Consider the following 116902-nt stretch of genomic DNA (forward strand, 5'->3'; position numbering starts at 1 on the left):
AGGTAGGTGGCTGTATACCTGTGACCCGAGAGCGGAGAAACCTGAAGTGCGGGTCGAAGAAACGAAAAGTTGGAAGCTTTCCACGTATCCGCGCTTGTATAAGATGGGCAGGACTTCTTGGGAGAGGGAGGGCATTCCAAGAAAAAAAAAACAAGGGGGGGGGGGGGCAAGTGGCAAGTGTAAAATACAAATATGCAGGCGCGAGATAGATAGGCCTGGGTCACAGTTTTGTTTTTCCCGCGTGTCGGAACTTTCTCGGGGGCCCCGCCTGCTTTCTTCGTTCCATCCGTGTATACTTTCGCTAACTTCCAAGGGGCGTTCTGCGTTCACTCTCGGGGAGCGGAGCGTCCGACTTCGGTGGTGAGGGTAACTCAGACCTCGCCCGAGCTTCCTTGGCTTTTCTTTGTTTATTGTCAAGCGGCCTCAACTTCGGATTGTCGTAAATTAAGGAGGGTGCATATTTCCCGCGTCGATTCCCTTATCTGTTTTTTTTTTCGCTTTTCTACCGTCATCCAATACTTACTTTCTCTCTCTCCCTCACTCTTAAAGTCGTCTTACTTTCTTCCAGACATCCGGTCACCCAGCAGCACTTATGATCTTAATCGCCGTTTGCGCGTATGTGGGCCACTTCTAAATGTTTAGCCTCCACCGCCGCTTCGTAATTTTTTATTGTCTGGCTCTCTCGCTTTCTTTTTCTTTCACTACTGGCAGTAGCTCACGATCAGCCGCCATTCGCCTCTCTTCAGGTAAACACAGTCTATGTGCTCCGTTAAACAGTCTATGTGCTTCGTGCATGACCGCTGTGGTTCATTGGTTGTAGTTTCAGCCATAGTCAATTATACGGGGTCATTTTATCATGCCCGTCGGCAGCCAGTTTTGTTAGCGAAGCCTTGGCACGGCGGGTTATCTATAAGGCCAGTCTTGAGAGTTCTGCGTGAACCGAAGCTAGGGAGAGCGGCCGCAGTACGAGAAATCGTGTTGCGTGAAGACGAGAGGCAAACTAACTTTTTTGTATACTTGATGCAGGGATGGAATGAGAAAATTCGGAGCCAAAGAATTACTAGGGCATTCACCGCAAGACGGGAACGTTGGAGGAACATGGGAAAGGCCTTCGTACAACACTGGACACGAACAGGAGACGACGACGACGACAACGATGATGATGATGATGATGATGATGATGATGATGATAACGACGATGACGACGATCCACGGTGCACGATCAATAAGTCTTAAGTTTTAACTCATGAAGAAAATTTATGCAAGCGTGACGGTGTTTCAGTCTTTCAAGCCAGTGGCACGGCCACTGGAATTAGAGGAACACGGTACGGAATCACATGAATAGTGAGGAATAAAGCGAAGTTTACGATTGCCTTCGCGTTGGCACCATTTGGCAGGGACAATTTCCTGGGCATATGTTCCTGGCGTAAGGGTAAACATATGATAAGGCGGTGCCAGGAACTCGTGTAAGCTAGGACTACGTGGGCTGTACTGACGCGGCATTACAACCCAGCTACTGCCTTTAGTCATATTTAAAGTTCGAAGTTAGCGGCATTCGTTAACATATTATTCTTTCGCTTATGTAATGCTCCCATATAGGTTGTACCCACTGGCGTAGCATGCATGCCGGCAACCATGTGATTGCGCCGTCACTGGTTACGTCGGGCTCTGCGAGATGGCGGTACTTGTCTGTGCTAAGCACACGGTGTGTGTTTGATGTTCCAAACTGTACCCCACCGAACGCGAACTAATGCCTCGACTCCAATGTGAGTGCGATTAATAACATATCTGTTGACACCACCGTTGAGAACCGGGTTGAAACGGGGCAGAAGACGCACGCCGGTGTCTTCTTTTTTCTTTTCAGCGACGTGCGGGCGCAGTGTCACACACGCCGCGCCATGTTCGTGCCGAAGCGGCACGGACATGGCCGTTTCCAATGTTGCCAAGCGAAGAAATTGCCAGCCAAACTTTTCAGTGAATACCATCTATAGCTTCTGTAACGGGCTGTGCGCAAGTCAGTACCGCCCATCACTCCGCACGTACGGTTAGGAGGATTAGCCGTGAAAGTTGGGCACTAGCACCTGGGATTATAGGGCTAACCTGAGACCCGGATGCACAGGCTGGCTTAGTAACGACTGACAAAAACACTCGGTAACCACAAATTCTAAGGCAATGGTTCCCTGAATTGAAGAAAAGCACGATGGGAACCCCATTGACAGTTTGATGTTTAATCTTAGGCATCTTGATATCTTATAGTCGCTCAGACGTGCTTCCGGGTTAAACTTCAATATAGCTTACACTTAGCCTCTTTGCTAATCCATTTCGAGGGCTTGCAAATATCTCTGAGTAATTGTGATAAAATACTGCTATAAAACTTTATAAAAAACTTTATAAAGTCCACATTGAGCCCAAGCCTGTCCTCGTTCATAAAATAGCTTTCCTGCATTACACGTGTGCCTGCAGTGAAGTAATGTTGAGTGGAAAATTCCTAAACGGGCCGCGGACGGGGGGAGAGACGGGTAGCCTCTCACAAGGGCTGTCGCCGTTGAAAAAAAGGAAAGGAAATTCTCTGCGGTGTGACAATCTAGGCATAAATAGTTATTAGACGCCATTAATTATTCGCCAATCAATTGCGAAAAAAATTAGTTAATAGAGGTGGTGGAGTGACCCCAGCTGTCGCGGCGGGGTAAAGGACTGCTTAAATGAAACACAAGAGGGGGAATAAATCCCCATCCCTCCTCCTCCCCGCATCTTGCTCGATCCTAAAATTCCGAAGGCGATATCAACAAAACACGAAGGGACAACTCATTCTGGTTATCACTTCCCGTTCCCGAATTTGAACTAGAAACAGAAGTGTTAACAGCAACCCACAAAATGCGTGCAATAGCTGTTAAAGCTTTGGGCCGATGCCTTGTACACACGTCGAATCGACACCGGCGGTTAACGAGAAACCGCGAGGTCTGACTGGTATACCTGACTAGTATACCTGGAGTATCATCTCTCTCTCTCTCTCTCTCTCTCTCTCTCTCTCTCTCTCTCTCTTTTCTCTCTCTCTCTCTCTCTCTTTCTCTCTCTCTCTCTCTCTCTCTCTCACACACACACACACACACACACACACACACACACAATGCCTCCACTTGGAATTTTCTTCTTTTTTTGAACCAACTGCCCGATATATCCTCCGCTGAATCCTCACAATCACGTAGCTCTGCATCACCAGCTAAATTTTTGAATTTTTTGACCACTTTTTCAGTATATATGCAATAGTTAGCTGATTAATGTTTTTCTGCCTATTAAGTGCATACGTCGCATTTCCACGTTTCTGCCTACACCCATGACATTTCATGACATTCTACTTAGCCATTAATTCTCGCTACCTTCGAAAAAGAACAACCGATATCTAATGCATCGGGTCATCTTTTTTTAAAGAGTACTACGTAATGTGCACATTTATGTCGTATTGACATTAAAGAGTCGGAAGGACGAAACGGCAGGGGAAACGCTGAGGTGACGCCATTCCGGCGGGTCACATCTTTTCTCGTCTCGGCCTGTTTATATGCCACGTTTATACGTGATGGGCAGATACCCCCCTCTATGGCTGTAAATAAGATAGGGACTCGTCGCTGCATCACTACCGGAGTCCGGCGGCCGCGCGAAAAAGAAAGCCCAAAAAGAATGGACACAAAAGAAGACAGGCCCTCTCTGGTCATAAAACTTCAGGCCTGTTTGGGATACTTCCTTTTCACCGCCGCCTTTGACGCTACGGCCGTCGCAACCATCTGCTATTCAGAAAGCGCTTACCTTAGAGCAGCACCTCATAAAAGAGTAGCTCACTCGGGACGCATTTAGGCCCGATACGCTATCGCGTTGACCGTTTTGCGCCACACCGACTCTGGCGAGTTTATATTGCCACCCTCGAGCAACCAGGAAACTGCGATAATATTAATCTGTCTGTTGCGAGTGCCGTATATCGTGGAAAGCCGTAACCTAAACATGTTGCGTAAAATCACTGTCAAAGCAAACATTCAGGTGCGTTAGTGGTGAGGTAAAGATTAGGAGGGCATTTCGCGTTCGTATTTTTTCCGCGCCACCAAGATATCGAAGGCCTGTTCTTTTCGTCATACCAGAGGTTGTTTAAGAGGCCAAGACAAGGTGACGTCACCAGCAGAGGTTCGGGATAACGTATGTGCGGCTTAAGAGACGAACTGGAGCTGAGAGAGGAAGGTTGTATACCTTTCGATGCCTTGGCGAGATTCCTATTTTTTTTTTTATCAGTGCCACACGCGACGTGCGTGCCCTGTAGAACTTTGGGAGCCGGTCGACCTTCCTCACGCGCTGCATACCAATGCTGTTAAACCCTTTAACTGCTGGTTAACTGCCCATCGCGTGGCTTACCAGTCTCGTGTGGGGGGCCGATGTCCCGGCTTATCTCAGCCCGCCGACCTGAACATAAAACACGGGTTGCACAAGGACGGTATAGTTTTCGTGGCCACGTGGGGATGTTGTGTACTTTGTTAAGATGCAGTGCTTGCACGTCTTTGCAAGCATTGCGTATAGGTTGTATTCCCTGAAACGTTTAGCTGTCAATTTTTTCTCCGCTTGGCAACCTTGGAAACAGCCACGGGCATGGCGCGGCTACTGTTGGGCCACTGCGCCCGCACGCCGCAGAAAAAAAGGAAACACCGGCGTGCATCGTCTGCTCCGTTTCAACCCGATTCTCAACGGTGGTGTCAAAAGAGATGTTATTAATTGCACTCACATTGGGGTCGAGGCATTACTTTGCGTTTGGTGGGGGACAGTTTGGAACATCAAACACACGCCGTGTGTGTAGCACGGACAAGTACCGCCATCTCCCGGAGCCCGACGTAACCAGTGAGAGAGAGAGAGAGAGAGAGAGAGAGAGAGAGAGAGAGAGATAGAGAGAGAGAGAGAGAGAGAGAGAGAGAGAGAGAGAGAGAGAGAGAGAGAGAGAGAGAGAGAGAGAGAGAGAGAGAGAGAGAGAGAGAGATTTAATGAAGTCTGGCGATGTTAGCGGGCTCAAATGCCTAACTTGCTACGCCAGTTGACGACGTGATGAAGGTGATGGCGATGATGTTCAAGAACTTGATTCGCACAGAAACGGCGAGTTATTCACAGCGACTGGTCTAGACCTGTGTGTTGCAGGTACTCTAGCAGAGCTTTGGTAGCCCGTAAAGCACGTTTGGGACAAGCCTATGGTCCTAAAACGTCCTTTAGCTGTATGTACACGGAAAGCGGCAGTCCCAAAGCCACTGCGATGGACACTGTCTGAGCACTGAATCGAGCACGTTCATAGAACAGGTGCTGCAGGGTTTCTCGCACATCACAGTGAGGGCAGAGTGGCGGCATAGCTTGTTTCAGCTTAAAGAGGAAGTGGCGCGTGTATGCGACATTCAACCGCATGCGATGTAGAATTGCTTTTACCCGCTCGGAGAGTCCTGGTGGCAGTGAAGGCGCGCACATATGGTTGCTTGCATGCGTGCATCGCCAGTGAATACAACCTGTAGGCAGAACACGATATCTTGGTAGCGTGTATGAACTAATGAAGCCTAACCAACGCAATGCAAGTGGTAGCACAACCACTCGGTACCGTTTATACCTTCGTTTCGCTCACCCAAACTTACGCTGACTATTCTCCTACATGCAACACGTCGACCAGCAGCCAGGAGGACGAGCCAAGGTGATAAGTTGGAGCAGTGCGTTCGAGAATCCAGTGTCCGCTCTAACTAACTCACTCACTCGCTCACCCACTCACTAACCACTCAATCACCCACTCCCTCGCTCACTCACTTACTTGCTCGCTCAATCGCTCGCTGTACTCACTCACTCACTCGCTCACCCACTCACTAACCGCTCACTCACCCACTCCCTCGCTCACTCACTTACTTGCTCGCTCAATCGCTCGCTGTAACTCACTCACTCACTCGCTCACTCACTCACTCACTCGCTCACCCACTCACTAACCGCTCACTCACCCCCTCCCTCGCTCACTCACTTACTTGCTCGCTCAATCGCTCGCTGTAACTCACTCACCCACTCACTCACTCACCCTACTCACTCACTCACTTGCTCACTCACCCACTCACCAACTAACTCACCTACTAACACACTCACTCGCTCACTCACCCATTCACTCACCCGCTCACTCACTCACCCGCTCACTCACTCACTCAAAATCGTTCGCCATGCAACATAACGCTACGCTGACGTAATATGGGCAGGAGTGACGTAATATGGGCCCGCATAAATACATAGTTAACGAGTGTTTCAACTGCAAATTAGTATTCAAGTGATATGATCGAACTGAGCTAGAGGCCCCGCTACAATAGCGCAGTCATGTTTTTGGCGGTGACTTGTGTCGGTAGCCGCCATCCGCACAGATGATTCTGTGTTGTTATATAGAGAAATCGCCGGAAACCGGCTGGGCAGCCGCCACTGCTGCTTATGCTTTCTTCATTATCTCCGTTATTCATTTGAAGTTTGCGATAAAACTGGTGTCACTGTTACAGCGACGAAGCAGTCTTTTTAACGAGCCAAACTTGCATTCTGTGTTCATGGTCCGTTTGAAAGCAAGAACCCATATTTAAGCCTGAACCAGCCAGTAGCGTTGCAGTATAGCAATCATCTAATAAAAAAATGGCGCCGTATCTGCTACTCTCGTTGCAAATGTCGACGAAAGACGATAGTAGGCTGGCGCCCCCGCCAAGTAAATGCCTCCCTTCTCTTTCCCGCTCACCTCTCATGCTGTTCCTCTCCCGTCTCATTCCTCCCAAGATAACGCGGTAGAGGTTTGCTCAAGTCAATTTAAATTTACCGCGTTCCACTGCTTCAAGTCAGGTGCCTCGATGCCAGCGCTGCCGTACGGCGCAGTTGCGCGTGAATCGAGGCACCTTACCACAACGTTTATAGAACCTCGTTGCCTTACTCCACGAGCGTTAAAGCGGAACGTGAAACCTATCTAGTGGAACATTTCGTTCCTGTTGCCTCTTGATTTTTTAAACGCCATCAGGTAGCGCGGGCAACAACAGGCTGGTGGGCGAAAAGCATTGAGGGGAATATTGCCTAGGATAGTTACCACCTGAAACAGAAAAAAAAGTATTTTGTGCCTAACAACCTTTTTGTGCCTTGCCTAAGCAGCGCTAGTATTAAAGCAAAAGTATAAAACATGGGTGTATTAGTCCTTTTTGGTAAGATGACATGTCATCACCCCGCTACAAAGGGGAAACCAATAGAAATCATCATCATCAATCATCATCATCGACGGTTTTCTGCAGTTGATTTAGTATATTATTTGCTATCACAAAAACAAACCAGCCCTGAATTTTTTAATAAAGGAACACTGCAAATATCACTCATGTATTGATTTTTTGCCTTATATTTGCGTAGTGTCATATTCTTGTTCAACAATGTCGAAAAGTACGACTCAGACGCTTATATTTGGCTGTGGGTATATAAGACTATTGCGCAGCTTCTATTTCACTTTGGCCGGTTGGCTGAATCGAGTCACAGACAGACAGTCAGACAGACAGACATGCAGACAGACCAAAGTTTCTGCGTTTAAGTAGCCCAAGAAAGACTATCATCTTTAAAAAGTAATTACAGGGCATTTCTACCTTTCTAGCACAATTACCTTCCTCTGCGGGCTTTTCCTCACACCCTGACATACGAACCCGCTTCTGTTCTGTGTTGCCGTTTCCTCCGCAACCTTCCGATGATGTCACCGAGCGCTGGCCGAAAACAACATGGCTGACCTCTCAGCTAGCGCACGGACTGAGAGACGAAAGTAGGTCAGAACTGTTTTCAGGTAAGCGCATTTCTCGGATTGCGCAACCACGTCGCTCCGTCTTCTCCTCGTTTTTCTTTTTGCAGCCAGTAAGTACTTACCGGGTAATTACTTCCCGCTTGCTTCGAGCACACCCCGCGGTGAAGCGATGACTGTGCTTTGTTTCAATTTCGGGCGTCTATAATCGCAACAGTCAGCCTTTACGAGTTGTCCAGAGACATCGCCGATTAAAGTGTGAACCTTTAAGTTACAGAACGATCAGGTCCATGCATTCCTTTCCGACTAGTGGCCATTTATATTAATTACATCCCTCCGAAATCCGCGCCGTTATCATGCCATTTTTTTAGTTCCACAGTGTAAATGTTTGTAGAGGCAAATAGATTCTGGCAAAAATTTACGCATCTCCACGATGTTAATCATGACCAGTGGGCGAAGCACTGGGGATCGTTCTCACCGTAAATCACCCGTGGTATTGCCCACTCGCGCATGTAAATGAGTGACAACGCGTGGGTACAGTATATACAATTCCAATCCAATCCAATCCAATCCGATGCAATTCAGTTTAATCAAATCCAATCCAATCCAATGCTCCTCGCGCATGCGCAACACTGTGTACACGGACGTCAATCCCTAAGCGAGGTCCTAAGATGCTTCGCCCCTAAAAGAAAACTAAGCTGCATTATAAAATGCAGCAGTCAATCGATAAGATTGTAGTATTCGAGTATGGTAAAAAAAATACGCAGAACGGAAGGGTATCTAGCCTTTCGTTCAGCTTTTATGAAGAAACTGAGAAGAAAGAGTACGAATGATTTGATTGATGGATTGTAGGGTTTAACGCACGACGCAACGCAGGCGATGAGGCGCGCCGTAGGGGAGGGCTCCGGATTAATTTTGACCACCTGGGGATTTTTAACGTGCGCCGAAATCTCGTACGCACGGGCGTTTTTGCTTTTCGCCTCCATCAGAAAAGCGGCCGCCGCGGCCGGGAATCGAACCCGCGACCTCGTGCTAGCTCAGCAGCGCAACGCCTTAGCCTCTGAGCCACCGCGGCGGGTAAGAGTATGAAGGAGCGCAGCCTGACAATCATGCTGACAATATATCTCCGGCTACTACGGTCTCAAATGACTACCGCCTCGAAAAGACATGATTACAAGTGTAGCGCCGTTGATAGGGGCGCTAAACTGTGCAGCAAACATTGTCTAATTACCATACCATGTTGAAGTATAGAACCAGATACTTTTGACCAGATGCGATGACCAGATACTTTTGGTCGATTTACGCGCCTTTTACATATGAGGAAAATTAGCGAATCCCAGTCATATGTGGAAGTCGGCGTAAAGCTAATCTTTCGATAATGATCACATTGTCATGACTGTCCGCGTTACGAACTGCACAATGGAGTTCAATTAGCGCCGCTTGAAATGATTGCACGGGCGCGGTGCCAAAACTGGGTTGAGACGAAACTGCGTGTGGCGTCTGCGTTCGCTCGTCGCTTCAGGCGCGCGTTGACGTGCTCTTCGGACGCATCGGCGGCACAGTGACGATGATGATGATGACGGGGGAAGCCCCTTTGTATCGGGTGGGCGCAAGTTGGGCACTCTAGCCGTCACATCAAACTAACCACAGGAAGAAGAAATCGGATGGAAGGGTCCGGAAATGACAGAGGGCAGGCTCTCTCGGCAGATCACGTGGTTTTGGTTGATTGATTCATTCATAGTGGTTTCCCATTTGAACCGGGGTGATGACGTGCCATCTTATCAAGAAAAAACTAATACATCTATGCTTTATACTCTTCGTTTAATACTAGCGCTGCTCTGAGGGCAGGAACAAAATACTTTTTTTTTTCTGTTGCAATTGGTAGCTAGCCCTAGCCATTTTCTCTTTCCTCTGTCCTTCTGTTTCTCTGTCCCTCTGCTTTTCGTCCACTAGCATTCTAATCTTCTTTTAGTCGCCTCGACAGCCTTGAAGTTACCTTCCTCTGTGCTACCCTTAAATCCTAGGGCTTCTGAGTAGCAAAACATTTTTCTCAAGGAGATTTCGATGGATACCCTCGCATTATAACACTATGTGCCGCATAGTTTCTCTGTTCCGCAGACCACGCATACCCCATCTGTATACTTCCCCACAAAGCTCTTAGTTCGCAAGCAACCTGCTCTAGCCTCAAAAAGCAAAGCACTGCCCTTGGAATTATCGTAGCAATTTTCCTTTCGCGGTTTTGCGGGGACCTGCGCGCCATCTGGTGGTTTTGTGAGAAGCCAAGGATGCTCCTTCTCGCCACTGGAGTGGCAGGCGAGGGAGGAGGCACAGAGCACCAACGGCGCATCCGGCCAGTAGTCCAGCAGCCAGCAGCAGCCCTTCGAAAGGCCGCGAGAGAGGCAAATAAAGCTTCGTTTTAAAAGTGTGATCGCGTGACTTCCCTCCCACAACCCTATTCGCCGATTTCCTGACGCTGCAACTTCGACGACACACGGGCCAGTCCGCAGGGCTAAATTTAACGTATAGGGGAATTTAATATGAGCACGAACAAACGCAAAATCAACTTCAACTAACGAAAAGGGAGAAAGACAGAAAAAGAAACGAAGGCTGAAACAGCCTGAAAACACACTGGATTGATTGATTGATTGATTGATTGATTGATTGATTGATTGATTGATTGATTGATTGATTGATTGATTGATTGATTGATTGATTGATTGATTGATTGTAGCGTTTAACGCGCCGACGCAACGCAGACGATGAGGCGCGCCGTAGTGGAGGGCTCCGGATTAATTTTGACCACCTGGGGATCTTTATCGTGCGCCGAAATCTCGCACACACGGGCGTTTTTGCATTTCGCCTCCATCAGAAAAGCGGCCGCCGCGAAAAACACAGGAAATCGGTGTGCCTTCATTGCGCTACTTGTCGCAACGGCCGCAAACGGTCCACAGTATAGTTTTCACCTGTTTTCTAGACGTTCGTTATATAGCCAAATAATAAATTACGTGGACAGTACAGTCACAAGTAAGCGACTAATTCACCTGCGACAGCCCTGTATAACAGTATAAGAGCTCACGAAAAAGTGCACGTAGAGTAAACTTCATACTCAATGCCCTGAAATAGGATTGTGCTATTTGTTATTTATATTCCCTTCTGTTTTCTGTCCTATTCTTCTTACTAAATGTGGTGCTTTTAGGGGCAAAGCACTTCAAGGCCGAGGCTTGTCCGTTCGGCGTCCGGCGTCCGTGCTCACGGCACAGCACCGTGTTAATCTTAAACATATGTGAACAAAAGGTTACCAAGAACAAAATAAAAGGCTCACAAATGGTTAGAGAGAGAGAGAGAGAGAGAGAGAGAGAGAGAGAGAGAGAGAGAGAGAGAGAGAGAGAGAGAGAGAGAGAGAGAGAGAGAGACGCACGGTACCGTGTAAGTCGAAACATCTGTGCACAAAAGGTTAACAAGAACAAAATAAAAGTTTCACAAAAGGTTAGGGAGAGAGAGAGAGAGAGACGCACAGCACAGTGTAAATCAAACCTTCTGCGAACAAAAGATTCACAAAAGGTTAACAACAACAAAAGAAAAGGTTCACAAAAGGTGTGTGTATGTGTGTGTGTGTGTGTGTGAGAGAGAGAGAGAGAGAGAGAGAGAGAGAGAGAGAGAGAGAGAGAGAGAGAGAGAGAGAGAGAGACGTACAGCACCGTGGAAATCGAAGCATATGTGAACAAAAGGCTAACAAGAACAAAATAAAAGGTTCCCAAAAGGTTAGAGAGAGAGAGAGAGACGCACAGCACCGTGTAAATCGAAGCATATGTGAACAAAAGGTTAACAAGAACAACCTAAAAGGTTCACAAAAGGCTAGAGAGAGAGAGAGAGAGAGAGACGCACATCACCGTGTAAATTGAAACGTCTGCTAGCAAAAGGTTCACAAAAGGTTAACGACAACAAAATAAAAGGTTCACAAAAGGTGTGTGTGTGTGTGTGAGAGAGAGAGAGAGAGAGAGAGAGAGAGAGAGAGAGAGAGAGAGAGAGAGAGAGAGAGAGAGAGAGAGAGAGAGAGACGTACAGCACCGTGTAAATCGAAGCATATGTGAACAAAAGGCTAACAAGAACAAAATAAAAGGTTCCCCAAAAGGTTAGAGAGAGAGAGAGAGACGCACAGCACCGTGTAAATCGAAGCATATGTGAACAAAAGGTTAACAAGAACAACCTAAAAGGTTCACAAAAGGCTAGAGAGAGAGAGAGAGAGAGAGAGAGAGAGAGAGAGAGACGCACATCACCGTGTAAATTGAAACGTCTGCTAGCAAAAGGTTCACAAAAGGTTAACGACAACAAAATAAAAGGTTCACAAAAGGTTAGAGAGAGAGAGAGAGAGAGAGAGAGAGAGAGAGAGAGAGAGAGAGAGAGAGAGAGAGAGAGAGAGAGAGAGAGAGAGAGAGAGAGAGGAGAGAGAGAGAGAGACGCACAGCACCATGTAAATCGAAACATCTGTGATCAAAAGGTTCACAAAAGGTTAACAAGAACAAAATAAAAGGTTCACAAAAGGTTGGAGAGAAACAGCGAAAGTCCTCCTGGAGAGCAGTGCTTCGCATGTGCGAAAAGCATTGGATTGGATTGGATAGAATTGGATTGAATTAAATTGAATTGTATTGGATTTGATCGGATTGGAGATCGTTTTAGCAGCAGTAAGCACTCTCACGAGTGATTTACGGTAAGAACAATCCCCAGTGCTTCACCCACTCGTCATGATTCACTTCGTGGAGATGCGTGAATTTTTTTCCCCTCCCCCTTCTGCGCAGAGTAGAATGTCGGCGAGTTTATGACAACAGACCTCCATGCGTTTTCATCGATATATAGAGAGTCTCTCACCCTCGGCGTTCGCAATAAGACGCACTGGTAGCCGCCAAAGTATCAGTGCACTCGAACAACCCGCTCCACCTTGCTCAAAAAAGGCGATAAAACTTCTGCTTGGAACCGATATTCTAATCTGAACGGCATCGCACACGCACCTACAGCTTTTTTTTTCTTCCGCTTTTCCAGCTCATACTTGATAAAGATCTGGCAAATATGAATATATCCACGCGAACCGACAGCATATGCACCATTAAAATAATATAAATAACAATAAAAATATTCGCAAGGGTGCAGCGTTGCAGGTGTTTCCTTCAAATAGAACCACTGGCAAAGGCTCTGCTATTGACGCCAAGAAAATAACAACAAAAATTGTTCTGTTGGTATGGTACGTGAATTTTGTGACGTACTGAATGGGAGATTATATTTGGACTGGTTTATTAGGGGCGAAGCCCCGTAGGAGCTCGGGCTGTCGGCGTCTCCTGTCGGCGTCTCATGTAGTCACGGTACCAAAACACCGGCAGACTCGTTTTCCAACGCCTCGCGCTAGAACGTAACGGCTACTAAAAGAAAAGTGTATAATGAATAAAGCCGGCTCAAAATAGACTAACATGATTTAAAGATTCGTGGAACGCTCCCTGTCTGCTTCAGGAATAGTCAAGCACAAGCTGTTTGTAGACGTGTTATAATCGGTGTTACACTCAAATGCCCACCAGCTCTCGACGCTAGACCTGATCGGGTCGGGTGGTCGGTCGAAGCAAAAAAAGACATATTTACTTGGAGCCTGGGCCCCGTTGATCACCAAGGACGAGCCCCCAGGGCGAGGCGCGGGCATTGCACTGTGCTAGCGTTGACCCATGCCACTTCCCCAAACTGGGACAGATGCAGCATGCAAATGGCCTAAATCCTGATCTGTGCCTGTTGCCAGAGTCGCCGTGCAAGTACTCATGAAACTTAAGAATACGTATGTGCCAAAACCGTGATCGGCACCCAATATTTCACATTTATCGCTGCGTACGTAGAGACAGGCAACGGTTTTGATGCCTCAAGGCTACAAAGTATAATAGGTAGCACGGCCCCACCTTACCTTATCTGCGCCGACTTTAATACGCCCCATGAGGTCTGGGCAGCGCACATACAAGTTCCCGCGGAATGAAACTACCTAAGCTAATGATGAAACACTCTATTCAGCTACTTAACAATGGAAGCATCACATATACGAAAAATACGGCAGTCACCAGCTGCATTGACATATCGTTTGTCTCAAGCCGCAGCGCTCAAAGGTTTTCGTGGTGCACAGACATGGAAACTAGGGGCAGCGACCACTACTCTATTCTACTATCTTACCTCGGTAAAGAAGCGCCCCGACTGGAAATTAAAATGAAGTGCACCAACTGGGACACCCATGAAGACAGTGTATAGATAAGCTGATTACTGCTGCAACTACAGATGATGACCTCATTCCAAACATAGCTCGCTGCCTCAAGGAATCGTCGTGTGTGATGCGAAGGCGTTTGAGCATCAAGACGGATGAGGAATACGAGATTACGAGCTTTTGCAGGCGCGCGAAGCGGAAATCGCGACGCACCAGAAGTTTAGAAGACCTGCAACAAGCCCGCAAGGCACAGAGACATGCGAGACGCCATTTGGGAAAATTACGCAGGCAGCGATGGCAAGACTTTTGCGCAAATTCAGATATTGGCAAACCTTCGTCGCACATTTGGTGCGTTGTAAAGGGCATGCGCAACAATATCTCGCAGTTACACCCATTCAGTGCGCTATCGCTGCGTGAAAATATTTAACAGATGGAAGCAGCTGAGTGGTACTGCAAGCTCCTGTCGGCAACCTCGTCGACGCAGATGCGCTCACAATTCAACGATATCTTTCCTTCGCCAGCTGCTGCACCCGCCTTGGACCTCCCATTTACAATAGAGGAACTCAACGCAGCGATTTCCGAAGTCAGAAAACGCTCCTCTCCTGGTTATGACGAAATTACTTACGAGGCTATCTCTCATCGATGTCAGCACTCCCGTCTACGTCTTATAGAATATTATAATGCAGCATGGCTACATGTAATAGTCCCCTCTGCTTGGAAACTGGCGAAAATCACCGTTGTCTTAAAACCTGGAAAACCACCGACAAGCTACAACTACTTTTGACCGATAGCCTTGCTCAGTTGCGTTGGAAAATTAATGGAAAAGACGATTTTTAAAATGACCACCTGGTACATAGAAACCAAAAAAAAAAACTTTATTACCCTCGAATGAATTTCGGCAAAACAGATCGGCTATTGACAACAACTTTCCACCCTCGAATCTGACTCTTCTTAGGATAAAATCATTCATACCTAAAATTGATTCGAAAAAGCATATACTTCAAATTGGCCTGCTGCAGATGACGCTTGCACATATCAACAGATTTCACTCTGCAACTAATCACATTTATGGATCGGCAGCACCTGAATGCAGCTCCTCGGAAATTTTTATTCCATCAGCTGAAAAAAGCATTGTCATATCGGCTTGAGCGACCGACTTCGCCTGCGTCGGCGGAGCTATACGGGCTAGAGAAGCCCTCAGGTACACTCTACGCCAGCCGCCGACATATTGGACCGTCTTCTCTGATTCAAGGGCAGCCCTTCAAAGTTTACAACAAGCTAGCTGTTTCAGCTTTCGCGACCATGTCGAGCGCGACGTAAAGTATTTGCACCATCTCGCATACGTCGCTGGACATCGCGTTAACTTCCAGTGGCTTCCAGGCCACAGTGGCATCATGGGAAACGAGAAAAAGGACGAGGCTGCCCGCAGGGGCCTACAAATGAGAAAAAGAAAGAATATTTTCTTTACGGAGCATGATGCCGCCACAGTGACAAAGGCACTAGCTCTGACGGAAAGGAACCGTTTATGGTCCTTGCCGCAGTATCATCACGGTTTTTTACATTGCATAGACCCATATATCAGAACGCGGCTTCGAGAACGTCTACACCGCCACCTGGAGACGTTGTTCCATAGTAGGCTCGCGCTGTCATGCACTGCGGCCAAGGCAACCACCTGTGCTGAAAACCATCCTAGTATTTTGTCTAGAACCCTAGGAATCCTGTCCGGGAAGCGCACCTACTATCCCTAGGTGGCCCGTTTCCCTCCTGGCATACCTGACTCCTGTGCAAGGCCTTAATTCATACCCGGGGGTCTTCCGCAAGCTCGCGCTCCGCGACGCGACGGCAAGTCGCCGCTCAGAACATACAGCGGGTGATACAGCGTTCAGGCCTGCTGCATCTCTCGCCTTGGTTGGCGGCGACCTTGGTTGCATGGAGTTTCTGATGTTGCATGGAGTTTTAAGTGCGATGCACTTCTTAAGCGACCCTGAACCTGCGTCCACCGGCGATGTCCGCATAGCATACCCACGTGGAGGATTGGCCAGGAATCTCCTCGTCTTCCTTGGCAACGGGGGGAGATGGGCGCGCGCTGCCTGGCCGCTGACATGGCACATACCCACGTGGGGGATTGGCCAGGAATCGGGCGTGAGAAGGGCTAATGCACCCGCTTAAAGGAGTACTGACACGAAATTTCAAAGCTGAGATCCGCTCTAGCAATCAAGTACAACGACAACACAAATAGGTGTCTGTGAATAAATGCATCTTTCTTTCTTTGTAGTTGTGTGTGTGTGTGTGTGTGTGTGTGTGTGTGATCTCTCTTTCGCGAACATTACCGAACCGCGCAAATTCAACTCGTGCATTCGCACTTTCACATTCTTCCACTCGGGGAAATGCGGGGAATTTTTTCATAATGAAGTTTCAGACCGTTTTTTTTTTTTTTTCAGCAATGTTAGTGTTTCCAAATTTCAGGGGGTTTTACTCACCGCAGCTGCACCTGGGCCACGGTGTAAGATACGTGAGGTACACCTTTGTGGGGGGCTAGAGATTAATTTACACCTCGGGAGGATTGTTAACGTGCGCCGAAACGACTACACACACGTTTACGTTTTCGCACCAAAGCTGCTTACACCTGTTTACACAGCCGCATCCGCCGCCAAACATGCGGATACCGCAGGCCCGCAAGAAGCAGAAATTTAGTGCGAACCTCTTGGCTGCGTCCTAGTCAATCATGTTTGTTTCGTGAATGTGCGAAACCCTGTTGAAGCCGACACAGCTTCGCTGGGTCATCTGCCATCGTATGACTGGTTCGGCCCACCATTTCGTTTTACAGCTCTGATAAAACTCGAGTTAACGCTGTCGTCTGTATCTCGTAGACTCCGTATACCCTCTTGTAGGTGCCTATGTTCACAACTCCGCGGGAAACCGATTACAAGAAATAAAACTCTGTCTAATGACAAATTTGTCTTAGCGGCCAATTGCACTGAGTTTTTTTCCAAGCCATCTAGGTACAGATGAGAGAGCTACGGAGCATTCGCGAGAACGTTGGCTTTGCTACAAGGCAGAATCTGCTGACGGACCACGACACAATGAACTCCTGGATAGTGAAAAAAATACAGCTTTGCTATCAGATGCGCCGCTGCAAACTACATATGCCACAAACATCTCGCCTGAAGACGTTCTACGAGCGTGCCTGTTACAGTTAGCAAAAAAGCCTCCGTAGATAAAAGCTGCCTTAAAACAGCGAAAAAAAATTAAACAAAACGGCACTCTTTTATGTAAAAAAAAACTCGCATTTCACTTTTATCTTTGAAGTAATTTTTTATTTTATGTCATAGAATCATTGGTGATAAGCTGCAAGATCCCTAGGCAGTTGGAATTAGGTACAAAAGACACTTTTTACAACGAAGCTTCAAGTGATACATTAGTCTGAATTTTCGGAAGCCTCTCATCACGCCGCAGAAGACACGAAAAAAGAAAAGGTAACGTAACTTGTCTCTTCGATCGATTCCTTTCATGGGGAGTGGAGGACTTGGCACTGTGAATAATAAGCTAATATGCACTCGAAGACCTCTTTTGACATGTGGAGGCAACGCGAAGCAACAAATAACTGCAGCAGTATCTTGCATCAAAGGCATTATTCACGATGCCGTAGCCATTTCTCGGCCTACAGTGGAAGTCTGGAAATAAATATTTTGAAGTGAGAATTTGTAGGTTAGTCATAACTCGTTTTGTTTATCAGCTTGCGGTTATTAAAAAAAAATCAGCTTTCCAATAGCGCATGGTCAACAACCCCTGTCAGTGTAACGTGCATCTTTTCGACTGATCAAAGTTCTTCAAGGACTTATTATTTTGAAATATTTGGATGCTACATGCAGAGTACTTTGCAACAGAAATGATTTAAATGACAACTTGCTTTGTCTGCAGTTTCAAGTTTATGAGACAGTTCTGCCGAGTTACATGGAAGCAGTCAGTGTACGGAAACTTTTGACTAATAGATAAGAACTGCTGCTTTCTGCCAAATATCTTTGCACTGTCTTCATAGACTACAATTACTTGGTACTTACGAAGTATTACTTTTCTGCAATGGCTTTACTCTGCATAGGTTCCTGAACGGCCTCACTTTTGAGCCAAGTTCTTGAAAACGGTTAACTTCCTTCATACATGCACCTAACCTAAAATGACTCTCCCACACAGTCACCGGAGAACAAGACTCACTTTATTTACCCACTCACACACAGCTGACAGGAACAAACTCACGATACCAAAGAACGTCACATCTCCTTCAGACATCAGGCTCTGTCGGAGCTTATGGCGTACATCATGGCACTGGTGTATACCACGGTGGCGCCAATCACAGGAACACACTGCAACTGCAGTCCCACGTTCTGGGTGGACATGTAGTACAGCCCCTGGGGTACAACATAATGGGTAGGCGGTATGCGCGTGATGACGTTACGCGGCCGAACATCGGCGACAGCACCGCCCACGGCTGCAGCGTTGACCGGGTGGCCTCCGGCAGCCGGTTGTGCGCCACTGCCAGGGTCTTGGATCACGATGACGTTGTTCTCGGGACGTGGTGGCTGTATGGGCCCGGCACGGCGGTTGTTCAGATCTGCATACAAACAGGGGGCCTCTTTTATTTGTTGTCCGGAGCAATTCTGAGCAGCTCATGGGACGCCCCAAACTGCCCCAGCCATGGAAATTCAACGGGAAAATAACACAGAGCAGCTCTGGAACAGTTCCGAGCACACCAAAATGACAAATAGACGAGGCCTATAGAGTTTCACTTACCTGGAACCAGGCATTCTCGTTGTTGACCGGTGACAAGTGCGCAGAGTTCGCAAGTGTCGTTGCCCGAACTCCCACTCGAGTAGGCAGATGCGGCCTGGATGGCCCCAGGTCGGCAGATACCGCACGCAGCCTCCGTACACGAACTGCGTGAGGCCAAGATTTGATCTAAATAAACGTGCGGGTTCGAGCTATGCATCCTACTCCATGATCAAAATATTCAGGCGGGAAAAAAATTTCTCCCACCTCCCCTCGCGGGAACCCCTGTGTAGATGCGACGCATAGGGGTTCCGTTGTTGTTTCCGTTAGGTTGATTCTCCCATCGCGTGAAACGTGCCGTGAACCCCCTGCCGCGGCTATGACGCAACGTGGCGCGGCTATGACGCAACACAATCCAACACAATGCACTTTAATCCAATCCAATCCAAATACAATCCAAGAAAATCCAATCCAATCGAATCCAATCCAATGCCCCTCGCGATAGAGTGTTCGCTATCGGAGAGGAGAGGGGGTGAGCGGCGGAGAGCGCAGCTCGCGCGGCGAGGAGAATGGGGGAGGGGTGTGGACGGACAACAACAACGTCGTATGGAGGGACAAGGCGAGTGAATGAGATGCAGTCGCATCTAAAATCCAGGCGAAGGACGTGAAGGACAAGGACAGGCGCTAACTTCCAGGAAACACTATATACATAGGGTGATCAAAGTTAGGTCGACAAATTTTTTAAAAATTAGGCACTTAGATGTACCTGAAGATCACCTCTGTAGTGAGGTTATGCGCCCAGGGGGACAAAGAATGAAGTGGTAATTACTGATGTCGGTGCCTTAATTAACTAAAATTGATTAATTAACTTTTTAGTGCAGGCATGTTTGTATTGAAAAGTTAGACGCAATTGTGTTTCTACGCAGTTTCATTTGGCAGAATTTTTCCAGTCTGTACTCCGAGATACCGAACTGCGAAGTTTAATTGCCCTTCGCATGATTACGCATGCTAGACAGTGAGGAGCGGCGCAAAGCTCCTCCCCTTTGTTCTGTTATTCCATAGCGGTTCCGGGTACTGCAGATTGCGATAACTCCAGCCAAGACTGAAAGGGCGCAATTATCGCTTTTTCCTATGCCTCCACCCGTTGTCAAACTAAGCACTGTACACAGCAGGAAAAGGAGGAGCTTTGCGCCGGTCCTCACTGTCTAGCATGCGTAACCATGGAAAGGGCAATTAAACTTCTCAGTCAGATATCTCGGAGTACGGATGCGCTAGAAGAATTCTGCCAAATGAAACTGCGTATAAACACGACTGCGTCTAACTTTTCAATACAAGCAAGCCTGCTTACTGCAGGCACTGAAAAGTTAATTTTCAATCTGAGTTAATTAAGCCACCGACCACCGACACTAATAATTACCACTTCATTCTGTGTCCCCCTGGGCGTATAACGTCACTATAGAGGTGGTGTTCACGTACATCTAAGCGCCTAATTTAAAAAAAATCTTGTCGACTTAACTTTGATAACCCTGTATATATATATATATATATATATATATATATATATATATATAGGCAGTAAAAGAAACTTCTCGAGGAGCCAGAAGAAATACTTGAGAAAATGGTAGACGCACGATTAAAAACAAAAACAGTGGTTTACTGACGTTTCGACTGGAGGACCAGTCTTCATCTTGAGTTGATGAAGACTGGTCCTCCAGTCGAAACGTCAGTAAACCACTGTTTTTGTTTTTAATCGTGCGTCTACCATTTTCTCAAGTATTTCTTCTGGCTCCTCGAGAAGTTTCTTTTACTGTTTTACTGCCTATATATATATATATATAGTCGTGAAGTGGAGTCCTTAGTTGCTGCAGGAATACGCACAAAGTAGATATATATATATATATATATATATATATATATATATATATATATATATATATATATATATATATATATATATATATATATATATATATATATATATATATATAACCTATTTATGCCTTGCATATAAGAAAAATTTAGTTGGGAGATTGCACCTGTCCTTGTCCTTCCCGTCTCCGTCTCAATTCTCCGCGCCTAAATGTGTTGGTCATGAAGATTTGTCGTGCCACTAGGCTGGCACTTAGCCCTCTTGCACCAACCTATGTCCAGCCCCGGAGCGGTCGTGCCGCGGTGCGTCCAGCTGCTGGCGAGCACGCGGCTCAGTCTCTCTGGGGGAATCCCTGCGAACACTGTCACCACATTCACCGTAGTCACCGAAAAGGGGTCAGGTTCAAGTAGCACTCACTGTTGGCGGATGGAGGAGGCGCGTTCTTCTGCTTGCCTCCGGTTCTGCGGTTCGTTGCGGCGGCTCGGTACCGGCCGCTAAAGAGGGAGGGAGGGGAGAGGGCAAGACGTTACCGACCATCAAGGGACGTTCTGAGTTTTTCGGCTGCCAGTGGTATTCGCCGATACTCACCCCATCTCTCGTGCCGCCGTTACGCGTCTCCGGGCTCCTTGGGACTGCCTGCAAATTTGTTTGAGTCATCCACTTACTAAATCTGACCTTGTAGTTATTGGTACAGGTTCCCGGCAAACAGCTCTGGAGTGTTTGGAATGCCAGATCCTTGAAAATGCACTGTGAATGCACCCACCCTGACTGAGCAAACGTGGAATTCTGACAGGTCGACGTCACACACACACACGCGCGCATGCACGGCACACACATATTTAAAGAGAACTTTTTCCATTGCTGAAATAATTTGTTGTGCATTTAAATTTCATCTTAACCTTTTAATAAATGGTTTTATCCCTAACGTGTCGACGCGAAAGCTGTGGCAGCGCCTTGAAGAACCCACGAGTTAAAGGGGCCCTAAATAGGCTCACGAAAGTGGCCATTTCAATCGCTAGGGTACCCCTTCACGACAACGTGTACCAAATATTACACCCCTGCGTAAAGCAGGGGGCCGAACAAACTCGCAAAAAAGATTTTCCTTTCTTTCCTTGTTTACCTACCGATCCTCGCCGCCATACTGCCGCACTCTGACGTGCGGCAGAATGCTCTGACGCAGCCTCACGAAGCACTGAACAGTACGGCGCCGCTATTGGTGGGTCCCTATTTTAAATGTCGTAGAGAGTTAGCGTTCCCGGCTCTGGGGGAAATGCGCGTGCACGTTTCGGCGGTTCCGGCGAGCGGAACTCCGGCACCGGTGACAGGGGGGGTGATAGTGCAGTGCAAGATGGCGCTGGTGATCGTCGTTGGCGTGGCTTCGTAAAGCGGTGACTGAATAACTGCGGCGATGCTAAACCTTTTCTGCGACCTCGTAGGGACCAGTGCGCTACGGCAGCGCCGCATGCAGAAACGGTAGCGGGCCGCTACTCGTCGGTGTAAAGCTTCAATTACTGTCGTGAGCGTGCATGTTGTATTTGGGAGCCCCCTATCTGGCCTTCAAGAGTTAGTTCACCCAGCGCAAAAAGTGCTTTCCGCACCCTGGTTGTACGCTGAACGATAAATGTTTCGGTTGATTTTAATTCATTGCTACCTATTTTATTTTCGCTGACTCTTCTCCCGCCTTCAATTGGCCTTAGGTTTTTCTACTAGCCTACCAGTCAGCGAAGCGTCGCATGTGCACTTGCGTGGAGAGACTTGGACTCATAGCTTTATAACAAACTAACAAACTAAAAGCACGATCTTCCAGGCACAAACGCGTTGTGGCTAAGTTTCAACTGAGCAAACGAACTGCGACGACCCGCCGGCGGCCGGCCGACTGATTCTGTCGGAAGTTCGGCGCGCCGTAAAGTAGCGCAGTCAATCCAAGCCATCTCGCTTTGACGTCATACGAAACGTCATAGAAAAACGGCAAGGAGGATGCAGAGAGGAGGACAGCATTTTCGAATTGATTCTTTTACTCCGTAAAGTCGCGTAAACGCAGCGGGTGGCCGAAACATGGCCTAGAGACCCCAGGCTACAATTAGTAATCCAGCAATGTTTACAAATCACTTCAGTGTACCATTAAGAGCCACGTTTTTTTCTGTCCGGAATAAAGACCACGCAAACTGCACGAATAAAAAGGTGCCTGGTTCAGACATTCTTCGAGGCCCTTTTCATCTCTCTACATGACGCCGTAGCGATTAAACGAGTAGTAAGAGTTTGACTAATTAAGAATATTTGCAACTAGTTTTCAGTAATGAAAAAAAAAAAAAAAACATGGGGCAGTTTTCACTGGAGGTTCCAGGGCGGAGAAACAGCGGAGCTGGGGGTCGACCTAGCTTCTTCCATTTTAACTAAGTTTTCCTAGGTTTTGCTAGGCTTTGCTAAGTTTCAGTTGGTTTTGCGATGTCCTTGATAGGATAGACTTAATTAATGTTGAGGGGTGAGGCCCAGTTTAGCCGGCTTCTGCAAGGTCGTTCCGGTCAGTACTCCACATTGTCAGCGGTTCTCAGGGGGTGAGATTCTAGGTCGACCAACAATATCGGTGTTTCCCCAGTTTTTCACCACTAGTGCAAGCCGCATCAAATTTCTTTAGCTTTAGTAGGCCAAGAAAGACTATCACCTTTAAAATGCTATAGTAAGGGGTGCGCAGACGCATATGCCCCTTGTGTCACACTCGAGCAGGCGCGTAAGCCGGCTTCAGTGTTATATTACCATATCTGCGGTGGTGCACCCTTTACAGGTGGTGCAGTTTTTTTCTGCACAGGACCAAGCTCAAGCCACAGGACCAAGCTCAAGCTTACACAGCTTTCTTGTCAAGACATTACTGGCGTGGTTACACGAGACAGTTACTAATACGAGGTTGGTTTGGCCTTGCTAAATGACTTAGCTTCTTTTCTTGAAATTTTAGCCCGATTCGGCTGCAGCAGCCTATATTTGTGGAACCAGCATGTTTCCCCGCCTTGCGGCGCCTACTCAACTCATTCTCGCGAGCTCAACTCATCGCCTACTCAACTCATTCTCGCGAGCTCAACTCATTTTTGCGAGATTGCTAAGTTTGCAAAAGGGTGCACTGAAGGCTTGTTGGTATATTTTAGCGTTTACAAACAGCGCGAATGATGGCACTAAGGAAGGAACAGATTACACAGGCGCTGACGGACAACTGTGCGCATTTTAATTTGCAGGGAAATATACATGAAAAGCGAAGGTAAGAGAAGAAACGAAAAAAAAAAGCGAAATATAATTATGCCGTAAAAAATTAGTACCGAGAGATTTGTTAGTAAGGCAACAACATTTTTATCCATCGCGTGACGATTTGTAGACTAGTCATGTTAAGTACTATCTCCTTATCTAGCAGTGAAGCGGATGGTTCAGTAATGCAATCACTCCCTTTCCTGTTGATTTGGAAGGCTTCGAAGATCCCCTCTCCCTTTGACCACAGTAAGTGGTGAGGGTGGCACATTCTCTGAAGCGAAGGGGGGGGGGGGGGGGGGGGGGCTGGAGCCGCAGGAGGCGCAGTGCGCTGACAACTTGCTGCCTATCGATGACCTGACTTTGCTCACGTGCTACCTCAAACGTGCATTTAGAAACCGGCCTGTTTGTCCTATGCAGGAGCGTTGCTGTTGTGTAACAACAAAGGAATCTCGTAGACTACGTTGTTCACACAGTCAACTTGACCTGTTTAGTGTTTTTTTTTATGCACGCGGGTGATTTGGGCCTTTCCGTGTTTACGCGCATATCCAGAAATCTGGGACAGGAAGCTTCTAGTTCAGCTGGCTGGCACCACGTGGCGTCTCAACCTTCAAGATTTCAAACTTCCCGCGCTGACGTATTCGGTGATGCGGGAAATGAAAATTATAAGAAAAAGAATTCACGTTTCCAGTATCGGGCTTTATCGCCGATCGCCTTTCGGTGTGTGCTCCTTTACGTACACCTCCCCTGCAGAAGCACAGCGTCATGCCAGCACTGCTGGTGCTTTTGATAGGGGCCGAGGCGACTTCTTAGTCTGGAGTGAAGTTGCTTTTCGCACCGTCGGACGGCGTTTGTTGAGCTCTGCGCAAAATAAATGCGACGGTAAAAAAAGGAGGAGGGAGGGGAGGGGCGTTATCCTTTTTATTATTTTTTTTTCTGGGGGCTAGGATAGCTGGAATAGCCCGTCTTGCTCATGTGAACGGCCAGCGTGAGTTTCGGCGCAATAGGATTTCTATTGAAAGAATTAAGTACCGACAACTGACCGAATTTTATCGCCGGCCCGTTCAGATATCGAACTCGTGTTTGCTGATATCGGCAACCTATACGAATGTCTTAAAGCTGTTTTACAGTGTTTTCACCTAACCATCAATATGGGGGTTTGGGGTAGAATACATGTTTTCACGGATTACTCAATATGTGTTTACCCAGTTGATATGCTTTGGATTACAGAGAACTACTTGAGGATTTTGTTCTAATAAACCCGCAAACGAGCGAGCGGGATCTTGGAGTTTACACTCCTAAGAAAGTGAACACGGGTAGGATGAGATATTATTGCCTAGCAAAAAGTGCTGGACCTACAGTTTTTAAACTTTGCGAGTACATTCCTATTATGGCGCCGAATCTTAATAAAGGTCCATCTTTAATAAAACTCCTTACCAAAAAAAAAAAAAAATTCCGCGTGCACTTAAAGTGACCCAGAAACACGTTTCAAAGGTGGCAATCAAATGCATACAGCTGGTAGAACGGATTATGGGGAGCATTTGAGCCAAGCTTGAGCCCCGTACGTTCTATGTATAATTTGTAAGCAATTTTTAAACATAGCCTTTCTCAGCCGATGAGGCTGACTCCACAGTCCACGCTGGCTGCGTCATTTGAAAGCCATTCGCTGTACGTTTTCTAACGACGTCTCGCCGCACGCGACACCACGATGGTGCGTTTCTGGTCTCCATTCGTGTGCGGGCTTACCTACCGACCGCCGCTTGCCGCCGCGCCGTCTCCGATTCAGCAGCGAAGTTCCGAAACGAGCATCCGCGTCCGCTGGACAGACATGAATTACCCGTGCTGCGTCGTTGGTTGCAAAGCCAGCGACTTGCGTAATGTGAAAACGAGGCAGGCTCTGCCGAAAGATCGTCTGGTTGCCACTCATCTGACTCTCGGAGTCGACGGTGCCAAGATTTTTTTCGTGCTTGTGGCAAGCACTTCTATCTTTTAGGATGTCTGCAATATAATGGCCTCTTAAAGGTTATAATCGCTTGATCACGAGGTTGCTCCGATAGTTTGGACACATAAATCAATTCGGTAAGCGCATTTCTCGCAAAGTTATACGCACATTTGCAACGTAAACAAACCGTCGTAAGCCTAGCCGGCAAAGCCGGCGGAGCAAAAGTCGGGAAAAAAAAAGGCAATCAATAAATAGTTGAAAAAGGTTCCAAGACCCTTCCGCCGCCCCTGACAGTAAGTTAAAAAGGAGAAAAACCTCAAATATCCGAATCGTAGCGTCCGCACCATCCGGCCAAAAATCGGCTAAGAGTAGGGCGCGACCAAGGGTGGGGTATGCGGGCAGACGAAAAGTTGAAAAACTTGGCAACCCGAGGGCTACAGAAAACTGTAACCACTCGTTGAGGCCGGCAGAGCAAGGGCTACCGTTCTTTAAGGTTCGGGTCCATAGTGCCTAAGATAAGCAGGATCAACGCCCAGGCGGCGTTGGCAGAATTCACAGACCGGAAGTCGAGCGTCCTGACTCCACGTGACTATTTACAGTGGGGCTCTTCGTTTTATCGTCTCGGACTCACCGCGGACTCCCCCAGAAGCAATCCGGCATTCGTTTTTCATATGTATTCCTATCTCATGGAGAATCTTCGGACTACCTGCGGACTATTCTCGGTGAGTCCGAGACGGTAAATCAGAGTCCCGCTGTTTCCAGCTCTTTCCGGGGGGAGGGGGGGCGGGGGGGGGGGGGGGAGTAGGCTGTTAATTAAACAGAGTTTGGGCGTTGCAATTGAATCGGGCGCGGCTTGTCTTGCAGGGCGGTTCATAGTAAGCGATTTTAAATTTTTGTCGCGTGATTGGCGTGTTGTAGTTGTGTATGCGCCGACACGAGCGAACGAAAGGAGAGTATTTTTGAGAATATCCGTGCACTAATGGACACTGAACGTATAGTTGTTTTTATTTGGAGACTTTATCTGTGTATGCTCTGCGCGCGACAAGTCCAGTGATACGCATTCCGTGACTTGATCTTGGCGTTGCTTGAGGCAGCGTTTAGGAGATGTCGGGGATGCGCTGCTTGGCGCACGACAAGTGCAATTCGCCCATTTTCAGGGCACAAGCCACGCCCGCTTGGATCGAATTTATGTTTCGCTCGATCACTTGCCTGAGTGCGGTGATTATTGCATGACACCCTTGTCTTTTAGCGACCACTGCCTGGTTTCTTTTACCCATGGTGGGCGCAAGCCAAGAGCAAACACGTTTAATTGGAGTCTTTGGAAAATGAATAGTAAATTATTCCAGGAGGAAAATTTACAACTGAAATAAATAAAAAAATTCCCTCGCACTTCCCCGAGGGGGAGAGTGTGTAAGTGCGAATGCACGGTTGTTGATTGCGCGATTACGGTGGATATCGTGATCTTAATGAGTAGTCGAGAGATTACACACACGCACACAACTACAAAGAAAGATATTTCACTCGTTATTGCTGGTACCGTTGCCCGGTCCGCCATCATCGTTATCGAGATGCAGGACCAGCGACCGCTCTCGACGACGGCGCGCGCTCGACTAATACCCTCCCGCGCCACGCGGCCGCTATGGCCGCTACACGAGCGCCCTCGCGCGTCGGAATGCGGAGCGCCCGCTACGCGAGCGAGAGCTCTCCCGCCCGAAGTGGAGAGGAGGCGCCCAACACCCGCAGTCAATGAGCGGAGAGAGGAGGAGGAGAGTAGCGCCCGCCGTTACGGCGAGGGCTACACGAGCGCCCTCACGCGTCGGAATGCGGAGCGCCCGCTACGCGAGCGAGAGCTCTCCCGCCCGAAGTGGAGAGGAGGCGCCCAACACCCGCAGTCACTGAGCGGAGAGAGGAGGAGGAGAGTAGCGCGCGCCCATCTCCCCCCATTGCTAGGGAAGACGAGGAGCGCGCGCACCCGCAGCTGTTGCTATGCGGACGACGGCGGCAGACGATTCAGGCTCGCTTAAGAAGTGCATTCGCACTTAAAAAATACAGCGTTTACCAGATAGGAAAACTAGCTGGTCCTCTAGGTGGGAAATTTTTAAACAAGAAGTAAAGTTGAGTGCGGTAGAAAAATCAAGTGCTCGGATGTATCGTGAGAGACAAAGCGAACAACTTCTACGTAAAAACCTCGCGTCGCTTACTAATGAAGAATGCCAGTCGCCAGGGTCAAATAAGGAAGAGATTAAAAGGGTTAGGCCGGAGCTTGAAGTTATAGACGAATAAATACCATGGTGCCCTGGTGAGAGCAAGGGCGGAAAGGTTGCTGTTAGATGAAGCGCCCACCAAGAGCGCGCTTGCATCAGAAAAGCGCTACGCCTGTAGAAATAGGATAGTCGAAATCGAAAATCGTGGAGTGCTAACCAGTGACCACGCGCAGATAGAAGGTGCTTTTAAGGATTTTTATGAAGCCCTTTTCTCTGTTATCAAGTTCTACGCCGATAATTTCTGACACGAATTCTTGAACTTAATGCCTACAATAGGAGACGACATGAAGGGTATCCTTGAAATGCCAATCACCGTTAATGAAATTTTGATTGCCATTGATGATTTAACCCCCGGTAAAACGCCAGGCCCAGATGGCCTAGGCGCGTGTTTTTACAATGCCTTTAAAGACACGCTTAGCGCAGTGTTATATGTGAAGTTTACGACGAAGCGTACGAAAGCAACAGACTGCCATCATCTTTCACTCTATCTCGCACAGTTCTCATTCCAAAGACTGAAGATGCCATTAAACTTCGGAATGTATCAGCATACTGTCCAATCAGTCTCTCAAATGTCGTCTATAAGATATTAATGAAGGTCTTAGCTGCTCGGCTGCAATTAGTAGCGAAAGAAATAGTCGGACCACACCAAACATGTGGCATTAAGGGTATGTTCTATTACGACCAATACCCACGTAGCCCGTAGCATCCTGGAATGCTCTGACAGCCTTGAGCAAGAAGTAGCAATGGCAAATAGACTTAGAAAAAGCGTTCGACAAGGTCCTCCCCGAACTGCTATTGATGATTCTTGAGCACACAAACGTAGGAAAAATGATTACGGATGGTGTACGCATGGCGTACAGCGACTGTAGTACAAGCTCGGTGGTCAACAAGTCGGTAGGCGCTTCAGCTCAGGTCAGCCGTTCTGTACGCCAGGGGTGCCCGCTGTCCACGCTGCTGTTCTGTATGTTTATTGAAACGTTTTGTGCAAACACCCTTCAAAATAGGAAAATAAGCGGGTTTTCATTACAGTCCTGCGTAGTTCATGCGCTCGCTTATGCAGACGACATTGCTTTGTTTTTCCAAGACACGGGTAGCATCCACGAAAGTATAAGTGTTCCTAAAAGGTTCTGCCTCTACACTGGTAGAATTCCGTCAATTGGGATAAGTGTATTGGTTTCTGACATGGCAGCTGGTTGTGGAAGCCGCGTACAGTCGGTAAAACGCTTGTCTATAACAGCGATTTCAACTTCAACCAGCTACATCCGAAAACTGCCGAAACATACTCGTTCCAAACATGTCGGAGGCAAAAGCGAAGGGCTAATACTCCAGAATTCCGCAGTAGTTGAATTCAAATCCCGCTCCGGCGGGGCAGGATAGGGCTGAGAGTACGAAAGCTGTGTTATAGACAAGCCTTTTACCGGCTGTACATTCGCAGGTATCAGCTGGGTAGACACACCAGTGAAGTACTTAAACATCCCCCTCGAAAACTATCGTGACAGTGACCCGTTCTGGTGAAAGCAAGCCATCGAAATCCGTGATAAAGTGTATAAGGGGGGAGGTAAGCTGTTGTCCGTGTTCACGCGAGCGATTGTGTTATCTATTCTTCGTGTCAAAACTTTGGTACGTGATGCAGGTTCTCCATTGCTCGCGTGCCAATTTGCAAAGATTGCACAGGGTGTTTGCTGTTTTTATTTGGTGTTCCACTTGGGAGCGCATAAGTCGAACCAACCTGTTTAGACGAGTGCGCTGTGGGGGCCTTTCTCTTGCGAACCTTTTTCTACGTCAGGTTGTGAACCGCTTTCTTTTTCTACGTGATGTGCCGAACCCTATATTGCGCACCGTGTGTCAAGTGTGCCTAGGTAGAGTTTTGCCCGAATTTGTTGTCACTTCCTGTGTCCATGACGGTGGCATTCATGGCTATCTACGTGAGGTGGTACTTCCGGCAAGATTTTTATTCTCACGGTGTTGTTTCAAATATCTGGCTACCGTGCACAGAAAAAAAGCTGTATAGAGACTTTCTTGACACGCCTTTGCCGACTCCTTTGTACAGATCCCTATACAGTGCAGGGCCAGGAGAAGATGTATGTCAGTGTGTAAAAAAAAATGACTGTCCCGCCTTATGTAAAGTCTTTTTTTTTAAATTACACGCGTGAGTATTACCTGTTAAAACTTGGATGATTCAAAAAGGTTTATTTTTTACATGAGGCCCAGCTGACTGCTTGGTTTGTAAAAAGCCAGAAACAGTAGAGCACGCATTCATAGACTGTTGGGACGGGGTTTTCCTGTTGGACGTTTTGCAGAGAACACTAAAAAAGGGTCTCCCGTCGGATAGCCATGGAATCAGGTCCTTGGCCGTTGAAAACTACGGCGGCGTCCCGTATGATCTTTTGATGTTCCTGGACCTGTATAGCATGTGGAAATCTCGAATAATGATGTTGATGTGAGGCCGAGCTGAGAGTTGTTTTACCAGAGTGTATGGGAGATCTTAGAAGTGTATAAAGCCCAACTTTCTCCACCTGACTGGTTAAATGTGTTGGCAAGTGTGGCATGGCATCGGCCTTTTTAACAATCGCACACTTGCAAGTGACGTGCTGGCGTCTTTTCGCGCTTTGTAATCCTTTTTTTTTATTGGTGTTCGTATTGTGTATACCGAAGACAGGCAATAAAGAGAAAAGAAGAAAAGAAGTTGTTGTAGCGCGGTGGTAACGCACTCGGCTCGTACTTCGGAGACCAAAGTTTGATGCCCGATCGCTCTGAAATGTGATTTTTGTTTACTCTTTTCAGCGGCGGCCGTTTTCAGTGCAGGATAATAATAACAATTTTCCAACAACAACGCCGGTTGTTCGCGCAATGGGGCACTTCAGGCTTTCGCCCTTAAAAATCGCCGGTTAGACTGAGAGCTACAGAGTATTCGTGGGGAAGTTGGCTTTGCCGAAAAGCGTATTTTGTGTGCTTTCGTCTATGGACGCCGTACACGATTGAAATATTTGTGCTGGAGAGGAGTACCAGGGAGTACTGGTATCCAGTTTCACTCAAACACTAAAACGATTCTTTTGGAAATTCTTCGAGGTAATTTCATGTCTTCGAGGTAATTTCAGACTTTGTTCTAAACTATACCTACTGAGGCGAATCTAGATTAAACTCCAAACATCATCATCATCAATCTAGATTTGAGGAAAAATAACGACCTTACCGGTGTACTCAGTATGTGTTATACTCATTGTTATATGTACTGACACACCCGGGCATGGCCGGGAACTACGGCTTGTTTATCATAAAGTGCTGTGAGTGCACAGCAGTATCTGAGAATCTTGTGCTCGTACCTTTTCTTGTTACTGCCTGTTTGTTTATTTTAAGGAATAATGAGAATCCCCACGGGCTACCTGCTGTGCCGTGGAGCACCCAAAGAGCAGCGGCGATGAAGATAAAAAATTCATGAGCCATTCCACTCTGGGAAGGTGGATGACCAGCGAAGCTTTGCGCGCAATGCGTAGCCTTCCCAATTTTCTTTCATTCATATAAATAGTATTTATTTATTTATTTATACTCATTTCCAATTTGGTTTTATTTTCATTTATTTTATACTATGCTTTATTTATTTACCTTCATCTTTTACTTGTCTTTTTTCTGATTTTCATTTATGTTCATATTATTTATTTATGTATTGATATTCATTTGTTTTACTTTTATTGATTTTCTTTGTTTTATGCTTGTATTTTCATTTATTTTGATATACTTTCATTTATTTATTTTTTGATTGACTTAATTTTCATTTGTTTTACTTTTCATTTTATTCTTTATTACTTACTAATTTACTTTTGTTAGTTTATTTATGTTTTTATTGTTTAAGCTTCGCCTTTAAGAGTGGAACGCGAAAGCGTTAGCGCGCTCCCTTTGTCCATGTTTTTGTTAAGAACGCGTCGCAATCAATGGGCGCGCTACATTTCTTTGTATTTCATTTCTTAAGCGCGCCCGCGTGCTCTCATTTTCGTTGAAGTTTTACGGCTCCCAGCATAACGGCGCACGCGCAAGACGAACCCGCTGGCTCGGGCGTCCAGAAGGAGAGACACCGCGATAATCATTTTCCGATGGCACGCGCCATACGACGCATGCGCCGGAGTATTTTGCTGGGCACACGAAAGAACCGTGGTTGGTAGAGGTATACAGCTTCGCTATAATAGAGAGTTTTAGCTGACCGTTTCTGACGGTCCGCTCCGCTCCGATAGCAAGCGGGAGCGCCATTGCGCATGCGTGGCACGCTAGCGCGCTACCGGCGATACCGGAGCGGGTCCCCGCTCCGCTAACCGGGGTCTCTTAGCGGACCGTCGCGGCAGCTTACGCTACCGGGCGGAATTTTAACATGGCTGCCCCCGCAATGCGAGCGCGCTCCGGCGAACTTCGTTTCTTCAGTTGAAACACGACCGACGAAGCCGCGAAAGCGCTTCCGAATAGGCAATGGTGCCACACACCTCAAAGATCTTCAGAACGGAAGCGAGAAACGTCGACCGAAGCGCGGGGCTGCTTCTATGCAGCGCCGAGAAAGACAGCCTTGGCTTGGCTATTCCAAAGTTTATCGGCTTGTTTATTGTTATTTAGAAAAATTATACCATGTCAGCGACTACATTATACAAAAAAATGTTCAATGAGGCCAAGAAACACGGTATTTTGCTTTGTTTGGGTGACCAAATATAAATTCTTATGTTTCCTATAGGTTGAGGTTTTTATTTACAGGCGCACGCGAAACGACCAGTCACGCGAATCATTCCCCGTCGAGGGAGATACTGTTATCGCTTAGCTAAAAGCCTTTCGGCTGCTGACGCTCCGGTTGTGCTGAGCGGGCCCCGGGAGCATAGCGGAGCGTCAAAAACAGTCAGCTAAAGCTCTCTAATATAAAGTTGGCCGCGGCTTGCCAGGGATAGCATTAGGGGCCACGGGCGGCTGTCTAACCGGGGATAAGGCAGCTAAGAGATAGTTATATGTTGTCGCTTTTTGTGTCTGTTGCCTTGCGTTCATCATGCTGTCTGCGGCCCTAGATCATGAATGACGCGGCCGCCACAGATGCTGCGGCGACAAGCGCATATCTAGAACGCTAGTTCCGGGCGACGGGATATCTTTCTTGGTCGTTTTCATCGAGCAGCGGTGGTTTGCTAGCTGTTCAGGCCGCATTTATTCCACGCTTAGGGGCAACAAAATTTTAGTTTGGAGTCCTCCTGTGCCGTATTTTTCTTGTCTTGCGTGCTTGAGCGCCCAAAACATTTTCTGTCCACAGTGAACTCATCGTTGTGAAACACAGCTGGTTTTTAAATACGGAAACGATTTTGTTCTCTATCTTTTTGTTATTCCCTGGCCAAGTAGCAGGGAAGCTGTCAGCGCGAAGTTATAGTTGAAAACTTTGGGGGCAAATAAATATTAACCTATTTTCTGCTGATCTGTCACGTTCATTAACAACGTTTTTTTTATCTCGTGTGTCACTTTTTGTATTCCGTATGTCGGGAAATATTGCGTGCGACCACAATATCGTCGGACGGAATTTATCGTGTGAGATGAAACTGATTCAGTATTCGCAGGAGCAGGGTGACTATTAAGGACGGGTTTTGGGACTGAAGAATATATATAGAGAGGGAGAAACAACCTTTATTGAGCCCATTTCAGGTGACGCCCGCAGGCGTGAGACGGGGTGGAACCCTATTCCACCCATGCGAGTGCAATAACTCCTGGCCCCTGAACGCAAGCTCCTGCTGCGTCGACAGGTCGGGGATGGACATTAGGATATCCCATCGCTCGGGTAGGGGGGGGGGGGAAGGAGGACTAGTGGTAGAAAGGTAGGGGATTCTACCATGTTCTACCATGTTCTACGTCTTTCAGATTTTCTCGGGCCAGTTTATGCTGTAGGTAGTAATCCCATCTAGGGGATATTTGGAATGCAAAACTTCTACTCTCCACACACTAACCCTTGATCTTTTGTTTTCACCGCATCGCCAGCATAGAAATACTTGACCGTAAGTCTGAAGCAAGCGCACTACAAAATTGAATTATGCGCCTCGCGTCCTACTGAGACACGGAAATCAATGTTTTATTTTAATGCGACGTCCATCCCGTGCTATGTATCACATACCGAGACCCTAATGACTTTAAATTTTCGCGTCATAAGTTTTCTTTGATTACGGGACGAGACTTTGCCATCGACCACGTCTCCCACAAACCTTATATCCAATTCTAAACGAAGCCTTCTTAGGAACGAACTGTTCTATGCCTGCCGATCAAAATTCACGCGCCAGTAGTCGATATTGCCGCGAAAGTATGTTTATGTTTTGTTTCGTGTCCGCGACCGGAGGAGCGGCGTTATCACTTTTTCGGAGCTAGCAAAAAGGCTTCTTATCGCCGCCGCCGCTTGCATGGAAGTTACTGAAATGACCGCGCTTTAGCTTTCCGTAACCGACAATTCACGGCGGTTCTAAAAACCATCGCTTTCGTGCTTGAGAGGCCCGGAAGCAGCGTGGAAAGGAAATTACAGGCAGAATTAACCTCTGATTTTTTTAGATGAGGCTTTGAAAAAATACTGCAGAATTCGTTTTATTAATTTCAAATTACTTGTACTCACTTGGAATTACATGTAAGTACTTGGAATTTATTGGGATATAATTTGAATTGGTTGAAATTATTTGGAATTACCTGACATTACTTGGAATTGTTTGACATTACTCGATATTACTCTCAATTTAATTGTCCTTTTTGGAATTACGTGGAGGAAGAGTAAACGTTTATTATGTGGCAAATTTGGAGAATGAAATTAATTACTGGAAATTGGCTTGAATTCTTTGAAATTACTCCGAAATATGCGGTCGGCCTTGCCCCGCAGCCACCACGTAGATTTCGAACGACTTGTTTCTGTTAACTAAGCTACCACTGCATGCCTCCTTCAGTTTTTACAGAGCCGATATGAAAACGTAGATGCTAGCAATAGCGCCGGCTTCATGGAATCCTTGCACGATGTACGCGAAAGAAGGAAACGCATGCGCTAGCGCTTGCGCACGAAGTTGGGCCTCACCCGTTGTGTTTCACCGCCTGCTTCTAACGGCAGCATTCGGGGGAAAAAGCAGATAAATAAACTTGATTTTTAAACCGGAGGATCTGGGTCAGTTTTTTTTTTTTCGGGAGAGTGGTAAGTGAAAGTGAAAAACGACAAGAACTACAGTTTCAAGTGCGTATGGCGTGGGGTTAGCCTACAGTGTGCGGTTCTTTGTTCATTTGTATACAATATTCTTTTCGCTCTAAATGAAATGCACTAACGTGGCTATCTGGGCGTGTTGGTTTAGGAGAAGACAGCGCGGTTTACACACGGACACAGGGAAGAGTACTTCACACACACGCCTAATCTTTTCCTCAGCGTAGTGCGCTTTGCTGCACGGACGGCAGCTGTCTCGAAGCGGCCCGCTGCTGCGCTGCGCTGGCAAAGGAACCGTGAAAACCTTTTGGCGCCCCATTTTATGTGCTTCGAATTCAATGCGCGAACTATCTGATGCAAGCGTTGGATCCTTTCATATGGCCTTTCTCACACAATCGCAGTTGATAATACAATGGCCGACGAACACAGCGCGACGATGATGGGGTGTTTATTTATTTATTTATTTATTTATTTATTAATGGAATTCTGCCAGCATTGGAACAAGGCCTTGGGCAGCCGTGGGCAGAAGAGACAAGAAATTTAGACAATGCGCAACAGGAAAACACAGGGTGCATTGGGCCCTGAAAAAGTTTGCAGCAAAAAAAAGAAAACCTCGGACATGCGCACGGCACATCAGGAAGCGCATTATATGATAATACACGAGTGAAAAAGTATAGAACAATACAAAAATAATGCATGAGAGTGCTGCCAACAGTACCAACCAAGCAAGCATACGCAATGCGCGGATAAACTGCACGAGTCTTATATGAAAGCGTAACGGCACTATGCGCGTCAGGACCGACGGCAACAAGAAGAAAAGCGTAACGACAAGACATGGTGTCTATGACTCATGCTCATATATTCCTCATACGTATATGAGCAAGAAAACGTAAGCTTAAATTTCCTTTAACATGCGCACAGAGGATGCAGTAGTAGGGCAGTAGTACCAAGCTGGCTCGTAGTCGGTTCCACTCGCGTATAGTCTGTGGAAAGAATGAATTTTGAAAGACGTTCGACAAGCAATCTCGGCTCGTTTTTTAGTGTGAAAGGCTCGGGAGGAAAGCCTGTTGATATGTGTTAAGTATGCGCTGGTATCAAGACCCAGGTCCATTTCCATCGTACCGCGCCACCGTTCACGACGGGGACAGTGCCACCCCAGCAGGGCCGTGCACTCCATAGGAAACGATAAGTGACAACTTAGTCGTGACAACGCGGTGATGGTTACAGCAGCGGGAACAAGATCTGGGGAAAATAAAGCACCTAATAAAATCACTTCGCAGTTGTTATCTGTACGCCTTTTTTTTCATATGTACAAAGGCGGAAGCGAGAGCAATCCCTGTACTGAAAGCCAACGCTAGCTTCAGGCTTAACTGAACCTTTCCCTCCTTACGGTTTGAAGAGGTGTTGAAGGATTTGTGAAAACTTACATGAAGCCAGATTATTTATTTACCTAACCTCCTTACCTCTGGTTTTTGTTTACATCATTTTTGGTTTGCATAAGTTTGCGTCCTATGTTCGTTACATAAAAGGCACGCTATTTTGCACCATGCTATTCCATTATAATTATGCCGGTTCACTTTCAAGCAAATGATACCCTAATTACTGTTATAAAGCTGCTGTTTAGATTACCCACAATTAGTAAACGCTGAAAAAAAAAATCCTGCCGCATGTGAATCGATGCGAAGAGCGGCTTATAGCTACTGTTTGAAATGCGTCAGTGACGCCTTTATTGTATAAATCTCTGCACATGTGTTGTCTTTAAACTAAGCCGTTTGCAAGGCACAGCTCACTTTAGTAAGTAAAGCTCCGATTGGCACGAAGCAACGCAGCAAGATGTCAGTACACGCGAAAGTCATCTGGTACATTGCGCTTATCATAACGTCACGTCATATTTACTTCGTTTTTCATTCTTTTATAACAAACGCTTCCAAGCATAGGTATTTGGCGTGGAGGGGGAGCAGGGGTTTGATTTCACATGGTCGGATTTTTAAAAACAGCCACAATACAGAAAAGTCGGTGAGATTATTACTTGAAGTATATTGGAGCCCCACCTAGAACATACCGATGAATATGTAATTTCAAATAAAATCAAATCTTTTATTTTTCCTTTACCAAGAGAGGGTACAAGATTTCAATTTGTTCGCTGTACAAATGGAAATAAAGGCGAAGCGAGAACTGTTGAAGGCACACTTTGGCGAAGAAACGGGTACGTTAGCTATTCTTTATTCTTTATTCAACGTATACCTGCAGCGCCCGAAGGCGTTATACAAGGGGGGGTTACATGTTCGAAAAAAATCAAGTTTTCATTCACAACAGACACTTGTACCTTTGAGAGCCCATTCCACTCATGTATCGTTTTGACAAAAATGAATTTGCAAAAATTCCAGCCCTGGGACGGTATTCCCTGAATTTAAAGGAAGGATCAATTCGATTTAAGAAATAATATGCGTCTGTAAATACGTATCCTTGTTGATTCTAGTTTTAATATTAAATTAAATATAGAACTTTTAATCGCAATTATCTTCTACGTGATGAAAGCAGCCCCCAATTCAATTCTTGTTTCATAGCGGTACAGCTTTCCCACCATTGATTTCGTCCCAGGACGAATCTTGCCGCCCTGTTCTGTATTTTTTCTATCTTATCACTGAGAGATACCTGCGCCGGATCCCAGACAGCGCAGGCGTATTAGCTGTTAAAGTCTGTGATCTATAGCCTATCGGTTTCATAAATGCAAGCTTCAGATTTATTTCAGAGATATTGTTAACAAAATCGAATGTCATTACAGGTACATGGCTGGTTAGACAAAAAACACGCACACATGCTCCTCCTAACGTCACAAGTAGAATACCGCCCCGCCTTCCTAAATGTTGAGGAGAGGGACAAGGGTGTAGGAATGTGTTCCTGTTCACTTAGAAAAAATGTTCGCCGGAAATGTGGAGGCTGCTTGCAGAAAGTTCCGATCAACGTAGCCCGAATTTCGCCAAGGTTAACAAAAATACAGAAAAAATAAAAGTTGAATGCAGTCTCCGACTTTGGGATCTCCTCCTGTATGCATCATTGTGTAATGTTTTTTGTGTTTATAATAAAACATCATTGAATTGAATTGAACTGAACTTAAATGCACATCATTGACCAGGTGGTGCAAATTAACATTGTAAGAAGGGTCGAGGGATTAGGAGGCCGTTTTACAAGAGCATTGCCAAAATTACAGTCCAATGGGGCTAGTTTTGTAGGCGCTTGGGGCGTCCCCCTCTGCTATCCCATTTGGATCCTCCACTGCGCCGTCTACATTATATATGTTAATGTCTTTCCTGATTTTTTTCAGCGCGTGCTAGTGGACGTAGCCCGCCCGTCTAAGCCGATTTGCCTTGATTTGGTGTACTGACCGCCGTGCTGAATACTTCAATCAACGATGAAAAAAGCGTGCGCGTGCGTCTGTGAACATTGCGCACAGCTCTTATTATTTCTACACCGTGTATTTTGAGGCTGCTGTAGTCATTATCTAATCATGTAATACCCACCGCTGTGGCTCAGTAGCTAAGGCGTTGTGCTGCTGAGCACCAGGTCGCGGGTTCGATTCCCGGCCGCAGCGGCAGCTTTTCTGATGGAGGCGAAAAGCAAAAACGCCAGTGTGTTCGAGATTTCGGCGCACGTTAAAGGTCCCCAGGTGGTCAAAATTAATCCGGAGCCCTCCACTACCGCGCCTCATCGCCTGCGTTGCGTCGGCGCGTTAAACCCTACAATCAATCAATCAATCAATCATGCAATATTTTATGGGAAACGTTTTTTCGCCTGCGATATTAGATTTGCCATTGAAACCCGATTATGATAAAAATTCGGCCACCTCCGCGATCGAGATGCGAAGACTGAGGAAACAGCGGAGCTGGTGGTCTACACTAGCTTTAACTTCGCTTTTCTTAGGTCTGCCCATTCACTTCAACTCAGCCAAAGTTCAAAGCCAACGCCCACTCTACAAACCCAAAGGAAGTGCTGAGCGCCAAGAAAGCGATGATAGCGAAATCGGATAGACGCCGGTTTCATGAAGCCAGGGACCCATGTTTCATTCCGACCGGGGGAAGCGGTTTTTTTCTTGAGGCGCGCAGTCCTCTGCTCCTTGCCTCCTCGCAATTTTCCCTCACACTTCTTGGCCTAGCACTTTCCTCCTCTCCACTTTGCTGCACCGAGTTTTGAGCGACGCCAGGCACGGATGGAACTCATTGCAAGCTTAAACAGCTCCGCTGTTTAAAAAGTGAAGGCGATGTCAGATCGCCCGCAGCTGCTCTTGCTTCAGCTTCTGGTCATCGTACACGCGCGAAATGCGGAGTGCCTGCCTCGACACGTTCCGAACCAATATATCGGGGAAGTACTGTTCATTATTGTTGTTCGCATTGTTGTATTCACTGCCTACGTCAGCAAGCTGCTTGGTGCCCGCCACAGCTTTCCGGGAATCAGGGTTCTGTGAAGCTGGTGTGCACCTGTTGTATTCACGTGCCATCACGTTCAGGTGTCACGCGGCGCACACTATGTTACAACTTTTGCCGTTCAATTCACATTTTAGAGCGCAGCTCTTATGCGTCCGCTTCCGGGGTTTGGCAGCGTAGGCGTCGGCGTTGGCGTTGGCGTCTGTGTAACCGAGAGAATGAAGAGGACACCGAAGAGAAACCGGTGGCGCGAGCCGCCGCGTGTGGAGAGAACGAAGAGGACACCGAAGCGAGGCAAGCGGCATCGCGAGCTACCGTGTGTCGACATAAGAAGACACTGCAGATAGGAAAGCTGTAGCGCGTGCCGTTGTGTGTTCTCCGCGAGCCGCCGTGTGTCGAAAGAAGAGAACACCGGAGAGAGGAAAGCTGTAGCGCGTGCTGTTGTGTGTTCGCCGATGACGCGATCACTAATGCGTAGTACGTCCACCGATATCAATGTGAAAACAAAGCTCTGCATCCCAGGAGGTGTCTGCGGCGCGGCTGTGGACCGCACCCACTCGCTGGCTCCCGCGATGTCCGGATTAGCGTGGCAGTCGCACCGCGAAGAAGGAGTAATATGTGAAGAATAAAAGTGGTCTGTAACCATACATATACGTCTGTCCGAAATTATTTGCCTCAACATATTTTGGAAAGTCGAACCAGCTAAACAGATGCGCTCAGATTTCCCATTAGGGAGTATCGTAATCGTCAGCCAATTTTTTTGTAAATTTTGTAAATTCTGTGAAGTGGGCACATAAGCCCCTCAAAGCTCTCGATTCCTGGCCAATACCCCAAGCGGGTATGTGCCATAGAGAAAGGATTAACAAGTTTTGTTCCACCGCTGGCAAACTGCGGAGATAGCGTGGTTGGTAACGCGCTTTTCTGCGGCGCTGGAGGCCCGGGTTGAAATCCCATGGGAAGATAAGTGTTTTTTATTTATTTTATCTTTACAGCGGCGGCCCTTTTCTGTACCGAACAACGACAATGGCACTTTTTCGCAGAATGGCACACTTAAAGTTTCCGCCGTAGTAGGCGTTGAGAAGAAGGATGGGCCTGCGCCGGAGTGGAATGATGAATGATTCCGGCCCAGGTTGAGAATGATAAGGGCCGGACCCTGTCGTGACCGACGCTGCTTAACGATGGCGTTTCTGGGGGGTAGGGGGGCTGGGAGAGGTTTCAAAAACTGATTCGTCCTGACTGTTAGGTGTGAGGGCTGTGCCACGTGGATGTTTGCCACTTCCCGTTCAGCTAAATTTAATTATAATCCCCTCGGACTGCGGCATGTTAGCTTTACTATCGACACTGGAAAATACCATTCAGAATAAAAAAAAAACTGCGATTGAAATGCATGACAGCAGCGTTGAAGCCAACAAAGGCTTGTGTAGGGGTAGTTGGTATGGCCTGTAATTGAAATTTAGCGTGCGCTGCATCCTTGGACGAATGACAGGAACAGTGCGACAGACAAATCATACGCACATCGCCTTTAGTTTCGAAGGCACATAACATGTCACGTAAATATTGTGCCTGCCTGCCAATTTTTTCAGTTTGTGCGAAACTCTGTGCACGTACGGGAGCGGTACGAGGGATTTTTTTGTGTAGTTTCGCTTTTCCTTTCGGTTGGTCATGAATTATTCTGAAGCACTTTTAGCCGCGGAAACCACCACCTGCTTCGTGTATCCGCTGGACTTAAGGCGCTCAGCATGAAAGCTCAAACTTCACGAAAAATGCCCCAGAAAAATTCATGACCAAAGTAAAAAGCGAAACTAGATAAAAAAGCCCTCGAAGTGCTCTCGTACGCGCACAGAGTTTCTTACATACTGAAAAAGTGGCAGGCAGGCACAATATTTACGCGGTATGTTCTGCGCCTTCGAAACTAAAGGCGATGTTCAAAAAAGTAAATTCGCTGAAGGAAACCACGCAAAACGTCCTATGGCCTTGCGGCGTAAAACATGTCAGCGAATTCGCCGAATGCGCAGTTGGCGTTGTTTATAAAATTCCATTCTCCTGTGGCGCATCTTAAATCGGCCAGATTGACCGGTGTTTGAATGGCCTTCGAGCGCAACAACGCTTGCAAACGACTGCAATCGCCAGTCCATCTAGCTGCCCACTGTGCTAGGTGTGGATGCGCGGCTGTAGCATGCAATGCAACTGTGCTGTCATGCTCTCGGGACCAGAGAGTGAGGGAGGTGGTAGAGGCTCTTAATTATAATGTTCTCGGAGGCACATGGCGACAATAGCGCGCACTGATAGGGAGATCGCAATGCTAAAGAAAAAATCCGATGTCTCGTGAGCACACGTGAGCACTGTTTCACCACGATTGTACCCCCACCACTACCTCGCATGCATACATGTAACGATCAACACTTTGATTCAACCAGTTGCAAGTTTGCGCACCAACATACGCTTTGTCTGTTCCACATGTGCCTGTCATTCGTCCAAGGACGCAGCGCACGCTAAATTTCGTTGATTTGATTGATTGATTGTAGGGTTTAACGCGCCGACGCAACGCAGGCGATGAGGCGCGCCGTAGTGGAGGGCTCCGGATTAATTTTGACCACCTGGGGATCTTTAACGTGCGCCGAAATCTCGTACACACGGGCGTTTTCGCTTTTCACCTCCATCAGAAAAGCGGCCGCCGTGGCCGGGAATCGAACCCGCGACCTCGTGCTCAGCAGCGCAACGCCTTAGCCACTGAGCCACCGCGGCGGGTACACGCTAAATTTTAATTCGATACCGTCGTTGACCTTCAATTAAAGCTTTTTTTGCGTTTGTTTGACCGGTTTCTGAAATATAGTAAATTTAGTAGCTTGAAGAAGACGTCTATTGAGTTTATAAACCTAGCCTTAGCCATTATATCTCAAATGGTGAACCAATCCGCTCGCGGTTCTAACATCCCCGACCTCATTCTGACGACCGCCTCTGAAACAGTTGGTACCGTAATACACATAGATAGATTTTGCGATCATAACCTTCATCAAGTAACCCTTAACACTCGGCTTGCGTTCAGTGGCACTGAAACGAAAAAAAATCACGGTTACAGTAAAGGTGACTATAGCAAAATTGATTGGTGCTTGGTGACTATAGCAGTTGGTGACTATAGGTGTCAACAGTTCCGCGTCCGCAGCAGGTGCGCCTCTCCTTCCCTCCTCTCTCTCAACAGCAGCTGGCGCGCGCATGCGTCGTAGTCAGCCCGTTCGCTCCGTCGCGGTCTCGGCGTAACAGGTCCGTGATAGCAGCGCGGTGGGACGTGGAAGGGCACGCGCTGCTTGCGCATGCGCGCTCTCCCCCCCGTACTGCTCTCCCTCTACTGCGCGCGCTGCAAATCGGCTAGCGGTCGCTCGTGCTTCAGTCACTGCGTTGCTCCTTCCTTCCTTGGTTGACGCTCGCTCCACCCTAACGCGATTTTACTCTCCTCTCTCTACCCCAAACCAACACCAACGCAACTACGACCCAACTACCCACCCTAACGCGACTTTACGCGGCGTTAACGACCCCCAATGCTCTGCATTTACTCGTGTTCCCCTCGCGGGAAGGCGCGGGTATTTTTTTATTTTTCCCAGCAGATGGAAGGTTCATGCCCTAATGGAAATCCTGACGGCATTGCACATCCTTAAAATTTCAGCTTCTCCTTCTATGCATAGCGCATTGCAAATCAATGTGATTCCCATAGCAAGTGGAAAATCGAACCAGTTTGTAAGCATGAAATGTCAAGCCATGTCATAATAACAGGGTTTACAAACTGCTATCTTCCCTTCTTTAATGCATATATTATTCGACCAGGAGCATAGCCTGAGGGGGAACTTTCAGACTGAAAAAATGAAAGAAAAATGACTTTGATAATTTATAAAACGAAATGAAAAAAAAAAGGAAATACCTTGTAAATGACGCGTACTTACAGGGTTTTATTCATAGTCACTGGGAACTTCCACACTCAAGTCTGTAACAGGGCTGGACGAAGCAACTCGGGTGCCCATTCATTGAGCTTACTTGGAACACACAAAAAAATGTTTTTTTCTGCATCCTGTCCGCACTACGCTGTTACTAAACATGTGAATAATTGTCATTCATATGCTGAGATCAAAGTTGGAGGGGGGGGGGGTGGACCATGTAACAGTCCGGCGCTTTCTGTCTTTGCATGGGGCGTTTGCTTTAGGAAATGATCAATTATACATTGTCACTAAAGTATGTTTGGACAAGATGATCATGGTTCAAGCACAGCTATAATGGCTCTTCGTTAAACAGCCAGCGCCTGCTTTTCAATTCTCGCGCGCTAGCAGAAAGCATGCCGATGGCGTTTAGGATTGCGATATTTCCGTCTACCGACGAAAATTGAGTAGCTTCAGTTTGCACGCAAAGTAGATAAAAGCACCTAGAAGCTCCGCAATAAAAGACGAAATTTTGTAGGTATATTTACAAAGGCAAATAACTGTGACTCGAAGGCCACACCGTCGCGTTCCTTGTTGTCGTTTCCTTCTTGTCAAAATGGCTCTCTGTTTCTATTTTCTTTTTTTTTTGCGCCCAGTGTCGCGTCGCTTCGAGCTGTCGTTTTGCTTCTCGTCAGGAGCGGCGCTATTTTTTTCGGCTGTCTACGATAACAGGACTGCCGAACCAAGAAAAACACGCATTTCTAACGCCAAAACCCCGTCATTCCCAAAGACGGCCGCCAGTTTACAGAATCCGGCCCTTTGTATGACTAGACCTTGAGTATGCACAAACCGCCAGCGGCTTGATAACTGCTAATTCGATTATGTCTGGTGTGCATGGGCGCAACACTTGACACGTGGGAACCAGGACGATCCGCAGACAACGATACGTCGCACGCTGCCGAACAAGCTTTCACGCATGTGTCTGAAAAAAAGGGAAAGGGGGAGAAAGAGCACTGCACGAAACGCGAAGTTACCGTAACTGCTACATAAATAATAGCCAGAGCAGGCAATACTAGCTACAGGGCATCCATAATCGAAAATAAATCTCATCCATGCGAAAGGCTTACCTCCAACAAGCTCCCACGGCAAGTCTGGTCCTTCCTCGACGAACCTTCGGTCTTTTTACAACGAAGCTGTATACTTCTCGTTGGTGGGAAAATGTCATGGTGTAAACCCAAAACGCACTGCAGAAAAGCCAACTTTCACTGGCAGCGGTGATGATAGCTGGTGAATTGAAGAAAAAAAAAACGGTTCTCGTGTTCGGATTCGAACCTGGGTCCCTCGCGATATGTAGCCGACGCCAATGCGATTGTGCCATTCCGACACGGTCGAAGCAGTTCGGATTTGGAGAGGGGTACATGGACGTACCAAGTAATTAAACATAAATATGCACCCCTCAGTCAAACGACGACGATGGTTTAAAATTCGTTTCAATAAGCATCAAACCGCATATTATTGATGATAAGGTCCTGTGAACAATGGAAACACCCTCGCACGCGCTCCCGGTAAAGGTTAGGTTGCAGCTGCTTTCGAAAGGGCCATTCGATCTCATTCGTAACTCTCGTGTGAAGTGCAATCCGCAAAATGGTTTATAACCACGCCGGCGCAATGGGAGCACATTCCTTACCCCGCGTGTGTTTCCCGGTTGCATAAGAATGTAGCGAAAATGGTCGCAGAACCAATGACGGTCTACCACAGCGACCATAAAGCGATTATCACTACCATTACTCTAAAGTAACAATAAAACACCCCCCATCAGCATGTGCGGTGTTTGATACTGCTTCGCTGGACATTCACGTTCGCAGGGCGGGGTGGCGGCCAATTTTTTTTTCCTTTAGCGGAGGTGGTTAGGATATTTAGCCATGACTTCCCTATAATATTGTCACCTGTCACGATTGTTTACTGCTCTAAAAGAAAATTGCGATCGCAGCACCAAGATGTAAAACATGCGCGCCTTCGCTGCACGTGGGTCATGAAACAACAGGCATCAGGGAATAGTTTTCCGTCTGTACGGTCAAAGCTAAAGGCAAAATGCAGACAACGGAGAGATATCGTCCCTCTCGCACGTACCCCCATGATACGAGTTGTTGCTTAGCGCCGCCCTTGTAACTTTCCTCAACTGCGGCATTTTTATTTCACGTGAACTGCGTAGATGGCGCTACCTAGCACATTTATCGCAGGGACGTCTGTCACTTGTAATATTTTTTGCCATTCCTGAACTTTGTAATATTTTTTGCCATTCCTGAACTTTTTTGTTGATAACTGCTGTACGTTTAATAAACTAATATGAGCCAGCTACCTTAAGATAGACACACACAAAAAAACATTGAAACCGTGCTAAAAATATTTCGCGACGAACTTTCACCTCTCATAAGCAGAGAAAATAGGCTTTCAAAGGATATGTGGAAAAAAATTTATAAAGCAAATGAGCGAGGTACAGTAGATGTACAAACGTTTGTCACCAAAAATGTCGTCCTTTCACAACCAAAGTTAAATGAAAAAAAAAAAAAAAAAAGAGCTCCGAGGTCCGGAATCGACATCCCTTCCCGGCAAAATGAAACCATTGGAAGTGCCCGAGGCGAAACCGCTCGGCCATCGGCACACAGAAGCGCTGAAGGAAGAGCGCCTTTATGTAGCTGCTAGGCGATAACAGTGACTGTGTTTCAGAAATTGTCAATTTGGAACGCTTTATCGTCCGCGTGATGACTTGTCGTTTGCACGCAAGGGAAGCCAAATGCCTGCTCTAGCTATATCAGTTAACACAACTTGCACTTCAGCCACTGTGTTGTCACTAGGCGCGTTTTTGTGGCTGAAAGTGGCCCCAAATTTTAGCTGCTTCCATAGGCTCCCATTGTTTAAACTTCATTCGCTGTGGGAACAACTAATGCTGCGTGCGCAAACGTGCTGTGGCCTTTAAAATGTTCGCAGTAATTCCTGGGAGCGTTCCCCGTTCTCACAAATGCAATTTATGCCCTGTATTTTTAGATAAATTCAAAAAACAGCCTCTTCCCATTGAAAACGCGCGTGCTTCGCGTCGTGGCCACCAGGGGCGTCCTTGCTTCGTGTCCCAGATTTCTGGATATGCTGCACAGGCGGCTCAGTTTCTTGCGAGCAGAGGAGACAAGCCGTACGCCCGCCGTACCAACAGTCCATTTGAGCGCGTCGCTCACTCTATGGACGTACGGGATGACGGCTGTCTTTTGTCGCTCCGGTGGCACTTCTCCGGAGCCTTCGAAGTACGTTAGCGTAGCCGCTTGGTTGCCAAGGCACACAGGAGGTCCGTCGGATACGCGGCACGCCTCAAACGGCAGACGCCTCAAAGGGCATTTCTTAGCACGCTCGTGGCAACTCCCCTCTTGACAAGCTTTGAGTGCGCCGAGCTGTATGGTAATAGGCCCTTTTGAAACCTAGGCGTATACTCCCAACAGGTGTGATCATCTTCAAAAAACAGGGAAAGATGCAACCATCTCAACTGTCCGTCCGCGGGCAGTTCCCTGGTCAAGGTGAAAGCAGTTAGGTGCGATTGGAACACGTCAAAAATCGCTCCAGCCCGTTCACTGATTGTCCGCTTTTCGATTTCAAGAATAACCAGGAAATGGCGCGAAGGGCCGGTTTGCCTCTCCCCTCAACACTTAGCCTAGCCTAGGAAGGACATCACAAAAACTACGAAAACTTAGCAAATCCCAGCAAAAGCTACCGAAACCGGAAGAAGCTAGGTTGACCTCCAGCTCCGCTGCTTCTTCAGCCTTGCACTACAACTGCAAGCTGCACCATTTTTTTTTGTGGAAACAACCACATTTCAGCCAGAAACGATGCACGCGTTTAACAAATCAGCCCCTTCCAACACGTACCCGGACTATTACGGTGCCGTCGTTGACGGATTCACACACGAAGCGCACCGGCACGTTCGCACTGGCGCCCGCGTTCGGCTCCTGACGCCCTCCAGACGCCGAGTCGCGTGTGGTGTCGTTGCGCGGCTCTCTCTGGGCGGCCGCAGCGCTCCTTAGCATTTGGCCGGCATCAAATTCCTCATCGTCATCAATTACAATGACCTCCTCGTCGTCGTCCTCCTCCTCTGATGACGACTGCGAGGCATCCGCGTAACTGCTGTCCGAGCCTGCGTAAAAATAACGGATACTGGCAGCAGTTGTAATAGAAATTACGGCTCACAAAGAATAAAGTACCTGATTCCTTGAATTCCGAATTAAAACAAGATACAGTCGAATCTCGTTGTAACGAAGCAGTATCTGGACAGCAAATCAGTTCGTTATATCCAATATTCGTTGTAACAGTAGAAGTAAAAATCGGCTATAACAAATCGAAAATCTGGCTTGTGCAAAAATAGTTCATGCCAAAAAGCATATTTAGGCTTCCAATCCACTATGAACAAGGTAACCCCCACCTTACTCCTTGCTGCATTTCGAACTCAATGAACCAGAACATGAGTACGTGATAATCGACCAGATTTAGGGGAAATCCCCAAGGTGGAGTAAGTTTCTGTGAAGGAAAGTTTGACATCCACCTAAATGCAGCCACACGGCTACAAAGGAAAGCTATACAGCTTTCTCAGAAACTTCGCAGTTGAAGAAAAATTCGTCCTGGTCCAGGATTTAAAAATTCGTCCCGGTCCAGGATGTCAAACTTTCCTTCACTGAGTACGTGAGAGTACAGCAGAACAAAGTTCACTCGACGAAACAGGCCTGCGTCCTTATTTATTTGATCCAGGATGTGATCTCCGTCTGGTGGCTACTCAGAGCATTGAGTAGGATGAAGTTTTCCACAGTGTCCACGCACAAAAGGACCTTTATACTTCTGCAGTTTGGGACGACGGGAGTTTTTTTTATGTAGCTTCTCAGACTCTTTATCAAATATTTCTTATTTCTTCGTTATATACGATATCGCGTGCGGCTCTCACGGTTGCAGTTTCGTTATAAAAGAATAAGTGTCATTGAAATGAAGCGTGACCAACCAAAGCTCGTATTTAGTTCGCTAAAACCGATAATTCGCTATATGAGTGTTCGTTATAACGAGGTTCAACTGTATAATGAATACGACTGATCAGTGCCCATCTCTTATTTCTGTCAAAAAAGTCTCGACTTCGTTCGCGTTTGCTGTGCAATGTGTACGACTTGTAAAATTCGCTTAGCCTACATTGAGCACACCATTGTACTGCATCTCCGTTTTCGTGATATCCAGGAGCTGTAAATACCACGTGTTTTTTTGTGTCTGTCCTTACTGCAATTACACTTGTTTTTGTTTCCATACATGAACAATGCACGGGGACAGGGACTCAGCAGCAAGGTGTGTTTTGGAACCTTTTGTTAGGAAACTGGGAATGTTAGTAAAAAAAAAAAAACTGCGGTTGATTCTTCAGTCATGGGAATAAGTAAAACACGAAAGTGAAATGTGCAGCGGAATCTGCCGGTGAGCATGATTTGCGGGTCGGCGGCTGTCTAGTGGGTGTGATTGTCGAGCGACGTCCTGCTGGCGGGTCGCTTCGGCAAAGGTGTACTGGCGTCACTTCCGTGACGAATATGAGGTTAGTGAAATCTTGAGGTATCAGGGCATAAAACACTTTCATGTTAAAATATCAAACCCGAAAACGAACAACCTTAAGTACAGTCTAGTCCACTTATAACAATATCCAGGTGCCAAGAAAATACCACCGTTATAACCGATAATTGTTATAAGCTGGTTGCGAAATAAAAACATGGAACCGAGCTCAAAACAGTTTATTCGCATTGCCAGCAAGGTCGTACTACTACTAATTGGCGAGAAAAAAAAAGCCACAGTCGGTCACCTTTGTTTGCCGCGTGTGAAGCTACCGCAAATCTTTTCCAAGAGAATCTATAGGTGCTTCACCTAGCTGAGGTAAATTCCTTGCCGGAAACAACGTCACCGAGGGACTGTGTCACGCATTGGGCCTCGTACGAAGACACTACCTGAGTAGGCTGCGCAACCGCGGGATTAGGTTGTCACTGTTGCACTTTTGGTGCACAATATAACCGGATCCAATCGTTATATCCGATATCCTGGCACTGGATAATTGTAATAAGCGGTTTATTTTACCATAGAAAGAATACAAAAGTTGATAGTGCCGTAGCTGTTCATCGTTATAGCCGCTATATTATTCTAAACGCTATCGTTATAAGTGGACTCGACTGTATAATGTACTCTTTAGTACCAAAGGTTGCTTCCCCGCAAGAAGACGCTGTGTGCAGGGGTGCACCCTTTACAGGCCGCCTGCTTCGTTGTACTGGCGTTACTTCCTAGACTGATATGACGTCAGCGAAATCTTCGTGTATCCGGGAATAAAACTCCTTCGTGTTAAAAAATGAAAGCAGTTCCACTCGACCCGAAAGCTTTCAAGGGCGGAGCAGTGATTTGACAAAGAGGCCGTGGCGCCGTCTCCCGACTAGTTTCAATATAAGCCTGGCGCTGACACAGAAAATACTCAAAAGAGGGCGCCGCAGCACCTGAAAACGACTATAAAGAGACACAGGATTGAGTTATCATTAATTTGGGGGTAATTAAAATAACGCGTCAATTCAGGATGTTTTCCTCAATTTATATTACTGTGTACTTATTTGTGGTCTAGCAAAGGCAGCCCCTGCGGCCACGCTGCAGCGCAAAGATCACCCGAACACTTTGCATACGAGTACCGTGTATATGAGTACCGTGCATATGAGTACCGCAATGGAATTGACATCGGCTTCGTAACGCGAGGGACCCAAGTTCGATCCCAACCAGGGAAGGCAGTGATCTTTTCTTAGCCTCTATTTGAGTGCGTGATGCCGCGGGACTACGGTGGCTAGATACCGTTACCCCAAACGAGCTACAACAAGCCGGGCCCCTAGAGTGCCCCACACTTAAAAAAAAAGGTGTATTTCGCTTGAAGACGCCACTCACCTTCGCCGATGACCTGAGCGCACTCACCGCACACCCAGTTCGAGCTCGGATCCAGGAGGCCGCAGGCGGCGTGCATGCCGCGGGCTGCGCAACTGCTGCACACCACAACCTCCCACGGGCTGCGGAGTCACCGTAACGACACAAACACCGTGAGTACCTGCAACAAATACGGAGCCTCCGTTCACCAACCTGTCGTCACTCCCAGCGTGGTCTCTGCCCATGGGACAACGGCAAGTCGGTGCGTCGCAGTGCTGGTACTCGAACAGCAGCTCTTCGAAGGCCCGCGGCTCGCGCTCCCAGGAGGCGTCCCTGCGACCATACTCCGTCGCTGAAAGGCAGCTCCGAGAAGTAGCGATAGTGGCACTCACTGTACAGGTATGTAGATGCCGTGGTCTGCCATCTCCATCATGAACTCTTCTTGGTTGTTGCAGTAGGGGCAGCGGAAACAGCGAATGCCCGCACTGTTTGCCTGTTGCTGCATGGGGGAAAAAAGAGTTTGCGCCATCTACATTATACGTACAGGTGCAGTGTTTTATTTTAAGAGTAGTGCCTCTGTGCTCGCTATAATCTAGCGGCCACACGGATTGGTCACTCGAGCGCATTCTGGTAGAGGTTAACCACATGATTGTCTTGGAGTGATGGAAGCAAAAAGCGAAAACACCTGTGTGTCGAGATTTCGGCACACGTTAAAGATAATCCAGAGCCCTCCACACGTTAATCCGGAGTCCTCCACTACGGCGTGCCTCATAGCCTAGGTATAGCTTTGGCGCGTTAAACCACGTAATCAATCGATTGTCTTGGAGTGCGAGGTCATAAACAAAGTGACCGGAGCACCGTAAGACAACTTCAAAAAAAAAAAAAAAAAATCCCGGGCCATCTCTACTGACGTAAAACCTGGGAAGGGGCGAAGCACGCAGTGTATAAGTGCATCCAAAAATATTAAATCTCTCTGTTGCCACACGGCGCGCGCTGATTGGGCGCCGGAGAAGCGCCGGTGGGAGGAGCAAGCGCTTGCTTGCTGAGGCCGTGGCGCCCTCTCTTGCGTGGAACCGGGTTTGCGCAATTAAATGAGACATACTGGCCGTAAGTTGTGTTCGTGTCACACGCCGCAGCCTGCTAAGAAGTATGCTTTACAGGAGAAAATCTGGTGTTTGAAACCAATTTCGAGACAAAGTTGACAAGTTCCTGTTATTAAAACAATTAAATCCTGATTATTTCGGTATTTTAAATTAGTTTAAACATATTCGTTTATTTCGAACCAGTTTTATTCATTATACAATTGCTTTTTTATCATCGTTTGATAACTTTATTTACCATGACACGACAGGAGACGCCGACAGCCAGAGCCCCTAAGGTGCCTCGCCCCTAAAAAATTTAGAGACCTTTCACTGCTCTAAAGATAGAAAACCAACAAAGCTTATTGGTGCACACGGGAACTGCCCAATATATGCAACTTCACTGTGCACTGCGTAATTATGAAAACAAGATAAAACTCGGCGTAATGACAGAATGGTCTTAGCGGTCAATTATCATATAAGTTGCTTCGGGATAGTTTCGATAAAACAACAATCAGAGCCATTTTCTCTAACCGCACCACTTATGCAGTCGGCCATCTATTGAAAGCAGACAGTAATTCTGCAACGTTAACAGCTTCACTGTAAACTACCTAATCAGGGACAAACAAATGAAACTTGGCAAAACAATAGAGTCCTCTTAGTGGCGAATTTTCCCAAGGCACCTACACTACATTAAGAGCCCCAAAGCATTTTACGCTAGCTCTGGAGCGAGAGTGCGCGATTCTTTGTCGACACAACCAAATAAACACGAAAGTTTGGTCAGAGCCTAGCGTAAGACGGCTCCGTTGTAAAAAAAAATGGCTGCGGCTTAGCTCGGCTAACCTTGGATATGCAAAGCAAAAGCTTGGCTTAGTCTGGTGGAGTCTTGGCTTCGCTTGGTTAACCTTTGATGTAGCTGTATTGCCGACCACAGCTCAAATCCGTTCGGTCCCGTGCAACGCTCACAGGAGGCCCAGCCTCGCTTTCATTCAAAGCGATCGCGGCGTTCCTAATTCACGGCGAACGCGGCGGCTCTAGACGAGTCACGTAGCCTGAGACGACCCAGCGGCGCATGCGTGGGAGGCTACGGGGTTGGTCGGCTGCAGATCAGCTGAGCGGCCGCTCCCGTCGCGGCCGCCGCCGCTACTTGAGCAGAACAACTGAAAACGGGGCCTTGTGCGCAGCGCAGACAGCGGGCCCGGCCAATCACACGATACGCTTCAAGGGGTGTGTCGCAAGGAATGTGTCTGCCGTCAAAAGATTAACTGCGCATCCGCGGCGAAATCGCTGGACGAAAGTAGTAAAGCTTTGCTTTAAAAACGATGCGCAGGATAAGCGCGTGTATTCCCCGTGCCAAAGCAAACCTGAATGCAGTGCCGGTGCATCAACCGCCGACAGCAGGGCGTAACAAGCACTCTCTGGGACGGTGGCCGCTCCAATGGCTCGAGGCACATGGGGCACGCGTCCCCCTCGACGTCCAAAGGTACGATGTGCTGCAGAGGTCGGTGGTTGGGACAGTACGTCCTGCAGAGTGGGTTTAACATTGAGTAAACCACTTTTGAAAGCACCGTACCTTTCCACCTAAATGGTCGCGTTGTGACACGAAGTGATGTCTCTGTTAGCATAGCATATCTGTCACCTGGCACTCCCTTCTGAGCAACCTTTTTCACTTACACTTTTCTTTTTTTCTTAAATGTCATTCTTCACTCTGTAGGAGTCTATATAAAACGGGAATACCTTCTAGTTGAGCCTGATTTCGTAAATGAATGCTTGCCCAGAAACAGTGACGTTTAGCTGACGACAACAGAGCAGTTAATGATTAGGTAACAGCATAGCTATTGCGCTTTGGCAAGAGCACAATGCTAAAAGTAAGACCCTTTAGACGACTTCATGGACCTCAGTGAAATGCTGCGCTACGCATGCAAAGTATGCTTAATCTGTTTGTTGCAGTGCTCTTGCGTAGCAAAAGAAGACGAAGAAGAAGAAGAAGGAAAAAGAAAAAGAACAAGAAAAAGAGAAAGAAAGAAAACAAGGAAAAGGAAAAGAGAAAAAAACGAAAAATGAAAAGAAGAAGAAGAAGAAAAAGAAGACAAAGAAAAAGAAAAGAACAAGAAAAAGAGAAAGAAAGAGAACAAGGAAAAGGAAAAGAGAAAAAAACGAAAAATGAAAAGAAGAAGAAGAAGAAAAAGAAGACAAAGAAAAAGAAAAGAACAAGAAAAAGAGAAAGAAAGAGAACAAGGAAAAGGAAAAGAGAAAAAAACGAAAAATGAAAAGAAGAAGAAGAAGAAAAAGAAGACAAAGAAAAAGAAAAGAACAAGAAAAAGAGAAAGAAAGAGAACAAGGAAAAGGAAAAGAGAAAAAAACGAAAAATGAAAAGAAGAAGAAGAAGAAGAAGAAGAAGAAGAAGAAGAAGAAGAAGAAGAAGAAGAAGGAAACGAACAAGTAAAAGAAAAGAAAAAGAACAAGGAAAAGGAAAACAAAAAGAGAAAAAAAAACGAATAATGAAAAGAAAAGGAAACAGGAGAAGAAGAAAAAGAAGAAGAATAAGAAGAAGAAGAAAGAAAAGGAAAAGAACGAGTAAAAGAAAAATAAAGGAAGAGAACAAGGAAAATAAAAGGAAAAGAAAAAGAGAAAGAAAACGAAAAACGAAAAGAAAAGAGAACAAGAAGATGAAGAAGAAGAAAAAGAAGAAGAAAGAAAAAGAAAAGAACAAGTAAAAGAGAAAGAAAAAGAGAAAGAAAAAGAACAAGGAAAAGAAAAAGAGAAAGAAAACTAAAAATGAAAAGAAAAGGAAAGAGAAGAAGAAGAAGAAGTAGAAGAAGAAAGAAAAAGGAAAAGAACAAGTAAAAGAAAAAGGAAAAGAAAAACGAAAAGAAAAGGAAAGAAGAAGAAGAAGAAGAAGAAGAAGAAGAAGAAGAAGAAGAAGAAGAAGAAGAAGAAGAAGAAGAAGAAGAAGAAAGAAAAAGGAAAAGAACAAGTAAAAGAAAAAGAAAACGGAAAACGAAAAGAAGAATAAGAAGACGAAGAAGATGAAGAAGAAGAAGAAGAAGAAGAAGAAGAAGAAGAAGAAGAAGAAGAAGAAAATCAAAGACCAAAAGTTTTACAGAAACACTTATATAGGAATTCTTGATTACAGACAACTGCCCTAACCTGTACTCTCCGAAGTACTGGAACAAGCAGCCATTTGCTATCCCGCACGGCCCATGAAAGTTTCCAGTGCACCCCAAAAGACAGCATCTGATAGTAGCGCCCGTCCTGTGGCAAAACTTGCAGACCTGCGCATATGAATCAAAGGTGAAGCAGTGGGTAAGGAAATTCGCAAGACCTGTCGAGCAGGCTCACTATTTTGCTAAATGAAAATAAAATAAAATGCGAGAAAGCGGCATCTGACCTTTGGATCCTCCGATGAAAAAAAAAACGATTTAAACGCGTAAACATTCGTGAACTCAGTGAGGAGTCCTGTCTATGTATAATGCTCCCTGTATCACACTATTAATGAAAGTGCTAATATTTAACTGTCCCATCACGTTCATATTTTGGTATAGGACCGCTCATGTTACCCCTAAGCAGGCAATACATTGTATTCCCACCAATGCATTTGTGGAAAGAAGTCTAGCCTATGGTGCTGGGGAACACTACACAGAACAAATCTGAAGAAAGGAGGAAACACACGTCAGAGTAGTGTGCTTCGTCTCTTCTGCAGCTTCATTTTGTGCAATGTTCGATAGCACCATGAACACTTCACGTATACCTACGGAGCACTATATAACGAGCCCCTTTAGAGTTAGCAACCAACATTCCCACCTTCCCGCTCGAGTTATACGTGACGTCTTTAGAGGTATTTAATAAAAGGTATCAGAGCTCACGGAAGACCGCTCACATTGCCCCTGAAGAATCTCTTCGCAGCAACGAACTTGTGTAAAATGGTGAAGCTAACGTTAAAGCAGTTTGGCGTACGTACTGGAGATATTTCATACCTCCAATACATGTATTTATTGCCTCCAATACATGACGTACTAGCCCCCGGGCCGGCTAGCTAGTCCCTCATGCTTCGTGACTATATCCGCGCTACACTGACAAGCGCAGCGTCGTTTGCGACGGAGCTATTTAAAACGCTTAAACTTATTAACTAGGCATTTCACATGGCAACCAGTCGTGTACAGGTTGCCTTTGCGACTCCCATACTGCACGTTCAAGATAAAATTGACCAAGGTGAAATTTCGCAGGACTTGGTCTTTAAAGGGACCCTGTAACACTTTTTTCAACTTCTTTTGAAATCCTAAATGCTTGCAGAACGTAGTCACCCAACACACCCAGCACTTAGATTAGGGTGTCGCGAAGAACCTCAGCCAAAAATTTCTGCTCTATGCCCATCATAGAACTTGTAAATTCACTCAAAATATTTTTTTCTTCTCTTTTCCGGTCTTGACGGTCTTCGACGGCTCGAATTATGTCACTGAGGTCATGTAGCGGGTGTTGGCCGGTTTTCTTTCAGTTGCAGCAATGAACGATTTTCGATAGCTACTTAAAAAAGAAAGTCTCAAAAACAAAGCAGATATGGAAGGCGTATCTGGAGCGACGAGCAAATCACGCAGTGCATCTCCATGCTGGCGATAACTGTGGCCTCCGCAATGGTTCTAGACGCGAAGGAAAGAGTGAAAGCGCTTATCGAAAGTGTGGCAGGGTCTCTTTAATCTCCGCACGCCCGCAATACGAGGCGTACTAAACTTTTCTTAGAATCCCGCTCACTCACCGAACTGACAGCCATTTGAAGCGCAGCCAAAACTTGAGCTGGGTTGAGGCCAAGCAGGGGTCTGTTGTTGGCCAGCCCCCTCCGAGGAAGTGAGCTTGTGAATAGCTGCAAAAAAGGAAAGGAGGGGAGAGGAGGAGGGGGGGGGGGAGACCAAAAAACCCCAGACTTCAAAAAACGTTTGTCATTTCAGCGTCCACGCATGTCCACAGCACGCGCGCGACGGCATGCTCACCAAGCAGAAACGGTGCGCGTGCAAGCCCTGCAAACCCGAGGTCGTCAGCAGCTCGCCGATGGCGTCTTGGCCCCTCGGTGTCCCGCAGAACGCGCATAAGGGTTCTAGCGGGGCGCCTGCGTTGTTAACTATCGCTCGCTGGTTAGCTCGCTTGATAATTGCTCCTCTCACTATCCCGTTAACGCCAGCATATATACTCACTCAGAGTCGCCGCCCCGGAATCGCTCCCCGGCCCGATTCTTGTCCTGGTCCCCCTCGGCGGCATGGCTAAAAACGGCGGCATCCAAGTGAGGTAACCTGTATAGGGTAAGAACGCTTTGCTGGGCGAGTTGGTTCAGAATTTAACGTAAAAAGACGGGGACAAACAGCGACACGTATATGGGACGAGCCGTCGTCCCGTTCCGTCTATGATAGGCGTGACGAGCCCAATAGACTGGACGGGTCCAGCGCTAAACGCCCGAGTAGAATGGACGGGACCAGAGTTCAAAACGCCCAACTAGACGGACGAGACCAGGATTAAACGCGTTAAAGCAGTCAGAACTCGGGAGCCTCTACGACGCTCGTGCTAAACGCGTTTAAAAACGCGTTTTAATGCCCAATAGACGCGTCTATTGGGCATTTGATTCTCGTTAAGTATCGGAGGCGAGTGGAGTGCCATTTACTGGCCAAAATTGGCCACCGCGCGCTATTTAGGGCGAGCGTACTACGTGTGCATGGCCATATCGCATAGCGCGACCTCTAAATGGGAGATTCCCTTGACAAGCTTACCTGTTTCCATGCTAGCGCGTTCGCCGATATGCGACAGTATGTAGGGGGGTCGTAGAAGACGCGTGCCGTTTCAGTCTAACCAAATCGTGACCACGGTAAACTGTACTCTGTTGTTGCCCTCGCTGTAGGAACACTGCGAACATACCAGGCCGCGGTGATGGTGCAAGAAAAACGCCTGATACCCACACAGGGGGATTGGCCAGGAAAGGGGCATTAAACGACATGTAAAGAGAACGCCTTAAAAATTACTCCTACCTCCCCTCGCGGGAACCCCTGTGTGGATGCGACGCATAGGGGGTTCCGTTGTTGTTTCCGTTAGGTTGATTCTCCCATCGCGTGAAACGTGCCGTGAACCCCCTGCCGCGGCTATGACGCAACGTTGCGCCGCTATGACGCAACACAATCCAACACAATCCACTTTAATCCAATCCAATCCAAATCCAAGCCAAGACAATCCACTCCAATCGAATCCAATCCAATGCCCCTCGCGAGAGAGTGTTCGCTATCGGAGAGGAGAGGGGGTGAGCGGCGGAGAGCGCAGCTCGCGCGGCGACGAGAATGGGGGAGGGGTGTGGACGGACAACAACGCCGTATGGAGGGACAAGGCGAGTGAATGAGATGCCGTCGCATCTAAAATAGGACCCCAAGGAAACACAAACAAACAATAAACTACACGAAAATATAGGATAAAGAAGTAGAAGGTAAACATGTAGAAAGTAAAAGTAGACACAAAAGGTAGACAGAAAATTCGTTCTTATCAATGCTCTGATCAGGAGGAGCCACATTCCAACTGCGCAACAATTTAAACAGGTCCGATAGTGCGCAGTTATGATCATAACAGCACAGCGACGAGGATTACGACGGTGAGCCTAATTCGAGCCTGTGTTTCTGCGACAGGTCGCTTGAATTTATTAGGAATCTTAATTCTTGAGTAATTCGGGATTTCGTAGCAGTCCACGTTACTTCATTTAACGCCCCAATTTCTTCTCCGAAATATAAAATAAAACCAATATTAAGCATACCAACTTAGCAGTGGCGTAGTCAACGCTTTATCCCTGGTTAACCCTCCCTTGACGGTACATCCCAAACACTTTAGGGCATCATCATCATGACCATGAGGTAGTCTTACAGGATGTGGCGGAGGTCCAGGATTTGGTTCCTGCCATCTTGTTTTTATTTCAAATATTGGCAGCGAAAAAATGAAAACGCAGTCAGAAGTGATTAAGTCATTAACCTCCTCTTCCACTGATTACGCTCCGCTCGTGTTCTTCGCCCACCTTTATGAACCCATGTCAACAGGCTGAAACGCGATCGGCAACAGCGTGATTTAAATCACTGTAATTTCTCGGCATTTTACACATATTCACGCATAGAATTCGCCGACTGAACGCAATTTTCAACAAAAAAAAATTGTTCTTGAAACAAAAGACGCTTTAATCTGATAATGTGAACGGTGGCGAAGAAGAAGAAACACATTTATTTGGGAGCACAGTTAGTTGACGATGGTGGCCGCCGTTTTGGCGGGCCCGGACGACCAGTGAAGCTTGAGCCTCCTGATCTGGGCAGCGCAACGCCTTCTCCCACTGCTCACATGTGGTTATTAAAGACGATAGTATTTCTTGGGCTACTTAAACCCAGAAATTTTGGTCTGTCTGTATGTCTGTCTGTCTGTCCGTCTGTCTGTCTGTGACTCGATTCAGCCACCCGGCCAAAGCAAAACAATGCCTGCGCAATAGTCTTATATAGTCACAGCTAAATCTACCCGTCTATGTCCGGTGTAATGTTCATACTTGTCAACATTGTTGAAGAAGAACAAGACATCACGCAAATATGAGACAACAAATCAATACAGAAGTGATATTGGCAGTGTTCCTTTATAAAAAAATCAAACATGCTTGACTTCTGCGAAATTAAATACTTCATCAACTCCAGAAAAAGAATTCACTCCGCCGTCGCCTGCCGTCGCCAGCGCCACTATAGCTTCTGGCGCAGTTTTAAGAAATCAACCGGCAACAGTTACGCAAGGTTCCAACAGATAGGTTCCACGTTCTGCTTGCAACGCACGTGGAGTAGGGAAACGCGGTTCTATAAACTTTGAAGTAGGGCGCCTCGATTAACGCACGTCTTCGCCGTACGGCAGCGTTCGCATCGAGACACCCGGTTTGGAGCAGTAAAACGCGGGAAATTTAAAATGATTTAAGCAAACCTTTGGCGTCTTTACCTTGGGAGGAGCGCGACGCAAGAGGAACAACATCAGAGGTGAGCGGGAAAGCAAAGGGAGGCATTTACTTCGCAAAAGCCGATAAAGACTATCGTCTTTTGACGGCATTTGCAACGAAAGGAGCAGATACGCGGCCAATTTTTTTCGGATAGGGATCTCTCAGGCACCCCCACATGAGGTGCTGGAGGGTACCGAGGGACTGGCAGGCTATACAGTTAGGTGAAGGGTATACGATTGACTGAATTAGGTGTAGTTTAGCGGTATTGGGGAATGTGTTCGTTTGTAACAGATGCCATGTGTGTTCTTGATGGTTGGCGAGTTGTGTGTGTGCCGGGGGGTAGACACGGCGAGAGAGGCGGTAATGGGTGGCAATTTAATTTTATATTATCATCCGGTCTCTAGCGGATCTGGCGCCATGGTAGGGGAATGAACTGGGCCCGGCTCGGATGGTAGGTTCTCGAGCCATACTGTGGGCAACTTCATTCCCCTCCAGGCCAGCGTGCGCCGGAGCCCAGATGATTTCTACGGGGGACGATGGGGGCACTTGTTGGAGAATTTTGAGTGCCTCAGGCGAAATAAAGCCGAAGGCGAAATTTTTAACTGCCGTTTTAGAATGAAACAGACAGACAGGGCGTGTAGTGCCTTGCATTCGCACAACAATGCATAATTGGCGAAGTTTACACATTTATTCGTAATAAGATTTACTCGTTAAAAAATTGTGCTATCAAAAGCCAGAAGTAAACTAAAGAAATCAAAAAAGGTTTGTCGTTACACCACCCTCACGCGATTGATATACTCTGTATAAAAAAACCGGAGCAGCTTGAACTAGTGGTGCAAGACTGGAGAAACAGCAGCGCTGGCGGACTCTCTCCCTTCGTCGGAGGCCCGGCTGTTGCATCTCCCATGCATTTCCGAACGTGCCACTGAAGGTTCTCCAAGACTGGAAGGCCCGGATTGTTTTGTCCGCAGCCTTTCATACTTTTCCCAAAGTGGACCGCATTAACACGCGCTAGGATTGGATTGGAGTAAACTTTATTTTTGCCTGCAGATCGGCGTTTCTGCGCGCCGTGACGCGGGCCCGACGTCGTCCTAGGGGTTAGCTGTTACTCGGTCCGAGCCATCCGCTCGCCGTTGCCGGCTCGCGAGTCTTGAGCCTTTCGAGCGCCCTCGCGAACTGCTGGATGGCCCAGATTTGATGTTCGCGGTCGTAGCTCTTCGCGGCTTCTCCCAGCCGCGACGGGATGGTTCTCGATGCCGCTTCCTCCGGTTGTTCGGAGCAGTCCCACAGGATGTGGTATACTGATCGGCCGTTCCCCTATACGGCTGGAATTTGCGGCAACCGGGTTCGTGAACTCGGCGTCTGTAGCGCGAACTCTTCGGCGTCAGTGCTCCCCACGTCAGGCGACAGGACCGACCCCTGTGGGGTACCTCTGTCTCCGAACTCTTCAACCTGGCCCTCCTGCCCCTGCCCGAACTACTCATCAGATCGAAGGCGTGGGCCACGCGTTCTATCCGACACGGTGTGGACGAACCGCTCTGGGTCCGATGCCTGGGCGGAAGAAGCCCTGCATTGAGCGGCAACGACCCTCCACGAAGGCCTGCGGGCCTGAGCTGCGCTCAATAGAAATCGGAGCTGCTCATGGTACAGCCCGGAAGACCAAATAAAGAGCCGCCGCCGAACGCGATTAGCCCCATCGATGGCACAGAGATCAAGCCAACGCAGCAGATCCGGATACTGGGCCTTCTGTTGCGGACCGACGGCAAGGCTCACGAAATCAAGACAACATCAGAAGAAATACTGAGCATTATCGGGAGAGTCCCATACCGGAACAGAGGCATCAAAGAAGACGCACTGCGCCTGGTGCAGGCGTTCGTCGTGTCACGCGTAACGTACTCTGCCCCGTACCTCCAGCTTACGAAGGCGAACCGTGAGACGCTGAACACGACGATAAGGAAAGCAGTCACGCTCGCCATGGGCATGCCAATCTACTCGTCCATACAAAAGCTGCTGGACATGGGCGCCCACAACACGGCGGAAGAGCTGGTAGAAGCACACCTATCCAACCAGAGAATGAGGTTGAGCCGGACAGATCACGGCCGGGCCGTCCTATGGAAGATAGGATGGCAAATCGAACAGCAACCGACAATGGAGACGCTTCCCATCCACAACGTGGAGAGACATCATTAAGACCAAGCCCTTTCCCCGGAACATGCAGCCGGGGAGGTATGACGAGAGACGCTCTGCGCGGGCCAAGGCACTGGCTCGACAGCTGGAAGACGGCCCCGAGGTTCTCTACGCGGACGCCTCGCTTCCCAAGCAGGGCACCAGAGCAACGGCAGTCGTCACCACCACCGACAGGGTGGTCACCGGCGCATCGATACGGACGACGAATCCAGCCGAAGCAGAAGTGGCCGTGGCCCTCGCACTCGCACAACCGGGAGTGAAGACCGTGCTCACAGACTCCAAGACCGCCTACGCAAACTACCGCAAGGGAAGATCTCTCCCACGGCACTAACAATTCTCGCCAAACGCAAATCACCGGGACGGGCCGTCGAGCTCGTGTGGGTCCCGGCTCACTACTCGCAGGGGGAAAGGCAACGCACTCGCCGACCACTATGCCCGAGAACTGTCAATCCGGCCGAGGACGAGCCAGAACTACCGCACTCCGTGACGAGTTACAAAGACATCACCCAAATGTGCAGAAGTGGCAGATGTAGGCTTCCCGGTCCGCATCCGCAACTTAGCCGAAGGCAGCAAACAATTTTGCGACGCACGCAAGCGGGGTCGCTAGCGCATCCCGTGCTCTTACAAGACGTTCCCAGCAGAGCATGACACTTCATGCCCGTTTCGCACACGGTCCGAAGGCACTCTAGCACACGTCCTTGGCGAGTGCACTAAGCTCAAGAACCCCCCACCATCCCTACCTTCCACCCTGCCCAACCCCAACCACCTAGAGCGATGGGAGACCTTGTTGTCCGGCCCCGACCTACCGACCCAGCTCACGCTAGCGGCTAGAGGCCAGGAGCTGCCGGGCACGTATGGGACCTAAGAAGGTTCCACCCCGTCTGGTGCCTGTGTGCACTAACCTTTACTAAAAGCTCAATGAAAGTTGGTTCTCTCTCTCACTTTCTCTCTCTCTCTTTCTCTCTCTCTCTCACGCACGTGAACTGGCGTGTGGAAGAGCACGCGAGATATCACGCCACGAGCGCTTGGCAGAGTGTTCTCGTAGCTTGCCAACGTCGGACGCTTCCCGCGAAGCGCACGGTCGCAAGCTCTAGGTCTTTTTTCTTGATATTTTTTTCTGGTAATTAGTGCCAAAATTTTGTGCGGCAAGAATGTACCGTCTGCACACGACACTCAAGGGCTACTTCTCTCACCTATACCCCGACACGTCACTCCGCGAGTGGTAGAGGCTGCGCGGTACTGAGTAACCACGGGAATAAGACGGACAGCCGCAACCTTTAACACGGCGGAGTGCTTCAAGAGCAAGCGGTCCGCTTGAAGAGCGCAGAATACGAGACGCGTTAATGGAGCCTGCTCTTTTCGACGCCGACATAGGTAGACAAAACTCGACAAAGCGAAGCTCAGTGATATGTCTGCAGGAACGACTCCTGGCCCGCCACGCCGAGCTCTCAAAGACCACCAATGACCTTGAAGACGCACTTTAAACAGACGAATATGATGTTGAACTGCGAGCTTACAGCGAGATGCAGCGGAATACAACGGCCAGGCCTAAAAGACGGTGTCTGAAATCCACTGCAGGACTGCCATCCAGGAACTAGCTTCTCAAAACGCCCTCCAAACGTTGTCGTTGGCTAACGTCGTCGGTCGTCGGCTAACGTGCGCCGTTCAGAGATGGAAAAGTGCCGTTTACCAGTGGCCGTCGACTGCCCCAGCTGGACATTCCTGTCTCCAGCTGAGCATCAAAAACTTAAAAAGAGAACAGTGGAAGCTGACAGAGAAACACAGTAGACTGGACGAGCGCTCACTCGTCAGTGTATACTGCGTTTCTCTGTCATCGTCCATTGCGCTCTTAGTAATTTTTGATGCCATGAACCAACTCGCTCAAACAAAGCATTAAGTTTCGCTGAGCAGTTCGAGCAAACCACCGATAGAGCGCTCTTACGTCAACCTCAAAGATTCGCTATACTTACGTCGTTACCTCACGGGTAAGGCTTCCGCCGCTATTGCTGGATTACTCTACTCAAAGTCTTGTTATGCGAACGCCGAGATGTCCTCAAACAGTGGACGGGGTAACAAAAAGAATCCTCCGTCCGTAATTCCGCCAATGTACGGTCCTCACTGAGCTGTTGACGCATTATGGGCAGCTCGTTGCGGTTGGCTCAGGCCGACAAAATCCAACGGGAATTAAAAAGGGATTGTAGGCTTGCAGAAGGAGCTATTTTCGCTTACGTGTAATGCCTATTCATTTTACAACAGTAATAATGGTGGGGTAAGCAACGGCATTTACCAAAAGTACACGTAAACACAGAAATATCAGTGCGTACTACACGCACTATGCTTGTTTTAGCTGCACAGCAGTCTGGCGCTTCGGGGTTGTTTCACCCGACACAAGATGATTGGCGTAAGCCACACGGTCTTACGTACGTGACCCAGTTTGTCGAGCACCCCCAACGTTTCAGGAAACAATTACTTCCGACCGCAACAAAAATAAGCCAGGTGCAAATACGGTTAGAAAGAAAGCAAAGGCAGACAGCGGTCCTAGCAGTATTTATCGTAGCGTCATCTGGGAGGGCGAACGGTAAACGGGGCAACAAAACACGTTTCGCCGCTGCAGCTCTAGTCAACATACCTACGATGCTTCAAGTACTTGCCCTGGATACGTCATCGCTGACGTCACGAAACACACGATTTAGCGGCATAACTAAAATTCTGGCTTAAGCTGTTTATTTTTTAGTGAATAAAGCATCGTTTGCTGCCGGGCAAGCTCTGGAGGCACTATAAATCACCCAGTCTTTCGAATAAAACGAACTTATATTTTGTCTCCATGGTCCCTTTCAAGGAAAAAAATCACCCGACATTTTGCTTACAATGCACACATGGGCCGCAGATAGATATCATGCGCAACAGAAAGGAATGGGTTTGAAGTAAAACAAACAATTAAAAAGAAAAAAAAAACGGCGCCTGCAGAATTAGCACCTGGAGTGGAATCTTGAGTTGTGTCCGTTTCGAAAATGTCCATATCGCGTTCGTTTCAGTCGTGACGTAGTTCTTGCGGGGCCTCTGATAACTGGATGTGGTGCGTCCCATCCAGTCGTCTGCTTTCAGCCAATCGGGGCGTGCTTCGAGTGGACAGCTTGAAACGGACATTAAGTATAGAAAACACGGAGAATTCCGCCCCCGGTACATGCGATTGCTACCTGGTAAAGGAAACCTTTTTACTACGACACCAGCCGGCTCGTGTATGTTTAAAGGGGCCATGCAGACAAAACACAAGTTTGGTTCATTCGATATATTGCCTCGTTAGGATCACACTGACACTACTTTTAACGCAAAGTTCGCTCAGATAAGCTATATGATTAGGAAAAAATCGAATGGCCATGCGACCCACTAGCTCATTTCCCGCAACAGAACCTATACGTTGTCCGATGCCCAGTTGTGCGATTGGCTGAGGCCGGAAAAAGCAAGCGCAAATTAGGCAGGGCTTATGAGCTTGCCGAACGAGCTATTTGCGCTTAAATGTAATGAATATTAGTTTTACAGCAGTAAGAATGGTGCGGTAAACAATGAAAGTTACAAAAATACACGTAAGCATAGAAGTACCGATAAGCAATACTGTTAGTACCGGGCGCACTATGCTTGCTTTAGCTGGACAACAGTCCGCCGCTCTGGAATTGTCTTACCCGACACTGGCCGATTGGCGTAAGCCACGTTGTCTTACGTGACCTTGTTTGTCGAGGACCCCATGTTTCACGCTACTGTAACAAAAACGAGTCAGCTGCAATAACGGTGAAAAACAAAGCAACGGCGAACAACGGTCCGTGGATGAGTATGGTAGCGCCACCTGGAAGGACTGACGGCAAGCAAGGCTGCAGAGCCGAATGACGCAGTGGAAGTTCGTTTGGATACACGCACCTATGACTTCATTGTATACGTCACGAAAACACACGATTTGGCGGGAGAAACGAAATTTAAATCGATTAATTTCTCAGTGAGTGCGGCATCATTGCTACAGGACAACCGCTGGGGGCGCTATAAAACAAGAAATCTATCGAATAAAACAAACTTTAACGCCTTTAACGCCTCAGGGCAGATCGAGAAGCCCCGTGGAATGTAAAAAAATTGGCGTAGCATGCACCAGTGGTACAAGGCTGCAGAAATATTAGAGCTGGGGTCGACGTATGGCTTCTCTCCCCAGTGACAGCGGATTTCAGGAGAGAGGGAACAGCAGTGCGAAGCCGTTTTGGACGGCACTATAAAGCAAAGAGCATTAAAGAATGTAGTGTTTTAGTCAGTAGCAATAGTCATCATCCCTTTCATCCTCTTCCGACGGCACGGCCGCGTAGAATAAAATCTTCTTGTATCGCGTCCTTGCCCCGGTAGACATCCACTTCTTCGTCAGTTCGTCCAGAGGACGTCTCCACGTGTGGATTGTGAAGGGATGGCTTGGCAGATTCATCGTCGTCTTCGGCGCACCGGTCGCTACACGATGTTACGAATCAGCGCGCCGCTGTGCTTCAAGCTTCGTGCAGTGCTCTGCTGCTTTGTGGTGGAGCCTCCACTGCGTGCGCCTTCCCAGTGTGCGCTGGTGTCGGTGACTCAGGCTTGCAGCGACAACCAAGGGATCCCAACACGCCGCTACATGCCTGGGAAAGGCCGGATCGCTGGCGCCTCGCTGTCTGCGCTATTTAAACTTCGGCGGCGGCAACGCGACGTGTAGAGACACGGACGCGGACACCGTTGCGGAGACCTCCTCTCTCCCCTTTCTCGGACTCGGCGTGCGCCATTGTCTGCACCAAGTTGTGTGCGTCTGCACCATGTCACGCTGTTTGCAAAAACTAGAGGGAACGCTTGCTCGACCGTTAGCGCTTGGGTATAAATAAGAGCACCCCCCCCCCTTCCCCCCCAAAGCACGTAAGTTCATTCCTGTTGAAGCAGTAAATCAATGCAGAGTCCTATACTGCAACCTCGCCCGTCGGGACATTGTTCCTGTCTTGCTTCGGCTCATCTCTCGCCATGCAGTAAACCATTTAAGTTTGCCTTCGGCTTCTGGTCATCTTCAAAGCAGCAATCTTTGCTGGCCGCTCGCTTCACCACGCTACCACACGCATGCCGGAGGCGACGGAGCTCGGCTCGGGGACGTCTTCCCGAATGCAACGACGACGACGACGACGATGACGAAGGCGGTAACTCCTCATGTGGTGTAAGCTCACGAGCAAGCCCAGATCAAGCCCAGACTCCTTGACTTTATCCGCGAAGCGAAATTTTTCATTTTCATCTAATCACCATCACCTCATAATCCCATATATATGCACTGTGGCAAAATAAACGTTCATAAAAAAAAAAGCCCAGATGGCGCTGGGCGGCCGCCGCGAGGCACGCGCTCATTTCGGTCGGTATTTTTTTTTTTAAAGCCACTGCGCGAAGGTCGTGCCCGGAGCCTCACGACGGGGACGCCACGGGTCGCCGTGAGGCACGGCTCCTGTCGGGGCTTCCTGTCTATGCCGGACAGATTTGTGTCGACCTAAACAGCTCTGCTGTTAAAAACCTGGTCCGTGTCTGGGCGCGTCAGCAACATATATGTTCTGTGCTATCATAGAAAACGTAAGTGACGCTTCACTGTATACCGGGCCGAATCTAGGCCGTCAGGATGGCCCGGCCCGACCGCAGCATTATTATTTCGGCAGGGGTCCGGCCCGGGCGCGGCTGCAATGCAAGTAGGATGGCCGAAGGCCAGCCCGCGTGCCGGGCAGGGTTCAAGTTTTCGGGTATGCCGAGCTCGCGCGTTTCTCTAGGGTAGGCCGCTGCCGCAAGAACAATTCGAGCCGGCTTGAGAGCTAGGTGAAGGTACCGGCGGGGATAAACAGGGGGCTCCTGGCGATGGCTAGCGAGCGGAACTGGCTTCGGAGGGGGCTGTCAAGTTCGACAGCAGACAAACAAAAGGTCCACCTAGGCTTCCGCCTTCACTTGCTTACAGGTCCTAAGTACCGCTCGTAATTTTGGTCCCCAAACGCCTTTAACATTAAGTTTCAGCCAAATACTCCACCAGGGTGGCCAGACAGACCCTGTTGTGGTGAGGAGAAGCGGACAACGCACCTGGCAAGTGTGATGATGCAGAGCAAGCCCGGGTTAGAGTGCGTATGAACGCAACAATAACCTGTCATCCTGTTCGACGTATTTATTGTCTGTTCCTTCGAGTGGGACTAACATTTTTTTTTCTTCTTTCCCAGCTACCCCGGCAATTTGACTTCAGTTTTGCCGTGCCTGAGGATGCCGCAAAGGTAGCGACCGGCCCGGCCCGTCCCACGCTTTTCCCCTTCCAGCGACGCCTGCCCTCGTGACGCGGAGGCCGGGGGAGTGTGGACAGCTTGCCGGAACCAGTCTTTCTCCTCGCGGGCCACCGCATGCGCACTTCGCGGCTGCTGGAAGCGGACAGCGTCGCTTCTCCGTTCTCTTTCCTCTCTGTTTTACCGCTGGCCATGTGTGCTGGTGTACAAAGGTCGCCTGCTCGATGCCTTTCATGTCTCCTCCCACCCCGCCACACGCACGGGCAGGGATTTATACACCCCCCCCTAACAGCCCCCCCCCCCCCAACACCCCCCCAGAAGGACTTCGACACCCCCCAAAAAGAATCCACAACCACAAGCGCCCTGCCTAAGGATTTATACAACACCCCCCAGAACATCCCACCGACACCCCCCCAAAATCGAAATTCTGCATAAACCCCTGCGCACGGGGCGAGAAACCACTGGTGAAACATGTTCCGCCACCTTTCGGAGTCCAAGGATAACGTAATGCGACAGTCGCAGGGTTCTTTAGGAGTCCAAAGTGAGGGGAAACACTTTATTAAAGACGAGAGGCCATGAGGCCCTGCGGGAAAATGAGGATGGGAAGGAGGAGGAGAAAGGGAAAGGTCACAATTCACACAATGTACACAGTTCTAGTCTTGGGGTCCAATTCACAAAAGGCACAGTTCACTCAGTCGGTGGCAATGTCGCTGTTGACATTGGACGTGGATGAGTATCGTCAGTCCGAGACAGTCTGTACGACCGCTACACCAGTTTCTAGAGGCCGTCCAATTTAACAAGAACGACAATTACGTCAGTTTTGTTCAATTACACTCCACGCACGCACGCGCAAAAAAAAAAAAAAAGGGATAGCTAGAATTAGCCCACGCCTCACTATTGGGACAAGCAAGCCTCCCTTAGTACAGCGTACTAAAATAGGTGTGTCGCAGAGCAAGGGTACAGTGTACTAAAAGAGAGGTGTGAGGTGTGTCGCAGGGCGGACAAACCAATGGAGAGCGCGGGTCCCTTTTGCAATGAAAAGAAATGTATGGAGCGCAGGCGTTCTCCAGCGACGTTCCTGTTGCAGCCAGCGCCACCTAGAAGTTTTTAAACCAAACTCAACATTCATTTGAGGCGTTTTATAAAACATTAGGGCATAAAATGAAAAAAAAGTCTTTTTAGAGCAATGAATAAGGATGAATTTAACAAACAAGACTTGTGAAGTCGCCTGGTAGGCAACGGCCACCAGGGGCGCTGCTTACAACAGGAGTTCCTCAGTAGAAATTTTCATCGCAAACAGTCGGCCCCGAACGACACACCTCTCTGTTCTAGTGTACCCCTGGTTAGTAATTGGGATGATGATGATGATGGTGATGATGCTTCGTGACGCACAACCCCAGGACGAATTTTTTCTTGGAGTCAGGTGAAGCCCCCGTTACAACGAAATCGCTTTATTCAAAAGCTCACCCTATTCGAAGTGTTGCACAATGCCCGCTGCAATGCACAGAGCAAACCATGCCCGCTTTTAATGAAGTATTCCTTATAACGAAGACAGTTTTCTCTCCTTGAGACTCCGTTTTATCGAGGCTTTACTGTATACGTAGTACCTCGCCACTATCATTGCTCTGCCCAGAATGACGAGACGTTGAGTTCGGAAGGTGAAGCCAGAGGTACCTCCAGGACTTCAATTTACAACGGTGTTTATAATAAAGCGTGGGAGGTTACTACTCATTTTACAGCGCACTGCTTGTCTTTCCATTTAATATCTTAGCAAAATTATTCACTGGAAGGATAGAACAAAAGACCAGACATACATATTTTCAAGACGATACTGTAATAAACCAAGAATCGCTTTCTGACCCATGCCGACGTGTTGCACTCACCCACCAGCCGTATCATCATCAACAACAACAAAAAGACATTTCAGTAACTGCAAACGAAAACAAAAGTCTGGTTGGTGCTTCGGACTTATATTTCCACTGCACATAGTATCAACGATGGAAGTAGGAGCTGGCGATAATTTCCGCCATTTTTTTTAATACCGCGTATACAGTAAAGCCTAGTTGCAAGGAAATCGTTTTATTCCACATATTGCTGTATTGGAAATGTTTATGGTCCCCACTGCCTCGCATACAGAGTAAGCCACACCATTATAGCGAAATATCGCTTGTAACGAAGCCAGCTTAATGGCCCCAAGACTTCGTTATAATAGTGTTTACTGCCCTTTAGGGGGGCGGAGGAGTTGTCAATGGTTGTTATTCATTTAGTCCGCCCCTCCCTGACGGAACTCATTCACACATCAATAATCAGCTGTTTGTCGTCTATTACGAGCGCTGCCGGCGGCGCGCATTAGGCTAACAGGCGTTTCCTCGCGCCGATCTTGAAAGGTCTGGCGGCGGCGGGCGAACGACCTCAGGTAACCGCGCTTGCCCTTGACAGTGAATGAGAAGAAGAACGACGCCGCTGGTCGGTCAGGCCAAGGGAGGAAAGGAGGCCTTCCCTTCCGCCCTCGTTATTACCACGACCGCGCCGTGGTTGAAAGGAAGTGCGCGCTCGGAACTGGGTTAGCTTACCAATGTGCCGCCGCGCAGCGACGCCTCCCCCTCCTTCCCGCGTTCGTTCTCGGCTGTTGCGTCCGAGGTGACGGAAGAGCAGTGGGTCGGCGTGAGCGGAGGAGAATGGCGCTGTTTCTTGCCGCCAGTTGCGCCCCCGATCTGCAATTGAAAGTAGCCGGAACACCCCGGCGCGAGTTAATGCGATCGCGCGATATTCCGATTGCTGCGGCGAGAGAAATGTGCGCGGTAAGAAATGCCGGCAGGCCCGCCGATGTACGTACGCCTTTCTTATCCGTTGGTTTCATCAAGTTCTTTTCACCCACTCATCGTAATCAATATTCATCACCATCATCATTTCACTGCAAGGCAAAACGCGATATTCTGCTCCGAGGTATAGAGGTACTATCTTGATCACAGTTAGGGTGAACACGGGAGCGCGTGTCATTCCGTGCGCGGGAGCCGCCTGTCGGAGTTCCGGGCAACTTCGCACGCATGCGCAGTTCGTATGCAACGAGGCTATGTGATGCGCGTGCAAAGTTACCCGGAACGCCGACAGGCGGCTCCCGCGCACGGAATGACACGCGCTCCCGTGTTCACCCTAACTGTGATCAAGATAGTACTAGCCCGGCAGTTCCCGTGCGATGCAGGTGAATCACACGTGTTGGTATGCTGCTCTCCGCCTCTAAATTGACCTAGAAGATACCAAACCACCCTTATTTACGAAAAGAATCCGTAGAAGTGAGCCAAAAGAACATGTTACGGTAAAAATAATCACGGGTCGTCGAGAAAAAAAAAATAATTGCCGGTGCTCCAACCCGCGCCGTTGGCTCCCAGCGATTCTGCCCCTAGGCGTCTTAGGTCGAACGGCAGGGTTCTTTTTAGAAGCTGTTGAAAAGAATAGGAATGTTTCAAGCGAACAACTGGATGGCGCTGCGTGCTCACAGGAACTATTTTTGACCAGAGATAGGCCGCCAAAGTGTTACGGTTTCTTTACATAAAAAGCGTGGACACGCAGTGGAGGAGACGAACCAGAAGGCTCAGGACAAATTATATGAGACATAGTAGCGCAAGGGAACGGTCCAAGGAAATAAAAAATGAAGTGAAAGAATCAGAGACAACAACTTGGAAAAAAAGGACGGACGCAAAGAAGTCCTTAGATATCTACAGAATCGGGAAGCGGGAGATCACGAGGGAAAAGTTCTTTGATAATACCAAAAGGAGTGCATCACTTTTTGAAGACCGGACGTGTCGCTTGGGGACAAAAACGCTTATCCCCGAGCCGGTACAGGAAGAACTGCGCGCAGGTTGCGGCAGGGAGCCAGAAACCATGCGACATATTGTGACAAAGTGCGAAAGAATCCGTCCAGTCCTGAGTGAGAAAGACATCCAGCTTCCGGAAGCCCTTTGCTTTAAGGTTGACGGAAAAGTGAATCGGATGCAGTAGAGGTTGGTGCAAAAAGGGGTGGTGCATTTACTAACAGAAATCCTACCCAGTTACTTGTCCCAGCATCCACTAGGTACTTATACTTTTTTAAGTGCAATGCACTTCTTAAGCGACCCTGAACCAGCGTCCACCGGTGATGTCCGCGCACGTGGAGATGGGCGCGCGCAGCCTGGCCGCTGACATAGCACATACCCACGTGGGGGATTGGCCAGGAATCTCCTCGTCTTCCTTGGCAACGGGGGGAGATGGGCGCGCGCAGCCTGGCCGCTGACATGGCACATACCCACGCGGGGGATTGGCCAAGAATCGGGCGTGAGAAGGGCTAATGCACCCGCTTAAAGGAGTACTGACACGAAATTTCAAAGCTGAGATCCGCTCTAGCAATCAAGTACAACGACAACACAAATAGGTGTCTGTGAATAAATGCATCTTTTTTTCTTTGTAGTTGTGTGTGTGTGTGTGTGTGTGTGATCTCTCTTTCGCGAACATTACCGAACCGCGCAAATTCAACTCGTGCATTCGCACTTTCACATTCTTCCCCTCGGGGAAATGCGGGGAGTTTTTACTAGCTGCACATTCATAACCTAGTAAGAAGCTACGCGCGAGAATGCGAATCGGCTGAGCGCGAAGCACGTCATAGAAACATATTCAACACGCACATGTCACACTAACTGAGTAAGACAACCAAGGGGAGCGTGTATAACTTAGCTACCTCGCACATACATCAGCTCTTGCTTTTATACCCTGCAGCGGAAAGTCGTCTGATAGAGTCGGTGGGCTTGACGCGAAAATAAAATATTTTAGCGAAAGCTTTAGAATTACGCATTTTAATGTGAGCGCATACAAACCAGCAAGTGAATTTGCAAAAACCTTTTAATCGTGAGGTGGAGTGGGAAAACGGCTGTAGTTATTGTATTCAATAACTCATGTAATTTAAGCAGCAGTTGCTAAGTTCATGGTCTCGACTATTAACGATACCACTTAGGGTGCATACTTAGTGCAGGACCTACGTACCGTTCTGTGGGTAGTTAAGTTCGTAAGGAGTTAGTAAACACAACCTGCTACAACCTTTTCACTACCCTTTTTAAGAGTGTAGTAGACGGCCAGGAGCCTATATAGCCTTTCCTGTCCCTAAAAGTTAAATACTATCAATTTTTTCCTGCTGCCATTTTATTTGTTCACAAGGTTCTTTTTTTTATATTCTCTGTCTTCCAGCTACGCTAACACAGCGACTGTTAAGCGATTTTCTCTTCTGAAAGACGCGTTTGTATTTACCCCTCTCATCCTTGTTCTTTTACTGTTCACTTGATGCGAATACCGGATATTTTCTTTTAATCATGTTGTACTGTAGTTTGAAGCGTTCTGTGTATCTGGCAGCATTAAGAACCATATCCGCTGCTCTAAAGATACGCGAAAACGTCTTCACGTGAAGCTTTTCGATTTGCCCAGCAATTTACGACATAATTATCGCGCTTTGTGTTTCTAACCGAAATTTTCCCGGACAATCTGGAAGGGATGCGATGCAGCATTACTTCATTAGTAGCGGCAAAAACGCAACAACGGTACCTGTGCACAAAACCTACATATACTTTATGCCCATCAATGCATGTTCGTTCTTTTGTGTTGTTGTTTTTTCAACGGGCAAGAGATCATATGTGTGCCTTTGGGCGTTAATTACTTTACAATCACAGGGCGGTCAATCATGTCCCAATTCCAACCTGAGAGTGGCACTAAGTTCAGGTGTTCTCATTTCATCACGGCAAACATCTTCCCAGACATCTTTCGTAATCGAATAAAAAATGTGCAGTCCCTTAAACGGCTCGTAATTTACAAATTAAATGCGGTAATCTCCAGCGGAATATATCAATGTAGCGCGCATTTTATCACGCCGGCATCAGAGCACAGCGTTCGAAAAACCTAGCAGACGACAGCAGCCAACGCCCAGCCGACTGGCGCCCGTGGCCGACACGACTACGACTACGGCGCAATTCAGCGCTCAACCTTCTCCACTCTTCCCCTCTCGCCACGACGTAAGAAATATCCCTGTAGTACCGACACCACCTCAACAAACGTGACCTAGGTTACGAGGCACGCGTTGAGTTTGGAGGTGTTGGCGTCTTGGTATCCACAAAGGAACGCTGATGGGACGTCGTTCCCCGCATGCTAAAGAACGCGTTCTGATGCTTCTGTACGTTTGCAAAATAAAAACGAGCGAGTCCGCAACGACTAATCGCGTTAGCTACAAAGTGTAAACGTCATTCGACTGGATTACAAGTATGTCGCACGTCTAAAATCGAGAGTGTTTAGTGCGCAAATACATTGCTTCCATTCAACGGGGTGATTATTATTCAATAAAAACAGCCACAAAGCTCGTTCCCGCGTAAACTCCGTAAAACCAATTACACCGCGCTTTCCCTCTATTATGAATCTACAACCTTGTAAAATTGGATCATGCTGTGTGCGTAAGAAATGACTTTAATCACAGTTTTAATAAGACAGCGTTCGTTCCGCGTTTTATGGTCGTCGCGCTATTGCATAGCCTCCTGAGGAACAGGCTGTGGTTATTCCTAAATTATGGCGCCGATGTAAACTGAAAGGTCATAGCGGACAAACAGCCCAGGTATGTAAGCTTCTTTTTTCTAAGCACACGCTTCTATTAAATTATTTTACGAAGGTATTACTTCTTTATCAGTTTTTCGTTACCTCTGAACGGCCGCAAGAAGTACTTGTGTGACTAACCCTAACCCGTAAGCAAAACTAGTTTACTCTAGCAAAACGACTACATTCTGCTTAAAAAATAAAGCTGATTACCGGGCGCACACTACTGGCAGCAACCCGGTGCGATGTGCAAAGCTGACTTACCTGTCACAATGTGAAAACTTCTACGGTAAACAACGTAAACAAGATAAGCGACGTTACAGTATAAACACGACCGGGCAAGTAGACGCAGCGTGACGCAACTTGCGGGGTAGCAGCCTACCCAGCCTACCGAAGCAAGCGCCCTCAGCACCCTCAGCGTTTATCGCCTGCAACATGAAGGAAAGAAGCCTGCACATAGAGTTTCATACTAATATATTAGTATGAAACTCTATGAGCCTGCAACCCAAAATTGGATTGGATTGGATTGGGAAGCGCTACAATATTATTGAAGTGAGACTGCGAGACTGGTGTGTGGGCGGTGGTAGGCGACGACACCGCCTTTGGCGTCGTCTGCCATAGAGTTTCTCACTATAGCTACAGTGGCTAGAATAGGCCACTGTACTATAGCTGAGAAACTATGTCGTCTGCTACCCTCCCGAAACTTGTCGCGGGGCTTGAGTAGAAACATTTCCCGTCTGCTGGTGCTCCATGGGGCTGATTTATACTTTGTAGACGTCTTGTTCTTTTGGGGCGCTGGCGTTATGCATGCCAAATTTGTGAAGTATCGCCGCGTAAGTGCTTGCATTTCGGAATGGTTTGCAGAATGGTACCCTGCGTACGCCACTGCTGGGAGGTGTGCGAAGCGGCTCGGGTGCGTTCCCTGCGCTGTGCGATTCGTTGCTCGTTGACGAGATCCGTAGTTGGTGTTCGTGGATTGGCTCTGTGTAGGCGCAGCCAGTGTTCATGGCCTCGTCAGAATTCTTCACCGAACATCGCTTGCGTAGACGCCAGAATGGCGAGTCCCTTTGGTGAGGTTCTGTGGGCAGATAGTGCCCCGTTTTGCGTGCGTCGTCTGGATGGTGCGCGTGCCGGCGTGCGTGATGCTTTCTTCTGGCGGTATCGCTCGCTCCGTGCCATGGGCAGTCCCCGGCCGGTCAAAAAATGTGGTCACCACGTTCGACGCTTGACGCTGGTACGCCGCAGAAAAGTCTGCGGCAGGTCAGGTACCATTTACTAGTCCCGTTCTTTGTACTTCTGTTCCTTCCGTCCTGTTCCTGCGCTATTTTTTTTTTCTCTTTGGGTTAGACACCATGTGCTTCGCATAGTGATGTTGTGCCTTGTGTACCGTTCACTCGCTGACCTCCCGTGACTGGTCAATCCGCTGATCGTTGCGACATCGAAATCCTCCTTGTTTTGTAACTGCGCGAATGAACAGAAAGCCTTGAGTTTTTTCGGGCGCATCTCGACTCGCAAACAGGGTGACACCTAGCCGTTTTTCGGCGATGCGTCGTTCTCTCGCTCTCCGCGTGAGGCCATTCTACACGGTGAGAATTTACGTGCGAATTCGCTGCCGCGGCGCCGCTCGTGTGGCAAAACGATCGGTCTTCGTTTCTGCGGCAAATTGCCAAATGTTTGAAACGGCCAAACTTAATAATTCCTTGAGATGAGGGAGGCAAGCAGACACTGTGGTTGATTCCTCTATCATAAGAAGCGGTAAAATACGAAAGTGAAATGTGTAGCGAAATCTCCAGTTGAGCCTGATTAGCGGGTCGGCGGCTGTCCTATGGGTGTGCTTGGCGAGCGACGTCCTGCTGACGGGTCACTTTGGCAAGTGTGTACTGGCGTCATTTCCGTGATGGATATGACTTCAGTGAAATCTTCGTGTGTCCCGGAATAAAACACTTTCGTGTTAAAAAAGCAGTGCGAACAGATTAACTAGCTCCCGCTAACCCCCCCCCCCCCTCCCCCCTCCTAATGTGATGTACAATATGACACGTTCAAGTTTTGGGCAGCGTACAGGGAAAACATCCTGTGAACATCGCTTGGCATTAGGCAACTCGCCGCCGCATCGAAAATAGATCGTTTCTCCACACGAGTGGCGCGGCAGCATGCATGGCTTAGCGGAGGACTCCTCTCCTAAGCGTTGACTCGAGGCGCGAGCGTGCTCATCTGGGAGCGGAAGGCTCGCCGGCGCGTTCACCCGAAGCCCGGGGGGCGCGCCAAAGCAAGCTTTGGCGGGCTTGTACCTTACGCCCTCTTAACTTAGTGCCTGGAAGCACAAAAAAACTTAAAATAAACGTCACGTGCGCTATCTAAGTTCAGCCTGTTGTCTTGTGGAGATAAATGGAAACCCGAGCTCTAGTCGAGAACCTCTTTTTTATACGTTATTGTCCGACGGACGACGTTAGACAAGTGAGTAGAAGACCTTAGACGAGCGGGAAAGGGTGCCGACCCACAGCAAGGTGTAGTCGTGAGCCGACGATGAAGGCCAAGGTTGAAACCGAAGGCCGACGAGCTGCTATGTTAGCTGTTAACTGACAGCTTGACTCCTCCTATAGTCATCGTCGATCGGAGAGCAGTTTGGGAACAGTTCGGTCTTCCTTCTATCCGCCAGAGAGCGTACACTGAAGCAAATATTTAACTAAGCAACCACGCGATTGTAGCCCGGTGCCGAGGACGATCGACTAAGGACAAGGAAGTCCTAGCGGAATGGTCGTCGGTGTGTCTGGTAACCGGCGGAGGTTGTAGCGTGTCCTCTGGTCAGCTGGTGAGCCCAAAAAAGCCGTTTCCAAGAGCGCGAATAAAACCCACCGGCCTTATACACTACGGGTGCGATTAGGACTGCAACTGGGGCGATTAGAATTCAAACGGTGTGCCAGTGGTCTTAAGGTGGGCATGTACTCAAGAAAACGCACTGAACCGTTGATGAAGGTGGCTACACGCTGTTCATACAACACGGAATGCTTGCGTGCTAAGTGCCCTTCTTTTTATAATGTAGGGCACCTCTGTGGACAAAACCGTTAAGGTATCCACTGGCTGCGGAAAGAGAAAAATACTTTTCGAAATTAATTTTTTTTCTTTTTTTCTTTAATTTTGCAGCTAATCCAACTGTACACTTCTTACACGGTACCTTCAGAGAAGTGAGTGAGGAATGACTCATCACGAAAGAATGTTTGTGTTCTACCTACGGCCGATTCCTCGCTTTGTGTTACTAGTTATTGCATGAGGTGTGCATGCCGGTAGTTTGAATTCCCGAAGTTGAAGCTAATCACAAGGAACCCGCAAATATGTTATTGCGTGACGTCTGCCCAACTCCAATAAAAAGCAAGAAACCAAATACTTTTTAAGTACTTAAATGACGACGTTTCATCACAGTCACCGTTATGACCTTCTCCTCCAACGTAACGATTCATAATGATAAGCAGGATGAAGATGAGGATCGTACGAGGCAGCGGCGGTCATCCCGCTCTTCCCTAACGGAGAGAAGGGACGAGGGGCAGTAGCGATATCCTCTTCTTCATTCAAGACATTACCGTCCGGGTACAATTACAATAACGAATTTATATTAACGCATGAGGAGCGGGCTCATAATCTCTGTTCTCAAGAAAGAAGACGTTGGGTTATCTAGCCGGATAAGGAGCGAAATTATGATTCATATCACCAAGCAGCTCGATTCAGTTGAGGTCCACATTGAGGAGGTGTATGCTTAGTGCTTTTGCACCCTCTTATGGAGTGCACCTTCCGCCACATTATGTTTTCTTAACAATTTCCTCGGAGTAGTTAACCCAGATTTTTGTTTACTTCAAATTTACATGGTTCAAATAAAAATAATCATTCCAAATACTGTTTGGCTATCGGTAAAGCGTTGTGCTACCGTCCTTGTTTAGCCCTACGTTTTTTTTTTCTTTCTTGGTATAAAGGTGCACTCTTGGAAGGAAAACTAGGGGAATAAAACGACTTCAACCGAGCCTAATCTTATCGCACAATGAAGGTGGCACGATTGAAGCTATTTTTAGCTCTTACATGCATTATTATGAGCGAAGGTTTTTCATCGCTTTGTCATGAATCCAAACAGAATAAAATGCACATGATATCGCATAGGTCCGAACGACCACCATATAAAAATCTTATTTAGTGTGTATACCTCTGAAGAGAATGTTTTGAGAGCAATGACTGGTGTGTGAAGATTTACATCAAGGCGCGCGTTATCATCAGCAAGAACAAAAAAAAAAAAATCCTGACGCCCCTTTCTGTAAGGAAGATGGTTGAAACGCGAAGCTTTATCCAATACAAATGCAAAGTCCCCAATACAATCAGCCAAGAACAAATCTACGACAACACTGAGCTAACCGAATGGGATTATGATTTTCTATTTATTAGTTCGTGATTGGGTAATATTAATGTGCTTATTCCGTTAGCTCAGCGTTATCGTTGATTTGGTATTCCCATTGGTTAAGCGTGTGGCGTGATCAACGTGCCGTCTGTGCCGCTTATTAGACAATGATTTCATCATCGTCATCATCGTCGTCGTCGTCGTCATCATTATCGCTCAACAGTGTGACGACAAACTGCCTTCGTCTACCACAATGAAACCCGTTGTACATTAAAAAGATGCCATTAATTATGCGATTTGTGGGAGCCCATTGCGTAATGTTGGGTTTCCTTCAGTAAAGTTGGCTTTTCTGCAGTACTTTTTTTTTTTTGTTGGCACAACCACAAGTGAAACATAAAGAGCCTCGTTTTTAAAGCAGTGTAAATGAATTATTCATATTAAAAGTAAACTAAATAAACTCTCGACCAATGAGTACCCCGTGGGGTAACGCGCCGTACAGATATTTAAAACAGAATGACAGAGAATGTAACGAAACATAACATCTAATACAATGCTTGTATAAGATATATATCCGTCTACGAACAGCAGCTAGGATAAAAAATAAATAAAAGTCAGGTAGCCTCCAAGGTCGCGTGGTTGACCGGGTCACACACTTTTCAACGAATGAAATAAATATAGAAATGAACACGGGTTCGATGGACGATAGCCGCGGCTGTTTATTCCTTTCTCCAGAGGTCGTTCCCTCTAGAAGTTCTCCGAACAAAAGCCACAGGGATCCACAATGCGTCCGCAGAAGAGTCAACTACGAATAGCCAAGGCTGCAATAAACAAGCACAAATCAGAGGAAGTAGACGCAAAAAAAAAAGTGAAAATAAGTATCACCATGCTGAAAAAGCACGCTTACAGGAGGAGGAGAACGGAGGAAGGGGATTGCAACCGACTCAGAGCAAACAACACACCTCAACCCTTTGCTACCAGTCTTTAGTCAGAAAAGAAACTTTCCGTCTCTTCTCCGCGTTTTATAAAGGACCCGCAGGTAAAGTGAGAAGCCAAAGGGGGCAGGAGGCCAAAGAACGGCGAATTCTTTTCAGGGCGACCTTTCACCCCGCGCCGCGAACACAATCGCGCATTTCAGGAGCCCTTCCGAGCCGTCAACTACCGATCAGAACACCGGGCTAGCACGCACTACTCGCGAACCGAACCGCGGAAGGGGTAAAATCCGGAGCAGAAAGGGTTCTTTTGCTCTACTTTTACATTTCTCCCGTTTTGTTCAGAAGATCCGCTGCTTCCCCCTTTCAACAATGCGCAGTGGGCAGGAGCGGGGTTGAGGCGGGAAAGCAGCAAAATTTGAAAAGTGAGACGGGGTCGAAAAAGCCGCGGTGCCGCGGGGGGATACCTGCTTGCTTTTTTTTGTTCGCTCATTGTGCGCCAGCAGCGGTTGTTTCGGCAGCCCTACCCGTGCGCGTCGTACCCCGTTCGCTCTGTGCCCGAAGGGTTTAAAAAGATCGTTGTCGCGTTTCAGTCGCGCGCGGTCGCCGCCTTCTCGGAGTCTTGTTCACGGGCTCCCACCGTCAGTGTTATTTCAGTAAACACTTTTGCCCGCGTGTACGCGTGTACGACTCTTGCTTCTTCACCACTTCGACCACTTTTTTCTTTCTTTCTTTTTTTCTGGGAAGGATTCGTTTAGTGGAGACTCTGGTGTAGAAAAAGGAGCGTGTCGTTTCAAGCACTGAAGAACGCCGTAAAAAATGGGATCCACTTTCCGAGGGATGCGGGGGAAAAAGCCACAGCTGTTCTCTTTCGCCCAAACCTTCTACTTAGATGGGCGGACAAAAAAATACTCGGTGGGGAGTGAGCCTCTTAACTCTTTCTGCCGACAATGCAGTTTCGATCGAAAGCGGAGCATATGGCCTGTAATTTGTCCCATGACAAGATAAGGGAAAGCAATAAAAAAGGTGTAAAAATGGGAGCTGTCGCCATACCTTAGAAACGAATACGTTTCTTCGTGTCCTTCGGACCGAACACACCCTTAAGTGTTGTAGAAAAAGCGACGGACGGAGAAATATGTCGACGAAGCGATAGCAAGAGTACGCCTCTTCGAGTCATTTTTTAAAAAAAGAAACTTGGCCTTTTTGTAGCGAGCCACCCACCACGTTTCGGGGCCACATTTTCAGCGTTGGGAGCGGTGAAGCGTGGGAACATGTAGCTGACCTGCTGTTGCTTGTGCTGCGCAACGCGTGTGGTTGTTGTCGAAAATACCCGAAATTGAAACCGTACTCTTCCCTTATAGGTTTTATTATCCGTGGTTATGTGGTATATGAGTAAAGCGAATCTAACTCGGCTGATTATTCTCATCGTAGCTCGCAACGCGTCCACACGTACGGAATCCAAACGGCTCTGGTTCCGTCGTCGTTGTGACATTTTGGTTGAAAGAAGGGGACAGTTTTTTCGAGAGCTGCTGGGTTCGAGCGCGATCAACGTACATAGTATTTTACAGGTGGTAGAAGATTTAAAAGTGTGTGCGTTGGTATATGCGTCTCTGTCCGAATGTGGGATAGGGACTTTTAAACGCGACTGTCACTTATGAGAAGTGGGACTAGGAGACCGCGCATTACGTTATCCCTGAAGTCAGAAAGAAGTCAGTGGCAGCCACTTTTCCTGCCTCCTAACTGATTCTAATGCTATCTAAATTTTATAACCTCTTTATAATTTTTTAAAGGAAGGTGTCAAAGTGTGATCGCGAGCGAGCAACAGAAATGAAGGCACTGATGTCATCAGTGCGGCCACATGACACGCCTGGTAAAGTGAGAGTACGTTAACTTCTATTGTACACCAAACTTATCATATCACAGTTACAACAAATTAAACTTGCCGTTCGGTCCAGTTATGCCAGATTCATCTTTTTTTCCTGGCGTAAAAGGAAGGACGGCTCTTCTCGGGCTTCTTTCTCAGATTTCTGTAATAGCTGTCACTACTTCTTGTAAATTATTTGCCTTCGACACGCAGTAATTTTATAGTGCGTCTTAATGAAGTTGTATTTCAATATACGTTTTTCTTTGGTTTATTTATCGTCCTTTCATTCTAGCCAACGCTAAAATTGATGGATCGCACCTGAGAGTTAGCTTTCCCGCCGAACAAAAGTCACGCACGTAAAGCGGGCTTCGCTGCGGCGGGGCGATGTCTTTCATTTAGGCACGCGTCAGACGAACGTAAGACGTGCGCAGTGACAGATTGTCGCGGCATGCCTACACGAGGCAGCAGCAGCACGCTGCTCCGCTTCTCATTCAAGGTCCCCGCGCCGCATTGTGATGCAAACGCCGTGACCTAATGCCTCGCTCCACAATGAAAAGAGAGAGGCCCTACGCCCCTCCCCGCGGAACGCCGAACGATCTTAGCCTGCCGAGCCTGCCCGTCATGAATTGCAAAACGGCGGCCAAGTGTCGACGCCGCCGAGGTCGCCGCCGCGACTTTGTGCTTCGCCGGATTTAACGGGGCGTGCCACTTTTAGAGCTTATTAGACTCAGATGTCCTTTTTTGCTTCTCTTGCGTTTACAGCCTATTTCTGGGTTCACATTTTTCCCGCCCTTAACTTCACGTTCTTGTTTGTTGCGCCACCGGTGGCTTAACCAATAGAACCGCCCCTCCCTGCCTCCCCGCCCTGGAAAGTGACTGAAGGGCACTGGGGGAGCCGTTACGCAAGGCTGCACGTGCGCGCGGCACGCGCGCTCACTGGGAGGTTTGTGTGCGTGTGTGCTGCCCTCTTCCGGTGGCTTCCGGGGTCACGAGCGGCTCCTTGCCTCGCGCCAAAACATCCGGTGAGTGGAGGAAGAAGAAAGGCTGTTGCGTGCGGCCTTTGTAGTACGCGTGCCTTACCGGGTCTGCTTGAAGGAAGAAAAAGGAACGGAACCGTGGCGCGCGCCCCACTTGCGCGCACGGGGTTTCCTGCTCCTTGAAGCGGTCGCCTTCTCGGCCGTGGTGCAACGACCGGCATTGACCTCGTCCGCGCTGGTAACGCGCGCTGCTCGGCTGCAGCCGCTTCCTTGGACGCCGGCGCACCATCTGCCTTGACTTGCCTGCCTGCCTCGGGCGTCTGTTTTAGTGCGCTCCTCCGAAGACATCTCGTGTTTGCGAACTAAAAACAAACAATAAACGAAACTAAAATCAACAAAACCGGAGATACGGTACGCTCGAAGGCGAAGTCAATCTAAACACTTTGTATAACGGTGCCCTGTCAACTCCTCGCGCGGCGACCTGTGGTGTGGCGGTGGTGGTGGTGGTACCTTGTCCAATGTAAATTGCGGTTCGAATGCAAGCTGGCGCACGTCTTTTCTAGGTTTTTGATGATGCCCGCGGCCCCTCGCCTGTTCCGGGGTTTCGCCTTGCACTGTTGTTCCGCTATGTATGCACGAGGCATTGGTGGAGCATGCATGTACGAAGACGAAGCTGAGCAGGCGAAAGATGCGAATCGAATGGCGAGCGGGAGCAAGGAAAGGTCGTGGCCGCGCCCACACATGACAGTGACGTGATTGATTTCCTTTCCGTAGGCCGCGGCCGGCAGCGGATCAGCAATCTGTCGGGAGCACGTCTGTTTCTCAATCGCTCCTTTTCGACAGTGGGCATAAAAGGAACAGTTGGCGCCTCTCCTTCATACTTATTTTGTTATAATTTTCGTTTATTTAATGGATGCCGACGGAAAGAAGGTGGCAGTAGTTCAGATGTAGACTCCCCTATAGGATGTAAAGAAGTTTGGGAGGACTTCTGAGAGTGCGAAATTGCCAAAACGAAAGCGAGTAGTAATACCACGGCCACTTCATTTATGAAGCGTTGTTTTGGAAGACAGGGGCCTGAAAATCGCTAGAAAAGGAAATTGGCGACCTGACCGCGAGCCTGATACACGGTCATCTATACCGCCAACCGGAAATGCGAAAGCGGGTTCAAAAGCTTATAGGTTTTTGATTCAAGGGAGCAACTTTTAGTACTCTGGCTCAACTCTCCGCGAAACAAGAGACGCGCATAATGAAGTCACCCACCGGGCAGGATACAGGAACTCAGTTAACGAAAGGTTCTAAAATAAACTATCTTGTACGCTTCCGACTCACTCTTCTTGTGAAGATATTATGAAGTAGTGCGCATCCCGTTTCTATAGTGCCGCGAACCGTGGAACTGAGACGTTGAGGGGAAGTCAGATGAATTCCGTGCTCAAGAATCGCATTCACGTATAGACATTTTCATCCCTTAATATTTGATAATACCCGGACGTGTTGCGGGCCAGTGCGTTACGCATGCGCAGTGAGAGCATCCTGTCGACTGCGCCAACTATGTAGTGCCACCAGCACAGCCAACTGATAAATTGGCTGATTCCCGGACAGTAACATTCAAAAGGCCTTAGACTATAGGGCGAAATTAAATTTTGGGGTTTAACTCGCCGTAGCGACATCTGCAGGCTATTAAAGCGCAGCAGTCAGTGACTACATTCGTCACCACTGCCTTGACGTGTCTCTACTACTCTGCCCTAAATCAAAGATGCGCGTACGAGTCACTCCGTCCGCTCCCAAGCCTGCTAGCAGAACTTATAACTGCCATTCGGGATGGTCTGCAGGCGCCTGCATCGACTTTGACTACTGGGGACAAGCTGGAACTTTATACTGACTCAACGGCGGCTATTGGGGATTTGCGTCGCGTTGCGCGTTGTGCAACCCTGGCCGCACGCATTCACAATATTTTGGACACTAATCCATGCTCTGTCCGCATTTTGTGGATTCGCCGGGACATGCTTCCTTCCCACACAGCGGCGGATCGCGCCTGCCACAGGGACCTCCTACGGCGACTACCACTTCTCCCAGTATCTACCATAGAACGGCTGGTGGAAAAGGAAACCCTCCGTCGCGCCACGCGTGCTTTGGTTCCACCGCGTGAAACTGACCTCCCAAGTTGGAAAAGGTCGTGCTGCCGAGGCTTCGGGTTGGGGTGGCGTTATCCCCAGCAGTCGCCCTCACTTGGCCTGCCCGATATCACTCACCGTTTGCGGACACCTTCCCCTTCTGTGTGCTTCCTGCGTCAGAAGCTGACTTTGAACATTTGCTGTGGACTTGCCCAGGCCTTCGAGACGTCCGAATGCCACACCTCCGAAGCACAGGGCCTCATCCTGGCAGACCTCCGCATCTCAAGCGCTGGATATGGGGGCCCCAGCACCGGTCTCTTCTTGAATTTTTGCGTGTTACGGGTGCAGTGTTGTACCCATAAAAACTTTTTCTTATGCCGTAGGGCAATCTTTTGCAAAAAATACAAGTCAACTCAAATTATCCCGTTCGCCGACGTCTGATACGTGGGGTCGTTTTTGCATTTTACCTCAATTAGAAATGCAGCCTTTATGGCCGGCAAGGGAACTCACGTGCGTGCAGCGGTGGTACTGCTAACTGTAGACCTGCGGCTCCTCTGGTTGCCATCTCATGTTGGAATCACCGGCAATGAGGTGGCTGACGCCCTGGCCAGAAGTGCCGCTCGCCAGGATGGGGTCCCTGCCTCCAGCGACCTCACGCCCTTCGACGCCGCACAACCCATCCTGGCGCGGGAAGTGGAGACGATGCACCCAGACCCCAGAGTCATCAGTGGCCAAGCTATACAGGTCCTGCCTGGCCGCATCAGCAGGGACGCCCGCTCCATACTCTTCCGCATGCGGCTCGATTGCTGCAACAGGGCAGCCCGCTTGCACCGACAAGGCCGCCGGTCGTCGCCCACATGTGCTGACTGCCCAGAGCCCGAGACCCTGGAGCACCTGCTCTGCTCCCGCCGCCAGCACGATGCCCTACGAGCAGAGCTTCGGGCCGCACTTCAACGTCTTGGGCTGCCCAGCCACACCCTGATGATCGTGCTTTTCCGGACGGGCCCCAACTCCAGGTTGGTCTTCTTCCTCAAGGAGACCAACCTCATACAACGGCTGTAGCCCAACGCCTGCTGGGCATCCTTACGCATTCCTTATCTCTTTCTTCCTCTATCTCCCTATTTCTCTGTCCCTAGTTGTTCTTCCTATCTCCTTTCATTCCCCCTCTCCCCTTGTCCCGGACTGGGTTGTATGATGGTGAACTCCCAAATGAGTTCAAAATATCCCTAGTCCACTTGTCTTCCACTTTCTATACCAATAAAGCACTCACTCACTCATTGGATGGAGTTGCAAAGCTATTAAGTGGCGCATACATGCCGTAAACGCTCTGCCCTTTACTATAGAACGCAAGTCCTTTCCGCATTTTATAACGATGTGAGTGTATTGTCCCGAACCCGTCGCAATACCGAGGGCTTACTGTGCAGTCGCCTACAGGCTTAGCTGGAACATCACATTTTAATTTAGCGTGGAATATCTCAAAAGTTCCCACGAATAACTGTTCAAACGAATGAGAAGAACTTAACAACCCCCTTAAACTTGGAAAAAATGCAACAGTTGTGACTAAATTACCAGCAAAGCAGAAGACGATAAGTGGGTAAAGCTTTGTTCCAGCTAATCCTGTGGATGACTGTACGTAGTATGTGCGGATAGATTTTTGCAAAAGCCAGGCATGATTCTCTGTCTGTTACCTGCATTGAGTAGCACAAGCAATACGTCTGGCTTGACTTATTTTCGTTGCACAAGAACGTCTGAAACGTGCATCCAGGGCTCTTTCTTGCCATCAATTCGACAAGTCTTAGCTTACGACCCAGCGCTGCAAAACTGAAGAAGGAAATTACCAAGCTCTGAACAATGTTTACTGATGTTACAGTCCCCGGCATGCTCTAAATAATTCAAAATGACAGCTGCTGAATATTTAACAGCAAGCAACACCGCATGCGCACTGGGGGGTTTGTTTCGCCGCACCCTTTTTTAAACGCTGTACAGATTTGGGGTCATGGACCTCAGTCACCTCACATACTAAACGAGATTGAAGGCAAGCGCCGAAAGAACCAAGCCCTCCATATCCCAGCAAGGGCCTCCGGGAGACGAAGGCAGGAAGCACTTCGACGCCACTCAAGAACCCAAACACATTTCTTCTTCTCACCTTTGACGAAACCTGCGGGAACTTCCCCGCATTATGAATCGAAGCAAAAAGGCGGCGAAGCCTTTCCGGGCTACTCGAATTCCTCCGCTATTCCTGGCCCTCCTCCCACTCGGCTCTCGAAGGGGCTCGGAAAAGAGTGGTTTCGAAAGACCGCGTACAAACAGAAGGCACGAAGTGTTGTCGAATTCAAAATTCCCTCTCACCTTTTCGCTTTTCTTTCGTGTACACCCAAGTGGAGGCGGGGGCGTGCGTGTGTGCGCTACGAGGGTACCCTGCGTGCTCCTTCCGATGGATGTTTCCTGCCACAAGAGGCGCCTCTGGGAAGAGTTCCTCCGAAGTGCGACGCGCAGGCTCGGGGTCGTCCGACTTGCCGGGTTCACCGTTTTCTCGGCGCGCTTACAAATTCATACACGCCGACGTCACCGCTTCCGATGTGGCGACACAAGGGACATTATAGTTGGGGACCAAGGAAGGATGCGTGTTTGAAGGAGCCTCGATCTCCCTGGTGGTCTGTCGATCAGCACTCGACAGAAAAGTGCTCGTAGTTTGAGCAACCGAGTTCAAGGCTGAGAAGGGGGCCGCATGAAAATTAAAGCAAGCGAGGATGAGAGTACAAGCCGAAGCGAGGTGAACTGAAGCATGTCCGGACTGTATGTCCAGAGAAAGCCTTACACGAAGGGGTTAAGGGTCATGGACACGGATGTTTGGTTCCGGAGCAATGACAACCCACCTGGAAGTTCTTGAAGCTCCAAGGTTTAACAACAAGCAAACGATGTTGTGTGCTGTGTAGGGCGTAGACACGGGTGAGTGTCAACGTGAAGGCCTGGTTGTGTACGTGGTTCAGTGGCCTGAAGTCCTGGGTTGTGTCGAGATGGTACAAAACCACGCGACCCCTGGTGGAATAATGTGCATGGACTGGAAGACTGCACTAGGCTGGAAATTGCAGGAATTGTAACTCCCTGCCCCCTATATCAGTACTTTTGCTGCCAGGACGTTGTTCTTTTTAATCTGGATAAAATGTAAATAAATTTCTTATTGAAGCAATGAATGTTTTGTAGCTGAACATAACACTAAATTACAGCGTGGATCGTGTTATCAGTATTTCTAAGCAGTATCAAGTTAGGAAAAGGTTATAGGCTTCTTGTTTTTGTTAAAAGTAGCTTCCCGTCTTAGTAAAAGACTCCACTCGTGCAACTGGATAGATCACAAATGTTTCAACCCGACGATTTCATCGATTTTAGTTTTGTGGGAAAGTTCAAGAGAAGAGTCGGAATTCACACACACGCACACGCACGCACGCACGCACAGCTACAAAACATCACAGCGGCAAAAAAAAAGTACGGGTGATGCTTAGAACTTTCTAAGAATGTGAGGGTGAGAGCCTAGTTGGGCCTTCTAATGTTCTGCTGGTCAACCTTTTGTTGAACCTTCTGTTTAACTGTGGCCGTCCCCTTTCACACCCATATGTCGCCTCTGAAGTTAAGGTAATTTTCCAGCCATAAATCCCCGTTAAAGGTAAGGCTATTATACCATTACAATATTCACAGCCATAACTCACCTCGTCTAATTATTTCGTATAACTACATTCTCTTACATTTTCTTCGATTTGTAATCGAAACATACAATTTAAAGGTATTTTTTACTCGTTATACCTTGGTGGTATGGGAAGGGTCTCTATGCATGAGCCCGTTAGATAAAGAAACCATAACTCGCTGCGAAGGTAAGGCTATACTCTTACCATTTTCCCAGCCATCAGCAACCTCCGGAGGCAAGGCCATTTCCACAAGGCTATGCCCTTGACGTTTTACCAGCCCTCACTCGCCTCCACATGTGGGGCTATAAACCCTTGCCTTTTTCACAGACATGACTCGCCTCCTGGTGATCCCGAGGAAGGGGTTCGATTCCCGGCCGCGGCCGCCGCTTTTCTGGTGAAGGCAAAAAGCCAAAAACGCCCTTGGGTTCGAGATTTCGGCGCACGTTAAAGATACCCAGGTGGTCAAAATTAACCCGGAGCCCTCAACTCGGCGCGCCCCATCACCTGCAGTGTAGCGTCGGCGCGTTAAACCTGATAATCAATCATTCAATGACTCGCCTCCGAAGGTAACCCTTGATAGTTTCCCAGCAATGACTCGCCTCTGAAGGTAGGGGGATAGCCTTGATATTTTCACAGCCATAACTCGCCTCCGAAGGTAAGGACATATCCTTGATATTTCCCCAGATATGACTCGCCTCCTAAGCTAAAGGCCATGTTTTGCCTTTGATAGTTCCTAGCCATAACTCGCCTCCGAAGGTAAGGTTTTACCCTTGATAGTTTCCTAGCCACGATTCGTCTCCTAAGGTAGGGCTATACCCTTTATGTTTTCACAGCCATAAATCACCTCCGAAAGTAGCTTATACGCTGATAGTTTCCTAGCCATGACTCGTAGGGCCATACCGTCGATATTTTCTCGCTTGGTAGGCCCTTGATATTTCCCCAGTTATGACTCCCCTCCTAAGCCTTGATAGTTCTTAGCCATAACTCACCTCCGAAGGTAAGGTTTATACCCTTGATAGTTTCCTAGCCATGATTCGTCTCCGAAGGCCCTTTACCGTATTTACTAGCGTAATGATAGCACTTTTTTTTTTCAATTTGATGCAAATTTAGGAGTGCTTTCATTACACGGGATAAATTTTTCGTGAAAAAAAAAATTAGCACAGAAAACGCAAGAAAGTTGTGGGTCAAATTATTTACGACAGGTCTCATGAACATAATAAAAATAATAGGTAAACACATAATAAAACCCCCGCACACCGACGCCAGCCACTTTGCAAAGTGACGCAAACTGCAGTGTTTTCATGAATTAGAAACGTGCCGGAACGAGTTTGCTGCGAGGTGACAACAGTTCGATGAATAAGTGGCTGCCACTGTCACAGAGCGGGACATCAAAACCGACATGGCTGCCGACGCAGCAACCTGAGCGTGTTTTTTTCTTTGTCTTGAGAGTACATTATGTTCATTTAGGGAGAGTTTCTTCCTCATCAATACTGAACGCATGCTTGCCTATATCGATAATACCGACATGTCTGCCGCAATAACGTAGCCACGTCATCTTTGAAAGGGAAGGAAACAGGTAAGCACGAGCATCATCAGATAGACTTCGCACACATACGACATATTGCTGCGGCTAGTTCAGGGTGCGTTCATTGCGCGGGAAATAAAAAAAAATCGGACTTCGACGACAAACTTCAGGGATGCAATCATTATGCGAGTAAATACGGTATGTTTTCACAGCCATAACTCGCCTCTGAAAGTAGGTTATACGCTGATAGTTTCCTAGTCATGACTCGTATACGTACGGCCATACCGTTGATATTTTCGCAGCCATAACTCGCCTCCGAAGGTAGGCCCTTGATATTTTCACAGCCGAGTCGCCTCCGAAGGTAAGGACATATCCTTACTTAAGGACATACCTTACCTTACTTAAGGAAGGTAAGTACATATCCTTAAGGACATATCCTTAAAGGGTACTTACTTGCCCTTTATATTTCCCCAGCTATGACTCGCCTCCAAAGGTAAGGTTATACCCGCGCATTTTCACAATCGTAACTCCCCAAGAAACCACGGACGCCCGTGGTACATGCGAACAATAGCCGAACGCCCATTGTAGCGAGTTTGAACGGCCACTGTTCGTCCACTGTACGTCCATGTTTCATGATGTACATTTGCGGACGTACAGTGACATCAACCAGCAGATGTACGAAGGATATGAATTTCTGTATGTCTGAAGGAAACCCGCGCGTGGACGTACCAAATCACCACTACACGGGTCACCGCACTTTTCGTTACTTGGGAGGGCTTGCCGAGTGCTCCCCAACCCATACCTATTCTGCGCCGGATTTTTCTTTCGTGTTTGGGGTCAGCACTAACCATCTGTCCCAGGTAGTTGTATTCTTTTTATTCTTTTAGCGTTTCGTTTCCTAAGCTGAAGAGGACGTTTTTCGCAGGCTTATTTGTCATTACTTTAGATTTATTCATTTATTTTTAGCCCCACAGCCATGCTTTCTGATCGTAGTTCTTCAAGCATTGTTTGCAGGTGATCTGCATTCTCACTCAGCAATACTATGTTTTCCGCAAACCTCAAATGGCTCAAGTATTCTCTATTTATCCTTAGCCCTACGTTTTCCCAGTCAAGCTTTCTAAACACCCCTTCCAGACATGCTGTGAATTGTTTTGGCGAGATGGTATCTCCCTGTCTTACTCCCTTCCGGATCGAGAATTTATCGCTTTGCTTGTGGAGGGTTATCGCGCCCGTGCATTCTTTGTATATGTCTTCTAGAACTCTTATGTAGGTATCCTGTATTCCCTGGTCTTTTACTGCTTCTAGCACGGCTGTGGGTCGTACGAAATCAAACGCTTTCTCATAGCATATAAACTCAACGTAAATGCGTTTAGTGTATTCTGCGGTGTTTTCTCACTTGATTGACAACATGAATGCGATCCATAGTTGAGTGCCCTTTCCTAAATGCAGAACGTCACCTATGCGGCTGACTATCATCATCAGCTCCAGTTTGTATACGCGCAATGCAGGGCAAAGGCCTCTCCCATGGATCTCAAATTATCCCGGTCCTGTGCTAACTGCGACCAATTTATCCCCGCAAACTTCTTGATCTCATCTTCCCATCTAACCTTCTGCCGCCCCCTGCAACGCTTGCCTTTTCTCTAGAGATCCACTCTGTTACCCTCAATGACCAACGGTTATCTTGCCTTCGCTTACATGCCCTGCCCACGCCCATTTCTTCTTCTTAATTTCTACTAATATGTCCTTAACATGCGTTTGTTCCCTGACCCACTCCGCTATCTTCTTGTCCCTTAATGTTACACCTATAATCTTCCGTTCCATTGCTCGCTGAGTCGTCCTCAATTTAAGTTGGACCCTTTTAGTGAGACTCCAAGTTTCTGCCCCGTAAGTGAGTACCGGTAAGATGCAGCTGTCATACTTTCTTCTTCAGGGACAATGGTAGTCACGGGAAAGCCTGCCGAAGGCACTCCACCCAATTCTTATCCATATAATTATCTCTGCCTGGTGGTTGGGATCCGGAGTCACTACTTGGCCTAAGTAGATATTGCCGGGAACTATGTATTGGGTTTGTTTATTTGTGTTTTGCTTTTGCCACCCGGCTGCGCCGGTCTGTGTTATCGGTGTTGTCTGTGGGCCAAGAGAGAGAGAGAGAGAGAGAGAGATGAAACTTTATTCTGCAGCTCAAGTCCGAGCCGCGGAGTTATGAGTCCTCGGAGGGAGGGGGTGTCCCATGGTCCTCCGACGGTAGCGGGCTTGGCGAAGGTGCACAAAGAGTTTCAATGTGCGCAGCCAAGAGGGACCACATGTAGGCTTTCCGTAGGTTTTCAGGGGGAGCGGCACAGCTAGACCACGAGTAGGGAACCAAGGGAGGCGCGTGTTCCGTTCTTTCTTTCTGTGCCGCATGTGTTATCTCTTCTGATAGGGAGAGCGTTCCGAACTAACGTGAGCAGCCTAGAATAATCTTCGTTGATCTACAGTGTTCTGGATACACTTCGACTATTCTAGAAACCCTCGCGCCGAGTGATAAATTCCCGCAGAGCAGATGCCGCGGCATTCGACTTTCGACGCTCGACTACCCACGTCACTTTCTTAACTCCTGTTTCGCCGCCTGTGTATTCTTTGAGTTGTTAGGGGAGCACAAGTTCGCTCCAATAAACTTATTTTATTTGAAGACAACTGCGTCGCCTTTGGCTTCGTGACAATATATTCGCCCAATGTGACGCCTGTGGGGCGGAAGAGACGATAGAGCATGTGCTGTATCGATGCCCCGAATACTCTTCGGAGAGGAGCGTGCTTTCCACCGCGCTCAGAAGATTGTACAGTAGACCACTTACAGTAGAGACTATCCTAGGTCATCGGTCTCCACCATCGAGTTCACAGAAGGCGGCGAAAGCCCTTCTACGTTTCCTGAGCGAAACGAATTTGCAGGAAAGACTGTAGTGCCCGAAAATGGACTGGAGTGCGCCCCTTCCCACTCCTACCTCTTACTTTCCTCCCGCCCCCTATTTTATCCCCTGAACCCCATTCCCCCAGTGCAGGGTAGCGGGCTCTACACCTGGTTAACCTCCCGGCCTTTCCGTACTTCCTTTCTCTCCCTCTCTCTCCACTGCCTCGCCACCTATTTCAAACCGCTGTGCTCTCCCGAGGCTATTGAGCATTACTTTAGTTTTCTGCATTTTCCGGCCCACGACTACTCTGCTTGTCCCGTGCGGTAATCATGCTTTGGAATTCGTCCCCCGAGTTGCTTAAGCAAGGCAACGTCATCAGCAAATCTGAGGTTACTGAGGTATTTTCCGTTAACCCTTACGCCCGCCTGTCCCCAACCCAATGTCCTGATTACCTCTTGCAAACACGATGTGAATAACATTGGAGAGATTGTGTCTCATTGTCTGACGCCCTTCCTTATAGGTATTTTACTGCTCTCCTCATGGAGGACGATGGTAGCTGTGGACCCATTGTAGATATCCTCTAGTATTCTTACATAATGCTCATCTGCCCCCTGGTTTCGAAATGCCTGAATGACTGCTGAGGTTTCGACCGAGTCAAATGCTTTCTCATAATCTATGAAGGCTATATATAGGGGTTCAGTATACTCAGCGCACGTCTCTATCACCTGATTGATCGTGTGAATATGGTCCATTGTTGAATAGCCTTTACGAAACCCTGCTTGTTCATTAGGTTGACTGAAATCTAAGGTGGCAGAAATTCTGTCAGTGATTACCTTGGTAGGTACCTTGTAGACGACTGACAGTAAGCTGATCAGCCTGTAATTTTTCAAGTCCTTCATGTCATTTTTCTTGTGGATTGGCACACTCGCGGTCATTAGGCACTGCGTATACAAATTTGCCAGTTTTTCCAGTACAATTTGCCTGTCATCCTTACAGAAGTTCTGCTGTTATCCGATCCTCACCAGGTGCTTTGTCCCCTTGCATTTATTTCAAAGCCTTCTTTACTCCTTCTGTCGTGCTGATGAAGTATATACCTCCTCTGAACTATTTTCTCGTTCGGCATTATCCTGGAGGTCGCGGCAACTGTACAGATCTCTATAGAACTCCTCGGCTACTATAACTATCTTATCCCTATTTGTGATGACACTGCCTTGCTCATACATCTGATTTTTCCCATGCGTAGACGCGTCTTCACTGCTTTCAGGCTGCCTCTGTTCTTCAGAGCATGCTCAGTCCTCTCCAAATTATACTTCCGTATACGCCAGCTGCCTTACGCTTACTGATTAACTCGGAAAGGTCCGCTAGTTCTGTTCTGTCAGCTGGAATGGGTCAGCTGTTCTGCCGACCTATGGTAAAAGGTATGGTTGGCAGATGAACGTGAGTCACTGAAGGAGGGCACATTTGTACCCTCCCATTTTTCGTCCGCTGGCGTGTATACAAAACCCCACAGGCGTACTTGGAAATAGAGTGGAATCACGGTGCGCTGCTACGACACCCGGTTCGAGTACACTGCGACCTTGGACACTTGTGGCGTCCGCCTCGGTTTGATTTCCAGGCTGTGGGCCCAGAGCCAAGGTGCCTCTCCGGCGCGTAAAGCCTCAAAATTTTGAATGTGAAAATCGTTAATGTTCAGAGCTAACCACTATATATCACCCTGTTTACACGGTTCCAACTGACAATCCAAACAGCATTCCCCCTGGCATTGTGCCTCATGAATATGCGAGATTAGCAACGAGTGTACTTCCATGCGTACATTGATTAGCAGATAAACACTGGCCAAAGTATGATAAAACTGGTTGTCAAATAAATATTGCAATTCATAATTGACATAAACAGTCGAATAGTACCTGTGCTACACGGCCTTTCCCGGGGCCTTCCAAAACCTTTCGAACCAATTGTCTATCGAGTGGCTCATTGACTATTAGCGGCATTTTGTAAGCAAGCGTTCAACTGTCAATGGAAATTTGCTGTTTAGTGCAGGCATTAAAGAAGTAGTTTATTAATAGTTAAGCGACAAACGAGGCAATTAATTGCAATCAAATAGTCTCTCAAGCTTCAGCTGACGCTCAAATTCAGAGTACGTACCTCTCCTGTCGTCATTCAAACGTATATTTACAGAGCAGCGCATGCGCAAACAGAGGAATCGGTGATTCACAAAATGTCGAATCAAATAAACAATTTTAATCACATTGCAGTCAGACGTTAACCAGTCAATCAACTGATCAACCAATGAATCTATCACTCCATCAACTATATTGTAATCTAATTGAATGGAGTGTTTAACCGATCAACAAAATCAATAGGCTAATGAATAAGTTTCAATCAACCGCTTACTAGTGCTGCGAACTTCAACGCAGGCTGAATTTTGCAGGATTCGTGTGTAAGTAAGTGTAGTTGTCGTGCCTCAGTTTCAATCAGTGGCTACCTTGATTATAATGTCGTATCGCCTTTCCATAGCAGGAGGAGGACAAACACTCATACCTTGCTCTACCAATATTTATTCCTGCATCTCCCCAGCTTCCCTTACCAAAACTGTTACCAGGGGTGGTATTCTCGTGTTTTGTCCGTTTTGCGTCCGTTTCAAAAGTGCCCGTTTTGAGCAAGCCCTGATTGGCTAAGAGCGAACACCCGGATGTGACTTCTTGAAGCAGACGATTTTTCGTAGCCTTGTTGCTGGTTTGCTGGCGGAACAATAAACACATGAAAGATAGCTTTAAATAAGTTCAGTCGTTAAAAAAATGTGTGTAAAAGAACAGCTGTGCAAAAGTAAACCCAAAGCCCGCCTACAACTGGCAGTGCGGCACAAAAACAAACGGCCGCAAAACGGACAAACACGAGAATACCGCGCCAGGTCTGTGCCGCCACGCTGTGCTGCATTTACGCACTACAGCTGTGCCAGACGGCGCAGACGGGGCCCGGAAACTTCGAACGACAGGTGGGGACGCAGCAGCTTAGCGTGCAGCAGAATCGAGAAGGCTCCCTCTAAGGTGTTCTGTCCCGCCAGTTAACACCAAATAACTTATTTTTCTTTTGTTTGGACCAGTATGCAATCAGGGTATCTCGGAACCACTTCATTCGAAAGTCGTTTCCGCTAAATAACACTTTACAAGGATCTCTCCGAGATGGAGGCTTACGCGATCACTGCTTGTTATGAGTTGGCGTACGTGGGGCACGGAATAAATTAAATATGAGATGCGCAGTTGAACGTACACCCACATTTTAGCTATCAGAAGCAGCATTCGTCTTGTATACACATCCCGACCAAGCAGAAACTGATATAACTTCGACCTTTTTATTCAACTGGAAGTGCAAGTTTCCGCTAGTCTCTCGGTTTCGTCTTCCTATTAAGTTTTGAACACAGATTCTTCCAAACATTTTACAGCAACTTTATATACTATACCATACCAATAAAGCATATACGAACTTCATAGCAAAATCTAACTTTCAACAAAATACAAACTTGGCTTGGTACCTTGCAACAACTAAAACTGCGCAAAAGACGTCCACACAAAAAAATTACACGTAACATTATCGACATAACGTAACAGACATAAACCAAAGGCATAACTATGCACTGCAAATTTCACTGGAACCTACGTCCATGCATCCGCAACCTCTGCCCGAGCGTCGGTAATTGTCATGCACCTGCACCCCACGTGACCCTAGGGAGCTTGCCAAGCAGGACAGGTCGCGTCTACCGCAAGTACCTTACATGTGACGTGACCGGAAGTGATGGCGTCACTTCCGGCGACATCAGCACCGATAAAGCCAGCTTAGTGCAGTGAAGGTGCAGTCGGTGCGAGGCCAGTGGAGTGAGTGAGTGAGTGAGTGAGAAACATTTTATTGAGCCGGTGAAGTGGGAGTGGTTCCTTATTCCAGGAAGCCATGCGTCCTTTTGCCGAAAACTAACGGGGAGAAGCCGAGAAGCAATTCGCTACACTGCGTGAGAATTTGTTAACGGTTGCTCATCCACAAATTCCCCACAGTATTTATGATGCAGATGACAACATTTGTCTCTGGTGAACAAGGCTTCATTAAGCGAGGGAAAGTTTCGCTCTGCGTCTCAAACATATAGGCGATGATCGCCTAACATCACAATTCCACAGTGCGGGAGATAGGCTCTTTCAGTACACGAACGTGCACCATGCTCAAGCCGGCGTAGTCAGTGAGCTCTGGTGCCCTAGAAGGGGCAGAAGGTGTCCAGAAAAAAAATTCTGAAAACGGAGGCAAAACAATGAGTAAAGCCTGCTTTGATGTGACGTCTCCCTGTGGCGGGAGGAAGGAATGATGGAGTAAATAAAACTTGGCTTAATTATAGTCGGTTTAGCGGCCAGTTTGAGTATGATTCCGATTTTTACTTTTTTTTTCTTTTTCAAATGCTGCCTTCGGGGAAGAGCGGTGCGTGGGAACTTCTTGCAGTCGGAGCTTCTTTTCCCCGTACCAAGTCAGCCAGCGTCTCATCCTGCTGTGTCCTCCTGTACGAGACTCCAGAAATCCTTCCTTCCGCCACAGCAAGGCGTCACACCGAAGCAGACCTCTCATACATTTGCTAGTGGAATTAAAGCACTTTTCTGGACTACCCTTGCCTCTTGCATTGCGCCTGAGCTCGCTGGCTACGCTTGCTTGAGAACGTTCGTGCGCATACATGTACACAAGGAACCTATCTTCCGCACTTCCGCTCAGTACTGCCTATGGCGGAAAGTTCGGAGCAGCCAAAGTGCCGAGACGATACTATTTTCGGGTAACTAAAGTGCCAAGGCTATAGTTCAGATAATGGTGGAAATTTTGGGTAGCCACAGCGCCAACGCTATAGCCTAACCGATTACAGAAATATTGCGGCAACGAAAGTGCGGAGGCTACAATCAGCCTACCGTGGAAATTTTGGGAAATCCAAAGTGCAAAGGCTTCATATTGTGGCAGTGAAAGCGACAAGGCTATAGTCCAGCCGATGGGGAAAATTTTGGAACAGCCAGAGTACCAAGCTAATGGCGACGATTTCGGGGCACCCAAAGTGAATAGGCTATAGTACAGCCCATGGAAGTCATTTTAAGGAAGCTAAAGTACCAAGGCTATAGTCCAGCTCAAGGCGACGATTTCGGGGATGGAAGCCATTTTAAGGAAGCTAAAATACCAAGGCTATAGTCCAGCCGATGGCGGAAATTTGGGGCAGTGAAAATGCCAGAGCTATAGCTCAGTCGGTGGTGAAAATTTTGGGGAACCCTAAGTGCCACGGCTATATAGTCCAACCAATGGCAAAATTTTTGGGACAGTGACAGTGGCCAGACCATAGCGTAAATTCTGGGGCAGTGAAAGTGCCGAGACTGCATGCAGCGAACTGCGGAACTTTTGGGGCAATGGCAGTGCAGGGGCTATAGTTCTGCCAATGGTGGAAATTTTGAGCGAGCCACCAGGGTGTCGAACCGGAACCGAACTGCTTCCGGGAACGTTTAGTGAAACAGGTATGGGAAAGGTTAGAGTGAACGGAAAAAAATCAAGTCGGTCGGAGCAAATTTGATAATGTTCGAGTCCTTGGGGTTCGCGAATTTTGCGGCGCTCCCCCTCTCGACCAATCAGAAAATTTAGTCGCACACAAAAAGCGGGAAAGTTTTTGTGTGACGACAACTAAAATGCTCTAAAATGTCCTTCAATATGCACGTATACTGCGCTGTTATGCTGTTTCTAGCGTAAGACACATCTCGCACTGAAGTTAGTAAATAGTTGCATAGCGCATTATTTGCATTCATTCAAGAGTTTTCAAAACAAGTATTTATGTGAGTTAAAACTGCAGGAAACACCTAAACTAAAAAAAAAATACCGCTGAACATGTTGGATGCGGGGGAAATCCCATAGCGCTCTTCAGTACCTCCTCTCCCTTTGTGCTGGTGTTCTGCAGCCTTGGAGTATACACCAGCGACCACTACTGCTGCATGGATATTCACTATCATTACCAGAACTCAATCGCTGTCACCCGTCACTGAAGTGTCGTTAGCAAGTTGCTATCGGTGGTGTTTCCCTATAGCCAGTGAGTCCTTATAGCCATTCCTTCAAGCCCATTTGTTAGCAGGTGGAAGGTGGGAAGAATAACATTCCTCTAAGCACCCATCGCAACGCTTGACGGTGGAGGTTGATGCCGACGTCGGATAGCTTTCCACTTCTAACACCGCTAATTCTGCCGCGTTAAAGATAAAACGCTGTTGAAACTATAGTTATACCCCTGCTACACTAGGGTCCAAATGTCATTTGAACCAAATGTCATTTGACTCAAATACCAAGTTGTGCTGCTACACTAGGTTTTCAAATGCCATTTGGCTCAAATGACATTCGAGCCAAATGAGCACCGAGAGAGACATTTAAGATTTCAAATGCCATTTCCAGCACTCTCGGACGCAGCGTCTTCGATCGGCAATAAAAAATATAATACTTCCGTACGTAAAACAAACAAAATATTGTTGTTTGTGAAACCTTGTTCACTGTTTATTTACTTAAAATACGAAATCAACATATTTAATTTTCATACTCTCAAAACCAGGGGGTCAGTTGCAAAAAAAAAAAAAAAACAACGCAAGGCAGCCATATTTAGAGTCAAAACTGGTGTCTCTTCTAATTTGACATCATTTTACTGCCTTAGACTGCTCCTAAATTTGATTGTTGTATTAGTGTACGAAAACGGAACGGGGCAACAACAGCGGCACTACAGCACAGCGAACAGTTGTGAAAGCTTTCAAATGCCATCGAAATTGTAGTGTAGCACGGCGGATTCTGAATGGCATTCGAAGCAACCCATTTGAGTCAAATGACATTTGGTTCAAATGACATTTGGACCCTAGTGTAGCAGGGGTATTACATGAAAAGCGTCGCTGTCCAACCCATTTTCTTTCAATGCGGAAGAATTATTTGCCTCATTGAGCAAAAATACGTGCGTGCGCGATGTGTGTATGTGCGTGCGTTGGCGTGTTTGTGTGGGTGTATCAGCGTGTGTGTGATTGTGTTCGTGTCGGTTGCTTGTACGTGTGTGTGGCGTTTGGATGTGTATGTGTGCATGCGCGTGTGCGTGAGTGTGTGCGCCTGTGTGTGGCGACATCTGATTCTACCAGAAAAGATGGCGGACGAGCAGGCTCTGTTGTCCAGAAAAGTTGCCCGCCTGTCAAAGATGCTGCCCAAGAATGCATTATTTGGAGACGAGGTGCGGCCAGTCACTGGTCGGCGATGCGAGTGGAGCACAAGGCGGCAACGCGGTGGCTACGCAGAGCCATTGTTGCTGTTTTTCTGAAGAAAGCAACTGCGATCTATGGAACTGCTGTTTTATGAGCCGAGAATAAAATTAAACTTAATTGTATTAATGAGCTAAAAAATTATTAATATAAACTTGGGGTGACAAAAAGTAATGCTTTCACACTCACGCACGTAAGCAGCCTTAAGTGTTCCTGCGAACCTTTTATTTCGCATCAGGTGTGTAGTAATCCTTGGCCGGCAATGAAAAACCTTTTGCAGTGGATTGTACAGCCAAATTAGCTAAGTCAACCTTTTCAGAAAGACCTACATTTTGAATTCTTTGTACACTCTTGACAGAGAGACGAAGAAACGAAAACGATAGCACTAAAAAGTAAGACAAAGAAGCACTCCTGCTTTTTTTCCTCTCTGAATCCGTTTGAACCCGTTTAAACAAGTTCGAACTAATCCAAACGAAAACAGAATGGTGCTCGGGAACCGGAACCGGCCCCAAACACCAAAGGTTTGAACCCGAACGCGACCAGAACACGAAAAAAGTCTGGTTCGACACCCTCGTAGCCACAGCGACAATGCCATACTTTTCCAGCCGATGGAGGAAATTTTGCAGCAGGGACAGTGCCAAGACTACGGTCCAGGCAACGGGGGAAATTTTGGGAAAGTCAAAGGGCCAAGGCTATAGTCCAACCGATGACGGAAATTTTGCAGCAGTGAAAGTGCCAAGGCTACAGTCCAGCCGATGGTGGAAATTTTATGGAAGCGAAAGTGCCAAGGCTATCGTCCAGCCTATGGCGGAAATTTCGCAGCAGTGACAGTGGCGGGGCCATAGTCCCACTGACGGCGGAAATTTCGGGGAATCCCAACGCAAAGGCTGTGGTATAGCACATGGCGGAAATTTTAGGGAAGCGAAAGTGCCAAGGCTATTTGTCCAGCCTATGGCGGAAATTTCGCAGCAGTGACAGTCCCGAGGCCATAGTCCCACTGATGGCGGAAATTTCGGGGAATCCCAATGCAAAGGCTGTGGCATAGCACATGGCGGAAATTTTAGGGAAGCGAAAGTGCCAAGGCTATTTGTCCAGCCTATGGCGGAAATTTCGCAGCAGTGACAGTCCCGAGGCCATAGTCCCACTGATGGCGGAAATTTTGGGGCATCCCAATGCAAAGGCTGTGGTACAGCAGATGGTGGAAATTTTAGGGAAGCGAAAGTGTCGAGGCTATCGTCCAGCCTATGGCGGAAATTTCGCAGCAGTGACAGTCCCGAGGCCATGGTCCCACTGATGGCGGAAATTTCGGGGCATCCGAAATACAAAGGTTATAGTACAGCAGATTGTGGAAATTTTAGGGAACCGAAAGTATCAAGGCTATCGTCCAGCCTATGGCGGAAATTTTGCAGCAGTGACAGTGTCTAGGCCATGGTCCCACTGATGGCGGAAATTTCGGGGCATCTGAAATGCAAAGGTCATAGTACAGCAGATTGTGGCAATTTTAGGGAAGCGAAAGTGCCAAGGCTATCGTCCAGCCTATGGCGGAAATTTTTCAGCGGTGACAGTGCCTGGCAATAGTTCCACTGATGGCAGAAATTTCGGAGCATCCGAAATGCAAAGGTTAGAGTACAGGATCTAGATGGTGGAAATTTTAGGGAAGCGAAAGTGCCAAGGCTATCGTCCAGCCAATGCCGGAAATTCTGCAGCCGTCACAGTGCCTAGGCCATAGTCCCACTGATGGCGGAAATTTCGGGGCATCCGAAATGCAAAAGTTATAGTACGGCAGATTGTGGAAATTTTAGGGAAGCGAAAGTGCGAAGGCTATCGTCCAGCCAATGGCGGCAATTTTGCAGCAGTGACAGTGCCGAGGCCGTAGTCCCACTGATGGCGGAAATTTCGGGGCATCCCAATGCAAAGGCTGTGGCATAGCACATGGCGGAAATTTTAGGGAAGCGAAAGTGCCAAGGCTATTTGTCCAGCCTATGGCGGAAATTTCGCAGCAGTGACAGTCCCGAGGCCATAGTCCCACTGATGGCGGAAATTTTGGGGCATCCCAATGCAAAGGCTGTGGTACAGCAGATGGTGGAAATTTTAGGGAAGCGAAAGTGTCGAGGCTATCGTCCAGCCTATGGCGGAAATTTCGCAGCAGTGACAGTCCCGAGGCCATGGTCCCAATGATGGCGGAAATTTCGGGGCATCCGAAATACAAAGGTTATAGTACAGCAGATTGTGGAAATTTTAGGGAACCGAAAGTATCAAGGCTATCGTCCAGCCTATGGCGGAAATTTTGCAGCAGTGACAGTGTCTAGGCCATGGTCCCACTGATGGCGGAAATTTCGGGGCATCTGAAATGCAAAGGTCATAGTACAGCAGATTGTGGCAATTTTAGGGAAGCGAAAGTGCCAAGGCTATCGTCCAGCCTATGGCGGAAATTTTTCAGCGGTGACAGTGCCTGGCAATAGTTCCACTGATGGCAGGAATTTCGGAGCATCCGAAATGCAAAGGTTAGAGTACAGGATCTAGATGGTGGAAATTTTAGGGAAGCGAAAGTGCCAAGGCTATCGTCCAGCCAATGCCGGAAATTCTGCAGCAGTCACAGTGCCTAGGCCATAGTCCCACTGATGGCGGAAATTTCGGGGCATCCGAAATGCAAAAGTTATAGTACGGCAGATTGTGGAAATTTTAGGGAAGCGAAAGTGCGAAGGCTATCGTCCAGCCGATTGCGGCAATTTTGCAGCAGTGACAGTGCCGAGGCCGTAGTCCCACTGATGGCGGAAATTTCGGGGCATCCGAAATGCAAAGGTTACAGTACAGCAGACTGTGGAAATTTTAGGGAAGCGAAAGTGCCAAGGCTATCCTCCAGCCTATGGCGGAAATTTTTCAGCAGTGACAGTGGTTAGGCCATAGTCCCACTGATGGCAGAAATTTCAGGGCATCCGAAATGCAAAGGTTATAGTACAGCAGATTGTGGAAATTTCAGGGAAGCGAAAGTGCCAAGGCTATCGTCCAGCCAATGGCGGAAATTCTGTAGCACCTACAGTGCCTAGGCCATAGTCCCCTTTAAGCAGCCGATTTGGACGTGAAGCCACTGCAAGCTGATCTTGGAATGGCGACGTCACATGGGATATGCAGAGCGACACGGACGATGGGGATTCACGGTAGGAAGGAGCCAAATGAGGTAGCAGATGATCAAAAAAATATATCGTTCCTAGTTTACGATGATCACAAGTAGTTGCATAACAGCCCATACCAATCACAACTAAATATTCCCACGGCTCATTGTCGCCAATAATTTTTTCCTGACTGCTTTCGCATTTTCTGCGGAGCTCTTCGAAGTAACTGATTTTCTGATCGTCTGCTACCCCATTCGGCTCCTTCCTGCCGTGGAAGGAGCGTGAATCCCCATCGTCCGTTTCACTCTGCATACCCCAGTTGGTTCCGTCGTTCCAAGATCAGCTTGCACTGGCTTGCATGTCCAAATTGGCAACCATTTTGCCATTGGCGAAAATTCGTTTCTATTTATTTTCAGAATATATAGATAAGTAGCGTCATTGTTCCCGGTGTCTCACAAAATAAACCGCAATATGCGACCTTCGTGTGGAACGAGCAGCTGATCACTCGGGAAAATTTTTAAAAGTGTTCCAATTATCGTCATACCGCCCTGTATTTCGTAATACCGCCATGTCCGACTTATCCTTACCTTTTTCAGACAAATGTTCTGTATGTTTTACGTGCATCCCCTCAAATAACCCTTAGAAAGGCGACAACCTGTACTTTCTTAGGCTGTTGGAACTAGCAGGTCGCTGTGGTGAACAGCTGGAACCCGTGCCTCCAAGTTGTACAGCTCTGCTAAATGTTCTAGGGTTTCCAGGGCTTCCGGGAGTGCTAGTAGCCAGGTGACTGGGGATGCTTGCATGTAAGGGGGCTGGGGTTGTGCATTGGTCACACTGAAGCGCCACCGAAGCAAAACTCCAAGCTGTCCCCGGGCGTATCTTGATATGTTGTCGCTCTGTTTTTAACAGCTGCCACTGCTACAAGGAGCATGCATGAAGTATGGGTTGCCAATTAACGTTTAATTACAGAGGCAGGCGCTAATCGCTTGTGGCCTGAATGTCCAACGAGACGAAAGATCCAACGAGTCGAAAGGTCCAATTCGTGACGTGACCAGCGAGCTTGAATGTCCAACGAGACGAAAGGTCCAATCGAGCCTGAATGTCCAACGAGACGAAAGGTCCAACGAGACGAAAGGTCCAATCAAGCCTGAATGTCCAACGAGACGAAATATCCACCGAGTCTGAAGGTCCAATCGAGCCTGAATGTCCATCGAGATGAAATATGCACCGAGACGAAAGGTCCAACAATGAGATAAGTTTAGTGCGCTAATTTGGATAAAGCGGACAGCGATTAGTTTGAATCAGTTGTGTAAAATTTTACCCCATCAAATTTAACCGACCGTTTTGACAATTTTGTTATTCTTATTCATGTAGGACTCAGTTTTGCGTCCATGTAACCTGTTGCACGTGAGCGTATTGATTGATTGATTGATTGATTGATTGATTGATTGATTGATTGATTGATTGATTGATTGATTGATTGATTGACTGTTAATGCGCCGACGCTACAGAGGCGATGAGGCGCGCCGTAGTGGAGGGCTCCGGATTAATTTTGACCACCATCTGAGAAACGGCTGCCGCGGCCATAAATCGAACCCGCGACCTCGGGCTCACCAGCACAAACGCGAGCGTATTGTCCCGCGATGTTCAATGGTCAATTTCAGCAATATCGTCCGTAAATAAAACAAAAAATAAAATTTCTATTTTAGTACTGCTATTCGTCATGGTCTAATCAGTTGGGTTCCTCACACACAGAGTGGTAGCATCACTAAATACACGTGAATGTTGTCGTCAGATAATCATGCTTGGATAATTACCCCTAGGCTAGAAAAACAAAAAACCTTGCGCTTGCCATTTTTCTTGAAATCAACGCATGATCCATCCTATTGAGTTGGCTGGTGCACTAAAAAACTTGATTCAAGTTAAGATTGACGGGATTTAACATGCAGACAAAAGCAGCTCAAGAGACAGCGGAATGCATAATTTAATGGGTTCAGCATCGGCAGCCAGCCCTGTAACTTTTTCGCTCCGTAGCTTCAAGCAGAACTGTGCATTATTTTACAGTTGTAGTGTATTACATGGGTGGAAGGCGAAAAGTGATCCGAGGATGACAAACATGTTCAAATTGTTATCATTCAGTTGAAACTGGAAATTTCCGAGTAAAAGATACTGTGAGGCTTTGCGGACAGCCGTAGGAGTTGGGGAGGGGCAACGGACCAATTTATGACGCCTAATTGATTTGAACGTGCTCAATACTTGAGGTAAATATACGTTTTCGCTTATGGCACTTTATCATCCTGTTGCCTTGTTTTTACTTGATGGGAAAAGTGACTGTCATTACCAGGAACCAAGCCGAAACTTCGTGCTCACTAGTGCAGTACTTTATTCATGCACCGAGCTGCCATATTCTAGACATAAAATGGTTTAAAATGAGATTGTTATATAAATGCATTTATAATATCAAGGTTTGCAAAGCCAGCAATACCGTTACACTGTTCCGACCTCCGCGCCGAATCGTCACACCAATGCGTCCCTTTTTCGCCAATCATTGAGGTGTTTGGTGATAGTTGAGCCCACGAAGAATACTGTGAACATTGCACATGACAAGGAAAAAAAATCGAGCGGGGATTTTAAGAATATTACACACCCTAGTGATAATTAGCAAGCAACCACTTTTTTTGTATTTGTTTAACTTGTGATTGGTCACAGTTGGCACAGGACCGGGATAATTGGAGAATAATGGGAGAGGCCTTTGCCCTGCAGTGGGCGTAGACAGTCTGGTGATGATGATGATGATGATGAACTCATGATTGTGTTTGCATTGCATAGACGGGTGCAGATAAACATGGTTTTCTTTGTTTTTGCAGTCGCTAATACCATATTTAATTTTTAAAGTCCGAAAGAAGAAAAAATACCCTGCGAGGCCCGCGGCAGCCACAACTGCAGCAGTGACGGGAAATAAAGCAAACCCATCTTGCGATGTAATGGACGACGGCCAAGATTTTAGAGTTCATGCATGTGCACCTGCGCTTGCGTAAAGAATGTTTTTTTATGAAATACTTTAGTTCAATTCGCAAGAAGTATGTGTCGGGATAAAGGTATTGTGGTTTATTTTTGGAGAGTTCGAACTAGTTTCGGTTTTGGTTTCACCGTAAAACGCGCCCATATTTTCTAAAGATATCTGTGATCGTGCATTAGCCATACTTCAGGAGTCACCATGACCCCCTAGTCACATGTTTTTGACTTCAGAGACGGACCGGATTAACCGGATGAAATAAAGAAATTCGGGGTAAACTGTGGACTCGAGCAGCGCAGGACACGAGCGGTTGGAGGTCAGTGGGAGAGGCCTTTGTCTTGCAGTGGACCTGAGTACGCTTATGATGATGGTGATGATGACCGTTTCTAGCGAGCAAGTATTGTTTCATATAATTTACGTACAACGCTTCGCCGTAAGCTGCATATGCCTCTGCGACGGGTACACCTGTAGAAAATCTAAAGCAAAGAAAAAGCAAAGTAATATACGTAATAAGGAAATCAAAGCAACTGAAATTTTTTATCGTAAACCGTAAAACCATTTCGCAGGGTGAAACACCAGACCGGTTTTCAGCACGGCCACACATTGCCGTTCGATAATCCTGCCAGAAAAACCGTAGTAGCTGCTCATCAGATATTTGCGGGGGCTAGGGTAAAGCCTACTGCACAAACGTTATTCAGTCAATGCTCAGCTTAGCAGCTCAAAGTACTGCAATCCAACCAGTAAACAGCAATGTCCGATGCAATGTTGAAAGCGCCTGTCCTGTCCTCTTTCTTGTGTTCGCCTATTTTTACCGCTAAAAACATGTCGCAGATGTCCGATATGGCGGTGGTGGGCCTCAACATATGTACTTCTTATTTGTAAGCCTCGTTGCATATTACCGCAGCGTAATTTGATGAAGCACGAAGCGTTGGCATCCACTGTGCGGGTTCAAAATCTAGGGGTAGAGGCCTTTTTTATTGGCCGAATGTGTTTAATTGGCCGATTCACCGACGACGTGGCGGATAGTACAGAGAAAAGGCGTGTAGGTGAGATCCGTAGCTGCGGGAGAGACGCCCCGCACTTCACCATCTCCGATGAAGTGGAGCACCGGAGTTCAGCCACTGCGTCCACCTCGGCTCGGCCTTACTGCATGAAACGATCTCCAATGAAGTGGAGCACCGGAGTTCAGCCACTGCGTCCACCTCGGCTCGGCCTTACTGCATGAAACGACACTTGTTAGCTTGAAGCGGGGCAAGGGGGTTTATGCGGCCCATTTCTGCAGTCAATAACATGTGAATAGCTGATCATGTAGATTTCTGAAGTATTACCAATGCTCGATTACAGATAACGTCAGAAACCATATACGTATTGCACGGCGGAACCGAAACCGAAACTTTCTCGAACGCTCACGAAATGTACCACAAAGGTACATTCTTACAATTTCACTTCATGCGAATAGCACTGATGTTTTTCCTAAGGAAAAAATAGGGCTGACAAAAGCGTATGCATGAAATTTAGTACGCTAAACAGCGTCCAATCGTATTTCAAGACAAGTCAGCCTCACAGGAAACGTCACGCGACGTGCTTAAACGATACCCAGGATTTTAAACTGATGATTGTATGTCAATGTTATTGTTTTAGAAGTATCTCTACTACTACTGGCAACAAGCACATGTGTCGGAATGTAGTTGTGGTTTATTTTTGTAGAGTTGTTCAAACCAGCTTCAGTTTCGGTTCCCCGCAGTAACATGCTTGGCGCCCAACGTTACCGCTGGTTGGATGTCGTTGCCGACGGCATTATAGGTCAGACAAGGATGTCAGACGCGCTTAAAGTCGTAACGTGTACTAGATGACACGTTCGCAGTGGCTGCATGCCGTCCGCAGCATCGGAGACGCTCAGCTTCTCTCTCAACTTCGGAGCTTGCCTTGCTCGTTTCTGTGTCTTAAGAGGCGCGTTCGCACGAGGCCGGCAGTCGGCGGATTCGGCACTGTGCCTCCAAGCAGCCGGTGATATGTCAACACCACGCCAACGAAAACTCGCCAGCGCGTCAGTGTCTGTCTGTACGTTGTCTTTAAACTCGCTCATAAGGCAATGATGATTGCAGCGCAGAATGGCGAATGCAGTTAGTAAAACGTTACCTATACAAAAAAAAATAAACTGCCCTGCACCCCCCCCCCCCCCAAAAAAAAAAATAAATTCAACCGGAGATTCGAACCTCCTGCTACGAAGCACTGCATCTAGTGCTTCAGAGCCCTCGTCCATGCCGCATTTATTTTATGCATAAAAAACTTGCAGTTATTATGCAATACAAAAGTTAACTGTTATCTCAGAAGGATAACACCAAAGCAGCTACAATATAGCAGCCGCCAAAACTTTAGAAAGCAGACATGTGCGTCCAGCAGGTGCAGCCACTCTGGTGGGTAATTTTCCTTTGCATGAATGCTCTCGACCAACGCAGCCAGCTCCCAAAAAAACGGACTTCGTCGGGCGGGGGAGTTCCGCATGCCGGTCAGTCATGCGGCACTTCTACAAGGTATACAATTCCATCACAAAAAAAAAATCATAGGGCACTCCAGTAGTATCTAGAGAAGGCAAGAACCGCACTGTGTAAGGGACATGGACACGTAAACGTGTACATGTCCCTTTTAACAGTTTGTTGCAAAACATCCCAAAAACCACCACATCCCGGCACAAAGCAAAGCAACGATTAATGGCTTCTGGTTGATATAAGCGGCAATTATCCGAGCAAGAGATCGACATTCCTTTGTAGCGCAAGTATGTTTTCACTAAGAGTTTTGACGTAAGCAGCTTAAAGGAATTTTTTTGTGCCTCCATCAAATCCCCACAAATATGTTTCACTAGAGACTGCGTTCTTCAGGCGGGTAAAAAGAGATTGCACATGTGCGATCGTGCTGCGGACCTCTGTGCTAGCTCACCCTGCGCAAAATGTGTTTCCCGTACCTTGGATTTACGCTTTACAAAGAGAGTATTGGTCGATTTTCTGGATTATTACTTACATTAAATTCGCTGAATCCTCTGCCACTTTTTATTGGCCTTAGATTTTCTACTAGCGTACCAGTTGCACGGGCAAATGCAGCTTACAGCTCCCGTTAGGCGAACTCAGTGAAGCGTCGTATGCATGTGCGCTAGCGTAGATATACATTGACTTGGACTTTTTTCAAACTAGCACAATAAAGGCACATTCTTCCAGACACAATTCTTGTCATGGCTTAGTTTTAATTTAAGGAATGAATCGCGACGACCCGCGGGCGGCCGGCCTATAGGGTCGGCGAGCCGCAGTGGGCGTAGTAAAAGCCTACACGAGTAAACGTCATACGAAATTAAATCGGCAAGGAGGATGCAGAGATTAGGACAACACTTTAAAATTAATTTATAAGAAAGTTGCGTAAACGCAACCAGAGTGGTCGAAGCCCTAGGGACACCAGACTATAATCTCCACAAGTAATCCCGCCATCTTTACAAATCACTTCACCGTCACCTTTGGGTAATTCGACTTCCATACACACGGTGATGTGTATAGAAAAACGTCACAGCTGATTCGCATGTGTTTGTGGGCATTCCTGTTGTTAAGGGTGCATATTCATGCTTCCCGAAAAAAAAAATCCGTTTTTCGTCATATTTGAACTTCGTTAGAACGGTGGCTTGGGCTATTTGGTGCATACTAACTGAATTCGTAACAGCGCAAAAAGACGTGCAAAAAACACCGCCGTGTGTAGTCGTTTCTTGTTCTGTCTTTTGCGATTTTTGAATTCAGTTAGTCACATTTAAATGCTTGAAGAATTTGGCGGGTATTCTCATCCCTCTGCCGACACTATGGCCAACACAAATCGCGCAGGTATTGCCGTCCGCTAAACCGTCGAATACGTGCTGAGACGTCCCACAGACCGCTTAAAACGTGTCGCCGCATTTCTAAAAACAAATATGTACCTTCCGCTCTTACAAGAAGTGGACAAAAATGAATCACCACGCTTCGTCTTGGAGCTGCAACAAAGAACTCGGCAGGCTTTCACCGAACCGCGTCCCAACCAATTTTTTTAACCCCCTTGGTCCCAACAGCGTAATTATGTCAGTAGCTGGGAAATTGAGGCCCGAGAACAACCCTTTTGTAGAAGGGTGGCGTAAATACACTGCACTGTCGCCCTTGAGGGTCAATATCCCGCCGTTATTTAGCTTACTCCGTTCCTTAAAACAATTGAATGATCACAGACGAACCAAACATAACCTTTCGGACTTTATTCATTCACTCTGGTGAGGGCGGTATTGCGCACAGTCTTGCGCAGGATCGAAAGGCAGCGCAGGAAAATGGGGCGATTTCTGATATTTATAAATAGTTAGGCTTCCAGGTAGAAAGAGTAAAGTTATTTGAATGATATAAAGGGGACCTGTGCACTCCCGCGAACCCATCTAAATTTTAAAAGAAAATAGCAAAGTGCACAATTGAGGGTAGCATTTCGGCTGGCGTACCCGCAAATTTTCCCGCCATTTTTTCGCGGGGCTACCATGGTTGCCAGACCAGGACTGTCCTCCCCTTTACGGACTGCCTTTACGGGCCCCAATACGTTTGTAGTACCTCCCGTGGGGACGAAGCGAAAAAATATCAAACCTGGGCTTGAGCCCGAGCCCGCGGCGCGAGCGCGCAGATTGTAACCAGAGCGGGCTGACAGATCCGAGGCCTTTACGGGCTCCAATACGTTTGTAGTACCCGCGAATGTATGATGCGAGCTAATCAACAGAGGGCACCCTCTGTGCCCACCGTAAAGGCCGCGGATCTGTCAGCCCGCTCTGGTTTCAAACCCCTGTGCGCTCGCGGCTCTGGCTCGGGCCCAGGTTCGTTCTTTTTTTTTTTTTTTTCGCTTCACCCCTCGGGGAGGTACTACAAACGTATGGAGCCCGTAAAGGCAGTCCGTAAAGGGGAGGACAGTCCTGGTCTGGCAACCATGGTAGCCCCGCCAAAAAATGGCGGGAAAATTTGCGGGTACGCCAGCCGAAATGCTACCGCCGAAGGCGCCGTACGAGATTTTTTGCCAGTGTTGCGCTCCCACCCTCGTATCGTGGAAGTACTGTCGCTGTTAAAAGCGACACGAGACGTAGATCCCATGCTCACGTAGATCCCATGCTCAGGAAGCACCTTCACGAGCTGCGAGCCGAATTTGACGATTACCGCTGGAACCACGGCCGGCTTTGCTCGAACGCGCCGCTGTAAACATTCACAAGCACGTAGCGGCCTACGGGTGCGTAGTGTTTGCCAGGTGTGCTTTGACGATTGCGTTTGGAATTCTGCTGGGAGTTATCGCGCCACCTCCCCTTTACATCATAGCGATGTAACGAGTGTCCCATCAGCTGATAGGTGGTGCGAAAAGCTTTGGTTTCGCTCGCGTGCGCATTTGCATACATTCGCCTTATCGGTGCTCCGGCATGGTAGTTGGAAGCGATCCATGGCAACGTTTCGCAAAAACAAACGAGGGCAAATAAGAAACGAAAGGACAAGCGCACTTTCTTGTCGTTTCTTCTTTGACCTTGTTTGTTTTGCGCAACTTCGCCATGTATAGAAAGCCGCTACCGCCGTACTGCGCCCTCTAGTTACAGCTCGTCGAGTAGCTGCGAATACCTCCCGGATGAAGGGCAACTTGCCCGCTTAAAACTCCGAAGTGGGGCAGTATTACTTGTTTAGGTTTCTTTCACTTTTAAGCCCGTGCACATAACCGGTTGCCGGCGTGCACGGCTTGGGGGGAGGGGTGCGTGCACGCGGTCCTTACTGATGGCGCCCCCGTTGTGCTGGCGGGAGGTTTAAACGCGGACGTCAAACGGCCCAATGCGACTTGTCTGGTGTCCTCTCAGTGATCGAGCGGATTGGGTTGGTGTGTTACACGGACAGTGAGATGCCTACGAATCGGGAGCCATCTCCTAGCTTGTCCGCGAGACTGAACCTTGGATCCTTCCAAGTTTCATTCAGCTAATTGGCTAGGAAGTACGCTCAGTCGCTATTTACGAACAAACGTGTTTCCTTTCATGCACTCCGTGGACTGCGTCCAGCTTCGGAGGTCATTTTTCTTCACAGAGTGGAAAGGGCACTAATTTTCTTACAGCCACGACTCGTATACGCACCCGCCGCGATGGCTCAGTGGCTAAGGCGTTGTGCTGCTGAGAACGGGGACGCGGGTTCGAGTCCCGGCCGCGGCGGCCGCTTTTCTAGTGGATACGAAGAGCCAAACCGCCCGTGTATATACGAGATTTCGGCGCATGTTAAAGATCCCCACGTGGTCAAAATCAATCCGGAGCCCTCCACTATACGGCGCGCCTCATCGCCTTCATTTTGTCGGCGCGTTGAACCTTACAATCAATCAATCAATCAATCAATCAATCAATCAATAAATGACTCGTACGCAGTAGCATTTGTGTTCCCGCGCAGTCGACTGTTTCTTCAAGACGTGGCGTTTTTTATTCGGTTTCAAAAGCCGCGGAAGACGGCCGGTAACGGCTGCATGATCGATAGGACCATGCAATCGCGCCAGCCAAAGCCCCTAGCCGACATGAAGAACCACCAAACAAAAAGGTTATCTTGCACCGTGACGAAGCATAAAATGCCTTGTCATGCATGCTCCGGTGGCCGCGCGGCTGCGACTTGATGCGATAACTTTTTCCGTTTTGTTTTACAACTGGCAGAATGTTCTGGAAGACGATATCGATGTGAAAGAGTGGAAGGGTAGGCGGTAGCCGATAGCAGCGCTCTGTAATGCCAGGATAAGCGCGTTTTAGAACAAGGGGTACGCCATCTTGCCTGCCTGTTGTGCATCGGGCGCAGAGTAGCTGGCGGTGCGGTGACGGCGGCGATGGACAGGTTAGTTTTTTTCCACGCGGTACACTGTCTATTGGGGAAGTTTGGTTCGCGCTAAGAGGTGTTTAATGCCATAAGTGTTGTCGTTTTCGTTTCCTTCAGTCGTTTTTCGTTGTGCCTGTGCCATCCCCGCTCCCAACCGGCTAGCTCGGACAAGCGAATACCCACGAGGGCCTCACGGACTTCCTTCACGGTATGCTGCTTCACAGTCTTCACCGACGACTCTTCCAAGTGGTGAGTTCCGTGGCTGAAGGCCCGGAGCGACGTGCGGCGTGCCCATGAAACCGGCTTTCGTATCATTTTTTTCGCGGCGCTGAACGTTTGCGTATTTGAATTTTCCTAACCGAGCGCACATTAGCCTCGGAGCCGGACGTTTCCTGGGCCGTCGCGACGCAGGGATTCCGTCTGTCGCCAAAGCTTTGCGGTGCGCGTTAGGCTGTAGCTTTCGGGACAGCGGCGCAGTGGCGGTGTTGGAGCCCTTCGCCACTGCCTCTAGCGTCGGACTCAGCTCGGAAGCCCCGTTAGGTTGTGGTGATAGTCGGTCTTCCTTTCCGAACGCCACGGTAGCCGAGGTATATGCACTTCGATAATGCCTTCCTCTCGCACGTCCTCGGTTCGCGCGGCGTTCGGAACACAGTCGTCACCTTCAACGAGCATCACTGAAGCACGGAACGCAGCTCTGCGGTCCGCGGCTCCAAATTGGGGTCGTGGCAAAGGCGAGTGATGGAATTGGTGTCCTTGGTTCCTTTTCAGGTTAGCGTCCGGCACCGCCTCCGCCCTCCCCTTTCCCTGACCCTTGCGTCGTGTCTTATTGCACTTGCTCCTTCCCGCAAACATGCACTACTCTTCTGGCTAGGCAGGTACACGTCTCCATCTGTCCTATCTACTGAGCTCGACCACGCGTGTTTTGTACAGAGGTGTTTTCTGGTAATAAAAGTGGTTCTGTCGCTGTTCGTCTGTTACTTTGCCTTTCAGCGTCCCTTCCCGTTCCTGCCAGGCGTAATCATGGTCCCCGCATTCGGTAAGCCGTCATTACCTTCGAAATTACATTTCTAACCTGCTTTGCCTTTTGTTCCAGACCGCCTCCTGCTTATGCGTACCGGCCCCCGCCGAGCAGGACGGGGCCGTCATCGAGACGTCCAGAATGCCGTTCGAGTCGAGCTGTACATGGCTGCGCCTGTCTTGAAATCATTAAACCCTGTTTGCAATCTGTAAGCAATGGTGATCTCCCTAAACGTAACATTTTTAACGTGATTTGCCTCTTGGTGCAGACCGCCTCCTATCTATGCGTCCTGGTTACCACCTTGGAGGACGGTGCCGTCATCGAGCCTTCACGGATGCCATTCGAGTTGAGCTGTCCGTCGATGCGCCTGTCTTGGAATTAAACCCTGTTCGAAACCGGAGTACTGCCTTTGTCGTTTGTACACAGTCGATGCGGCTCGCTGGCTCTGTCGGCTCGAGCGACATCAAGTACTGTGTCGGTCTCTTGTATCTCGTTTCGAACAGTATTTTAGCAAATCCTAGTTGTCATAATGGCGCCCATTAAGGTTGGGAGAGAAAAAAAAAAGAGCGCACAAGTTCGCACTCCTAGTGACCATAATTCCAAAAATGATTCGCTAGGTTAGGGACAGCCCTTGACCCCGTGTGGACGTCGCACCGTTCATGAAGCGAAGTTCTTACTTGGGTACTTTGTCCTCTGGCTGGTGTGAAAGTGTCATTCTAGGCAACGTGTCCTCCCAGGATTTGGCCCCGGACGGCGAAAAAGGTAAACGGACTGTTGTGTGTAACTTGTACAGGGGAGTTCGGCGTAGCCGCCGGCAAAGTAGCATGCGGACAGAAGTCTGACCGTTCTTGTCGTCACTCATAGAGTTGAGTGTAATACTCGGAGTACTATTTAGTTTTCTCAGTGGCTCTAGCTGCACCAATTTGTGTCCAGATAAACCATGGCGTGCCATAACAGTGTTATCAGATGTAGCTGCTCAAAGATTAGCGATTCAGTATCGACAAGTGTTGTACGTAAATGTGCAGTGAAGGGCTCCATTATGCATGGTGGAAATGCGAAAAACTGTCGCAAAGCGCCTCAGTGACGCTAAGCCCCAAGCAGATCGTCACAGAGGAGCCTAGCAGCCCTGCCAGAGTGGTGCATTACCTGTGCGAAGGATGTGAGCCTGTGGGGAACCCCGACTGAGTTTTCACCCCCAGAGGGACGTTTGCTTCAAACTCACCGGAAATAAACAGTGTGCGCGCGTTCCGGTGTTCGCAGTGATGGCGGCGTCAGTGTCTGTTGACGCTGCCAAGAGTCAAAAGACGCTTGGTTATGTCTCCCGCCTACTTGCTTGGCCAGCGGGCTCCTTCATCTCGAAAGCAAGTGTGCCCTGGCAGAGGATATATTTCCTTCGTGGTCAATAAAAATGCATAAAATGATTCACGATTGTTGTCCTCCTTTGCTCCACTCACCAAAGCGTTCAGCACTAATCAGAGGCACCGAAAGCACAGCGGCAAACAAATAATGTTCACATACGGCCATATTTTCGCTTCATACCAGAAGAGTCCGATTCGACGATAGAAATACATGTGCTGAATTAAGTAAAGAAACAGTAATTCGATAACAGACCAAGTAAAATAAATGAAAGAGAAAGGAACGAAAGTGAAAAAAATTGCTGAAAAGGTACTGAATCAGGCTTACGGCTTATGCGCGGGGCTCAATCTCCACTGTATACCGCCATCTAACCTCCACACGTCATTGGCGCAGAGAAACGCCCTCTCGCGGACATACTCCGCCATTAAATGGCTCTAATAATGTTCCCTAATGCGTGTGGAACTAAACACATGAGTAATTTGCCTGGTCAAGCTAAGGCTGAAAGCTTCAAAACTAGCGCTACTAGCCACGGGTGTACTAATGGGGACGAAATGCGCACGTCTCAACGCAGCCCGCATGCAGTCTCTGCCTCAACGGGCGCTTTCTAACCATTCCGACGGCGTCGAAAAGGGCAAGGAAGGCGCCAAGAGGCACGATTTGCGTCGCCGTTATCAGGAAAATCTTTTGCTGATAAGGGGGGTATTTTCAAGCATTCTTTAGCAAAACTTTTCACTCGAAGGTGTAACCATGGTGTAACGAAAAGGTGTAAACTTTGACTCCCTTGAGGGTGTACGTGCTGACTCTCTTTTGCAGGGCTATACCTACACCCTTTGAGAGAAAAAAGTTTCGCTGAAAAGGACCCCCTTATCAGCAAAAGATTTTCTTGATAACGGCGACGCAAATCGTGCCTCTTAGCCCCTTTCTTGCGTCTTTTGGTGCCTTCAGAATGGTTAGACAACGCCCGTTCAGGCCAAAGGTTTTCGGGACGCTCAAAATATACGCCCCTTCACATCCACAAGCCTGCGAAGCTGTAATTAGCCACGCATTACCAAGTTTCGCGTAATTAATTAACGGAGACAGTAATTTAGAAATCCCCGGACCTTTCAGCAAACTTGCCGTGTTTTGACCATAGTGCACAATACTGCGGCTCGAAGGGTGAGAACTTTCATGTTCTTTTCAGGGGCTCTTTTCAAGCGTTCTTTAGTTAAACTTTTCACTGGAACTGTGGAAGTATAAGCCCCGCAGAAGGGTGTCAGTCCTTGCACCCGAGAGAGAAAGAGAGAGAGAGAAATATGTTTATTGGAGAGGTTG

The 116902-nt window shown here is 47.9% G+C and overlaps 2 protein-coding genes across 3 annotated transcripts; one reads left to right on the forward strand and one right to left on the reverse strand.

The window, feature by feature from the left end:
• Nucleotides 1–18196: 18196 nt before the first annotated feature.
• On the reverse strand, nucleotides 18197–75002 carry LOC144151370 (uncharacterized). The gene is made up of 16 exons (XM_077682403.1): nucleotides 74891–75002; nucleotides 70603–70743; nucleotides 56773–56868; nucleotides 56572–56699; nucleotides 56340–56444; nucleotides 54737–54861; nucleotides 52951–53110; nucleotides 50900–51006; nucleotides 50721–50840; nucleotides 50532–50650; nucleotides 47474–47739; nucleotides 21223–21270; nucleotides 21052–21128; nucleotides 20906–20995; nucleotides 18789–18931; nucleotides 18197–18609 (listed from the first exon to the last, which is right to left on the reverse strand). Exons 3-16 carry the CDS (start codon nucleotides 56852–56854, stop codon nucleotides 18287–18289), a joined length of 1893 nt encoding a protein of 630 aa, XP_077538529.1. The 5' UTR covers nucleotides 56855–56868; nucleotides 70603–70743; nucleotides 74891–75002; the 3' UTR covers nucleotides 18197–18286.
• Nucleotides 75003–113062: 38060 nt separating this feature from the next.
• Nucleotides 113063–114655, forward strand: LOC144151446 (uncharacterized). Of its 2 annotated transcripts, XM_077682496.1 has the most exons (6): nucleotides 113063–113235; nucleotides 113335–113466; nucleotides 113870–113948; nucleotides 114208–114253; nucleotides 114311–114443; nucleotides 114504–114655. In XM_077682496.1, the coding sequence occupies exons 1-6, from the start codon at nucleotides 113228–113230 to the stop codon at nucleotides 114583–114585; spliced, it is 480 nt and encodes a 159-aa protein (XP_077538622.1). In that variant the 5' UTR covers nucleotides 113063–113227; the 3' UTR covers nucleotides 114586–114655. The 2 variants fall into 2 exon arrangements, with proteins under 2 accessions (XP_077538622.1, XP_077538623.1); XM_077682497.1 differs by lacking the exon at nucleotides 113870–113948 and having other exon boundaries at nucleotides 113074–113235; nucleotides 113335–113425.
• Nucleotides 114656–116902: the final 2247 nt, after the last annotated feature.

The sequence above is a fragment of the Haemaphysalis longicornis genome, unplaced genomic scaffold (genome assembly GCF_048455015.1).
Source record: "Haemaphysalis longicornis isolate Haplotype H1 unplaced genomic scaffold, Haemaphysalis longicornis Haplotype H1 scaffold_9, whole genome shotgun sequence".
Classification (NCBI taxonomy): Eukaryota; Metazoa; Arthropoda; class Arachnida; order Ixodida; family Ixodidae; genus Haemaphysalis; species Haemaphysalis longicornis.

Coding starts and splice junctions, on each gene's coding strand:
- LOC144151370 (XM_077682403.1), bottom strand. CDS start 56,854: ATGCCGCCGTTTTTAGCCATGCCGCCGAGGGGGACCAGGACAAGAATC. Junction 56,700..56,772: donor TTCCGGGGCGGCGACTCTGA/GTGAGTATATAT, acceptor AGCGAGCGATAG/TTAACAACGCAGGCGCCCCG. Junction 20,996..21,051: donor GCCTCCTCCATCCGCCAACA/GTGAGTGCTACT, acceptor ATGTGGTGACAG/TGTTCGCAGGGATTCCCCCA.
- LOC144151446 (XM_077682496.1), top strand. Junction 113,949..114,207: donor AAATTGGGGTCGTGGCAAAG/GCGAGTGATGGA, acceptor TTTGCCTTTCAG/CGTCCCTTCCCGTTCCTGCC. Junction 114,254..114,310: donor AATCATGGTCCCCGCATTCG/GTAAGCCGTCAT, acceptor CTTTTGTTCCAG/ACCGCCTCCTGCTTATGCGT.